Below are 138,494 nucleotides of genomic sequence, written 5' to 3' on the forward strand. Positions count from 1 at the left end.
TGACTGTGCGGTCCTAAGGCTAATTGAGCTGCTAGCAATAATAGGGAAAGTGGAAAGGGGCTCTGGTTTGGAAGGAAAGATAACAAGCTCTGTTTCAGACAAGTTTTGTTGCAGGGGTTGGAAGGTCAACCCAATAGAGGTCTTCCATAGACAATAAGAAAGATGAGGTAGGAGAGGGCCAAGGGGTCAGGGTTTGAAATGATGGTTGGGCATCTGTAGGATAATGGGAACAGAGCAGGGCTGCTTAGATAATTCATTTATCTGCTGAAGAAATATTCATTGGTGCCTACTGTGTGCCAAGCATGGATCTGAGACATGGGAGGGGATAATGCAATGAATCTGGCAGGGAAGGCATCCTGAATGATTTGTGGGGAGGACGAGAATATGAGATGTCAAGTCTGGGGGAAAGAGTGAGCGTGAGATGGGGAGGTCAGCCTGGGATGCAGGAGGCCAGCAGAGGAATGGAGGGCATGATGGATCAGTTAGGGCTCGAGTTGAACTGCATGTAACAGGAAATCCAAATGAAGCGGCCTAAACAAAGCAGGGGTTTATCAGTCTCTCCCAAAGCAAGGAATGTGGCTGTGACAGCCAAGCATGGGTGCAGGGACTCCACCAAGTCACTAAAGACCAAGGAAACCCACCCCCGAAAGCAACTGTTTGCATCGCGTGATCTGTAGGTGAACCATGGTCCCTCTGTCTCCCAACCTTGAAATTCTGCATTTCTTCCTTCTCTGGTTTAAGGCTGTGTTTTTCAAAGTCTTTTCCATGGATCCCTAAGGAATTGTGGAGGGACCTCGAGGGCAGGCCAAGAGGGCTGGTCCTCAGACACACTTGGCCACATAAACAATGGTAGATGACTTTACATATTTGACATTCACCCTGATGAAGGATAAGTTTCCTGGAGAGCAGGTTGCCTGAACAGCTCTTTTCTAGAGTGATCAGGGGCTCATTTGCTGAGATCACTACTGCCAGTTCCTGGCTGGTGTGTGTGCGCGCGCAAGCATGTGTGCTATTCGTGCCCTACTGGCTTGTGTGCACTCACCTGCCCATCTCTCAGTGCCAAGTGCCTTTTCTCCCTTCAGTGACCTGAGTCCTTCTCTCCCTAAAGACCTTTGCATGCTGTCCACCCCAAAACATCCCTTACCCATTCCAAACTTGGGTCTTCTTTTAGATTCTTGCCCTAAAACACAGTCCCACCCTGTAAATCCATCTATGACTTGTAGTTCTGGGGCATTTGAGGAGGAGGAGAAAGGGGAAGGGAGAAAGTTCAGAAAAGAGGCACACGGTGCCAAGCACGTCTTGCTTCCAGAGAGGAAGTCTGGCGGGGTGGAACTGCAGTTGTAAGAGCTCAGTCTTTACAGCTCTTTCATGCCATCACTTTGGAGAGAGCTGGAAGGGACCTCGCATTCGCTGACAGAGTAAATTCTGTGCCTGATGTTGTCCCAGGGGCTTTCCCATAATCGTCTTATCTTTGGACCAGTTCTGCAAGGCAGGTGATTTTATGTTCACTTTATAGATGAGGAAGCCTGCCTCTGCTCGTATATTTAGTCTACTGAGACAGCCAAAAGAGAATGCATAGAAGAAAACTTCACAAACTGGAGATGCTGTCCACGTGCATGGGTTGTTGGCACTGGCTAACTTTCTAGTTGACCCAGAGAAGGAAACTCACTCACCCTCTTTGCATCCCTCATCTGAAGACTAGGCGAATGAACCTTGTAGGGGAGAAGGCCCAGGGTTCTTGCTGTCTGAAGTCCCAGAGAATAATAAGAAGCAAGGGCTACTCTACGAGACTTCAGAAAAGCAGTGTAGAAAGACAGGAAGACTCAGGTTTGAATCCAGGCTGCACAGTATAAGCCCTGGCTGGTTACTTAATCTCTCCAAATCTTTGTGTTTTTTTCGTCTGTCTGTTGGGACCTCTAATAGGACCTGCCTTGTGGGGTTGTTGTGAGGAGTAAGCGAATGCACATAAAGAAATTTGCAGTGTCATGCAGAGGAGGCGCAGTGGCTGTTAGCTTTGGTTATTACCATTTACAAAAGAGGAAACTGAGGCACACTTTCCCCAAATCCCAACCTGGAAGCCCCAGTCGACTTTGGGCTGAGATCCCTGGAGTTTAGACTGATCTGCCCCCTTCCTCCCCTGCTCATCTCGCAGCTCCCCGGAGCCCCCTCTGCTGTTTACACACATTGTGTGGGAAATGCTGTCGTGGGAGGGCGTGTGAGTGAGTCTTTATGGCCTGAGGAGGGCCTGGAGTAGTGTTTCCCTTCCCCAGGTCTCATTTCCCAGTCCGGCAGCGTTTATTCAACTCCTCACTTTTCTCAGTGCCTCCCCCCAACGCCCCCTGCCATCCTCCCTGCCGTCTCCCTTTGTGAAGAGCCTGTTTCCACTCTTGGCTGTGAAGTAACAGCTGGGAAACTCTTTCCATCCCAAATTTCTAGTTTTAGTCATTTATAACTGTCTCAGAAGTCAGCCAGAGGCATGGCATTTCCCTCATTTCATCACAGCCCCAAGATAGGATGTTTTAAAGTCTTTCTTTCCTTAACTTTGAAAAAAAAATCCATGGAACTATTTTAGAGGCAGGTAAGCATGGATGAGTGACTACAAGATAGAGAGAGAGAAAGAGATGGGCAAGTCAGGAAGTTTCTTTCCTGGCTGATGTGACTGAAACTATCAGACAATATGTGGAGACAAAGTCCTAAATGGGGCTGGTGACTGGCCCCAGTGTGGAGACCCCCAGGAGCAGTGAGACTGAGACACTGACCCAAACCTGAGATGACCAGGACAGAGAGGCACGGAGTAGGTGGGACATGTCTCTCGGGGAGCGTGGGTCTCTGAGGGGCTTCCCACAGAACTGAAACATGTGAGTCTCAAGTACCTCCTCGTATGAAGGACCTGAGAGGAAATCTCCTGCTTTGGTGACTTCGGAAGTCCCCAGGAAAATGTAACCCATTGACTCACACTTACCATTAACATTTCAACCCAGAAGAGTTTAGGGGACCCGGGATATTGGATTCTGAGATGAGAATCTGGGGAAAGAGACAGATCCGAGTCCAGAGCCAGCTTTGAAGGCACTGGTGACTTGTGGGAAGGGATGCTGAACAATCGGCTGGGCAGGTTTTGTACGGTCTTCACATCCTCCGTGGGCCAAACCATTTATTTTCAGGACAAAGGGCCTGGAAGCGGAGGTGGGTTGGATTGTGGAAGAGATGAGAAGGGATAGAAATCAGGATATTCTAGAAAGATCAATATGTTAAAGGGCAAAATTGAGAAGACAGAATCTGAAGGAATTCCTATGTGATGGTGAAAAATCAAGGGTTCCAGAAATAGCACAAAAACAAAGAAATACTGGCCATGTCTAAGCCACAGGAACAGACACTCAGTCCTACAAAACTGGTGCTAACCAGAGCTCTTGGCTGGAGCAACCAAGGTATTGCCTTCTTAGAGATGCTTCGACAGGTTTTTCTGTTGATGCTGGCGGGCCTCTAAGGAAGGAAGAACTGCTCTGACGCCCTTGGGGCGGACTTTGAGCTCTGCCTCTGCCTCTCAGCACCGCATCCTCAGTGAACCTGACTCTCAGGGCTGCAGCCAAGGCTCCCGGGTGGAACCCTCGTCTTCAGGGGGTGGATGCCCCACACGCAGAGCCTGAACAACACGGCTGAAGGTGTCATGACTTGAATCTGCCCTCGGTGTTTTATTTTCTCCTCTCTTGGCCTGCACAATCACACTCTGTATTTAACTATCAAAAAAAGTGAAAAAACAATGACAACAACAACTGAAAAGTGTATTCTCAGGACTACCTTCCCTCTCCATGGGCTTAATATAGCACAATGCCTCACGCTCCCAAGTCCCTGCACAAAGTTACCCCACCACTCAAGATCCCCAGCCTTCGCAGAAATACTCTCTTCTGTCCTATACAGGGGGAGACCTCAGGGTCTCAGAAGAGAGAGAGATGTTTGCGTTAATTAGCATGGATTATAACGCAAGGAGGCGGTAATCATGCATCAGAGCAGATGTTCCTAAGAGAAGGCAAAGATTTGTGGGTTTTTTAGACTCTTAAATTCTCACAAAGTGCCTTCTTCTTGGTCACTTACGACACGCGGGCCAGGCATATGTCCTTCCTCAGATCCCTGTCATAGCATCTTCACTGCCCATGAGTTTTCCTCTCTATTCCCTTCTTCCCTCTATCCTTTTCTCCGCCCCTCCCTCCCCTCTCCTCTGTCCCATTAGTTAAATACTATACACCTCACACTCTGCTGGCCCTAGAGGGATGAGAGATGGGGAAGACATTGCCCTTGCCCTTGAAGGACAAGCGGGGAAGGCAGATGTGTACACAATTAACTATAATAAAATATGGTGAGTGATATAATGGAGAGCTGCCCAAAGTGTCATGGGAGCACAGAGAGGGTGAAGCTGCCGCCTTAGAGGTCGTCAGCAAAAGCTCCACCGAGAAGGTGATCTCTGAGGTGCCTTTGGATGAGTGAGTAGGAATTTTCCAGATGAACAAAGATGGGGAGGGTGTATTCCAGGCAGGGGGAACAGTGGGAGTCTGTTGCGGCCAGAGCAAAGAGTGTGGATTGGTTGCAATGACTTAAGAAACATTTTGAAAAGGTGGTTTATGATCAGGGTGTGATGGGATCTGAGTACCATGCTTGGGAGCTGGCATTTTATTCAATATGTGATGGGAAGCCACACGCAGGATCCTCCTTTTGATGACACTGTTTTGGCTGGCGAGTCTAACAGAGCAAGACTCAAGGTGGGCAGTGAAGATGTGCATGTGTTAATGTTTAATCAATCAACTGATCAAATATTTCTTAAGGGCAGTGCACACCGGGGTCTGTGTTAGATGCTGTGCAACTGCAAAAGAAGCAGCATGATCAGATCATGAGGTCATGAGGGAGTCACACACCGGAAGATGGGAGGGTGAGGAGAGGGAGGTACTGAACAAGACGATGTGGTTGAGTGGCTGTGAGTCAAAGGTGGGAGAGCGCAGAGGAGACAGAGCGGGTCTGAAGGCTCAGCAAAGGGCCATTCATTCTGGAAGCCACATGGGCAAAGATTTGCCTTGAGCACGTGTGGGCAGTGAAGAGTCTGGCCAGTCTGCACACACGCGGGAGATGCTGGGAGAGAAGAGGGCTACAGACATGAGGTCGGGGAAGGAGGGCCTTGAAGTCACGTAGAACAGCGTAGAACCTCTGCGTGGGGAGGAATTTTTTAAAGCTGCTCTAGACATGAACGACTACGTAGGAAATAGATAAACAAGTTTCTACTGTGCAGCACAGGGAACTATGTTCAATATCCTAGAAAGAAAAAGAGTATCAAAAAGGAACGTATGTATGACTGAAACATTATGCTGCACACCAGAAATTGACACACTGTAAACTGACTATGCTTCAAAAAAAACCCCGCCTAGAAAAACTTCCTGCTCACCGATCCCACATGTGAGTCTCTTCCATAATCTCCCGACCTGTGATTGTCAGGCTTTGCTGGAACATATATAGAGGCAGGAGCAGACAGTTTCAGCTTTAGCTGTCTCTGACTCTTGGAAAGTTCTGCTAAAATCTAGCTCGTGACGTCTTGTGTCCGCTTGTGTTCCAGACGTATCCCTCTGTGTCACTCAGGTCCTGATCCTCGTTGGCTGCAGGACAGCTCTTTAGATTTTCAAATTAAATTCCAGTGTTTAGCCTCCCTTCTTCCAATCTGGAAACTCTAGTTTCTTCAATGGTTCTTCCACGAGGAAGCTGGGGTCTCCTCCCAGTTTTGGCTGGTGCGTGATGGTGCCTCTCCCTCCTAGGCCTGATCCTCCCTGGAAGTGGGTTCTGCCCAGTGCTGTGCAGTTTGGACTCAGCTGAGTAGGTGGTGGCCAGCCTCTGTCAAATGACTTGGTGTAAATGAGGTTTTGGGAAGATGAGTTGGGCACCAGAGTTCAGGGTTGGTTAGACTGGAGGCAGGTGAAACCTGGAGGAACCTGGCAGGAGTCCAGGCACAAGGGCTGGACCAGGGTGATGCTGGGTCAAGGGGTGAGTGGGAAAGAGTGAAGCCAGGGATGCTTCAAAACTGATAAATGAAAGAAGAGACAGCGATGACTCTAAGCTTTCTGATCTGAGGGCCTGGAAAAATGGCAGTTGCATGGGCAGAAATGGGGTGGGGGGAAGGCAGCTGACGGTACGGAGGATACTGAATGTGCCCTGTAGGGCGGGACACCTACACCGAGGTGCCTGGAAGTGGCGGCCAATGTGCTGCGGGAGCCCAGGAGCATGGTGGGACTAGAGATATGGGCTTGGAGTCATGAAAGACAGAAACCTATATAGGGAATGAAAACACATGGAGAAGGAGCAAGCTGTCAAGAAAGATGCTGTAGAAAACCTACAGTGTGCAGACTGGAGGAACGAAAGACACCCACGAGGGATACGGGAAGCAAGCTGTCAGAAGCAGAGCAGCATCGTGGATGCCAGAGGAGTAGGGGGCTTCCAGAAACAGGGAGTGATCAGTGACAGCAAGTGCTCAGGACAGAGAAAATGAGGCCACCCGACTTACCCAGGGGGAGAAGGGAGACCAGCCTGAGTAGGATGGTGGGGCCAGAGCAACCCTGGAGGAGATGCAGAAGGGACTGCCTGGTCACCCCTCCCTGTATCACCACGCTGAGAGACCCGCATTTCTCCACTCCTCTCAGCACCCCACCCTTGTCTCCCTTTCCACCTTTTCTCCCAGTTTCCAGCCCACCAGTTTGCGGTCTCTTAGGTGGCACGGCTGGGTCACTTCCCCAGGGCAGGAAGCCGGGTGGTCCCGCCGCAGGGTGCTGCCCCACCTTGTGAGACCAGCATGAGCCGAGACAAACGCCTGGCTGGTAAAGGAGAAGGACTGAGGTGCTGCCCTGGCCATGACAGCCTCGCAGACCCCCTGGGATGCAGCCGAAAGGCCCGCATCTATTTTCCTTGGCATCTGAATGCTGTGGTTTCCAGAGGGCAGAGGGTGAGCTCAGAGATGCTCCACCTCCAGCTCTTCCTGGTCAGCCCTTCCCCTACCAAGGCTCTCCTACTTCACCCTGCCCTCTTCCCCCCTGCCCGCCCCCCCCCCACACACACACACTGGGTGCCTCACATTAACGCCCTACTCCTGCCCCGCCAGCATTGAGCATCCATCCCTCCCCTTGTCCATCAGCTTCTTCCTGCCCAGGAGGTCATCCCAGCTTATGCCAGGGGCAAACGTGTCTGCTGAGGCTCAGGGGCTATTTCCAAGCTACCTCAGCAAAGACCCCAGAATTCTAGCAACTGGGGAGACAGGTTATGCCAACCCTGCTTCTCCCAGGATGCACTGGGAGCCTGGGAACCAGGAGGGAGGGAGGAGGCTCAGCTGAGGAGCTCAGGATTTAATTCTATGCATCATTAAGTAGTCCTCTGAAAGTAGTGTCCCCCTATACATCATCCATGCTTAGTAAACAGCACGCTGACATTACATTAGCGGCTGGAAATGAATTTTCTCTTTTATAGGGAAATTGAGAATCCGCCAAGAAGAAAGAAAGAAAGAAGAAAAAAAAAAAGCTCAAAACCAATTATCTAGGCATTTATGAGTTCCACCCTGCTCCCTTGCTCTCTCCTCTCTCACTCAGATGCAAAGAAGCATTTAATATTTAATATATTAAGAAAAGAAAGAAACTTTGATAGATTATGTGGAATCTGGCATTAATTCCCTCTGCCCCTCCTTACTTCCTTCATTCTCCCCTCCTGAAAACCCCGGCCTGGTTCTAGCTGACATTTAAATGGATTAAGGTGTTCAGATTTCCTTAATAGTGTTGACATTTTGGAAATACTTCTGGCTTTTTTTCCCCCTCTTCTCGAAATAATAATAATACATAAATATTGGAATGGGTCTTCCCCCTCGACTCGACGGGTGGTCTCCAGCCCTGTTCTGCTCTGCAATGCTGATGAGATGTTCATTTCCCATTTTTACTTACAAGATTAAGGATGGGGAGAAGTCAATGACCTCGTTGGGAGATGGAGGGGTTGAGAGGGGGCTGGGGGCGCAAATGATCAGGAAGGGATTTTTCTGATTTCCCCTCTTTCTGGGGCTCAGGGATTCTGTCTGCCTCTCTTCTGGCCCCTCTTTCTCTCCATCCCTGGCTGATGGGTTTTCCTTCATGTGATTGCACTGAACTTCCTGTACATAACGTGTGGTTTAGTTCATTTGCAGGGCTGCCTTCCCAGGCCAGGCAGACGTGCCTGGGTGTCCTCTCCCATTTGGAAGCATGGCCCTGTAGTCTACTGGTTGGACACAAAGAGAAGGGGATGAATTTGACCCTGCGGGGCCAACTCTTCGCTGGAGTTTGAGAGCCTCTCTGTGGTGTCTTCTCATATCTACTTGTCAAGGTACCTAGTGTGGGTCCATGTCTACTTTATTTCCGTATTCCAGCTCCTAGCACAAAGCTTGCACATAGTAGGTGCTTGCAAATGCTCATTTAATGGAAGGCAGGCAGGCAGGAGAGAAAGGAAGGAAATGGAGAAGAAAGGGAAGAAGAGGAAAAGCAGAGAAGGACCACCGGCAGTGGGAAGTTCTCACTGGCTGACATTCTCAAAGCTCTGATGTGCCAAGTGGTCCTCAAACAAAATTCAATCAGTGGACGTATTGCGTTTCATGATGCCCAGCTCTGTGCTGATTCCTGCCCTCATGTTTCCTGTGGTTTAATGGCTGTTGTTCTTTGCCCTCAAAGTGGGTAGAAGTACCAGACAGTACTTGCAGAGAACCCAATGTTCCTTAGAGATGTCTTTTTATGAATATGAGCTACAAGGAGGTTAGATCAGACGGCCCTGGAGACTAACCGTGCTCATTTAGCACCGTCTACTTCATGTCTCAAGACTCAGTTTTCTCCTAGAGAAAATGGGCTAATAATGCTGACCCGATAACACTATTGTGACTGTTGTAAAGATAACACATGCTCATGGATTAAGACAGTGTCAGCACGTAGGGAGTGGTCAACAGGGTGTAACTGCCCCGTTGCTGCTAGCGTTGTGAGGTGTTATCATCCCGTAGCTGAGCAGTAATAGCTTTCACCAATCAGCTTAAACTACCAAGATTTGAGGAAGGAAGAAGGAAAGAACTCATCAGATCCAATTATGAGTTCCAACCTGGTCTCTTCCTCGACTTCTGCTTTGACATTTGGATGCAAAAGAAGCATTTAGGGTATAAACAAAATAGAGTCACTTGGACAGGTTTTTAGAAGAGTTTCCAGCAGTATTTGCTAGAAGAATTTCAACTGAGTTTTGGCAGCTGCAGCGGAATTAGCACGGGGTCAGTGCAGACAGTGACCTGAGCGACTAGAGGTGTGATTAATTCCTTCCAGGGTTCTCACTGCTCTGTGCATGACTTTCCACCCTGCTCACTCATCTCTCTGTGTTTCTGTACCTCTTCCTGATCTTGTCACCTGCCTGGCCTTTCCAGGCTGCCCTGATGTGAGTGTTTTTCAGGGCTAAATACCAAAAAAATTTTTTCATCTCCAATGCCTTTTTTTTTTTTTTTTTTCACAAAGCTGACTTTTATTCAACCTTCTAAAGCTATGTGAGCCCAAACTTTATGGAACCGCTTTGTCCCCTGGGCTGTGTGTGGCCTGCCAGGTGTATTATGCGCATCAGATTTGCTTGGCTTAGTCGGGGACTCGGCAAGACTTCAGGGCTTGGTTTAAATTGCCTTTTTACGTCTTAGCCATCATCAGCCTAGAGTCTACTTCGTGTTTTTGCCCTTCCTTCTGGTTTTGAGTAATCTAATCCAGTAATATTTGAGTTTTGGAGTCAGTGACTTAGACTCACTGCTTTTCATAGACTGCATCTCAGTGCCTGTTCATTCCAAAAGAAGTGTGTGTCCAGTACATGTGATCTGTCAAGTGCTGTAAGAAATGCAGGATTAACAGATGAATAAGACGCATTTCCCTTCATCAAGCTTACAGCCTAGAAGGGGCCCAGAAAAGCATCATGCTTGCAAATCAGTAAACAGTGTCCGCATTCAAGATCGAATCAGGACCGACAGGGGAGCAGGGCTCAGGGCAACGCATGGTGTGGGGGGACTGAGAAAGATCAGGAGATTCTCTAAGCCAACTGGTGAGGGTGCGGTGGTGGCGGGAGGGTTGTGCAGAATTAACACTTAGCCTTCTCTCCATTTAATAAAGAGAGACAATTAGGCTGATGTTAAATTAGATGATTCTCACTGTATTTGATTGAGTGCATTCAGGAGACAGGAGAAAGGAAGTTCTGGTTGTAAATCTCAAGTCTAGATTCCTGCCTCCTTTTCCCATTTGTGCCAGAACTTCTATTAAATACCTTCATGTTATTTAGGCTCTGAGCTGGCCACCTCATTTAGGCATCCATCCATCCACACACCCATCCGTCCGCTCAATCCTCCACCATTCATCCCCGTATCAAGTCACATTTTGCATCTGTAACGGTCTACACACTGGCCGTATGGACTTCCTCCCACACCAAGAACTTAGTGTTGGTACTGGGTTGAGCTGCACCCAGGGCAGTGGATGACCGTTCACTCTGAATTACAAGCATGAATTTTCCTTGTCTGGGTCTTCTACCAAACTCATGCTCACAACACAGCCCATAAAGCGTACATAAGGTGGAAAGACGGGCAAAGCGGACACCAGCGTAAACACCACACAACGTGAGAGACAGAAGGTCACCCGTGGAACCGTTGGAGACCTCAGCCCCCCTTTCTCCCAGCGGGGGGGACCACATTCCTGAATTCCGGGTTCGTCATTCCTTTTACTTTTCTTTGTAAGTTGGCTTCAAATCTATGCATTCCAAACAGTAGATTGTTCACTATTTCCTATTTTTGAACTGTATACAAGCAGTGTCATGCCATGTGTATATTCCTGGGCAGCTGAGGTTTTTTTTTCTCATTTTGCTCAGTCAATGTTGGGAGGTGCGTGTGTGTGTTGATGTTCGCACCTGCATGGTTTTCATGGCTGTATTCTATTCCTGTGCAGGACGATGTCGCAGGTTACTCATCGATTTCCCTATTGATGTACATTTGCTCTGCTGACTTGTTTCCAGTCTATTTTTCTATTTCAGTAATGCTGCTGCAGACATTCTTTTCAATTTCTCTCTCGCTGCGTGGGCCAGGTGTTTTTTGTCGGACTGTACCTAGGAGTATGACTTCAGGGTCACAGGGAATGCATATCTTCAACTGTCATGGATGATGCTAAATTTATTCGCAATGTGGCTGTGTCAACTTACATCCCTACCAGCAGGGAGAGTTTGCTCGCTTCACTTTTTTTTTTCTAACCAACACTTGGTATTACCAGACTTCTAAATTTTGAGGTGCAAAATTGTTTCTCATTGTTGTTTTAATTTCAGTTTTCTTGATGACCAGTGAGGTTGAGTGAATATTTGTGTTTATTGGCAACTTGTGTTTCCTCTTCTATAAAATGACTATTCGTGATTTCTCTCGACTATTTTTGTCAAATTGTTAGTCTTTGTCTCACTGATTTGCAAAAAAATTATGTTCTGAAAAATCGGTTGTTGATTATGTGTTGCAAATATTTTCTCCCAGTTCGTGACTTGTCTTTTCATTTTCTTTATAGTGTGTTTTGTTGAACCCACGTTCTTAACTTCATCATAGTCAAAGCTAACCATCTTTTCTTTATGAGCTTTTTTTTCATATTGTTTTCAAATAAAAGTATTTCCTATCCTGAGGTCATAAAAATATCCCCCCCCCAGTTTCTTCTAAAGTTTTAAATTTTACTTCTCACATTTAAGTTATTAAGCTGTCTTAAATTGATTGTGTATATGCTGTGAAGTAGAATTCCAATTTAGTTTTTCTTTATGGTTAACCAGTTGTCCCAGCAAGATTTGTTGAAGAGTCTATTACTTCTGTGTTGATCTGCAACCACTTGTGTTCCATTTTAAGTGGTGTCCGTCTACACGCAGAGCTGCTCTGGTTCTGTAGTCCATATCACTGGATATTTTGTCTATTTCAGCCCTGCTGATGGTCTAGAAGATTCAGTGAAGCTTTCGAGTCAATGTACTATGACAAGGAACCCCAAATAATTCATCTGGTTCACTAAGACGTTTCTTTACAGGGGTGGTAGAGTGAAAAGAACATGGGACTTTAAGAAAAGAGCCACATCCCCAGCTCTGACACTTGTTTGTATGACTTTGGGCACATTCTTAATTTTTTTTTTCCTGAGCCCCAGTCTCCTCATATATTAAGTGGGAATACTAATTTCAAATCTAGAAGCTTCCTTGAGGATTAGATTTAATTTTGCATTAAAATTTTTTTGAATTTTTTTTGTGTGTGTGTGTGTGTGGGAGGTAATTAGGTTTATTTTTCTTTATTTAGTAGAGGTACTGGGGATTGAACCCAGGACTTCATGCATGAGAAGCATGCACACGGGCTGGTCTGGGACTGGAAGTTGGCTCTGGGAGTCTGAGACTCACTCAGGTTCACAGAGCAAGTGAGGTTGTAGGAACTCAGACTCAGGTTGGCCAACTTGAACTCTCTTATTACTACACAATGGTGGCTTTCCCTGTATGTCCTGGGCAGGTTTCAAATATGTTGTTCCATCGTTCTCACACCTATGAGGCACACCTGTAGGTCAGATCACACAGTTCAATTTGAGGTTCTGAAAATTTCATCATGAACTGAGCTCAGATTTCTAGCAGTAACTGCCAAACTCTCCTAACTCTGAAAAATGAAAGTAGCTTTCAAAGCATCATTTGTATACAGATAGAAATATTTTCTAATGGGCTCCCCCTCATGCATTTGCTATAAAGTTCTAGCTAGGACCAGGGTCCCCCAGGGGTCTACTGATTTGGGGACAATGATGAGACTGGTTAGATACCTGTTCACATGACAAGGTAGCACCAGGAGATCCAGGCCAGGTTTTAGTAACCACAAGGTGTGGCCTGGGTGCTGCATGCCTGGCAGCTGGTGGTGGATGTGTCGGAGAGGATGCTACAGCTGCCCATGCGGGTGGCCTTCCCCTCCAGAATGCACATGGGCTGGCAGGTGAGCCGGCCGCAGTGATGCTACCTGGACTGGAGGAAGCAGAGGCTGCAGGACAACCTAGCAGTGACACAGAAGAAGCTGGACCTGGTCTGAAATTCCTGTGCCATCAGTCCCCAGTGGCCTGAGAGTGGCCACCTTGCTTTGTCTGTGTGAGGCTTCTGTCGAAGCCAGGCTCACGTCATCCTCTCTGCCCACAGTGCCGGGCTCTACCCAGAACTGCTTGTTGAAGATTGATATAGAGAACTGGTCAGGGAAAAGAAAAAGGATGTGGCCTGGGTCTCCAGGGACTTGAGTCCTACCCAGGCAACACCTTGAGACTAGCATTCTGGGAGGAAAGAGAGTTTTGCAGGTGCCTAAAAGAATTCCAGGTTTCTGAGGCTCTCCTTAGCAGGTGTGAGTGAATCTTTGATATCAACTTTAAGTAATTTCTGAGGCTTTATAATTCTTCTTACAGAAAAGTATTCCCCACGGAAATAAATCCGAGTTCTCTTCCAGCTCTTCTGAGAGGGTTTTCCAGCCCTTCTAGTAACAAGACTTGACTTGACCCAAATACATTCACTAGTGCCAAGGTTTCTCTGTTTCTGTCACTGCTTCTCCGCCATGCTTGGACACATGAAGAATTCTGGCTTAACGCTCTGCAGGGACCTTCCCAGGCTACCCACTTCCGTGGAGTCCCTCCATTTCCTATGGTCTTTGAGCAGACCCTTCACTCTTTGGTCACATCATGCTAGGCATGGCCACTGTCCTGATTCATGTCCGTCCTGTGCTTCCACCCTGTCTCTGGCCACATAAGACTCCTGCCCTGAGTCACCTACTGATTCTCTGACCCAGTGGCACTCACTAAGCTTAGAGGAATCAATGGATGGATTCTCATTTCTCAGGACACAGAAGAGTGGAGCTGGGTTCCTCTAGACTGGTGCAAACTTAGGCTGTCTCCCCTGATGCTCTTGGTGCTTCCAAACTTTGTATCCATTTCTCATTGACCCCTTTTCTACAATTGTGTAGTCAACCTTCTCTGCTCTCCTTAACCTCTAACCCTTCACTTGCTTCCCTTTTAGGGCAGGGTATTGATTCACACCTTCTGGAACTCTCTGGTACACAGAGCAATAGGCTGCAGTAATAAGGTCCAAAAAAAGGGATTAGGATTAAGAAAATCCTGGACCTTGGGAAAGTCACTTATCCTTTATAAGTCTCCATTGTTTTACAGGTAAACTAGAAATAGTGATACCTCCCTCTTAGGGTTGGTGTGCAATCCAGTGAGATGACGAGTATGAAAAGGTTTTGCCCTCCGAAAGCACCAAGTGAGGGTTACTCCCAGCGCCCCTTCTCTGAACCTTCAGACCTTCAGGTATTTCCATCTCTACTAGCAAAGCGCTCTTTTACCTCCCATCTGGCCTGCTTCCTCCATCTTACTCTGGTTCCAGCAACTTCAACCTTTCCCTCTTCATTCACTCTCTCCTCTCGACTGAAAAACACCCCATTCCCACTTCCATAGCTTACAAACAATGCTTTCCCGGACCCTGCTGCCTGCCCCGCCTCCCACCAGCCACTGGTCTCCTCCTTTTCCTTTTGTTGTGTGAAGTCCCGTTGCCTGCTCTTTCCGTAATCCTGCATTTCTCCCCAGCTGCTCTCCCCAAGCCTGAGGATTTGTCCATCTTTTCAGTTCTTATCCTCCTTGACCCCTCTGCAAAATCTCACATCGCAAGCTCCCCTCCTGCTTCTTTAAACTCCTTCTTCTCTTAGTTTTCACAGCACTTTAAACTTTTACTAGAACGTGCCCTTCCTGCAGCTGTCCCAGCTCGTTACCACCTCACTGTTTCCTGTCTCCTTTTTTGACTCAGCATCACCCTTGTCCCCTCTAAGTGGCTTTTCCCTAAGCCTAGGTACCTGCCGTCTGCTCCACGCCAAACAGGAAATCATCGTCTCGTTTTATTCTTTGCTGGTGGAACCAAACCTGCGGTATTGTGTTTACTTCTAGGTATCACCTCCTATGAGAATTATTAGACACTCAGGCTTATTCAGCAGGGTGACCAAGATGGTGAGGGGGCTACAAACAGCTCATCTTCCAGAACACTTGAGAGGATGGATATTTTTAACCTTCAAGAGAGAAAATTCAGAGGGGGCATACTCTATGCTGCCGCAAAACCTTTGAAAGGATGTAGAAAAGAGTTTCCCTTTACTGACTTGGATCCCTACAGAAAACGGACAGACATTGAAGTCAGGTAGACACGGAACCAGTAGCAAGCCATGCCTTCCAGCTTTGTGAAGGCGTTGAGCACAGAATCTGCCGTCAGATGGGTTCAAATCCCAGTTCTAACGCTTAGCTCTACGACCCTGAGAAGGCAATTTCTTTTCTCGGTCCCTTCGTTTCATCATCTGTAAAATGAGGGTAGTTAATGATAGTCATTGTCATACAGATTTATTAGTCCTTGTATGAGTATTGCATAGGGATGTGGATGCAATCATGCCCGGTGGTGACTCACAATCTAGTGGAAAAGTGAGAAACGCGTGTGGGTAATTAAAATACCAAGCAGATCACTGAGATGGAGACACCAAATATGATGGGAAGGGGAAGATCACACTGACTGAGGGAATCAGGAAGGACTGCTTGGAGGAGACTGACACAGTGCGGCTTAAGAGCTGGGATGAGAGAAGGCAGGAATTGCTCAAAACTGGCAAACACTTCACCAAATCGCACCTCCCTTGGCAGCCTTTGGTATGAAGCCAACCTAAAATGTTTGTCCTTCTAAAAACTGCAGCATATACCTCCTGCCGCCAGTCATCTTTTCATATCAGGGATGGGGTTTTTCAGCCTACTCTGCAAATTAAGCTATATTCCAGTCGGACCTGAGCCCAAGAGCCAAACGTTTGATCCAAGAGGCAGATGGTGGAAGCCTAGAGGAGAGGCCTGAGAGAGGGATGCTGGAGAGCATGCCTACTGACTGGAAGCCAGCCAGAGGGAGGAGGAGGTCCAGAGCAGGCGAGGTGTCCTTGACCTGGACATTGGTGAACAGGCACACAGGTGTCCCTTTATGTCAAATGTCTGGGGCAGAGTCATGTGGACAGTGGGCCTCCCATGAATGAGTGAGTGAATGAGTGAATAAATGAACATACAGCACCATGTAGACTCTCATATATGTTATAGTATATTTTTCTATATAATCTGGGTCAATGAGACGTGCAGACATCAGAACAACCTGTGGTTCTCACTTGCCGCTTTCTGATGAAGCGCTCGGCAATCCACGTACATTGTTGAATGTCTAAGAAAATAATTTCTTTGCCTTCTGATGCTGTAAAATATTATTTGGATTAAAAGGGCAGGAACACATTGATGGATCTGAAAGTTTTTTTCTTTTGGCTTGGAGATGACAGGGCAATCCATCAGACCACTTCCTCGGCTCCCTGTGACATTTCAAGCTCAAATGTTATAGCTTTCTTCTTTTTTCTTTTCTCTTTTTTTTTCACCCCCCTGGCTCTCTATTGAACTGTGCCTCTAGGAAATGCATCCTGTAGATGTGGCTTCTTTGACACTTGTCATGAGGCAGGCGCTCAATGGAGGCACATCATTATGGCTGGGAATACTCAGACTAACTTAGCAGGTGGTGCTAGAGTTGAGGTAACTCTTTAATGTACCTGTGATTCTGTCCCTGTCTGTGCCCTAGAGCTTCCAGCAAGCAATTCTTATGAAACAGAGCAGGCATTAGACAATGACTCAGGATGCAGATGCCTGCATAATGTGATTTCAGAAGCTGGATTGGATGCAAAGAGCAAATTCTAGAAGTTGGAATGCTTGGCTTCTTTACCTGTTTCTGCCACCATGCATGCTATGAACTTGGAAAGGCTACTTAACCTCTCCAAGCCGCAGCCTCTGTACCTTTGAAAGAACAAGTAAGTGTAAGAATCAAATGAGATAATGACTGTGGACACATTGTGAAAATACAGAACTTAAGAGCATGATATATACCTTCTGTATTAATTATCTATTGCTTTATAACAAATATTCCCACCACTGAGTGAATTCCAATAGAAATCATTTATTATCTTACATTTTGGGGGGTCAGGAATCTGGGAGTGGCATAATCAGGAAGTTCTGGCTCACAGTCTCTCAAGACACTGTCTAGGGCTGAACTCATCTGAAGGCTTGACTGGGGCTGGGGAGGCTGCTTCCAAGATGGTTTGCCCACGTGGCTATTGGCAGGAGGCTGCAATTCCTTACAATGTAGGCTTCTCTGTAGGACTGCTTGAAGGTCCTCATGACATGGCAGCTGGCTTCCCAGAGCGAGTGATCCGAGGCAGAAGTCACAACATGCTTTGTGAGCCAGGCTCAGAAGCCACAAGTTGTGATTTCCTCAGTATCCTATTGATTGTGTGGGCCAGCCCTTATCAGTCTGGGAGGGGACTTCACAAGAGCATGAATTCTAGGAGAGCAGCTTGGAGGCTGATATCCATAAGGTCTCTCAGTGTGCATGGTTCCTCTGAAAAATGGGGGAAACAGAGGATTGTCTCTAAGGTCTTCATGTTAAAACTTGGTCCAAATAGCTCTCCTTCAAACCTGCGGTGCAGCCATTCTCCTCTCCCATCTAGCTTAGAATTCTTGCCCTTCTTCCCTACTAACATTTCAGTTTCAGTCTCTAATAAGGTTCCTTGGAAGTGGCTGTGCGCTGCCCCTGGGGGAGGTCTCTTGAGCTGGGTTGCACTGGTTTGCATCCGCTCACAGGTGCAGCCCGCTGAAGTTTGCAGGGTGCCACTGCAGTCTCACTTCATGTGACACGGAGCTCCTCTGTAAGGAGGCTCCCGATGTGGGCAGTGAGGGAGAAGGCAGTCAAGGTCTCCAGCTTTGGCGACCTGCCTTGCATTTTGTGTTTTCAAATCACGTTGGTTTCTGGGCTGTCCATTTAATTCTACCAACTCTGAAGGAGACAGAGCTGGCATTGTTTCTTTTATTTGTGGATTGGACAACTGAGGCTTAGATGGTCCTTTGCTGAAATAGGGAACATGGGAGGAGAAGATATTGGATGGTTAAAATGTGGAGTTTGGCTTTGAATATCTTGAGCTTGAGGTGTCTGCGGCGTATGAAGTGAGGTTAATGTACAACCTTGAGGTGAGCTTCCAGATGATTCACTGGGTAAAGAATAAGATCTCATATCCTCATTATTTATCTGCAGGTTTCTCCACTCCTCCCCGCTGTTGTACTGTTTTCTGTCTTCCTGGTCCCAGATGCCCTGGGTTGGTCCCCTCAAGGCCATTCTCCTTAGCCTTGTGGACCCCGCTGGCCTGACGGCATGCGGCCCAAGGGCCCTGCAGGGCGACTGAGGGATGCTTTCTAGTGGGGAGGCTTCCTTCTCTTTTTAAATTATTTTGTGGGGTGGGGGCAGGTAATTAGGCTTATTTAGTTAGTTATTTTTAATGGAGGTACTGGTGATTGAACCCAAGACCTCATGCATGTGAAGCATACACTCCACCTCTGAGCTAGACCCTCTCCCTCTAGTGGGGAGGGCTCTGACTGAGGGGTCCATGAGCCCCTTCAAAAGAGAGGCAGGGAGAAGCTTCACCATCCTTCAGCAAAAGCAGAATTTTCAAAACATAGCCCATCCCTCCAAATGGACCGCCATGTTCTATCTCTGTAAGGTCCTGGGGCCTGGGTCTGCCTCTACCAAGAGTTAGCCGTGATGTGAGAGGTCACAGGTCACGGCACCGTGGGACCAACTCCCTCAGAGCTGGTGTCAGCTCCTGCCCTTTGCTGGAGCCCCCCATCCCTGTCCAAGCTGTCCCCACCCTACTAACCCCGGCTTAGACCACGGACCCCAGCAGACTCTGCTCTCCCCTGGCTTCAGAGCCATTCAGCGGATCAGCAGAAGCAGGGTTCCCTGAGGCCCCACGTGTCCAGTCCCACAGACCCTTCGAGCAGCTGCGTCCCCACCCTTATCTTCCCTCTGCCTCCACGGAAACCTGAGAAAGACGGAAAGGGGGAAGTGGCCGGGTTTCCCAACACAAATAACCCCGCGGAGCTTTCCCAGCGGTGACCCTTCGCCTCTTGTGTCAGCCTCAGGCTGAAGGAGGAAGGAAATAGACCTTCTATTGAGTATTTTTCTTCCCCTGTCAAGAAGATCAGAGGGGCTGAGACGAGGCAAGAAAAGGAGTCAAAAGCAGCTTGTTACCTCCTCTGGCAGGATTCGTGTCGCTCTCCCCTCCTGTCCTGAGCTCTGAGTAAACAAACTCCCCAGCTGAGGAAGGCCCCCCGGCCCCGCTCCAGCCAGGCCATAAATAAGAGCCCTCAGCCTTTCGCTCCCGGAGCTGAGAGGGCACCTCCGAGTGGAACATTTGATAGCGGGGGAGGGCGAGGGGAGAGCGCCCGTGTTAATTGAATCCCAATTTCCTTCTCCCAGGCCCACTCTTATCTTTTTAATTATACAAGGCCTTTCATCTTCCCCAGGACTTGTCTGTGTCATTACTGCGTGATCCTGATTAGAGATAGAGGTCTGCTCAGGGGTAATGGGAGCCGGGAGCAGAGGCCTTCGGAAACTTAATTTTTTTTTTTTTTTTTTTTTTGCTTTTGAAAACACTCAGAGTCACCCAGGGCACATCCAGGTGAGGCGGGAGATGCTCGGGGCTCCTCTCAGCTCTTGGGTCATCTCCCCTCTCCGACTATCTGTGTATGAGGCGGTCAACTCAGAGGTTAGGGACAAGGCTTCTCATGGCCACCAGCTGCTGTTGGGGCCTGGCAGCTAAGGGGCAGGTGGGCCACTTTCAAAGTAAATGGTTCAGGGGGAACATCAGCCCAAGCGCACTCACAGGATGCGGGGCACCAAAGCCAGAGCCCACAGAGAACTGGGGTTGCCTGTACTTCCTAAGCGCTGGGGTATACACTGGGTGCTGGTGCATACACTGGGTGCTGTGCATGGAGATGAGTTCTCAGGGGCTTTCCGTCACATCGCAAAGATGCATTATCTCCATCCAGGGGACCATGGCTCGGGGCCCACAAGCATTAGCTCTCTTCCGCCCCCGCCCTCCCAGCTGCCCTGTCAAATGGCTAATGAGTTGTAAGCCAATACTTAGGGGTGCAAAGGACATGTCCTATTTGAATGGATTTGGCTCAAATTCTGTGTTCCATCAAAGCTGGCTAAATAAACGTTTTAAACACGGGTTCTGAGAGCCGTGCAACTTAAAACGTGAATTCACAAGTATTTATGGAGCCATTATAGCTCCTCGTTCAAAGCTTTAAATTCTACTGGAGTCTATCTTTCTGGGCCTCATGGTGCCCTTCAGGGTCCCTTCACCAAGGCAGTCTGGTGTGTCACCTGCCATGCTGGCGCCTGGATGTGCAGGAAGATGGGTGAGGCTGGATCCCCATGAGAAGCCTAGTGCTCAACTGGGGAACAAGAAACATTTTGTTAGTTTAAAAAAAATTACATAAATATTTATAAATAAGCATTCATATATAAGGCAATATATGTTGTATTATATATATTTTACAACTGTGTGTGTACCTACATACACAACTATATAAATGTACATACATATATATGTATGGATGTGCACATGTGTATGTGTGTGTAGAGACAGACAGAGAAGGAGAGATTGTTACCTTCAGAGAAGTCAGTTGTGACGTCAACTGTCTATCTCTATACACGTGCGTAACACACACTCATGGAAATATAAAGTTGAAATCACAGCTGACTTCTTTGAAGAAAGGAATCCACACGCAGCATCATCAGGAACTATCCCCCTGGGGTGTGCGTTCACACAGGTTCCGCAGTGGGTCCCATGTCTCCCCAGCTCACCGCTTCACACAGCCACCCTAGAGGGTCTGAAGGTGGCCTGGCTGTTGCTGATGAAGGCTGCGTAACTGGAAGGTTTGGGAGTCAGGACTTCAGCCCAGGTCCAACCACAGAACTTGGCCCCCCCTTCCCTTAAGCCCCACGGCCAAAACTCCCCTCTTTGCATGAATCTAGAGCTTGCTTCTGACAGTGTGCAGTTTTGGTCACAGGCTCCCGTGAGACCCAACGAACCTGGACTTGGTCCAGAGAAGTGCAATTAAAATTCTCAAGGGGAGGGAGAGCCTTCTGTTGGAAGAGAGACTTAAAAAAAAAAAAAAAAAAAAAGAACAACAGTAAAGTCTGGAAAGAGGAAGCATAAGCAGGGAAGTGATGGAGTCTGTGGGGTAGTGGAGGGGACGGAGCGGGAGGAGATCGGTGCTCCTGCCAAAGGCACACTCACTGAAGCTTGGAAGCAGCCGTTTTGGGACAAACGACAAGAAAGTTCTACTTAACACGTTCCATAGGTTTGCTGCCTGCTGTGTGACCCCAAGAGATGGCACAGGCTCAAAATATAAACAGCTTCCAGGCCGATGGATGTACTGCTATGTGTTCCCAACAGAACACTCAGTTTCTCACCGTCTAACTCAGGCTCCCTCAGTTTCTAATGGTCTAGACCAGGACTTGGCCGACTTTTCCTGTAACAGAGCAGATAGTAATTATTTTTGGCTTGGTGGCCACTTTGTCACAATTACTCAACTTTGCCATTGCCATTGTAGTGCGAGAGCAGCTGTAGATAATGTGGGCATGACCATGTGCTAATAAAACTTTATTTACAAAACAGGCACCAGGCTGAGTTTGACCTGTGAACTGTTGTCGGCCAGCCCTGGGTCTCAATCAATTCCTAGTGGGGTTGAATCATGCAACTTAAAACTGGGAGATTGTTTTGGGGGCTCACACCCTCTTTACAAAGCAGGAGAGTGCCATCCAAAGATGTCAAATGAGCTCCCCAAAGTCAGACGGCTAGATCCCCAGAATGAGCTATTAGGCTTGTTCTGTTGTTCTAGGGGAATATTTAGATCCTCTGGAGATGACTGTATGGAGTTTGGCAACGAAGTATTCTCCTGCTGGATAAAATGGTCCCATCTGGCATTTCTGACTTTCATAAATATGTACTGGTGGTCGAAGACTGCCTTTTCCTGGAGAATGTTTCAGGTGTAGGAGGATTTGGAAATATAGCTTACCTTAAGAAAACTAAAGGCTACTTCAAATTCTTGGAAATCTGAAAACAAGAAAGCTACTGCTCCCCCTACCCGCCCCAATCCCCTTGTGTTGAGATGGGAGCCGTCACAGCCTTTAATAGACCCGCGTCTATAAATGGAGGTTGCACGCTGGCCTTCTAACACAATGGGTGTTCCCCGTGGGGCCTGTGCCCTGAGAGCGTTCAGTTCGCACGTTTGGGCCAGACTTTCCTCAAAACAACCCGTGGCTTTCCAAACTTTGTTGGTGAGAGTCAGGAACTGCTAAAATGAGTTGACACTCAGGGCCCTTATGGAGAAGAGGTGCTTGCGTGTGTGTGTGCCTGCACTGGTGTACACATGTGTGTGCACATGTGTGTGCAGCTGGTGAGGGGAGGGAGGGAAAGGAGCAGTGGCTCATCAGTGCTCAGAAAGTTCTAAGCACTATAACATTTGTGGCTTGTTTTTTTTTTTTTTCTGGGACCCACTGAAAGTCTCTCATGAAAATAAGAACTCGCTTGCTCAAGTAACCCTCTAAAAGTCCAAAGATTTGGTAGGAGGCAGATGTATCGCTGTCCCAGGTTTGATGCCTAGAGCTTTTGATGGCAGACTCAGTATTGCCCTCTGTGAACGGGAAATGGGCCATATGATTTTTGACACCTTAGCCAAATGGCTGCAGGTGCGTAAGGCAGCAAAGGTCGGGGGAGAAAAATCAGGTGCTTTACATTTGGATGATTTGCCTTTGAGGGTAGCGTCATGCTTCAGGGACAGTAAAGAAATCTGTTCTACAAACTTTCAAAGGGAGCCCATCAGCTGGAGTTCTGATCCACACAGGTGTGCCCCGATGCTGGGTGATGGAGGCTCACTGGAAGCTGAGAATCCAGCCATGTTCCAGCCACTCGCTGAGCAACTCCTCTCCCGGAGACGTCTCCACCCTAAGGCTTCACGAACTGTAGGGGGAAAGCTCTGCAACAAATTGCAAGCTTTCCTTCCTCTTTCTTGATCCCCAGAAGGGATGCAGGCGGAGCACATAAACAGGTGACTGGAGCCTACCTGGCCCCTGCAGAGGGAAAAGGCTCTTTCAAACATGGGCTGAAGAGGCAGGAAGTCCTGGATTCAGCTCCCAGCTCCAGCTGTTCCCAGCTTTAGGCCATTACGGCGGTTATTTTGATGCTAACCCTCAGTCTTGGAGCATCCCAACCACAGCAGGACCACAGTAAGTGTCATTTGCCCTTTTCATCCTCTTGCTTCTCACACTTAACAGCCCCCTTGTTCAACCTCCCACCCAGCGCAGGGCTGGACACTCAGTGACAGGGAGGCGTCCAGCTCGTTGGGAAGCCGGCACTGAGCAGTTCCGGCTGCTAGTCCACCCCGAGTCTATCACCGACTCAGCGCACAGCTGCTCTCCAAACATTCTTAATACTTTTTTTCTGATCATAAAGATGATACATATGCATTGCAGAACATTGGAAAAATATAGGAAAAAATGGATGTAAAAAGAATCACTGATAAGTGTATCATGCAGTGATAAGCAGTTAGTATGTTGGTGCATTTCCTCCTATTTGTGGAAGAAATATGCATGTGTTTTACAAAACTAGAATTGTATTTGACTGTGGGTTTTGTATCCAGCTCGTTCCTCTCACCGACACTGAACATTTCTCACATTGCTAAACAGTCTTTGAAGACGTATGTTTAATGGTTGCCAAGTTTTCTGTGGCATGGATGTATCCCAGTGTGTGCATCCATCTCCTTACTGCTGGATGTTAAAGTTCTTTCTGACTTTCCGATATTATAAGTAATACGGCAGTAAACCATGGTAGGAAAAATCTTTGCCACATTCTAAGCACTTCTCTGAGATAAATTCCTAGTGATGGAAGTCCCGGACCAGAGAGCGTGAGGATTTTTTTTTAGGGGCTTTAGTATTGAAGGCCATACTGTTCTCCAAAAAGGCAGGTCCATTTCTATTGACATGGTGTGTTTCTCAGCACTCTGTTGTCACACTCAGGTGGAAGCAAGCAGTCTCACACACAACCCCCCAGATACTGGAAGACAGCTCTCAAATCTCCTGGATTCTTGCCTCCTCTAAGCAGAACAGCCACTTCCTTAAAAATTCTTCCAAGGCTCCTTTGCGAGAAGCCCATACCTTACCCATACCATTCCACTGATTAGAGAATATTCTGGCTTGTCTTTATGGTCTTAAAAATGAACTACTTAAAACAGACCACAATACACCGAATATAGACTGACCCTTTTTAACCTCCTTTAGTTTGATGCTTATACTTCTGTTAATGCAATCTAAGATTGCATTCGTTTTTTGTTTCGGGTTTTAGCCGGCTTTGGCTCCGGTAAGTTTGTGACATGCTGACGGTCTGTGGTCTCGATGATCTGGTTAGCGGAGTCTCTCCCACTTGATACCAGGGCAGCTGATTTTTTTGAGCCTAAATCCAAGACCTCCCTTTGCCCAGTTCAGTGCCCAAGCCTGTTTAGATGCCAGGGCAGCCCACAGAAAGCAGGTCCTTGGGGCCTCAGCTGTGTTTCCAGAAAACACTGCCCACTGGGCTCCTCCCGGGGCCTCTGTGCAGCCTGTTCCCAGACAGAGGTCAGGAGGAGGTCGTGGGGGTGTTGGGGGGGGGCTGCCTGGCGCCACCCTGGCCAGCCGTCCACTTGCAAGAGTTCTCAAGGGTAACTGGGACCGTGGCTTGAAGCAACTGTGGTGAAGAGCGCGGCTTATCCCTCTGAGAAGGGCTCTTGAGTGGCGCTGGGCGACTCCGCCAGCGGGGCGGGGGCCTCCTGGGGGCCACGGGACTCTGACCGGCTTTGCCTCTCTTCAGCCTCTTGCCAAGTACAAACAGAATACAATTCTTCTGTGAAGCTGGCACTGGACTCAGTTCTACAGGCAGGGCTGAGGTCCACCTTGCCCTCCCATCCCCAGCTGTGACCTGAACCCCGAGGGGCTCTGCACACAGGTGTACGGACGTCCAGGTGTAGGCGTGTGTACTGGAGCATCGTCCAGGTGGGGAGGGCGCTGCCGGTGTGCTTGTCTCCTTAGGCCCTCAGACTCCTCATCCCACGACAAGAATCGTGGCTTCAGAGGCAAGAGCGAGGCCCTGGGAGTCACAGGGCCTGGGACAGGGGCCTTGGGTGTCCTGGGGTGGAGGGTGGATTTGCTCACGGGCATCAAACTGCATTCAATCAGCCTTTCAGTCCCTGTTGATCTGTGTGTGTGTGTGTGTGTGTGTGTGTGTGTGTGTGTGTGTGTGGAGAGGGCGCGGGGTAGACGGCTGGAAGGGACAGCTGCACCGGTGTGGACGGAAAACCCAAATGGGAAGGGGCGGGGTCCACATCCAAGGTGCCCGGCTGTACCGAGAGGGAGGAAACCCCAAGGCCACAGAAAGATGTTGAGATGGTGGGAAAGACGTTGGTGGCGGGTCAGGGAGCCTGAGCTCTCATTCCGGGACCTGGTCACCAAATGCCCTGACTGCAGGCCCCGCGGCATCAAGGCTTCCGGGAGCCCAGGGTCCCAGCAGCTTTTTCATCTTTGGAGTCACCTTGCTTCCCCTCCGCCTACATTCAGCGTTTGGTTCCTACGAGCCGGGATAATGCAACTCTTACTTAACTCAGATCAGTTCAATTCCAACCCATTCGACTCTCTCCCATCAACTACCTCTCTGTCTTTTACGGCAATCATAATTTGCTGTTTTGAAGGAGATAAAGCAGAAAACACAAACATACATTAAAAATAACCCCCCGCCCTTATACTTCATATTTTCAAAATGCTTTCTCATAAAGTATTTCATTACAGACTCAAGCAGCTGGCGTCGTGAAATATGGTCTCCGATGCAGAATCCAATGCAAAGCAAAGGAAAAGAAACCCGAAGAGCACAGACAGGAGTGAGCTGGTCCATCACGCCGGCGGCCCGACTCCCACTAGTCCTGGGCTGCGACCCGGCGCCTGCCTGCGGCCACGGCGAGCTGATATGTTTAGGAATGTCTCCTCTCGCTTCTTCTAAAATTCTCCCTTATTTTGAAATGTCTTCTTTCCATTTGTGTACTTCTTGGAAACCAGATCTTAAAACCTCGGAGCTGGAAGAAGCTCTAAACATCGGCGCTTAGGCCAGTGGTTCTCAAAGTGTGTTCCCCGGGGAAGCAGCATCAGCCCTGCTGGGGAGCTGGTTTGAAATGTGGACACAGGCCCCGCCCCTGACCTGCCGAATTTGAGACTCTGTGTGTGTGTGTGTGTGTGTGTGTGTGTGTGTTTTGCAGGGTGGGGTGGGGTCCTGCCACCTGTGTTTTAACAGCCTTCTAGGTGATGACTCGGGTACCCACCCAAGTCTGGTACCCATTGATCTGGACCCACTTCCAAATTTCTAAATGGAGGCCCTGTGGGCAGAGTGGGCAGAAGGGTCATTTCCTTGCCCCACACACTGTCAGCTCCGGAGCCCAAAAAAGAAGCCTGTTTCCAGGCTCCATTCTGCACACCTTTTCCTGCCCCACGGGCCCCGTGCTGACCTCTGGGTCCCCTCCCCCACAGGGCAGTCCCACCTGCCCTTTTCCCACTCCACATGTGAGTGCTCGGAAGACGAGCCAGGCCAGCGACCAGTGTCCCCAGGACAGCAGACATCAGTGCTTCTGCTAAGGCTCATGGCCCCCGGTCCTGCTGCCCTGGACGGCACGGGGTGTCGAAAGCTACAACCCCTGGGGATGCCTGACTCTGACTCTCGGAATGCACGTTCCCACCTGCCCCTGTGCCTCCTTTGGTCTTCTCCCCCAGACTCCAGCTCCTCCCACTGGCCCAGCACGGAGTCCCCCTGCCCTCCCCTCCAGGCCTCTGGATCGTCACTAGTGTATTATCTTGGGTTATAGGCGCTGGGTATGCCTCCCCCTCTTCAGTTCCTGCCCAAACATAGAATCCAAAAGATGGCCGAGCCCTGGGCCACTTGGTCCTGGAAACCAGCTTTCTTGGGGTGGTTTTGAAAATAAGAAAAAAGTATTCAACACAAAGCTTCAGTCAGGGGATGTTGACCGAGCAGCTGCACTGTGCCAGCCTCTCCATCTGGCCTCGCCTCCCCCGTCAAGGCTTCGGGTCAGTGAGCCTGCCGGCCGACACTCAGGCCCACTTCTGCTCATGTGATGCCTGCATCCATCCGCCCCGCCCCTCCCATCTCCCCTCTTCTCTCTCGACGGCCCCACCGCCGTGCCGTGTGGTCTGTGGGTCAGCCCTCGTGGGACGTGGAGAGGTGTTCCTCCCAGGGAGCACCAGCCTGCCCTGGGCAAAGTCACCTGCTGAAAAGGGATGCCAGGGTCGAATTCGGCACCCCGGGAGACTGGAGAAGTTTGAGGGGCAACTCAGGTGAGGAATGTGCTCAAAATGGACATGAGATGATTAAAACTTTGCCCAGATGAAGAGAGAGATCGAAAAGGCATGGCGGGGCCCTTCAGTGGGACATGACCCAGGGTTTTCAGACAGATTCTGTGGCTTTTGAGAGGCAGGGGCTCCGGCAGGTCGGTGAGGTTGATGACGGGCCAGCCTGGACCAGACTCAAGCCAAGAGCACTGGGTGATGGGAGGCCCAGAGTGGTTGGGGAACCAGTGGGGGCAGAGAGATAGTGGGTGGTTGTCAGGGACCCCGGAGGAGGAAGGCTTGGTGGCCAGGGAGAGGGAGCTCGTAGTGTGAGGCCCCTGGACAGATGTTACCCCAGAGATGAAAGCTGGTCAGAAACCATAACTGTAGTGGCACCGTTCACTGAACCCAGGCATCAGGTTACCCTGTGATGAGCCCTGGATGTGTGTTTTCTCATTTATCCCTCACGACAATTTTTCAGCACCTGTAATGTGCCAGGTCCCACCTGAGGTCCTTTCACATCCCCGCTGCCATGTAGTCCACCTGACCGCATCCTGGGTGACAGATGTGGAAAGGGAGGAACAGAAATGGTGGTGACTTGCCAGGGGCCCACGGCCAGCAGAGAGCTGAGCTGGTCCTATATTCCGGCCCCTCCCACTGAAGAGCCACAGCTCTTTTGAAAATGTCTCATCTTGTTCTTTTGCTCAGAAAAGCTAGTGAGAGTGACAGCCAGGGCAGCCTAAGGCAGGTGCCACTGGGGACCCAAACTTCTGGTTCCCCCTGGAACCGGTACAGGAGAAAGAGAAGAAGGAGGCAGAGAACTGGCACTTGTCCCAGAAGGCGCCCGGCAGCGTCCCTCCCTGTTCTCCTGAACCCCCTTTGTCGCAAGTGTGGCATCATAGAGGGCTCACCCGATCGCGCTCTGAAGCTAACATGCTGCTGCCTCTTAGCTAGATGCCCCCAGATGAGCCTCGTGTGTATCTGTGGGTAGCAACTCGTGCCCAGGGGGACTTGCAGAGCTGCCAGGAGGGCCAAAGGAGAGAGCAGCTGCTTAAGGGTGTGACTAAGGTCAGGTCCAATGAAGGGGGATTCTGCCATCGCACAGGTGTGGGGGCCAGAGTGATGACAAACCAAAGGCGAGCTCCCAGTGACATCACAGCAATAACTAAAGGGTGACGAACGCCACAACTCATGACTCCCTCGAGTCATCTGTTACTCTTGGGGCCACCCTCTCCTCTTAGTCCTAACACCCACAGTCGCAGTTCCCGTCAATACTGCTTTGATGCAGTTGAGTAGATTTCAACTGGGGTCGAACAATCGCCCATAGATGGGGGTCCTAGAGAGATGGTCCTTTTCTGCAGCTGAAGCCAGCCTGATGTCGCTCTGGGGGCAAGACTGGAGCCTCCTTGCCTTTGCTGGCTGACACTCAAAGACTTCTGGAAGAAACCTCACCTCTGCCCCTTGTAGCAAGACTTCCGATGACTTGGGGGACCGCAGGTGTACACATCTGGCAGGGGGAGAGCGGTTACATCTTGCAGAAGCTGGCAATTTAGTCACGTAGAGGAGAGAGGCTTTCTCGACAGACATGCTCTCCCCGGGTTCCATGCAGCGGTTTGGAGCGGCCTGACGTTTTACCTGGCTGTCGGGCTCCCTTGGCTCTTGGCCTGATCTTCCTTGTCCTCTGATTTCCCAAGAAGAATGTCCATTCTGGTCCCAGCTCCTCCTCTGCAGGGCATCTGGGTCCCTCGCTGGGGTCCTGAGCAGAAACAGAGGGGAGCTTGACTTAGAAGACCTGCTGTGGACCGTCCACGTGACCTGAGGCAAGTAAGTGCCTTCCCTCTTGAGTCGGAGTTCACTCAGCTGTGAAAGGGGAATAGAAGTGGTCACCCAGTCGGCGTCAGGGCCAAATTGGCGTCATCCCCCCAACCTTCTTAACCGAGTGCACGCTGGCCCCGGACAGCGTGTTGCGCCAGGCACTCTGTGTGAGTACCTACTTTCACCCTCACAGTTCTGAGATAGATGCTGGCAATCCTTTCACTTTTTAAAGTGAGGACATGTATTGCAAAATGCTTAAATAACTTGCCTAAAGTGATGGAGCCGGAGTTTGGACGTAGGCAGGCTAGCTTTAGGGCCTGAACTCGGTCAGCCTCAGTAGCTTCTTCCTGGGTAGCTGGCCTCCTCTGATCCGCAGTCACTGTTAAATCTTTTTTCTCTGTGTCTTCTCTCCTCCATTTCAGTGACTGGATTCACCTTTGGTTAACATTTGTCCAGATTCAGAGGAGCAAAGAGGCATCTCTCCCATGCACCAACTCTTAACTCTGAGCAAACTGCTTCCATCCCCCGTGTGCCTGAGCCCACGTTCAACATGGCGAATACCTGGCTCTTTGAGTATCAAATAGCCAGTGAGGGTCACGACTGGGCCTGAGAACAGGAGACGGTGGCTCACGGAATGAACTCAATTTGCGCACTTTCCCAGGGCGTGGGGGAGGAAATGACAGTGACCTGTTGCTTGGGAAATGCTGATGGGTGGCCTGGTATCTTGGGAATGCGCTCAGACAACCAGGGGATGTTTTTCCAGCCTCTCCTTCTCCTCCCCATTCCTGGGACGGGACTTTGGACTTCTCACCCCTCTTTCCAGGCACATAAGAGAAATCTGAGTCCATTGTTTTTCAATGCTCTGGGGGCTGATTTGACAGCAGCGAAGCTCTGGCAGTGTATCTGTATGCACCCGATTCAGTGCGACATACTCAACGCTGTCTAATTACTCTGCAATTCTATGAGGTTGCTCTTACGTGGAGAAACAGATTCAGCGAGGTCAAGAAACTTCCCCAGAACCATAGAGGTAGGAATGAGGAAACTAGGATCCAGACACAGGGTCTGCATTCTTAATCACTAAGTTGCCTTATGATGACTCATCAGAGTCACCCCGGGCATTTCTCCAGCACAGGCTGCACCTCGCAAGATGCGCCCACTCTTGCTTTTCCGTATGGAGCTGGGTTTACGTGTGGTTCCATCACTTGCGGTCGGGCCCTGACCAAGTGGTCCGGCTTCCATTTGCCCACGTGCAACGCCCTTGGCCGTTAGACCCACAAACTCATCTCACAAGGTCTTTTTGTGAACAAATCAAAGGAAGCTGATGAGACACACCAGGCATTCGTCCAGCCCTGTCTATTTTCTGGTGCTAAATACAAGCACAGGAGGTGACATGGGTCTACACCCTGGTCCCCAGGGATTGTAGATTTGGGGGAACTGACAGTATGAACTTGGTCGCCTAAATCCAGGTCAGGTGTCCTGAATGCTAAATACTTAGGAGAGGTGGAGGAGAAGAGAACTCCAGCGCTGGGGCCTATCTGGAAGAGGTGGTCCGAGCTGGGGCTTTGAAAGCCTCTGAAAGGCAGGTAGAAAGATAATGAGGTTCTTCCAGGCCATCGGGCTAAGCGACGTGGGGGCACAGGACGCGGACGTGGTGAGTGTGTGCGGGCGCCGAGTCTGTCTTTCTCTCTGTGGGCTGAGAGGCTAAAGTCAAGCAGTGGCCAGTCTATGAAGGTTTGCAAGCCACGATTGAAGACTTCAACATTCACGTTCTGGTAAGTGGGAAGTTCCTGCTGACTTTGAACTGGGGAGTGACACGATCCCGTCTATTTGAGGAAGACCCTTTTGGGGTTGCCCTTAGCGGGACCGATGAGCCCGAGGCTGGGAGGTGGCTGATGGGGGCATTGCAACAATCCAGGCAGGAGGTGATGAGGGCCTGAGGAGGTGACGAGGGCCTGAGCAAGTGCTGTCTCAGGGGGTGGAGAGGAGGCGAGACATTGTAAAAGGAGAGCGGACAACATTTGGGCAGGGAGGAGGAGGAAAGGGCTTTCTTTGGTCCTAAGTTACTCTCCGCCCCTGCTGCTCACCCCCAGCTCCCCGCACACGCTGTGAGGAAGCCCCAGAGCACAGCCATTGACACGCGGCTCTCTTTGCTGGCCTTCTGACTTTGCTCAGAGCCAGAGTTCCCCTCCTTTCTCTGCTTTCCTACATTTGGATGATTTTCCTTATAATGACTGTCATAGTCATAACGATAATAATTATGGAGGCAATAATACGATTCTGAATGGGCAGAGAGCTTTTCTTCTGAGGATGCTAATCTGTGCGAGTGGGGGTTCCTAGCAGAAATATTATTAGATCTAATTTGGTGGAAGCCAACCCTTAGCTATGTGAGAGGGTGTAGCGGAGAGGGGAGTATTTCTGGCCTCTGCTCCCAAATAAGAACACGTCTCCGGCCTTAGCAAGGGCAAACTATGCGCCTGCTTCCTGGTGGGCATCTCCCGGAGGCAGGTTTGCTGGCGGTGATGGAGAAAGGTGCTTAGGGCTTTATCTCTTCTCCTTGGCTCTGGGACCCCTTCCCCGGGACCTCCAGTGTAAATAACCCCTCCGCTCCAACTCTAGGCTCTCTTACTATTCAACCGCACGGTTAGCGTCTAATAACAATGACACACAATATATCACAGCATTTTATGAATTACAAAGCCTGCTTGAATTCATGACTTCGTTTAATTCTCACGACCGCAGAGACGAGTGTTATCATCATTCCCACTTTACAGACGTGTTTGTTTGGTCAACACGCGTGGAGCCCCAGTCACGTGCTGAAACCAGACACTTACTTAGAGGTTAAGTGACTGACAGAGACCCAGGCAGGATTCGAACTTGAGACTTCTTTCTCCGAGCCATTTCCTCTCTTCACTTTCCACACTGCTCTCTTCATTTTTAACTGTGTAAACTACTCTGATGCAGCATGTTTCTCGTATTCATTTTGTCTTCCCAAACATGGGAAAATTTTTATTAAAAAAATAAAGAATCTTATAAATGCAATTTTTTATTATTATTATTATTATTATTATTATTATTATTATTATTATTATTATTATTATTATTATTATTATTATTATTATTATTAATTAAAGAAATGTTTTGGAAGAATATTAATACAGCCATTATAAAGATAGAACAATTAAGGCTAAGTAGGGAGAGTTTAAAGTTTTAGACCCCTTTTCAATTGTTTGATAGCTGGTCTTCACTGCATGTAGGCTCTTCAGACAGGCAGGGAAGCCTGGAAAGTCAGGAGGCCCTAATGGCTGACAATTTCTGCAGGCTCTCTGCAGTCTCCATTGGCCGGGTGTGTGCTGCCACCTTGTGGTGGGATTTGATGTCTCCTGGTCTCCTTCCACCTGCACCTCCCACCAGAGGAAGTGCATCCACCAAGCAAATGTTGGCCCAGTGGCAGTTTCACCCTCAGGTCCTAACTCCTGGGGACACGGAGGTGAAAGGAAAGGAAGAACTGCTGACTTTTGGGGGCTTACATTCTGGGGTGCGATGGGGGTGGGCAAAAAATAAATACAGAAAAAAAGCAAGATCTTTTTACATCGTGTTAAGTGCTGTGAGATGAATCAAGACAATAAAATGTAGCAGCTGGGGGGAGGGGACCGACCACAGCCAGGGGGCAGGCAGGGCCACTCTGAAGGGCATGTGTACGCCAAGAACCGGGCGATGAGCAGGAGTCAGGCCCGGGCAAGGAGGTTCCCAGGAAGAGGGAGCAGAATGAAGGCCAGTGGGGCTGGGTCACAGTGCGTGGCAGGGAGAGTGCCTGAGGGTGGCGGTTGAGAGGCGGGTAGGGGTCAGACCACGCAGAGCCTTCTAGGACTTTCCTTGGACCATGGGAACCACAAGAAGGTTCTCAAAAAAGGGAGACGTGTCTGCAGTGCCCCTTGGGGCTTTTTGCGTTTGTGTCTGGACTTTTCATGAGACCGAACAAGCAGATACAAAGGGCCGTGCTGGGAGCTTCCCCAGACATTGTATAGAAATCCACGTGCTGTAGCTGTATGTTTGTATCATCCAGGGAATTTTACAAAATGCTGAAGCCTGGGTACAACCCATGGGCAGTTACATTGGAAGATCTGTGGGTGGGGCCCAGGGCTGGGTATTTCTTCTCCCAAAGATTCTCTGCACCACCAGGGTTGAGACCACATTGTATCGGGGAAACTCGGCCTTGGCTGAAGATGGCCAGTGAGAGATGGCTGTTAAGGTGAGGGTTTGAGAGGGTCCGTGGGAGTTCTCAGATGGTGGACTTGGTGTCTGCAGACCGTCACTCCCACGGGCAGTGGAAGGAGGAGAAAAAAACACACTGCAGACCCCTGAGTATTTTTTTTTAAGCTGAGGTGTAACTGACATATAACATTATGTTAGTTTCAAGTGTCCAGTGCAGTGATTCAACATTTGTATGTATTGTGAAATGATTGCCACAGTAAGTCTAGTTGACATCGTCACCACCCACTGTTTTGAAACATTGTTTTCTTGTGGTGAAAACTTTTAAGATCTACTCTCTTAGTAACTTTTAAATGCGCAACACAAGATTATTAACCATTGTCATCATACTGTACATTTCATCCCCATGACTTATTTATTTCATAACTGGAAGTTTGTACCTTTTGAGCCCCTTCACCCCGTTCATCTCCCACCTCCTCCCTCGGCTGCCTCTGGCAAACACCAGTCAATCTGCTCTATTTCTATAAGCTTGTTTTTTTTTTTTTTTAAGATTCCGTGTATAAGCAAGATCATACGGTAGGTGTCTTTCTCTGACTTATCTCACTTCAGCGTGATGCCCTCGAGGTTCATCATGTTGTCACAAATGGCAAGGTTACCTTCTTTTTTATGATCCCTGGGTATTGATGAGAAAGAACTGGGATGAGTCTGGACTGGACTTGTGACATCTCACTCCTGGGTATGTATCCAGAGGGAACTCTAATTCGAAAAGGTAAATGCACCCCAATGTTCATAACAGCACTATTTACAATAGCCAAGACATGGAAGCAACCTTCCATTGACAGATGACTGGATAAAAAAGTTGTGGTATAGATATACAGTGGACTCAGCCAGAAAAAAGAAAAAAATAATATAATTTACAGCAACATGGATGGACCTAGAGATCGTCATTCTAAGTGAAGTAATCCAGAAAGAGAAAGAAAAATACCATATGATATCACTCATATGTGGAATCTAAAAGAAAAAAAGGACACTGTGAACTTACCTACAAAACAGAAACAGACTCGGTGACTTGGTAAACAACCTTATGGTTACTGGGAAAAGGGTGTGGGAAGGGATAAATTTGGGAGTCTGAGATTTACAAATGCTAGCCACTATATATAAAAATAGATTTTAAAAGTTTCTTCTGTATAGCACAGGGAACTATGTTCAATATCTTGTAATAACCTTTAATGTAGAAAATATGAACGCAAATATATGTCTGTATATGCATGACTGGGACACTGTGCTGTACACCAGAAATCAACACATTGTAATTGACTGTACTTCAATTTTAAAAAAAAGTGACAAAATGACACTCAACGACTGCATGACTGAATTCACTACCAAGGAGAAAAAGGAGGCACAAAAAAGGCCAAATTGGAAGGAAGCCAAAGCAGAGCCCTGGGGACCAGTGGTCCTGGGCAGGGTTGGGGTGCACTCTGGTGTCCCCTTGTGCACCCATCCTACACTCACGCATCCCTCCCTAGCCTGTCTCCCAGATACCTCTTCTCTTCCCAAAAGTCTTGATCAGAGCAGCTGCTCACAGCCCTGAAGCCAGGTGAGAGGCACCTGCGTTCCTGGCAGCTGGCTTTCCAAGGGGACACCCTCACAGGCGCCAGGCTCTGGTGGATGACCCATCAGTGCTCTTGTGACTGCAAGTGCCAGCAAACCCAACCAAGAGCTGCTACAGCAAAGATGGAACTTGTAGGTTCAGGTGACAGAGCATTCAGGTGCATGGCTTCAAGTGTGGTTTGACCCCAGAACCAATCACTATAGCCGAGGGGATGCAAGGCTCTGATTGGTTCGGTGTGAATCACGGTCCCAGTCGGACTGAGAACCACCATCAGAAGAAAAGAGCTGGGCATCAGGGGAGAAGAATTCACTAGAAGAAAATCATCAGGTGCTGCTCCTCTCAAGTCAGGGGCAGTGAATGCTTACGTGACCCAAACAAGCCAACGTTCCCTGTGCAATATTACATAAGTTACATGTGCTCCATATAGTTATTCGCAATTTTTAAAAGTTATGCCCCATTTATAGATAGTATAAAATATTGGTTACATTCCCTGTGTTGTATAATATATCCTTGAAACTTACTTTATACATAATAGTTTGCACCTGTTAATCCCCTACCTCTGTTTTTCCCCTTCCCCCCCTCCTTACTTGTAACCACTTGTTTGTTCTCTATATCTGTGAGTCTGTTTCTTTCTTGTTATATTCACTAGTTTGTTATTTTTTTAGATTCCTCATATAAGCGATATCGTATAATATTTGCCTTTTTCTGTTTGACTTATTTCATTTAGCATAATACTCACCAAGTCCATCCATGTTGCAAATGGCAAAATTCCATTCTTTTTTATGGCTGAGTAGTATATATATATCTCACATCTTCTTTATCTATTCATCTGTTGATGAATAGTTAACTTAGGTTGCTTCCATATCTTGGCAATTGTAAATAATGCTGCTACAAACATTGGGGTACATGTATCTTTTCAAATTGGTGTTTTTGCTTTTTTCTCATATATACCCAGGAGTGGAATTGCTGGGCCCATATGGTAGTTCTGTTTTTAGATTTTTGAGAAACTTCCATACAATTTTCTGCAGGAACTGCACCAATTTACCTTCCCATCCTCAGTGTATGAGGGTTCCCTTTTCTCCACATCATCACCAACATCTGTAATTTGTGCTCTTTTTGATGCTGGCCATTCTGACAGGTGTGAGGTGCTATCTCATTGTGGTTTTGCTTTGCTTTTCCCTGATGGTTAAGATGTTGAGCATCTTTTCATGTGCTTGTTGGCCATCTGCACATACTCTTTGGAAACATGTCTATTCAGTTCTTCTGCCCATTTTTAAGTCAGGTTGTTTGTTTTCATGATGTTGAGTTGTATCAACTGTTTATATATTTTGGATATTAACCCCTTATTGATCATATCATTAGCAAATACTTTCTCCCATTCAATAGACTGTCTTTTCATTTTGTTGATGGTTTCCTTTGTGGTGCAAAAGCTTTTAAGTTTAATTTAGGTTCCATTTGTTTATTTTTGCTTTTATTTCCTTTGCTTTAGGAGACAGATTCAAAAAGACATTGCTACGATTTATGTTAAAGAGTGTTCTATGTTTTCCTCTAGGAATTTTATGCTTTCTGGTCCTATATCTAGATCTTTAATACATTTTGTGTTCATTTTTGTATATGGTGTTAGAGAATGTTCTAATTTTAGTCTTTTACAGGTAGCTGTCCAGTTTTCCCAGCACCACTTGTTGAAGAGGCTGTCTTTTCTCCATTGTACATTCTTGCCTCCTTTGCTGTAGATTAATTGACCATAAGTGTGTGGGTTTATTTCCAGTCTCTCTGTTCTTGGTCTTGGCTAAATTAGAAAAAAAAAATGCCTACATTTCTCCTGCTAATATCTATGAATCTGGAATTGTGACTAGAGATCAAGAAAAAAGTTAACGTTTAGAGATTTCAATTGGACCTTGTGATGGTACCAAAAGGCAGCTAGATCCCTCAGCTCATGTTTTCCAGCTAAAAATAATAGGCAAAGAGAGAAAAAAGACAGGAAGGAAGGAAGGAAGGAAGGAGAGAGAACAAGAAGAAAGAAGATTTAAAAAAAGAAGAAAGAAGATGAAGAAGGAGGAGGAGGGGAAGGTGGGAAAGTAGCTGAGAAAAAGATGGAAGGAAGGAAGGAAAGAAAAAAAGAACAAATGAAGGGAGGGTGCAAGGAAATTAAGCAAGTGGGAAAGCAAGAAAGGTTGTTAAAGCAGTTTTTCCAGCTGCAGCAGGAGCACAATTTAAAATGGAAGGAGGCGGGAGAACACAGCAGGAAGCTCCGAGGTCCCTTCCTGCCTCGTCCTCACTGCCCAGGCTGGCTGAGGGTCCGCTGTCTCACCCACCTGCTTACCTGGGGAAGTACAACTAGCTCGAGGCATTTCTGCTCTCACCTCTTCTCCTTAACCAGCACTAAAGCTTCAAAGAATCAGCCTCTCAGTACAGGATGAAATTAGAACCTCAGAAGCACCCTGGAAAGTCATTAGCAGCTGGACAAAGGTAACCGAGAACAGAGTTACAGAATTAGGGAAAGAGACCGAGCAGAAAGCAGGTAACTTAATTTCCATGATCAGACAGCAGTGCAATTTAACACTTGTATTAACAGCCTCAAAAGCTTGTCAAGGAGAAATAACCCCCAAGTTGTAAGAACTCCTAAGGAAAAGAAAAATGGAAAGAAAAACAAAAACAATTTTGTTTTTGAAAAAAAGATACCTTTTTCAAACTAATCAGGTTTGTAAAACCGTTATCCTTGCAAATTCGTCACCTGTAGGCAGAGAAGTCGGATAAAGCAGGACATGGCAGCTGGACCAGTGAGTGCTAACACTTCGAGCTTCGAACCCTTCTCACCTCCACTCTTTCTGTCCATCCAGGGGGTTCTCCAGGGGGTTCTTTCTCACTGTCTACTCTGCCGCTGGTGCCAGCTGTTGGGAAGGGTAACCCCAGCTCCTAAGTTGACTTTGGAGAGCCTGGCATGGTGGCTCCCAAGCCTTGTTGGTTGCAAGTGACAGCAAACCACAGGTAGCGTCACCTGTAGGGGCTGGTCCCACCCTCAGAGATCTGATTCTGGTGGTCTCTAGTGGGATCCAGGCAATGATCTTTGCAATGAAGCCTACGGTGCGATTCTAATGTGCACCGAGGTTTGAGGACCTTTCAGGTCCCTGGAGGCAACCCAGTTCTTTAAATTCATAATCGATGAAGTTCAGGGACATAGGTGGAGTTTTCTGAGGGTTTTATCTGAAGATGTGTAAGGAGGCACTTTCTTGTATCATAGCTCAGAGGGTCTCATCCTGGTGGGCTGAGGAACAGCATCTTAGCCCCCACTGAAGAGCCCTCACTGAGAGCCCCTGCAGGGAGAAGCCTGGGGACTATTTTTGTTGGTTTCCTTGTCTGTTTCAGATGTGGGCACGGCACAGTATCAGATTCTAGCACACACAAAAAACAGACAGACAAGGAGAAAGCATATCCAGTAACTCCATAGTCATAAAGAAAAAGGAGACACTAAACAATTATCTGGAGATGATGCATAGACCAGAGATAAAACCATTGACTGTGCAGGATGCAGGGAAAGCAGTGGCAAGTACAAAATATGTAGCATTAATCTAGACTTTAAAAAGAATAGAATCCTCCATGGAACACCTAACCAAGTAATTAAAATAGTTGGAAAATCAACAAATCAGTCAGCCCTTGCAGAAAACTAATTGTAACAGGGCAAAAAAAATCAGAAAAAAAAAAAAATTGAAACTGGAAGGAATATGAACCCAGGAATGGAAACTAAGATCTGATTCGTTATTTAAAAGTATGACTAAAATAGTTTGGCTTGATCAGCCAACAAAGAAGAGAAAGAATATTATGAGAATATTAACTTGTTTTAAAAAAGGCAATTATCATCATTTTAAAAGGTAATTATCGTCCTAGAAAAATCATACTTTCTTCAATGTTATGTATCAGTTCATGTAACCGTAACTGCTACAAACTACCATGCAAATTAAACTGCTTGAGAGTCCAAACTGTCAGAAAGTATAGCTCTTGGGTCATAAGGAAGACGTATTCTGTCCAAACTTGGAAGTTCCCAGAGTGGGTGACGCCTGGGGGATCCCCCCCAATGCTGCCATTCTCTCCTTCCCACAACAGAGGGCGCTGTTGCCACCATCCCTTCCCATCCGATGGCTGCTGGTCTAAGTCCCAGTATGGGCAGGGGGCCTCGCTGGAGGAGGGTGGCTCTGTGGTGGCCCCTGTCCCATGTGTGCTCCTCCCTGGATTCCTGAGGCCCCAGCTCTTTACAATCGGTCTTCTCTGACATTCACCCAGCCTCTTCCAAATCTGGGAGATGCACGCTGCCTCCCATCTTCCCAAATGCTGTGCCCAGATAGACCGCTTAGTCTAGCCATCTAGGAGCCACCAGTCATTGCCCTTGTCCCTACTCTCAAGAATCTCAAGAACCAGAAGCTACTTCTTCCCTTTTCCTCACGTAAGCCACTCCTGACCACAACCCTGAAGTTTTCCAAACTCTCCCGTAAGAGTGGGCCCCAGTCTTCAGGGGCTGTCCATCCACCTGGCATTTAGTTCCTCTGACCCTCGCACGCAACGTTTACTGCTTCAGGCTCTTAAATACAGGTGACTTGTTTACTAAGCCTTTGATGGGTATTGACTCATCCTCCCAAGAAGACAGGATGACGACCCATTTTCTTCTTTGATCAGATTATAAGAACAAAAAGGAAACATGATACAAAGTCCAATGCCCTGTGCCTTGTGGGATCTGGGGTTGTAGAGTAGATGGTTCCTACTTTCTGGAAGGTTCACTGTCTTGAACAGAATGTAAAATGTGTACAGAACAACCATGACACAAATGTAACTCGAATGTGTTGCTCAGATCCCAAGTCCTCTGGGAGTTCCAAGGAAGATACTGATCAGAGGGATCAAAGCAGCCTAAGGAAAGGGGCAGCAATTAAGCTGGGTATTAGATAACTTTCAGAATATTTTAAAAATTTTATAGTATTTAAAGGAAGAAACAGTTGGGATTCCAGACAGGTGCATAAGCAGGAGACAGTGGAGAGACTGTTATTAATAAAGATTTTGGGGCCATTCTTGAAACGGCTTTTGTGGAGTGACGCCCTCACTTCCCTTGGGTATATTTCTAAATATGCAAGTATTCAATTGCATAGGGTTGGTCTTAGTAAACACTAAACATGTTTAGTAAACGGTTTATGGTGATAGTGAATATATTTGCACTGCACCAACTGCGTGTGAAAGTTTCAGTTACTGTAATCATTCCAGTACTTTGTGTCATCGGACTTTTTATTATATTCATAGCAGTAGATCCTGAAGTGATATTCTTTATATACCTTCAAAATTAGTTTTCATCAGAGATATGCATCAGAAAATCTCCCCAAGACTTGACAGACTATGAAAACTACAATCACTGCACTGTTACTGGCAAGGTTGTAAATGTTTCTTTAGCTCCGCGAGGTTCTTGCTTGGTGTTTCCTACATGGATGCAGTCGGATGGTAGCTGGGGTTGGAGGCATCTCCAAGGTAACGCGGTGGATGTGAGCTGGGTGCTCATCTAAGGCAGGTAGCCTGTATCTGTGAGTGCTCGGCTCAGCTGTGTGAATCGTGGTACAGCTCCAGTGGCATCTCAACCTTCCCGTTTTGAAGTGGCTCAGTGCCTGCTGTTCCTCTCCGCTTGCTGTGCAATATTCTAAGTGGTAGAAAAAGTCTGTGCCTTTAACCAAATATTTGACTCAGGTATGGCCGTCGATTGGTGGAAACTACCAAGTGTTAACAAAACCTCTTCTTTTCCTGTCTCCAGTGCTAAATGGCCATCACAGAGTAGTTTGTGTTTTAAGAATAAACATAATTTATTTTACAATATTCTCTATTGAAGAACACCTTTAAAAAGAACTAATCTCTAAAAAAATAAGTAAACATAGGCTTAGAAAATAAAGAGACTGGAAAGAAGACAGAAACAGAAGAATGCTTACTTCAATTTACCTGAAATTCAGTCCAGGTAAACCCAAGCTACTGTGAGTGACGGCAGAGTGACAGCTTCCTTGCTTGGGGGAACCTACTGCTTTGAAAACTGTCAGAAGGAGGCATCCAGAGGGACAATGGGACATATCCTATATTTTTATCCAGAGAGAGATACATGTGGAGCTTAATCAGTTGGGCATTTAAGATAGTCACCCATTTTTCCTATATGTGTTACATCTCAATTAACATGAAAAAAAGAATGAATCCAGGGTCTTAAAAAAAAAAAAACAGAATAAAATTTTAAAAATCAACTATTTATGGAAACTCATCCCCATGAAGGAGAAGTTTAATGTGACTGAGAAAGTTCTAAGAAACCAGAAAAGTGATGGAGAAAATAGAAGAATATTTCACTGTGTGCCTTTATCCTTTATGCAGCATAGATTTCATTTCCATTGAGGTTGTCGGCTTTTCTTCAACACAGAGACATTTTATCTCAGTTTGCTCACAAGAGAGGCTCCTCTGTCGTGCCCCAAGAATCTCCCCACACCGCTGCCCCCACCAGAGCATTTGCATGTGGCTCCCTGGGGAGGACCTTCCCTGGCAAGTCCCAGATAAAAGCTCAGCTCTAGCCTGGCTTTGACTCATCAGGACGCATCAGTTCCGACTGCTGAAAATGAGGCTCCCTGCTCAGCTCCTGGGGCTCCTCCTGCTCTGGGTCCCAGGTAAGGATGGAGGGGAGATGAGGAGGGGAATGGGGGTGAGCTCTGGGGGCACCACTGCTCCCTGTGTGCTCTGTCTGCACATCACATGTGCATAACTGGTCCTGCTGATGGGCGTGTGATGTTTGGATCTGTGAGAGTGAGGAAGGTTCCTGAAGGAACGAGGACTTGTGCTCTGGTCAGGACTGTGACGGGGGACGTGGGGTGGGGTAGGTGATGTTTACAGGCCACTTTTCTCTCACAGACGTCAGGTTCATTATTGTGGTTGTGCAGTATTGTTGTATGAATCAAAAGCACAAATAATGAGACTGAAACGAAGTCATATTTTTGATAAAAGTATTTTGATAAAATATTTGGACAAATATTTTGATAAAATAAATAGGAAATTAGAAACAATGAAACAGGCTGCTACAATTTGTATGTAACTTGGTACTTCTCTGTCATTACTTTAGGGTCCAGTGGGGAAGTTGTGCTGACCCAGACCCCAGGCTCCCTGTCTGTCACGCCTGGGGAGCCGGCCTCCATCTCCTGCAAGGCTAGTCAGAGCCTCGTACACAGTGATGGAAAGACCTATTTGTATTGGCTCCTACAGAAGCCAGGCCAACCCCCACAGCGACTGATCTATCAAGTTTCCAACCGTGGCTCTGGGGTCCCAGACAGGTTCACTGGCAGCGGGTCAGGGACAGATTTCACCCTGAAAATCAGCGGGGTGAAGGCCGAGGATGCTGGAGTGTATTACTGTGCTCAAGCTACACGTGATCGTCCCACAGTGGTACAGCCCTGAACACAAACCTCCCTGCCTGCAGTGGCCCAGCTGCCCAGTGTGTCGTTTCTCTGGGGGCCTGACAGCAGACTCTCTGAGTCTGTATAAGAAGAAGATGTTCGACATCCCAGGGGACCAGGTCGCAGCTGAGGGCTCAGGCCACGCGTGCTCCTGCTGCTCCGCAGGTGCAGCCCCGCCAGCGGCACAGCCTGGTCCCGGCAGAGGCAGCAGGGACCTGAGGGGCCCGGGTCCTGTGAGCCGCCAGTGGTGTGAACGGGAGGCTGAGTGCAGCCCAGCCTCCTCCTCCTGCCTCGTCTCCTTGTGTCACTGAGACGTATCCAGTCTAACAACCAGACCAACGACCCTGACACGTGGCACCAAAAGTCTAATGCACGTGGGGAGTGAGCAGATTGGGGTGTATTTTTCACTGGAAAATATCTGTTAATATCAGTAAATTGGTATTACCCTCTTCTGCAATTTCCTCCTTCTTTCCTAGTTACATGATCTCCTCCTGTAACCTGTTAGAGAATGTGCTCTACACGCGCTGCGTTCAGGTGACATAAATGAGAATAATCAGTAAAAATATTTAATTTATCAATATTCAAATAGACTTTTTGAAATTCATAGCAAGAGAAGATTTCAATGCCAACAGGCTTTGTTTTGCCTCCGTTACATTTTTCTGAGTGAAAAGAGAGATTTTGTCATTTCAAAAGTGACCTTTGAAAATAAAAGCAAAAAAATGAATGATGGAGGGCATAAAGTTTACCCCGCATACCTGAAAAAAATATCTAAGTGATAGAATATTTTCCTTTTTACTCCCAATTTGAAAAATATAAAGACTAAGCACTCTAAATACTGCTTTAGCCAAGACAAATTTGATATTCTCATAAGAAAAGTTTTCAAACAATGAGTAAGTTCATTACAAGTTTGTTATCATTCCCAGCACATGGTCGTTAACTGGAAATAAACCCGAGCAATGTATTTTAATTGGAAGCGTATATAACATGCGTGCGCTGTGTGCACTCTACGTACAGGAAAGCTCCAGAGTGATAGCGGGCCTGGTAAGGGGTCATTCCACACCCACGTCGTAACACAGGAGGGTGGAATTACAAGGATGGATCAGTCAGTGGAACAACATGATCAGACTTCTGGTTAAGAAAATAAAGTATCTTACAGACGATTGCTTATTCTAGAATTGTGGACTCCGTGGTAAGTGTAGTTAAAATTCGAATGTTTCAACTGCATAAGGTTTGAATGTGTGTGGATTAAGACACATAGAAAGAAGAAGACTGAAACTCTCAAGTAAGGAATTTGAGACACATATTACATTACTTAAAAAGAGTAATGCATCACTGAGTTTAAAAGAGAGTGTGGAATGCACTGGGAGAAAAACAAAATGGAAGTGGGGAGTCACGCTTTGCCAGACTCATCTGATCCCTCACAGGATCCACAGCACCTAGAGACACAGCGTTTCCAGGTGTGAGAGAGGAGACACAACCCAAACCTGACAAGGAATCCTGCACAACAGTAACATCCCAGAGGGCTTCATCCTCAACAAGGAATGCTGACAAAGCAATGATCTCAGAAAGTGAAGGGGGACTTGGGGAGAATCTTGACCCCCAGTCTCTCCCGTGGTGTCTAGCGTCCCTCAGTTCAGACACACAGACATTTTTTTCTCAATTTCATAAAATGTAGCAGAAAACGATCACTTCATGAGCACTAATTCCCCTGGTAACATAGAAAATTCTTTGATGCCTGCTGGTCCACTGCCACAAATGACCGCAGATGGCAACAGCATCACCATATCCTGCAGACTCTCCAGGCAGACATGTACTTCTCCTGAGAGTCAGAAACTTGGTTACTGCAAAGACCAAACTGCGTGACAGGTGCAGGCATTTCCCAGATTGCTCACTGTGTATAAAGATTAGAGAGCTGGCTAAACATTTCACCCTTAGGTCAAAACCTATTCATTCTTGCTATCCTGGCCACTGTTTCAAAGTATACAGAATATCGTAATGGAGAATTTTTTAAATCACCCGAGCTCATTTGTAAGCAGCCTCATTTGTATGATATTGTACTTGGTAAGATCAATGGATTCTCTAGTTACCTGTCTATTCTTATTTGAATTTCCTCACAAAGTACATTCCTTGATCCACTGGTCTCTCTTAGTTTTCTCTGATTTGGGTAAACCACAGAGTTTGTGAGTCCTTGGACAGTAACGCCGTCTGAGTCTCAGTGGGCAGGAAAGGCAAAACTCTATCCAGATTAAAGCCAGTCTCAGGAAGGACGCAGCAAACTCCCTTGAGGAGGGAGTGACGCGGGGAACAAAACCCCACCACGTGGGTGTCTCATCACACAGAACTGACAGCCGGGTACTGGAGGCAAACACCACCAGACAGGCTTTTCTAGTCACAAACCGCTTACTAACAGCCATTATAGACATCAAAGTACTATCCTCTGACCACAGAGCGAAAATTACAGTAGAAGAACTTCTAACATGTTAACCAGAATTTTCAGAAATGAAGACCTGATTGAGATAAAGGGTTGTTTGTTTGGAATTTTTTAGGACTGCAGTGGGGGAAGCAGAAATTGCAGAAGCACTTGAATTGTGTTCTGTTGGCTTAAATACTGGTGGAAGCTTATAAAGTCTTATAAAGGCAAAAACCTCAAACACCACAGGCAGTTACATAGGTTGATTGTCAAAATTATCATTGGAGCTGGCAAGAAGGAAGGGTGCTTGTTAAGAAGGAATTGGTAAAGGTCTGAAATGGCTACATGATTGCAAGAGGGGGGACCTTGAGGCTACAAGGTTACCGTGAGCACATGACGTCCCAAAACGTGTCCAGCATCCTTGGGGGCTGAGGTTTGACAGCGTTTGGAAAGTTCAGGCTCTCAGTGGTGCAGAAACCTGTCTGAGACCAGATCCTCACAGGCTGCCCATCTCCATCTTGTGAGCCCGAACTATGATTCCTCCGATGTAATTTCAGCCTGTCATCAATGGCCTTCCTCCTGCAGTTGACTGTGGTCAAGACTAGGGACCCATGGAGGCCTGGCCCCCACCTGGACCTCATCTGGGCTCTTCTCTGGCAGCATAAGTTACACTTCCTTCATGCATTCTTTGCTATTTTCTATTCATTCTGATTTTTTTAACTGAATTTAGGCTATAGAGCATTGCTGTTCACAAATAGAGCAGACGTGGCTGCTGAACAAAGAATTCCCTACTTTGTTGTGTGTATTTTTTCTCCATCTTTGATCAGTGACATCTCTCAGTCTGTACCTCCTGCCTTCTGCTCTGCCCTTAATCTGTGCAACTGCCACAGGGAAGTTCAACACTCACAAGCCCCAGTTCACACAAGGGGACTTTACCCCGTCCCTCCCCAGCCCTATTAAGTACCAACTTTCTGCCTCTCTCAGCCCCGTCTGGTCCAGCTTGGGGCAACCTTGTTCTACCTGGGGTTTCCTTCTGTGATTCATAAACTTTCTCTCAAATATTTATCTACTTGGAGCATCAACAGACTCCAGATAACACCTATTAATTAATTCCACCTCTGCTCCCTGGGGTGACTGCATGCACACAGGGAGTAGGCACGTGAAGGGCCAAGAAAAGAAGGAGTGAAGCCTAGAGAGGTGAGCCCTGCTGAAGTCTCCTTAATGTCCCCGTCAGATTTGCTGTCTCAGAAGCAGCTACTCAGAAGCTAAAAATCTGAAAGAAAGGTGATGCTGAGAGGCTGAGGCCAAGCAGAGCTTGGGGCAACTTCAAATGGCCAGGGGGAAGCATGAGCCCCAAGGACAGAAAAGAAGGAGGGACCCTGAGTCACACCAGAGCCCTCAGGCAGGAGGCCCCACTCCGGGAGAAGAGATGAACCCGGAGCAGCAAGGAACCGTCCACCCTGAGGACCAGCCCCCAAGTAGCGCATCCCTGACTGGATGAAGGTGATAAACACCTAGCGTTTCAGCACCAGCCTCAAAAGTCAATACTTCCCAGAGGATAAAGTCATTCCAGAGCCTAAACTCGTCTCTTTCATTTTTAGGGTAAATATGTGTGTTAATCTACCTAAATATTAAGTATATAATGTGCAGCCCCACGTTTATTAAAACACGGAGGCCTGCAGTATGAAGGGGGAAATAGGCAGTTTAGGAAAGGCAACCGAAATGGAGGAGAAAGGCAGTCAGGACAGATCCAAAGCACGTGCAGACATCGGGGCCATTGCTTATTATAAGCTTAACATTCCTTGTGACGGGTGTAGGATTTTTCATGAAACAGGAAACTATGAAAGATAAGCAATAAGAATTCGGTACGTAAAGTAACAGGAGGTCTGTGAGCTTCCCGCAGCGACGCGGGGGTTATGAGAGGAGTCGGCAGGGATGGGACCTTCTCCCAACACATCTTTCTTCCTTTACACTCTGACATGAGGTGGCAGGAATTCTGCGCTGCAGTTACTCAACAAATAAATACACCCCATCCAGAAGAACGAGGAGCAGGAATTTGTGTTCCTTTTTCCTAGGGGATACCTAGGAAATGGAGAGAATCTCCTCGAGCCTGAGCCACACTCTCAGGTGATCCGGCGGGAGCTTGATCAGGCCACGGAGAAAGCTGCTTCCAATACTACGTGAAAATCTCTCCTGAGTGTCAGACGTGACCTAATTTAGTGGCAGAATCATTTCACAAACTGTAGGGTCACTGACTGCCAGGTAGAAAGAAGAAACAGCCATTCATTTTTCAGACCAAAGACTGTGAGAAGTGCTGGACCAGAGGGAGGACTGGGAGAGGCTGGGGGAGGGGAGAGAGAGCTGAAGGAGGAAGGATGCGCCAAGGGACCTCCCGAAGCCTGAGACACGCAGCTGCAGGAACAAAGGCACAAGTCCTAGTCTGCAGACACTCAGTCAATACAGATTTTAAACAATTTAAAATTTTCAGTAAGCATAGGCTTAAAACTTCATTAAAAGGCAGGAGACACTTGGTTTCAGGGAGAATGAAGAGAGTGTCCACATTGTCCATGACCACCGGGTGGGCACCTGTCTCATGAGCACTAAACTGAGTGAAGTTGAGAACCAACCGGCACTGAGACCTTGAAGACCAGCTTCCCTGTGCAGCCGTCACCCTGTCCTCCAGGGACAGCCCAGGGCAGCTGTCGGATGCCAGGGGGACAGACTAGAGCCCAGGGTGCTGCACAGATGGGACCAGAGCAACAGAAGTGTGGGGTAAGCAAGGCCGGCTGAACCCTGGCACCCACGCCCGATGCCGCCCCAGTCGCTCCAGTGCTGATGAGAGAGCCGTGAGCAGCAGATGCCACTGCCGCAGAGCTGGAGCCCAGACTGCCTGGAAAAACCACAGTTCTTGTGTCACTGAGATCTAACTGCAACAAGGCATCTCTGTGTAAGGTGACAACGCTTTCGGATAGCATCTGGTAACCAATTATGACCTTTCGTGGGCATCAGGAAAGAAAAGATGTTTGAAAATGTGCAGAGAAGAGCAACATGTTGCCCTAAAAATGATCCTGTCAACCACAGGAACAAGGCTTCAGGGTGTTTCCCAGCAGGAAGCCGCTGGACATGGCAGGCACCCCGGAGGGGGCTGTGCCTCTGGGAACAACGGCAGCCGTCCAGGCCGACTCTGAGTATTATTATTGCTGTTAGTATTATTACTGCCACTGCTTAATTCTGTTCGACACTTGCACTGCGCACAGGAACAATCTCACGGCTCTGTCTGCCGCCCTATCTTCCGGCAGGTCCCATGACTCAGGAAAGCCTCCTGATTACAAACCAGTCCCCTCCATCACTGACGGTCCCAAGTACAGCGTGAGTCTGGGAAGTCGCTTACAAAGAAAACACACGTTAGAAAGAACTGTGAGAGAGGAGGTCTATCTGGTCAGTGATAGGAGTGGGGACGGGGTCTCTGGAGGGTGTCCAGTCAGTGATGGGCGTCAGGAGGATGCAGATCCAGGTGCCGCCTCCTCCAGGTGTGACAAGGTGCCAAAGCAAGTGTTCTCACCCAGCGGGCGGCTGTGACTTTGACTGTGGACCAGACACACGGTTCCTCACATCTGCAGTCACCTCCTCTATTCAGACAGGGGCCGGCATGGTCCGGATCCCAGCCCCTCAGCAACGAGGGACACACACTGTCAATAAATAAAGGTCGATAAAAACCGGTTTACTTGCATTTAGACCAGTAGGTGCAGTCAGGCTAGAAAAATGGACAGAAGTGAAATCCCTCAATAACCAAATTAAAAGTGACAGCCTGTGACTGTTCCTCTTCCTCTGTTGATCCCCTAGGACCTGTGTGACCCCTCAGAGCAGCACGTGTGCCCCATGTGATCCGTCCCCAGATGCTGGGCTCCGCCCAGCCCGAGCCCACGGTTGGATCAGACCGAGGCACTTGCGTACAATCAGCCGAATGAACTGGGTCCATAAACCGACACCCCAACATGGGGTCCTTTGCAGTGGGTCTGTGCAAAGTTTCTCACTCATCATCCCCAGTGTGGAGCCTGGAGGCCCTGCACGTCCCTTCTGTGCACACAGCCCTCACTGGGACCCTGCACAGTGTAACGGCCCCAGACGCCGCCCTCCCGTGTGGGCTCAGCCTTGTGCTTGGCCGAGCAGCTACTTCCTCCAGGGAACCAGTGTCAGAGCAGCTGCTCCTCTCAGAGAAGAGCCAGGCTGGGGTGAGGTGGACATGGTGGGGAGCCCCTGCAGGAAGGTGGGGACATCCCCAGTGTGTCTCAAGCCCAGGAGTCCTGTCACTGGAGAACTTGTGTCTGGACAGCTGGGGAGGGGCTCATGGACAACTCCACCCTGCCTCTCCCCCTCGGCTCTCAGCACCTCTGAGCCCAGGAGGACCGGCCACCTGCTCTCCAGGCACCAGGAGCACAGGCCTGCCTGCCCTGACATCACTGCCAAATTCATCGTCATTTGTTCACAGAGAGGGTGGGGGTCCCTGGAGGGGCTGGTCTGTTGGCCTAAGAAAACTGTCTTTCCCTCAGTCTCTCTGGGGCAAAATCCTAGTCTGTTAAATGCCTAGTAATTCTAGTATTTACTCTCCTAAAAACTGAAATACATCTGTAGATTAGGAAGCTAAAAACACAAGTGTTTAAATTTCATCTGAGTGTCATGTAGACAGAGCTTCCAAATTTGTTCATCGAGATCTGTTTCTGAATTTCCTGCCTTTGAGGTTCCTTCAGGTTTCTATGTGCTGCACCCGCCTCAGCTCCGGCCCCCTGTCCCCGCCTTCCCTGACCCCAGTTTCCCCCCAGCTTAGACATGCTTCTCCCCCAACTCTCAGAATGACGGCTTCCTTGGTTGGGGGTAGTTATTGACTTGAGAGCGTCAGAGAGAGGCATCTGGAGAGTGGGACAGAGTCTGTATTTTATCCAGATCGGGATAGACGTGGACCTTAATCAGTTGGGCACTTAGATGTCAGCCCTTTTTTCCTGTCTTTTTAAATCTCGATTAAAATTAAAAGACCCATTGTCTTTTAACAAGTATTAAAAAACCCCAAAAGTCACTAAATAATCATGGTAGCAGCCTTACTAAAAAGAAGTGTAATATGATTAAGAAAGTTCTAAGAAAGTGGAAAACTGATGGAAAAAAGAGGAGGAAACATTCCCCTGTATGCCTTTCCCCCTTAGACAGCACAGATTTCATTTTTATTGAGGTTGAAGGTTGTCCGTCCACACCGACATTTCCTGTTACTTTGTTCACAAGAGAGGCTCCCCACCCCCCTGGCTCTCCCCACAGCGCTGCCCCCACCAGAGCATTTGCATGTGGCTCCCTGGGGAGGACCTTCCCTGGCAAGTCCCAGATAAAAGCTCAGCTCTAGCCTGGCTTTGACTCATCAGGACATATCAGTTCCGACTGCTGAAAGTGAGGCTCCCTGCTCAGCTCCTGGGGCTCCTCCTGCTCTGGGTCCCAGGTAAGGAAGGAGGGGAGATGAGGAGGGGAATGTGGGGGTGAGCTCTGGGGGCACCCCTGCTCTCTGTATGTATTTGTCCAGATGTCAGAGGCAAACCTTACCCTCTGTCAAGGGCATGTGATGTTTAGCAGAAGGAGGATGGGGAGGAACCCAGAAGGAACGAGTCTCAGTTCTGTGGTGAAGACAGGGACATAGAGAGACTGGGCCGGTGGACATGACTTCTAGAGACCTCTTTTTATGTTGCAAATCTTGGGTTCCTTTTGAAAGTCGATATTTTGGATATCAATCTGAATCAAAAAAGTGCTTTAGCCTTAAGTAAATAACAGAAGAAAAATTCTGAAAATGATTCCTAAACTTTGTGCAAAATCTTATAATTTTCTCTTACTCTTTTAGGGTCCAGTGGGGATTTTGTGCTGACCCAGACCCCAGGCTCCCTGTCTGTCACGCCTGGGGAGCCGGCCTCCATCTCCTGCAGATCCACTGAAAGCCTTGAAGATAGTGATGGAGACACGTACTTGAGTTGGTTCCTGCAGAAACCAGGCCAGTCTCCACAGCTGCTGATCTATGCAGGTTCCAGCTGGGCCACGGGTCCCAGACAGGTTCACTGGCAGCGGGTCAGAGACAGATTTCACCCTGAAAATCAGCGGGGTGAAGGCCGAGGATGCTGGAGTGTATTACTGTGCACATTCTCTTCCCACAGTGGTACAGGCCTGAACACAAACCTCCCCGCCCGGGGTGGCCCAGCTGCCCAGTGCGTCGCTTCTCTGGGGACCTGACAGCAGACTCTCTGAGTCTGTATAAGAGGAAGATGTTGGGGCTCCCAGGGGACCAGGTCGCAGCTGAGGGCTCGGGCCACGCGTGCTCCTGCTGCTCCGCAGGTGCAGCCCCGCCAGCGGCACAGCCTGGTCCCGGCAGGGGCAGCAGGGACCTGAGAGGCCCGGGTCCTGTGAGCCGCCAGTGATGTGAACGGGAGGCTGAGTGCAGCCCAGCCTCCTCCTCCTGCCTCGTCTCCGTGTGTCACTGAGACGTATCCAGTCTAACAACCAGACCAGCGACACGGACACGTGGCACCAAAAGTCTAATGCACGTTGCAAATGCACAGCTTGGGGTTCACTTTTCCCTGGAGAACATTAGGCAGTATTGGTACATTGTCATCGCCCCACTTTCTCAATTTCCTACGTCTTTACTACTTACATTAGTCCCTCCATCAATATCTTTGAACATTCATTCTACACAGTCTGTCCACAGGGAGGCTGTGATTGAGAATATTCAGTTTAATTTTTGAGTGTGTATATAGACCTTTTGAAATCCACAGCAAATAGAAGACTTCAATGCCAAAAGGCTTTGTTTTGCCTCAGTTACAATTTTTTTCTGAGTGAAAATGTGGTTTTCATGATTTCAAAAGTGGTCTTGGAAAATGAACAACCAAAACTGAATGATGCGAGCACAACATTTCCCCCACACACCACAGGACAGAGACAGAGTCATATGAGATTATTCTTTCTCTTCCAAATGGGAAGGATATTTAACTAAACAGTGTTTAAGACATGACAAATTTGATATTATTGCCATAATGAAAGATACTGAACAAATATATGTGTTGTTTTCACAAGATACAGTCAATCCCTGAAATGAAATCTGAGTAACATATTTTAGCTGGAAATGCATAGAAAATGTATGCATTGAAGAGATTCCATTTAAAGTATTGCTTCCAAGTGATGCTTGACCTCATAAGGGGTCATGGCATTTACATGTGATAGCACAGAATGACAGAAGTAAAAGAATGATTGAATTGACGAAATAGCTGATCTTGTTTCTGGTTAAGAAAATAAAATGTAACTAAAGATCGCTGGCTATTCTAAGATAATGGATTTATGGGAAGAGCAATTAAAATTCCAATGTGTCAATTCCATTAAATTTAAAGTGTGTGGAAAATCACAGAAATCAAGCAGACCTGAGCCCTCCAATTATGGATCTGAAGATACTTAATAGATTATTTCAAAAAACCAATACATCATTGAGATTAAAAGCCATTGTATTTCAGTCTTTAAGCCATTTTGAGGTGATTTCTGTGTATGGAGTGAGGGAGGGTTTGTACTATACTGTAGAGCACAGGGAAATATATTCAATATCTTATAGTAGCCTATGGTGAAAAAGAATATGAAAATGAATGTATGTATATCCACATGTGACGGAAGCAGTGTGCTGCGCACCAGAAATTGACATGACATTGTAAACTGACTAGACTTCAAAAAATAAAGTGTATGCTTTTTGGACTGATACTTCTATACCTGAGAGTTTAACCTATTAAAATAAAACTGCCCTTCCTCATGGAGAATATAAAATCATACTTCCTGCTGTATTCTGTGTAGTGGTCAATAACCTTAAAGTAAATGCCCACCAGTAGGATTGAGGTTACTTAAAATGTGCTGCATTCCCTCCACAGAATAGTCCATAAACATTACAAAACCTTAATTTGATACATGCAGGATTGGTTATAGAAATTCCTTTGGTTAATTGTTATCTAAGGAAAAAAAGACACAATTTGGTAAATCAAAGGACAGAAGACTACTTTTGTATAAAAAAATATATATATATATAAGATACACAAGCAGGAATTTCATATTTACTGTCTGTGAAAAGTTGTTCCCCTTTTCCTGTTGCCTTAAACTGTTTTACTAACATACATGTTTCAAATTTTTGAAAGAGAGCCAAATTTTTCTATCCAGCTCCATTAACTTGAGTGTTCTGAGCAAATCGTGAGTTTATCTCATCAGACAAGACTGAGTTAAAACTGGCTTAAGCCTTCACCCCTCTTCCTGCCCATGACTTTAGAGAAACATCATCTAAGAGCTAACAGAGCAGCTGTTAGCCGGGCAGCAGCAGAAACAGGAAAGCGACTGGACCACGTCAAGTCCATCAGGCTGCGCATGGTCCACGGGACCGAGATTGAGCCTTTGCTCCGCGAAAGCAGCTCTCACTGCCCCGTCACATCAGCCGGCACTTGGCTGGGAAGATCGTGGGGTGGGACACTGTCAGCACTGGGATGCATCTGTGCTTGGTCCCCATCTCCATCTGCAGGGACCCGCCTGTCCCACCCTCTCTTCCCAAACCGCATTTTTGACATCTCATGTGGATCACAGAACCTAGCCCCTAACTCTGTTTAAACCAATATCCTTTCTGAATTCCTATTTGCTTGTTAGTCTTTTGTCTTCAACTCCATGACTACTTAGGGGACAAATCATTGGGTGTTTCCAAAGGAGAATGGGCTAGTGATGGATGTAACAGTACAGGCATCGTGAGTAACAGAGAGGCATCTCACAGTCAAAATTCTTTGAGGCTCTGCATTGAAAATTCTATAAACTGCTGTGTCACAAACTGGCCACTAGATGGCAGAAAACCCCGCAATAAACACTAGAAGTAGGCGTGGTCTTAGAAATACTGGGAGAGCAAGAGTGATGCTGTCCCATTTTCAACGGGAGCCCCTAAGGCTTGAATGGGTTCTCTGGTGCGATGGGGACCCCTGGAGAGGAGCTGCCACTGTGCTGAGTGCTGGAGAAAACCCCGTCACATGCTCTGGAAGCCCTGCCTTGCCCCTCCCCTCTGTGACGGCTGTGTCCCCAGAGCCCATCCTTACCCTGCCTGAACAGGAGCAGCCTCAGGAAGCAGCCTGGGGACACTGAGACCCCAGCTTGGCTCCTCTCCCCCCTGCTGCGCTGACTCAGGTGAGGAAGGCGGGCCCAGGCTCCACCCTCGGTTTCTCTGCATCACACATGCACGTGTCCTTGAAGGTGAAGCTGTGAGTCTGCTTTGTTTGCTGATCAGAAGTGCATCAAGCTGAATGAGCTACTTGCTTGGCATTAATGTCTGGGGATGTCCATGTTTGTTGCCCCACTTAGATGCCAGTGGGGACATTGTGGGGACACTGTCTCCAGCTTTCCTTCCTGTCTCTGGAGAGAGGATCACCATCACCTGCCGGGCCGGAGTGCTCACACTGTCATAGCTTGAAACCAGCAAAGCCCAGGACCAGCGCCTGAGCTCCTGCCCACCCACACTGGCCCCGGACAGGATGCCTTTCTGGTTATGGGGCAGTGGGTCCCCACATGCATCATTCTCGCCATCAGCAGGACAGCTGCTTTTAGGAGCACAGGCCCCTCCTCCGGTCACCACTCTGAGCTTAAAACTGACCCAGCTGCAGCTTCCAAACTGGGGCTCTTATGGTATCTTGGGCCTTCTCAGGGGAACAGGGCTCGGCCAGCAGCTCTGACATCACACACCCTCCCTCCTGACACTCCCTTCCCGCCTCTATGGGGCACCTCCCGGGCATCTCGTCTGCATCACTGAGTGAAGCGCTTCAGTGTTTTGTCCCACCTCCTGTTCTGCACTCACTGCCTCCAGTTCATCCTTACATCACACACATGTGTCCTCGTCCTCAGTGTCCAGGCCCTTGTTCCTACCGCACATCCTGGCCCGTGGTTCCCTGGAGCTCTGACCCCACCACATGAGTCCTTGTGGAAGAGTGCTGGTGGTAAGTTGTGCTCATTGGAAACCAGAAAATAAACTACAGGCTGCTCACAGGAGGACGCTGAAGAGAGTCCCACATCCCAGGCGGTCCTCACAAGCCTCACTCCCACAATCAGCTCTGGGTCTCATCCATGGAAACCCCAGAGCAGCACACTAGTCTTAGAGAGGAGAAAGTGGAAGAGAGGGCCTGATGGGAGACGCTGAGAGTCCCCAGCCTGCTGCTCACAGGAGCGAAGCCAAGGGCCTCAGCTGGGGTCTCCACGGGCAGCAGGACACGGTCCCCTCTCCTAAGACGTGGGCTGGACACGCTGCTGCCTCGTTGGGTCAGAAACACGTGCCCACATTCTCTCTGTCGGGGTGTGGCTTCTCCCTAACTATTCACTTCAGCAACGACGTGATTTTCGTTTTACTGACCAGGCTTTGCTTGGTGCGAATCTGTTCTCTGTGATGAGGACAGGCTGACCTGGCTCTCCCATGATACCTGACTGCCTGCCTTGGTCTTCAGTCAAGAGGAGATTAGGGATCTGGTTAGAGCAGAAAGCAGAACAAGACCCCATCTCTGTAAGAGGAGGTCCTTGAGTGAGCACTCTGCAGGCATCTGGCTGGCTCGGGGGTGGCCTCCGTCCCAGCCTTGGAGAGGAGCCCTGTGAAGCTGGCAGCCTCACTGGTCCCACTCAGTCCGGCCTCTGGGACCAGAGCAGCTCTGTCCTCCCCACGTCCCTGCAGCTGCAGGTGCAGGGAGCCTGCCCCCTGGGAGGGCGCTAGGGAAGAGCTCTGGCCAGGCCATCACACATGCAAATCAGCTCCCAGGGACCCTGTGATGATTTAACCCCAGGGCTCAGCCTCGATTCCAGAGCAGCTCCATCCCCCTGATCCTTGGTCCAGAAGCGGCAGATCCCAGGGACCGTCCACGATGAGCTTGCAGACCCTGCTCCTCTGTCTCCTGGCGATGAGCTTTCAGGGTGAGCGTGGCTCCCACTGCAGAGCCTGAGCTGGAGCCCTTGGCACAAAGCTCACGCGCTCGCAAGGGCTTTAGAAGTTACAGTGCGATGTACGAGTTGTTTTGACAACTTGTATGAGAAGCCGAGGAAGAGTCCAAGGCTGACAAAAAGGAAGAGGCAAAAATAGCTTTGACGCTGTCCTCTTCCCTCTGAGGACCCCAGAGCCCTGTGTCCACGCTCCCACCGGGGTCCGCCCGCTCTGTAGGGGCTCAGCAGGGACTCACTGGACCATGAGGAGTGGACCCAACCGTTAGCCCTCAGAACGGTGCTGTCCACTCTCGTGTTGCTTTCAGTGTGCCCCGGTCCTCAGGTCACACTAGTAGCCATTTGGATGTGGGTTCTTGGACACAGGCAAACGGACAGAGGCCCAGGGGCACTTAACGTTTGTCTTGCTTAAGCTTGACATGGTTCCCCTGAGGAACATGCTTCATCTAAAGAAAAATGTTTTCTCTAAGCCTTTGATTAAAGTCATACATTGTGTTGCCTTGATGGGGTGTCCTTACAGGCTGCTGGGGGCAGATCGCCCTGACTCAGTTTCCAGAAAGCCTGGCAGCATCTCACGGAAGCCTTGTCTCCATCACCTGTAGAAGCAGCATAGAGGTAGGTACCTCCATGGCCTGGTACCAGCAGAAACCCAAGGAGGCTCCCAGGCTGCTCATCTTTGGGGCTTCTGCCCGGGCCTCAGGAACCCCGTCCAGGTTCCGGGGAAGCGGCTCTGGCTCTGACTTCTCCCTCGCCATCCACGGAGTGGAAGCTGAAGATGTCGGAGTGTATTACTGCCAGCAGCACATCAGCCTGCCTCTCACAGTGACAGACCCTCAGATAAAAACTTCCTTTCTGGTCCAGTGACTCCCGCTTGGTGCACAGACACCTGCTTCCTGCAAGGGGCCACGATGTGAGAGCTGTACAGTGTCCACAGTTTAGACGCTCAGGGTCTCAGAGTCTATGTTTTCTGACCTGGAGGAGCAGGGGCCTCACATTTCAACCCAATCTACATAGGGAAGCAGGCGGAGGAGATTAGAGCCAAGCCGTGATCAACACAGAAGCTTTAATGTATTGTTATTTCCACCATCAACTGCAGCACAGAGGACTCCAAACAATCAATTAAAACGCAACGATGTATTATTTCGCGTGCCTCAGCGGGCTGGCTGGTGGAGGCTCTGCTGGTTGGCCAGGGCCCCCGCCGGCCGCTGTGACCGGAGGGCAGCTGGGCGGGGACGTTCATCGTTCTCGCCCACTCGGCTGCCTCCTGGTGCTGCTGACGGCTGGGGAGGCTCGGTTGTCCTCTTAGTCTCATACAAGAGGTAAAGCGTGGTTGGAGGCCCCCCCCCACCCCGCAGGTGCAGGCTCTGAAGAGGGAACTGACAGGAGAAAGTTTTTAACTAATGACACTGTTCTTTTTCCCTATCACCACGCACTGGTAATTCTGAACAACATCGGGGGTGAAACACTCCTCCCCGCAGGCAGGACCACCTCCAGGCCCCACCCTCCGTCCTTGTCCTGACGCTGGGGGGCCCGCTCGCGTGTCTGGTGGCCAGCGCTGGCTGCTGGCCGGGAGCCTCAGTTCTCCCCCGCGTGGCCCCTCATCCTCCAGTAGGCTGGACCCACTTCCTCACATCCAAGAGGGAAGATGGGAACTGCAAGGCGCGTGAGGCCTGGACCCCAGAGCTGGCACAGGCTTCCTTTCTCCACTTTCTGTTTGTCAAAGCAAGACCCCCGACCTGCTGTTTCAAGGCGCAGTGACATAGACTGCAGTCTTGATGGGAGGAACGTGTGACCATGCTTTTCTGATCTACCACTGTTCTCTTGCATTATACACTTAACCACCACCAAAGGCAAAGGCTGCGGTGTTTATGGGTTACTTATGATGTGCTGTGAATTGAGCTAAGTTGTGGTATGAGACATTTTATTCCCAGCTTCCCATTGAGGCCCTGAGGCCGACAGAGGTTATGAACTATGTCGTCTAGGTAGTAAAATCAGATTCTAACCTGAAAATCTGATTCACGGACGGGGTTGAGGACTTTAACAGCACAATGCCTGCTGGGCCCCAACCCACCAGGACCCTTCCTGTTCCTCCTAAGACCTCACTGGGCTCACTGGGCTCCAGCCTTACTGGCCACGTGGCCCTGCCTTGAACACACCCTGCACAGTCCTCCCCTTGGACCTCTTCTCTCTCTTGTCCCAGTGTCAGCAGAACTTTTCCTCCAGACCCCCATTGTGTGAACCCCTTCATCCATCAGTTCAATAGAGTGCTTCCCTGCTCAGTGCCCACCCTGGCCCTACAGTAATAGTATATACTGTTCCAACTTGTGCTCAAAGCGCTTCTCAAGCTTCTTTCTTTCTTTAGAGTCTGATGCTCTAGTAGAATTTAAGCTCCAAAGGGTCGGGGACATTTGTCTGCTCTGTGCATTGATGTATCTCAACGTCACACAAGAATATCTGGCACGTTGAGTTTGCAACATTGATGCGCGTATATTGTACATTCTAGTTAGAAAGAAAAAATGATCACACACAAAGTAAAACACCCCTCTAAGACTTAGAGCATTAAACCTGTGCTCTGCTACTGCACGAAATCTAACAGGAATCATAGAGCGGCCAAGGAAAAGCTCATACCTCTGACAGCAGGACACCTGATAAGTCCAGGATTAGCTCGAGTGAAGATTTCAGAGATGATGTAACAGAGTATGAAAGGGAGAAATTCACAACCTGGTTTTAAAAGTCATTTTGATTAATTAATGTTTTATTCAAGTTTTAAAAATCTAAAACCTCTGCTTCTCTAATGTCTTCCATTTTTATTTGTGTGTGCCAGGCACTCATCTAGGTACTGCAGTCAGAGCAGTCAGGTTCACATCGTATTGGGTGGAGGTCAGGGAATAAACAAAGAGTCTTCATTTCTAATCCTTTCTACATTTTAAGGTAGAAACTTACATAATTGATTTTAAAACTTGTTTTACTGTTTAAAATAAGAGACAATTCTGTATTTCTCTCTAAACATTGCTTTTGCAACACTTCACAAATGCTGACATTTGGTGCTTGTAACATCCTTCAGGTTCAAATGTTTTCTAATGTTCCCTTTCTGATTGACTTGCAATTTAAAATTCTACTGCTGGATTTTCAAATATTCAGAGAGTTTTTTCAGATATCTTTTTTTTTTTTTAAACCTCGTTTGACTGCATTGTGGCCAGGTAACATCTCCTTGAGAACTGTACTGAAACTTTATTGAATAGTCCAGCATATTTTCCATTTTGGTAAGTGCTCTATTGTCACTTAAAAAGAATGTGCTTTATTTATTTGTGGGAGTGTTGCTTCACAAAGTCTATTTGGTCCAGATGGTTGGTAACACTATTCAGATCATTTATAGCATTACTGTTTCATTAAGTGTCTTTCAGGCTTACATTTTCTCTCTCAGTTGACACTTTGACTACATCTTTACTGATTAATTAATTTCCTGATTTTTTTTCCCCTAACGGTTGTTGTAGTGCAGTGTTTCATTCCAGGGAAATTTTTGCTCCTTCTACCCTGGGAATGTTTGACAATGTCTGGATTCTTCAGACCATTTAATTGTTAGAGATTTATTTCCAATTACAACCAGGACCACAGAGGGAGCTGTGGGTAAGCTGATTTTTCTTAGGCTTCAGCCACTGAATTTGTGGTTTTGAGTTGACTCTGGATTTTATATTATGAAAGCCCTGGGAAAAATTTCTTAAAACCTTGCAAATTTTAGACAATTTTTTTCAAAATCTTTAGACTTCCTGTCCCTCTCTCTTCCTCTCAGGACTTCAATTATACACATAATACACTGTGTGAAGTTTTCACACAGGTCATGGATGCTCTATGGATTTTATGTATTTTTTCAATATTTTCCCCATTGTGCACAACTATGGGTATTTTCTATTGCTAAAGTCACTAATCTTTTCTTCAACAATATCTGCAATCATCACTTGAAACACTTGGACTCTCTTGGGTCTTGCTTTCAGGCTTTCCTAGAAAAGCCCAGAAGACCATTTGGAAGGGGACAATTTTGCCTTTCTACTGAAACAAAGCCTTTCTGAGGACACAAACTGACGCACCGTGAATTATGAGGTTCTTTTGCCCTGGCTGGTGGAAGCAAGTAATCTTGGTTCTATGTAAGCTCTGCAGTTTTTTCCTCTTAGAAGTTCAGAGAATATTTTCTAAGACTTCAGTAGATTTTTCACATCTGTTATCAATCAGTACATTGTGGCATATAGAGAGGAAACTAGTTATCCTGGGTTCTGTCTCTGTGCTAATGATTTCTCTCACCAAGGGCATCAGGGAATCAGATCAGAGGAAGACATTTTGGCCTCAGTGAGAGCCCCAGGTGTGACATGCAGACATCTTATCAAATTTCCTGCAGTTTCTTGAAATAGATCACACCAGTAGAAACTGTCTTAGATGGAAAGGTAGCAAGAAAAGCACATTATGAACATTGAAAAGAGCGAAAGGACGCTCTACCAAAAGGACGGTAGACTGATTCAGTCCTGTGGCCTCCAGAGAGAGGCATGCTGTCTGCGGGCAGATTTGCACAGCGCCGCTCAGACTGGGGAGACGCTGCACCTGGGCTGTGTTACGGAGCTTGGCCGGCCCTGCAGCTGTGCCCACCTCGGCCCCGTCCCCTGCTGATTCGCATGTCAGAGGAGACTTCATCAACTGTCTGGTTATATCTTGGGCAAGACTCAATCCCAGGCAGGACACAGAGGGAACATGAGGGCCCCCGCTCAGCTCCTCGGCCTCCTGCTGCTCTGGCTCCCAGGTAAGGACGGAGACGCTGGGATTTACTCAGCCCTGGGTGCTCAGTGCTGTCTGGCCCTTCAGGGAAGTCCTCTTATCACATTAGCAATAACAGGGATATTTGTTTTCTATGTTTCCCATCTCAGGTGCCAGGTGTGCTACCCAGGTGACCCAGTCTCCCTCCTCCCTGTCTGCATCTCTGGGAGACACAGTCACCATCACCTGCCAGGCCAGTCAGAGCATTAGCAGTTACTTAGCCTGGTATCAGCAGAAACCAGGGCAAGTTCCTAAGCTCCTGATCTATGATGCATCCAGTCTGTACACCGGGGTTCCTTCGAGGTTCAGTGGCAGTGGATCAGGGACAAGTTTCACTCTCACCATCAGCGGCGTGGAGGCTGAAGATGTCGGAACTTATTACTGTCAGCAGTATAATAGTGCGCCTCCCACAGTGCTACAGGCCAGAGCAAAAACCACCCGGGGAGGCAGACTTGTGAGCCTGGGCCTCCCCAGCTGCTGCTCCTCGTGCCTCTGTCTGGTGAGAGCGTTTCTCAGCTGCAGCCATGCTTCGAATGTGACTGGAAGGTGTTGGTAGGAGCGGAAGGGCGGAGCTCGCTAACTCCCTTTCCTCCTCCTCAGTCCCTACAAAGACATGACAGTGCCGCTCCTTATTTAATAATGACATTGATTACACCTGAGGAGTCTGCCTTATGGTATCAGTCAGGATGCACACAGTAAAAGAAAAGCCATTCTATACATTCCAAGCAACGATTCTTAAAAAAATGTGGGTCTAAATGAAAAACTTCTGAAGGCTGGGGAGTGTGACACTGAGTGAGGCAGTACTAGAAATAAGTAGTTCCTGGTTCTCAAGGGATGGGAATTGTGAATTTCAGCACTGTAACCACGGGGACCCTTGCCCACCTGAGCACTGGGTAAAAAGTGGCCTTGGTTGCCCAGTATGGGCTGTGGAGCCAGCAGAGCCAGGGAACCTGCTGTAACCCCACATAGCTGTGGTTTGGGAACACCTGGAGAGTGCTTACCTGGGTAGATGTCCGTGGATGAGAGCAACTGTGTAGAAGTCCAGCTGTCCTGATGTGAGATTCCAGCATTGGACAATTAGAGCATATTCCATCCAACAGCAGCAGCACATTTTTCTCAAGTGCACACAGAACCTTATACAGGAGGGATCGTGCAATAAGACACCTAGGAAGTCTTAGCGATTTGAAAATTTAACACCACATTTAACCAATGAATAACCAATAGGTCGTGGGAGAAATCAAAAGGAAACTGGAAAATACCGAAACAAATGAAAATTGAAACACAATGTACCAAAACCTAGGGGACACAACAAAAGGAGTGCCGAGAGGGAAGTTAACAGTGATAAGGTATCTATTAGGGGGAAAAAAGATTTCAAAAAGAAAAAAACCCTCATTTTCACCTCGAGGATCAAGAAAAAGAGACAAGAAAAGTAATAGAAAAAAATCAACAAAGCTAAGAGGTTTTTTTTTTTTTTGAAAAGATAAAATTGATAAAAATTTAGCTACACTAAGAAAAGAAAAGACTCAAAATTAGAAGAGAAAGAGGAGACATTACAAGTAACAGTACGTACATGCATAGAATCATAAGAGATTACTAGGAACAACCATATACTGATGAACTGCAGCACCTAGAAGAAATGGATCAGTTTCTAGAAACACACAACCTACCATGAAAAGGAAAATCTGAAAACACCAGTAATGGGTTAGGAGATTGAATCAATAATCAGAGACGACCCAACACAGAATGGGCAAAGACCAGATGGCTTTACTGGTGTATTCAACTAAACATGTGAAGAGTTAATACCAATCCTTCTAAAACTCTTGCAAAAATTGAAGAGAACACTTTCAAATTCATTTTGCAAGACCATCATTACCCTGATACCAATACTAAATAAGGACACCACCATAAAACAAAACTATAAACCAATATTCCAGATGACCATAGATGCAGAAATTCTCACCAAAATATTAGCAAACAAAATCCAACAACACATTAAGAGGATTATACACCCTGACCAATGGGATTTGTCTCAGAAATGCAAGGATGGTTCTATGCACATAACTCAGTAAATCTGATACACCACAGGAATAGAACGAAAGATAATCATACTGTCATTTCAAATGATGCAGAAAAAGTGTTTGACAAAATACAACACCCTTTCATGATTAAAACCATCAACAAATTGGGCATATAAGGATCATTTGAATATGATGAAGAATACATATGACAAACTCACAGCTAACATCATACTCAATAGTGAAAGATTAAAAGCTTTTCTTCTAAGATCAGGTACAAGGTAAGGGTGTTCACCAGTTTGACTCAAGGTAGTGCAAGAAGTCATACCCAGAGCAAGTAGGCAAGATAGAGAAATGAAAGCCAGGAAGTCACAAAGTAAAACTGTCCTTATTTATAAATGATAGGATCTTATATAAAGAAAATCCTAAAGATTCTTCACAAAAACTCTTGGAACGAATCAACAAATTTGGTAAATCTGCAGCATACAAAACCAGGACAAAGAAATCGGAGGTTTTCCAAACATTAACAACAAAACATCTGAAAAAGAAATAAACAAAACTATCCCAGTCAAGCACAATACACCCAACACAAGAAAGTACTTCATAATAAATGTACCCCAGGGGGTAAAATATTTGTATAATTAAAACTATAAGATGTTGAATGAAAGCAATTGAAGAAGAGAAACAGAGAGATATCATCAGGTCATGGATTCAAAGAAGTAATATTTCTCAAATATTTATACACCCAAAGCTATCTATAGCATCAATGCAATCGATACCAGAATTCCAATGCCGTTTTCCACAGAAATAGCAGAAACAGTCCTAAAATGTGTATGGAACCACAAGAGAACCTTAATTTCCAAAGCAACCTAGACAAAGAAGAACAAAACTGAAGGCATCACATCTCCTAATTTCCAACTACATTAAAACGTTATAGAATTAAAACGGAATAGTACAAAAAATGGACATACAGGCCAGTGATACAGAGTCGGTTGCCTAGAAGTAAGTTCACATGTATTCGATCAACTAATATGTGAAAAGAGAGCCAAACATTCAACTGGGAAAGGACAGTGTCTTCAACAAATGACTGTGGAGAAAGTTTATAATCACGTGAAGAAAAATGAAATTTGGCCCCTTCCTGACACTGTTCACATATATTAACTTGAAATGGGTCAAAAACTTAACTGTAAGACCTGATACCACAAAACTTTAAAAAAAATAGATAAAAATTGCTTGGAATTGGTTTTGGCAATGGTTTTTTGGATATCATAACAAAGCACAAGTGAAAAATGCAAAAATTTAGCCAGGCTACATCAAACTAAAAAGCTTCTGCACAGCAAAGGAATAATCAACAAAATGTAAAGGCAAAATGCACCGTGGAAGAAAATATTTGCAAACCATACATCGCATAAGGGGCAATATCCGAAATAATGCAAAGAACCCACATGAAGCAATAAGAAACAGCTCAATTTAAAAAAGGGCAGACAAACTGATAGGCATGTTTCCAAAGAAGACGTATAAGTGACCGACAGGTATGTGAAAAGATGCTCAGCGTCCCTAACATCCGGGAAATGCAAGTCAAAATTACAATGAGCTATTACCTGACACCTATTACAATGAGTATCATCAAGAAATTAAGCCACAACAAGGGCTGGCAAAGACTGGAGAGGAGGTTGCCCTTGTGCACTGTTGCTGGGAATGTAAATCGGTCCGGCTACTGTGGAAAACAGCACAGATGGTCCTCAGAACAATTAGCAGTAGAACCACCAGGTGATCCAGCCTTCACACTCCTGGGTGTGCATCCAAATGCTGTGAACTCAGTGTCTCAAAGACGTACCCACCCTCCCATGTTCTTAGCAGCACTGTGCACAATAGCCAAGATATGGAAACAGCCCATATCATATGTCTGTCAACGGGTGAGAGGCAAAGGGAGACGTGGGGTGAAGGAATTAGGGAAATGGTTTCTGAGAGTTCAAAACCGTAAGCAGGAGACACGAAAGTCCTAGAGATCTAATGCACAGCATAGTGACTATAATCAACAATACTGGAATCTAAACTTCGAGGTTAACGAGAAACTGGATCTTAATTATTCTTATCATACAAAAGTGATCATTCCGTGATGTGATTGTGCTGTTGGCTCCTGAAATGGGGTGACTATCTTGCAACCTACAAAGGTATCAGATCAACGTGCTGTAAACCTTAGACTTACACAGTGTTATAGGTCAATTATATCTCAATTTTATAAAGACAATAAAGGATAAAAACATAATTATTTGTCATAGATATGATCAAATACCTTGATCATTAAATCCTGTAAATGTTTTAAACCTTGAGAATTATTCAAGATGAAAGAATTCATCAAAATTGTATAAACACACCTGACTTCGAGGCTTGCTATGAAACCTCAGTAGATCAAGAGAGTGCATTACTTGTGACAAATAGACAAACAGCTCAATGAAACGGAATACAGAGCCTAGGAATAGACCCACATGAATGTCAAAGTCAACTGTTTGATAAAGCAGTGAAAGTATTCAATGGAGAGAAGACAGTTTCGTCAACAGATGGCGCTGTAAGAACAGAACATCCACATGCAAAAAGCTGATGTAGACACACACCTTACACCCTTCACAAAAGTAAACTCCCGTGGATCTCAGGCCTAAATGTACATTAATGTTCACTTGATATGTTATTCCCAAATAAATGTATATACACATGTTTGTGTGTAAAAAAGTTTCTGTGACTATATATATATATATATATATATATACACACCTACAACACATGCATATGGGCAAAATGAATACATAAAATATGTATATATAGTTTATCACATTTTAATATGTGTGTATATATATCACAATGATGAAAGTCCTGGGTCTGAGATGTTACTTATTAAGTTTTTTTCATTTAAGTAGAAATCTGATTGACAATCTCATCACCCAGGTAGCATTTGTGATGATAAAGATCGTAGCAATTAAACAAACTGACCAATACACAAACAGAAGTCGGATTGGCTGAAAACTGAATTACATGATGAAATCACATGTCTTCGAATATGGAACAAAAGACAGCGCTCAGCCTGAAGACAGGGGACACATCAGACTCCCAGGGAGAGACAGCTACTAAGTATCGATCTGGTTTATCCAACAGTCGGTGCTAAAATCCCAGTTTCGTGCTACAAATATTACACTCGCATAGACCTTGTTGCCTTTACCGACTCACAGTCTGTCTCACTGACACGGGGTGAGTGACTCCCCTGGCCTTTGAGCAGGTGACCGGACAAAGCTGCAGTCTGAAACGCATGCTCCTACGGCAAGGCTGCGCTTTACGTTGCTCTGGAGGCAGCATCGCTAACACTACGTGGATTGCTGATGCTGCCCAATTTGAAGAAAATGGGCTCGGCTTGATCAGGTCACGCCCTGACCAGCAGGGACCAAGAGTGCAGCAAGGATGAACCCTGAGTCAACCTGGGTCCTAATGACCTTTCACAGAGATGCGCTGAATCAACCCCTGGGGAGCAGGCCACCTACTTTTACACATAAACACAGGAAAACCAAGAGACATGCATTCCTTAGACATCAAACTTCACCAGTCAGCTATTATCATTTGAATTCTTTTTGAGCTCCATTCAGGTTCCATAGCCAGACAATGGAGGGGGACCGCAGCAATACAGGGTAAGGGTGGAAAGCTATCCATTGGATTTTATTTTTTAAAGTGTAGATAATCAATGACTACGGGATCAAAGCCACAGAGCTGGCTGCTCACATTTGCAGAGTTACCAAGGATGGCCGCTGTCGGGGATGTAAAGCACCGTGGGCTGTAAGTGGAGAAAAGACGGACAAAGAGGACACAGAACGTGAGCATGGCGTTGGGAAAGCAAGTGTGACCTAGAGCCCTGGAAGGGAGGGGAGAACCCAGTTCTGAGACAAAAACCATGAGCTCAAAATGCAGAAAATCAGAACACGAGATGCTGACCAAGCAGCCAGGTGGGAGGAGACGAGTCAGAGAAGCAGACGAAGGTCTGATGGGGAAGCGGCTGATAACAGGAAACTGAGCAGTGAACCTTGAGCGGCTCCCAAGGCAAGAAAGCGATAGGCGCAGGGAGATAGAATAAAATTCAAGGTTACAAGGCCCAGGGCTGAGACCTGATGCCTCAGGGTGTGAAGCACACTTGTCCCTTCTATGCAAAACACAGTAGAAGCTGTGATTGGCTCAATAATATAAATCTATCTGTATGGACAGCGACACAGACTTAGGTGATGCGAAAATTCTTGAACAACGTAGAGGAGACACAGCCTCTCCTACAGCTAAGAGAGACGCAGGGCTGAGCAAGAAAGCAGCAGCTGGTGCGGTGGGGCAAACACTCACTGACCCGTGGCCCTGGGGAGGAGGTTTTTGTTCAAGGCTGAATCACTGTGAGGGAGCACTATAAGCCTGCTGGCAGTAATACACTGCCGCGTCTTCAGGCTGGACGCTGCTGATCGTGAGAGTGAAATCTGTTGTGGACCCACTGCCGCTGAATCGATCAGGGATCCCCGATTCCCGGGTGGACGCATAGTAGATGAGCAGCCTAGGAGACTGTCCAGGTCTCTGCTGGTACCAGTTTAAGTAGCTTTTCTGGTTGGAGCTGGATAACACACTCTGGCTGGACTTACAGTTGATAGTGACCTTCTCTCCTACAGATGCAGTCACGGAGCTGGGAGACTGGGTCATCACGATGTCCCCACAGACACCTGCAATCATAACAGTGACCATACATTGCATTATTACTATATTAAAATATATGTCTAAGAAACATAGGGTTTATTATTATCATAAATAATCAGTGTTCTAGGTTAAATCGCTCATTTACTGTACATGGTAAAATCATTTTTTAGTTTTATAAAGACATCTCTCCTCTCAACTCTCACCTGAGACCCAGAGCATCAGGAAGGTGAGCAGGCGTGGCTGTGGCCCCATCTTGCTGCTGCTCACCTGTCTGGTGCACTCAGGCCACGTCTCCTGGAAGCCCCTTTAATAAGAGCTCTGAGCAGCCAGCCTAGGACTCCGGGGGCCTATGCAAAGCACCAGGGCATGAAATTAAAGTGCCTGAGCACTGAGCTGTGGCGACAAATAGTGAAAAGGAGATAAAAATATCAGCTCCCCAGGAAGTGTGAGCGTATGCCGACCAGAGGCCAGAAACCGACTTGACACTATGAGTTTTCAACACAGTTCAGCAAAATTCCGAAATGGAAAATTTTCTTAGTATCAACTCCAATTTTTCAAACTAGCTCAAGGAGACTCAAAAACATAAATTAACTTATATTAAAAAAATGTAATTGTGAGTATGTGTACAGAACTTATTTAAAGCATGTATACGTGGTGTCATTATATGCAATATATTCACTGAATAGGAGGAGGGCAGAGTGAACGCATTCGTATCTCTAGCTCAGATTCTCTTCTGAATTTTAAAATTCATCTTTGTAGTCCCTCTTGGACATCTCATACACATCTCAGTACATCCAAAATCATGCCTCTCATCTTTCCCTCACCACAAGGCTGTGTCAGGAAACCAATCAACCTTGTCACTCATCTTTAAGTCAATCAGTTAGTTTCTCAAATACCGTTGTTGTTTTTTTTTTTTTTTAACATTTTTTATTGATTTATAATCATTTTACAATGTTGTTTCAAAGTCCTGTGTTCAGCACAATTTTTCAATGATACATAGACATATACACACTCATTGTCACATTTTTTCTCTGTGAGCTACCATAATATTTTGTGTATATTTCCCTGTGCTATACGGTATAATCTTGTTTATCTATTCTACAATTTTGAAATCCCAGTCTATCCCTTCCCACCCTCCGCCCCCCTGGCAACCACAAGTCTGTATTCTCTGTCTATGAGGCAAATATCATTTTAAAGCCTCTCAAATTTCTTTCTCTAAGTGACCTCAGGTGTCACAGCGCCTCCTGGGGGTAACACGTGGAATAGCCTCAATTCTCAAGCCCTGCTAAGAGTTTATTCCTTCTCCAAGTCAAAAATAGTTATAGAATTACACAAATAAAAATATGGTGAGCTCTCCTAGGCATAGGGCGTTCTGAATAACTCTTTCAAAACCCTTGACTTCGCACAGCTTTCATTTTAATGGCAGGGACAGATGATAAACAAACAAGATTGCTGCTGCTGTCCCCACCCTTCTCCCTCTGAGGTCCCGCCCCTGAAGTAATGTCATTACTCAAGGTGAATGGGGTGATGAATGAAGGTGCACTTAGTGTGTTTCCTAGTCCCACATCGTGAACAGACTCAGGCGAAGGAGGAACAGGGTGGAGGGTGTAGCTCAGGGGTAGAGTGAGGGCTTAGCATGCATAAGGTCCTGGGTTCAATCCCCAGTACTTCATTAAAAACAAAATAATACATAAACAGATAAATAAAGAAAGCTAATTACTTCCTCCCACCCAATAACATTAAATGAGGACTGTGACAGGGGAAGTGGGGTTGGCGACGTTTAGAGGCCTCTTTTCACTCACAGACGTCAGGTTCATTACTGTGCTTGTGCAGTATTGTTGTATGCATCAAGGGCACAAAAAATGAGACTAAAACAAAGTCATAGTTTTGATAAAAGTATTTTGATAAAATATTTTGAAAAACATTTTGATAAAATAAATAGGAAATTGGAAACAATGAAATAGGCTGCTACTATTTGTATGTAACTTGGTACTTCTCTGTCATTGCTTTAGGGTCCAGTGGGGACGTTGTGCTGACCCAGACCCCAGGCTCCCTGTCTGTCGTCCCTGGAGAGTCAGCCTCCATCTCCTGCAAGGCTAGTCAGAGCCTCGTACACAGTGATGGAAAGACCTATTTGTATTGGCTCCGACAGAAGCCTGGCCAATCTCCACAGTGACTGATCTATCAAGTTTCCAAACGTGGCTCTGGGGTCCCAGACAGGTTCACTGGCAGCGGGTCAGGGACAGATTTCACCCTGAAAATCAGCGGGGTGAAGGCTGAGGATGCTGGAGTGCATTACTGTGCTCAAGCTACACAGTCTCCTCTCCTCCCACAGTGGTACAGCCCTGAACACAAACCAGTAGAAAGTGTCTTAGATGGGAATGTAGCAAGAAAACCATGTTATGAACATTGAAAAGAGCGAAAGGACACTCTGCTAAAGGGACAGTAGACTGATTCAATCCTGTGGCCTCCAGACAGAGGCATGCTGTCTGCGGGCAGGTTTGCACAGCGCCGCTCAGACTGGGGAGACGCTGCACCTGGGCTGTGTTACGGAGCTTGGCCGGCCCTGCAGCTGTGCCCACCTCGGCCCCGTCCCCTGCTGATTCGCATGTCAGAGGAGACTTCATCAACTGTCTGGTTATATCTTGGGCAAGACTCAATCCCAGGCAGGACACAGAGGGAACATGAGGGCCCCCGCTCAGCTCCTCGGCCCCCTGCTGCTCTGGCTCCCAGGTAAGGACGGAGACGCTGGGATTCACTCAGCCCTGGGTGCTCAGTGCTGTCTGTGCCTTCAGGGAAGTCCTCTTATCACATTAGCAATAACAGGGATATTTGTTTTCTATGTTTCCCACCTCAGGTGCCAGGTGTGCTACTCAGATGACCCAGTCTCCCTCCTCCCTGTCTGCGTCTCTGGGAGACACAGTCACCATCACCTGCCGGGCCAGTCAGAGCATCAGCAATGAGTTATCCTGGTATCAGCAGAAACCAGGGCAAGCTCCTAAGCTCCTGATCTATGATGCATCCAGTTTGCACACTGGGGTCCCTTCCAAGTTCAGTGGCAGTGGATCAGGGACAAGTTTCACCCTCACCATCAGCGGCGTGGAGGCTGAAGATGCCGGAACTTACTACAGTCAGCAGTATTACAGAGCGCCTCCCACAGTGTTCCAGGACAGAGCAAAAGCCACCCGGGGAGGCAGACTTGTGAGGCTGGGCCGCCCCAGCTGCTGCTCCTGGCGCCTCCGTCTGCTGAGAGCCTTTCTCTGCTGCACCCACTTTGTCAAGGTCACTGGAAGGCTTCGGTAGAAGCGACAGGGAGGTCCCTCGCACCCTAACGCCCTTTGCCTCTCCTCAGTGCCAGCTGCACAGACATGACAGTGCCTCTTCTGCTTTTATAAAGGACGGATGATTATGTCTGAGAAGTCTAGCTTACGGTACCAGGCAGGGTTCATACAGCAAAAGAAAAGCCATTCTATACATTCCAAGCAGGGATTTTTTTAAATTACATGAAATGCGGGTCTAAACTACAACCTTTTAAGTTCTGGGGAGTGTGATACTGAGTGAATTGGTGCTAGACCTCAGTGACTCTCTGGGCCCCACAGAAGCCAGGACATGTTTTCCGCCGGGCAGAGGCTGCCTAACATGGTCCTGTCGATGAAGCCCAGGGCCCGGGTGCGGATGTTGCAAGCCGGCAGCACCCCAGGGGATTCTCAAGTTCTTGCCTACGTCCATGCTCCTCTCAACAGGTCCTGATACACATGGAGTCTTGCTCTTCTGATCTCCCCGTCTCATTGGAGGGCCCATCATCGAACAACTCTCCCGGAAGCCGTAAAGAAAAAAGCGGTTTTTTAAATGTACTTCCACAGGATAGAAACTCCAGAAATAAACCCAGGCACTTATGGTCAATTAACCTACGACGAAGGAGGCAAGACTATACAATGGAGAAAAGACCATCTCTTCAGTAAAGGCTTCTAGGAAAACTGGACAGCTACCTGTAAAAGAATGAAGCAAAGCATTCTCTAACCATGTACAAAAATAAACTCGAAATGGATTAAAGCCCTAAGTGTAGGACCAGATACTGTAAAACTCCTAAAAGAAAACATAGGCAGAACACTCTTTGATAAAAATCTCAGCAATATTTTCCTGGGTCCATCTCGTAGAGTAATGGAAATAAAAGCAAAAATAAACAATTGGGACCTAATTAAGCTTAAAAGCTTTTGCACAGCAAAGGAAACCATCAACAAAATGAAAAGACAACCTACAGACTGCGAGGAAATATTTGTAAAGGAAGCAACCATCAAGGGGCTCATTTCCAAAGTACACAGCGGCTCACACAGCTTAATATCAAAAACCAACCAAACAGACTCATAACCCAATCAAAAACTGGGCAGAAGATCTAAATAGATATTTTTTCAAGAAGACATGTGGGTGTCCTACAAGCACAAGAAGATGCTTAATATTGCTAATTATTCAAGAAATGCGAATTAAAACTACAATCAGAATGGCTGAAGTCAAAAAGTCTACAAATACTAAACGCTGGAGAGGATGTGGAGGAGGAGGAGCCCTCCCGTGGTGGGAATGGAAATTGGTGCAGCCACTACGGAGGACAGGATGGAGGTTCCCTAAAAAACTGGAAGTCGACTTACTATATGATCCAGCAAACCAAGTCTTTGGCTCATATCCAGAGACAACTGTAATGAGGAAGACACATGCGCCCATGTTCATAGCAGCGCTATGTACAACAGCCAAGACATGGAAACAATCTAAATGTCCATCAACAGATGACTGGATAAAGAAGTCTGCGGTGTATATACGGATAAGAAGTATATGGCATATAAATGTATGTATTCATTCTAAGTGGCAGGAGGTTCAAGGTACTGTTCCTGGTTCTTTACCGTGAGTAGCATGTGGCAGCATGTCTCAGGCGTCTGGACCCCTGCCACAGCCACTGATTGGAAGTCCAGGAATTTCTGTGGGATTTACATCCTGTCCTCTGGAGCACGTATATTTCTACAAGTCGTCTAGAGTCCCTGCAATTCCTGGTCCGTCAGGCTAATGGCCATGATGGCATCAATCCAGCCTCGCATTATGTGACGCACTGTGAAATGTCCACACAATCAGAGTTTCTTCAGCCTCTACTGTGACAGACACCAGAGTGTTACCACTGTCCTGGGCCAAGACTGAGGACGTGAGCTACTTTTTATTCTGGGTGAATGTAAACTGTACCAGAGACTGCATTAGTTGGTGCGTCTTTACTGCTCAGTTCTGTACATGACCGAGCGTGGACAAACCATTTCAAAATAATGAATACAACATTTCAGCTGTGAAATATGATAACGTCTAGTGATCAGTGATCCGCTGTGCAGCGTAGTGCCTGCAGCTAACGGTACCATTTTATGAACTTCAATATTTGTTAAGAGGGTAGATTTTACTATTATCAAACAAAAAAGGAGTATATTAAATAAAATTAAAAATCCAAGCAACAACAATAACAAAGTGCCCAATGGGATGTGAGGCATCTTTGGAAGCAGGACAACATGTCTAACACACTGAGGAGATGACTTCATGGGTGTCTGCATATGAGCAAGCTCATCAAATTGTAAACACCAAATGCACGCAGTTTATTGTACATCTAGGTGTAAAAAAAAACACATGCCCATCTTTCTTGACTCTAGATCACCAGCAGGGGGAGATAGGACACACTCTGAGAAGGGACCAGAGCCCCAGCTCTCCTGACAAACATCTGAGGATTTAAACCCACATGAAACGTCCATAATTTGCATATATCCTTCCTCTCACATCTGAAGTGACCCTGCCTCTCAGAATCTTATAAGAAGCTCCTTGTCTTAAGATGCGGTCTGAGCGGCAGAGACAAGTCAACAGCAGCAAGACGGTGTTTCCATCCCAGCTCCTGAGGCTGCTGCTCCTCTGGGTTCCAGGTGAGAATATCGAGACAAAGATAAAAGGGGGACATTATTTCAATGACTGATTTGCTTTCTTTACCACTTGAAGTAGGCTTACTGATTAAGTAAGAATTAAAAAAAAAAATAATCTTCTTCCCCATCTAACTAGAAGAACGGCAACTTCCACATACATAAGTTGTGTTCTGCTAACGTCTCCCGTGTGCTTTCAGGCTCCAGTGGGGCGACCGTGCTGACCCAGTCCCCAGCCCTCCTGTCTAAGGCTCCAGGGGACAAAGCCACCATCACCTGCCGGGCCAGCCAAAGCGTCAGCAACTACTTGCGCTGGTACAAGCAGAAACCAAATCAGCCTCCCAAGCTCCTTATACAGTACACTTCCCAGACCATCTCAGGGGTCCCCGCCCGGTTCATCGGCAGCGGATCTGGGACAGATTTCACCCTCACCATCAGCAGCCTGGAAGCCGAAGACGCTGCAAAGTATTACTGTCAGCAGAGCTACAGTTCTTCTCCCACAGTGCTACAACCTAGAGCAAAAACATGCTCAGCCTGAGTGAACAGAAAACTAGGCAGGACCGTGTAGCTCTGCCCCCTGCAGGCGCAGTGGGGTGCCGCCCTGCCCTGCACCCTACGAGCGGCTCACCCCCCACCCCCCCACCCCGAGGCTGACGCCCAACACGTCTGCTCCTGACTTGGTTTCACCTTCACCCACAGTAATTTGTCCCGTTAGATGAAAAAATTTGAAGATCGATCTCTTTTCATCTGTCTACATGCCTACATAAATTATTCTTTCCAAGCTGGTAAAAAAAAATTTTTTTATCCCTTCTTCGCGGGCTCCCGTTATTCATTTGGGTCTAAAGGGAATTAAATGGGGAAGATCCTGAAATAACCAAGATAGGGCTTGAAACGTAAATGATGGGAGAGCCCAGGGATTCAGGTTTTGTGTATCCTGGGTCAGAGGAGAGACAGATAAGGCCAGTGAGGAGGCAGACCCTGAAGCCTGGATATTTGTCAAGTCAGATGAGCGTTAAGATTCACTTGACAAGTGGAGCATTTTGACTGAGAATCCAGAAGGCTCTAGACAGTGAGCTCCGCACATATGAAGACGGGTCCACGGGCAACAGGACTATAGACAGCTAGCTAGCTCTCGGGGAAAGCAGCCTCTCCCAGAGAGGATGCTTAGTTGGAACAAGGGGGGGAATCTGAGCCCCTTGTTGTAAATATTGGGAGCACTCGAGGGTTCCCGGCCGGGGGAGGTTAAAATCAAGAATCCCCGATTTCCCCATTTAGATTCTTTTCTGCAAAGATTGCACGTATCAAGTCAGTGAACAAGTGAGAAGGTAGCTTCACCCTTGGTTTGCCTGCGTTAAACACTGTCATTTCCTTGAAGATGAAGTTTTTGTCCGAGTTTGTTTGTTTTCCTGGTCAGCGTTACATCAGACTGAGTGAGCTACATGCTTGTTGTTAATGTTTGGAGAAGTTCATGTTTTCTTCCCACTTAGAAGCCAGTGGGGACACTGTGTGGACACCATCTCCAGCCTCCTCCCCTGTGTCCCAGGAGAGAGGGTCACTGTCACCTACAGGTCAGCCAGAATATTCACACTGTCACAGCCTGAAAGCAGCAGAGCCCAGGACCAGCTCCTGAGCTCCTGCTCGCTCACGCTGCCCCCTGGACACGGTGCCTGCCCGGTCAAGGGCAGCAGCCTAGACAGACGTCGCTCTCACCATTGGCAGCCGAGCTGCCTTTCAGGAACATGGGACCCCCCCCTCCTCTCACCACTCTGGGCACAAAGCTCACCCAGCTGCATCTTCAGCCCTGGGGCTCTTATAGTCTCTTGGGCTTTCTCAGGGGAACAGGGTTCAGCCAGAAGCTCTGACATCGCATCCCCTCTCCTCCTGACACTCCCTTCCCGTCTCCTCTATGGTGCACCACTCGGGCATCTCGTCTACATCACTGAGCGAAGTGCTTCATTGTTTGTCCAACCTCCTGTTCTGAATTCACTGCCTCGAGTTCATCCTTATGTTACACACACGTGTCCTCGTCCTCAACGTCTAGACACTTGTTCCTCCCCCACATCCTGGCTCATTGTTACTCTGGTAGCTGAGAGCACAAGGGAGGGTGGAAAAGTCAAACATTTTCGTTCCACATGTTGATTTATACAAATGATAGTTATGAAACAAACTGACCAATAAACAAATATAAGGCTGAAAAGCTGAAAAATGAAGTACCTGGATAAAATCACACGTCTTCAAATGTTTATGGGACAACACTTAGCCTAAGGACGGAAGCACATCAGAATTTCAGGACGAGATAGTTACAATGTATTGACTTGATTTATTTAAAAGTGGATGTTCAAGTCCCCTTTTCATCCTACAGATGTTACACTTGCACGTAATTTGTTTGCTTTACCAACCGTTGTCCTGTCTCACAAATACTGGGGGAGGGACTCCCCTGGCCCTCTGGGCAGATGGGGGGACAAAACTGCACTTTAGAAATGTGTGCTTGTATGTCAAGATTTGTCTTTAGATTGTTCCTCAGGCACCCATAACTAACATTTTATAGATTATTGATTCAGGACAACTTGAAGAACCATGGGCCCAAATTAGCAGGTTACCCGCTGCCCAGCAGTGACCAGGAGCGTAGCAAGGATGAGCCCTAAGTCAGCTCGTGTCCTCGTGACCTTTAACAGGGTGCATCGTGTCAACCACTGGGAAGTAGCCCACGTACCGCACTGACCGCCATTTACACGTAAAGACAGAGAAAGTGAAACACATGCATTTCCTGAGAGAGAAAAATTCACCCGTCAGCCACCTAGGCATCGAGGGAAATCCTGGATATGTTACAATTCCGGGTTACTCCAAATGTTTCCTTCTGTTTCAGAATTAATTAAGTTCGGAGATAAAATTAAGTTTGGAGATAACATGGCTGACTTCCACGTCACCAGTACCAGGATCTATTAACCTGCAACAAATTTTGTTACTAGCGCTCCTTATCTCTTCATTTTGTTCTGTGGGTTCTGAGGGTATCACAAATCTAAGGCAAACTAGTTTACTAGCCCTAGAACCTTAGCATTAAGCCAGAAACTTCACTAACCATGAAATACGCACTTCAGAGTCTCCATGTCGTCACGAGACTCTCCTGCTTGCTTTGCCTCACACAGGGAGACCTGGTGCATTTGTTTACCCTTGCGTAGATCAGTAACATAAATTCTTACAGTTGTTTTTGAATTTCAGCCAGAGCTGCTAAGGTACCAGAATAAAAGAGAGCCAAACAGCTTCTGGACAGTAGAGGTTCTTAATTCCAACGGCACAGGACAAGAAAGATGAGTAAGGTCTGCCCAAGTCAGTTCCTGTGAAGAAACCACAGGTTCTCTTTATTAAATTTTACAATTATGTCCTATGACTGCCCAAACTAGCCCATAATTAATAGGATTTCATTTGATTTATTGCTATTTATTCAGATTTGGCAAAGGGAGAGTATGGTCTTGAGAAAACAGAAAGATCAGGGCTGTAAAGACATGTTCCCATCAGCTCAGGTAATGAACACATTCCCAGAGCCTTCTCTGAGCTCCCTGTAAGCCAGAATATTTATCAATGAACTTATCCTCTCCTGAGTGACAATTACAGTTTTTTAAACAGATGACCAACGTCAGTGACAGGTGCCTTTGGGCTCAGGCATTGGCTCTAGTGACCTGGGCTTGGGGTGCGCCCTCTGCTGGACGGCTTGATCCCAGTTCTCATGCAAAGAGAAAGCGGCATTTTTCCATCAGAAAGTACATTCAGTTGGGCCCATAAGGAAACAGGCCTCTTACTAATTTTCCATTAAGAAAGCATCTTTGTGTGCTAGGAATAGAGTCAGAATAGAGAGTGACCATATAAATTTTCACCAAAATTGGATCACTTGCGAGAATAAAAAGGTGATGCAGTTAATGATAAAACTGCAACTGTATCAGGCAAAAAACAAACAAGAAAAAACCTTAGTTACCCTCAGATATGACAATATAACGAGAGAAAGTCAGAAGAAGAAACAAGAACAAAGGTAATGTGTGAAATAAAAAAGTTAGTGTACAAAATACACGGATCTCCAAAATAAAGACTAAAACCGGCAGGGAAATGTGTCCAACACACTGTGAGCCTTCTCTGTTGCACAGCGCCCAGCGGGGCCGTGCATGGATTTCCTCCAAAGACAGGTTTTCCTTCTTTTCATTTCCTCGTGGACGACGCTGTCTACTCTAAGTAACAAATCAAGATGGAACCCATACTCCACACCCATCTCCAGAGCGTGACATTTCCTGAAATTCACAGGGACCGTGGTATGTGCATATTACAGTTTAAGTCTTGGAGAGTCATCTAACTTCTTTCCACATTTTTAGAAGGAAGAAACCCTATTACAATTAGAAGCTTTTAGACCCTGAGGACAACTAAGGTCCACAAAATACAGAGATGGTTTTATCTCAGAGACACCAGGGAGAAACTCCTCTGGGACTGACTGAAGCCGCACTGGAGTGACCTCCCAGGAGGCACTCCACCCTCCAGGAGGCCTGCTTCTGCACCTGCGAGGCCACGAGCATCCATCCCCATGCTGATTTGCATGTCTGTCCCCAGAGACCATTTCTGCTCTTCGTGGTCCTCATAAGTAGGCTGCTTAGTGACTCTGGGGGGAAGAAAACAAGAAAGAGCCTCAGGGAGGACCTGCATTGAACATGGGTGTCCTGACTCAGCTCTCCTGCCTTCTGTTCCTCTGGCTCCCAGGTGAGGAGGGGCGTGCAGGGAGCACCCCCGAGACGATGGGAGTCCTCAGCCCCTAACGGGCAGATCCTCCCCAGGGTCTCTGCGGGTCTCTGCCCTTAATCTCCCCTCGGACACCCAAGTGCAGCTAAACCTGCTGGGAGGACTGTGGCTTGGAGTTTATGTAACGATGGTAACTTGACATTTTGCTTCCTTCTCAGCTGCCAGCGGGAGCACTGTGCTGACCCAGACTCCAGCCATCCTCTCTGTGTCCCTAAGGGAGAGCATCTCCATCACCTGCACGGCCAATGAGAGCGTCAGTGATTACGTGAGCTGGTATCAGCAGAAACCAGGACAGGCTCCTAGGCTGCTCATCTATGACGCTGATGATCGTTATCCTGGTGTCCCAGACAGGTTCGTTGGGCTTCAGTCTGGGACACAGTTCATTCTCACAATCAACAAGGTAGAGGCTGATGACGCTGCCAGTTATTACTGCCAGCAGGGTTACACGGTTCCTCCCACAGTGTTACAGCCCTGAACAAAAACCGCCTCCCAGGCCGGGTGTGTGCTGCGGGCGGGGTTTCCACAGCTGCCCTCGCCCTGCGCTCTGCTCAGGGGGCGGGGTTTACTGTGAGGAGGGTCTGCAGGGAGGATGATGCCTTGCACTGGGACTTCAGGCCTTGGAAGGCATCCTTTGTTGACAACATAAAAGCCCCAAACTTCAACTCAATGAATTCTAAAACTGAGATTTCTACTTCAGGTCTGCAAAGGAGTTTATCCACAACATGGCCTCTGAATCTCTTCTCTGAGAAATGTTTTTAAAGACAAAGAGCTGAAGCCAAACAAATGAGAGTGCGTATTCACGGCGCTCTGACTGTGACCGCTGCTCCTGACGCTACGGCTAATAGCAATAACAGGCGCCACCAGCAACTGCGCTGCCAACTGCCAGTTAATGAGTCATAAGGGATGACTGTGTTGAACACTGTACTTACGGCTCACTCCCCTAGTGCGATCGGTCTCACAATTATCTAACGATGAGAAACCAGATGTATTCAGAGCTTACGTTACTCAAGGTCCCAGGGCTTATAAAGGAAGAAGATGGAAAAAGAATCGGTTAATCTGACTCCATCACTAATTCATTCATTCATTTAAAAAAAAAGTCCGTACAACTAAACCCAGTAAAGTGCATTTGCTGGATATAAAGTGAATTTCTAGTGTATACCTGGGTGAATATAAACATATACACATTACTCCTCAACCACCTCCCAGCTCAAGATACAGACTGTCTCCAGCATCCCAGAGGCTCCATCATCCTCCTTTCCTGTCAGTTCCATGCCCCATCCATGACCATCAAAGACCATCACTGCTCCGTTTTCTATCCATGTCGATCTGATTTTCTCTGTCCCCGAACTTCGTATAAATGGAATCATACAGTATATACCGGTTGATGTCTTGCTTCTTTTCATCAGCATATTTTTTTCACTTCATCTGTGTTGTCAGTGTGGCCATAATCTGTTCCATTTTAGTGCAAAATAATCACTATATATATATATATATATATATATCACAATTTATCATTCTTCAATTAGTGAGTTGTTTTCATTTTGAGGCTCCTATTAACAAAGTTTTAAAGGCCATCCTTGCAATCGGTGTTGTGCACTTAGGACCTCAGTTTTCTTAGGTACTTTCCTAGGAACGGAAGTGACCTCAGGTTGGCATAGGTTGGCCTTTAATAAACAATGTCAAATAGTTTTCCAAAACGATGAACATCTTACACCCGACCAACCTCGCATAAAAGTTCCAGTTGCTTCCAACCCTTTTCAGTACTTGGCACTGTCAGGCTCCTATTTCGTGTTCGTGTCGGTAGGTCTTGAAGTGCTGTTGTGGTAGAACTTACGTTTCCCTGGTGTGTGATGACAGTGAGGACCTCCCCGTATGCTCCTCATTTCCTCGCAGCTATTTGGAGACATTCTTTCTTGGGACGTGCTTGTTCCAATTATACTTTGCCTTTTTTGAGGAGCTGTTTACATATTTTTAAAATAAATCTTTTGTCAGAAACAGTCCTTGGAACATCACCTCCCAGTGTGTGGCATGCCTACTTAGTTCTTAATGATGTCTTTGCAAAGAGATTCTTGATATTTGTAGAGTCTAATTTATAGGATTTTTCTCTTGTGTGTGCATGTGTGCATGTGTGTGTTTTGTTGGAGACAGATACTGCCCAGCACTAAATGGAGTTTTGAGCAGCAAAGTATTGTTTAACCTCCACAGGCTTTAGATTCCAGAGATGGTGGGGAAATCCCAATTCAAAGAGCACTGACATCGGACTGGAAACCAGACGTCATGTTGAATGTGGCCCCACTCTTGCATAGAACCTGGAAACCAGTGATGACCCCTTACAGGTGTCAGAAGTAAAACATGTTTGAAAACGTGCAAGAAAGACGGACAGATGAGTATGGAAATGACACTGTCAAATAACAGGAAAAAACCTCAGGATGTTTTCTCCACCCGTGGCCACAAAAGGAGCACACACACCACTGAGATGTCAGGAGGGGCTCTGACTATGTCTCTGCTGATAACGGCCAGGAGCTCAGCCAGATGCCAGGCACCACCCACCAACACCATCATCACTTCCGTACCCATCTCATTGCTTGCCCTTAGCATCCAGGAATCACTTCACAGCTCCTCCTGCTGCCCCTTCTCCCAGCAGTCTCCAGGGTCACCGGGCAAATACACAAGTGCAAGACTCACAAATGACACAACTGATGCTTATTCAGCTGAGAGCAAGTTCCCTCTGTCACATACTGTCCCAAGCAGAGTACAGGTCTGGGGAAATAATTCACACCAAGAAAGTGTGTTCAAAAGGGCTGTGGTGAGAGGTCCCTGTACCAAGGGAAAGAATGTGATCCAGTCATTGACCGGCATCAGGGGACCTAGATCAAGGTGCCCCCTCTTGCAGAAAGGCATCAGTACAAACCTGCAGGTCTCCCCAGGCAGCGGTCATAGTTTGAAGGCCTGTAGACGGGATTTGACATGTGCTCACGTCTGCAGTCACCACCTGGCTTAACAGAAAGGATCGGTGTGGTCTAACTTTCCAACTTGTCAAGCTTTGTGGACACAGAATGTCAGTGACTAACAGGACAAATGAAAACAATGGCTTTGGCTAGATTTATACCCGTAGCTACATCCAGGATAGAAAAATTAACAGAAGAGATGTCTTTCAATATCAAATTAAGAATCATAAGCTTGGGCCCCTTTTCTCTTCTAATATGGATCCGCTAGGATCATACTTGAAACTGCAGAGTGCCAAGTGAACCGCATGCTAGCCATCCTCAGATCGTGGCCCTGCCCTCTGTCTCCATGACTGGACCACACACAGGCATCCGTGTACAGTTGTTGGGTAACCAGTGCCATGGTCACCATGACTGATGCGGCTCACAGATGCCTCCACGCTGACCCTCCCCGCAGCTCTCAGCATCCCTGGTCACTGGAAGAATGGCCACTTCTTCTCCAGGAAGCAAGCCCATAGGCCTGCCCTTGCCCTCATCTCACTGCTGAGCTCACAGCCTCATTGCAGGTCCCACTGCCTGTAGACAGTGTCCGGTTCTCAAGAAGAGGGTGATCTGTGGGCCAGAGAAAGCCGTCTTTCCCTGGTCTCTCTGGTAGAAATCCTCAGACCATCACAAGCTGAATCACTCCACCCACTATCTTGAAGGTGGAAAACAATCACAGTTTGAAAAACATAAGACAGGGAAGAAATTTAAATCTCACAAGCGTGTCATCTAGCCACAGACTCCACATTTGTCTACAAACGGGTCTCTGGGGTCCCAGACAGGTTCAGGGGCAGTGGGTCAGGGAGAGATTTTATGCTTAAAATCAGCAGGGCACAGACTGGGGATGTTGGAGTTTGTTACTGCATGCAAGGTACACATGATCCTCCCGAAATGGTCCAGCCCTCAACACACACCTCCCTCTGTGGGATGGCCCAGCTGCCCACACGTGTTGATTGTCTGGAAAGGAGGCACAGCAGATTCCCTGAGTCTGTGCAAGAGGAGGCGCTGGGGATCTCAGGGGACTAGGTTGCTGCGGAAGGATCTGTCCCGTCACTGCCCGGGCCCCCGGGGTACCTCCCGGATATGGCTGTGTCTCCCACAATAGCCTTGTCGTGACATAAGGAGCAGGAAAAATATAGGATTCCAGTGAGCTCTGAGCAGCCAGACACGGCAGAAGGGAGAGGTGAGTTCAAACCACCCTAATTCTCCCTGACGGGTGTGCAGCTGTAAATCAAAGGCCCCATAGCCAGGCAACGGAGAGGGACCGTGGCCACACAGGACAAGGGTGGAAGGCTGTCCACTGGGGTTTATTTTTTAAACTCAGTAGATAATCAGTGACTACGGGATCAAAGCCACAGAGCTGGCTGCTCACATTTGCAGAGTTACCAAGGATGGCCGCTGTCGGGGATGTAAAGCACCGTGGGCTGTAAGTGGAGAAAAGACGGACAAAGAGGACACAGAACGTGAGCATGGCGTTGGGAAAGCAAGTGTGACCTAGAGCCCTGGAAGGGAGGGGAGAACCCAGTTCTGAGACAAAAACCATGAGCTCAAAATGCAGAAAATCAGAACACGAGATGCTGACCAAGCAGCCAGGTGGGAGGAGACGAGTCAGAGAAGCAGACGAAGGTCTGATGGGGAAGCGGCTGATAACAGGAAACTGAGCAGTGAACCTTGAGCGGCTCCCAAGGCAAGAAAGCGATGGGCGCAGGGAGATAGAATAAAATTCAAGGTTACAAGGCCCAGGGCTGAGACCTGATGCCTCAGGGTGTGAAGCACACTTGTCCCTTCTATGCAAAACACAGTAGAAGCTGTGATTGGCTCAATAATATAAATCTATCTGTATGGACAGCGACACAGACTTAGGTGATGCGAAAATTCTTGAACAACGTAGAGGAGACACAGCCTCTCCTACAGCTAAGAGAGACGCAGGGCTGAGCAAGAAAGCAGCAGCTGGTGCGGTGGGGCAAACACTCACTGACCCGTGGCCCTGGGGAGGAGGTTTTTGTTCAAGGCTGAATCACTGTGAGGGAGCACTATAAGCCTGCTGGCAGTAATACACTGCCGCGTCTTCAGGCTGGACGCTGCTGATCGTGAGAGTGAAATCTGTTGTGGACCCACTGCCGCTGAATCGATCAGGGACCCCCGATGCCCGGGTGGACGCATAGTAGATGAGCCTTCTAGGAGACTGTCCATTTCTCTGCTGGTGCCAAGCTAAGAGGCTTTTCTGGCTGGAGCTGGAAAACACACTCTGGCTGGACTTACAGTTGATAGTGACCTTCTCTCCTACAGATGCAGTCACGGAGCTGGGAGACTGGGTCATCACGATGTCCCCACAGACACCTGCAATCATAACAGTGACCATACATTGCATTATTACTATATTAAAATATATGTCTAAGAAACATAGGGTTTATTATTATCATAAATAATCAGTGTTCTAGGTTAAATCGCTCATTTACTGTACATGGTAAAATCATTTTTTAGTTTTATAAAGACATCTCTCCTCTCAACTCTCACCTGAGACCCAGAGCATCAGGAAGGTGAGCAGGTGTGGCTGTGGCCCCATCTTGCTGCTGCTCACCTGTCTGGTGCACTCAGGCCGCGTCTCCTGGAAGCCCCTTTAATAAGAGCTCTGAGCAGCCAGCCTAGGACTCCGGGGGCCTATGCAAAGCACCAGGGCATGAAATTAAAGTGCCTGAGCACTGAGCTGTGGCGACAAATAGTGAAAAGGAGATAAAAATATCAGCTCCCCAGGAAGTGTGAGCGTATGCCGACCAGAGGCCAGAAACCGACTTGACACTATGAGTTTTCAACACAGTTCAGCAAAATTCCGAAATGGAAAATTTTCTTAGTATCAACTCCAATTTTTCAAACTAGCTCAAGGAGACTCAAAAATATAAATTAACTTATATTAAAAAAAATGTAATTGTGAGTATGTGTACAGAACTTATTTAAAGCATGTATACGTGGTGTCATTATATGCAATATATTCACTGAATAGGAAGAGGGCAGAGTGAACACATTCGTATCTCTAGCTCAGATTCTCTTTTGAATTTTAAAATTCATCTTTGTAGTCCCTCTTGGACATCTCATACACACCTCAGTACATCCAAAATCATGCCTCTCATCTTTCCCTCACCACAAGGCTGTGTCAGGAAACCAATCAACCTTGTCACTCATCTTTAAGTCGATCAGTTAGTTTCTCAAATACCGTTGTTGTTGTTTTTTTTTAACATTTTTTATTGATTTATAATCATTTTACAATGTTGTTTCAAAGTCCTGTGTTCAGCACAATTTTTCAATGATACATAGACATATACACACTCATTGTCACATTTTTTCTCTGTGAGCTACCATAATATTTTGTGTATATTTCCCTGTGCTATACGGTATAATCTTGTTTATCTATTCTACAATTTTGAAATCCCAGTCTATCCCTTCCCACCCTCCGCCCCCCTGGCAACCACAAGTCTGTATTCTCTGTCTATGAGGCAAGTATCATTTTAAAGCCTCTCAAATTTCTTTCTCTAAGTGACCTCAGGTGTCACAGCGCCTCTTGGGGGTAACACGTGGAATAGCCTCAATTCTCAAGCCCTGCTAAGAGTTTATTCCTTCTCCAAGTCAAAAATAGTTATAGAATTACACAAATAAAAATATGGTGAGCTCTCCTAGGCATAGGGCGTTCTGAATAACTCCGTTAGAGCCCTTGACTTCACAAAGCTTTCATTTTAATGGCAGGGACAGATGATAAACAAACAAGATTGCTGCTGCTGTCCCCACCCTTCTCCCTCTGAGGTCCCGCCCCTGAAGTAATGTCATTACTCAGGGTGCATGGGGCGATGAATGAAGGTGCACTTAGTGTGTTTCCTTGTCCCACATCGTGAACAGACTCAGGCAAAGGAGGAACAGGGTGGAGGGTGTAGCTCAGGGGTAGAGTGAGGGCTTAGCATGCATAAGGTCCTGGGTTCAATCCCCAGTACTTCATTAAAAACAAAGTAATACATAAACAGATAAATGAATAAACCTACTTACCTCCTCCCACCCAAAAATATTAAATGAGGTTTAAGAAAGAAAGAAATAAAACTTTCAAAAGAAGGGCGGGGGGAGGACATATCAGTGCATTTTAACACTTGTGCTCCTTGGAGAAAGAAAGTTAACTGTAGTCTTGTTAACTGTCAGCTATCCAGGTCATCTAACAGTGACAATTTGACTCCAAATATTATTAATGCACACACATTGCTCCAGCTCTGATAGCCTTTGCACAGCCACCAGCATCCTTGTGCCCCCTGCATGGGTGCACTCCTCACTCCGTCTGGGCGCTGACTCCTGCCCCGGGGGCCCCCACGCATGTGAGGGTCCTCCGTGACCCCCCAGAAGCTCACACACCAAAGCTGGGAATTCAGCGCCGCTGCCCCTCGCTCCAGCTCCAGTGACCCTCGCTGCACGTCCAGCCCCACCCCACGCAGATGCCCTTTCCATATTGTGGGCGCCAACCCCACACAGCTCCTCTGCTTTTACCTTCCTGCGGGGTTGCGTCCTCACCAGGCTTGGGCACTAATGTCCTGAGTCCAACCATTGAAAACAATGTTCTCTTCGGATCTGGGAAAGAGTTGGGGGTGGGTCGGTAGAATATGCCGATTTGGGGAACCAAAAGGACATACATGAGTATTTGGTCCAGGGAGGCTGCCAGCTTCTAAAGAAGAACATCCTGGGTTAAGAGGGGGTGGAACACACAGGCGATAATGCGTGGAGGGCAGGGAACATCCAGCAGGGATGTGTGTGATGACAAACAGAGCTACGAAGCTGGCTGATACTTCCCAGACGTGGAGACAGAAAAGTTCTGTCCTCGACTGGCCTTGATGGAAATGGGGGGGCAGCACGCTCATAAATGCTCAGCTGGAGGTGACAGGTTAGTGATGAAAGGTCCCCAGTGTCTGGTCCTTTCTTTTCAAATCATGGTTGTGCACATAATGTATCGTTCCCCTACTTCATAGCACCTCTGGCTGGTCACACTGATCATTTACCTCACCAAGAGCATCAGAGAGTCAAAGAGAAAGCCTCTCTGGGCTCAGTGATATCCAGAGGTTACAAGTCAAAAGGGGTTAGAAGATTTCTTGCATCTTTGGTGTTGGGTCACACCTGCAAGCCCCTCGTCAGCTGGAGAGATAACAAGAAAAGCAGGTTTTAAACTTTGAAGGGAGAAAAACAAAAATCTACTCTAACCATAGGACAGTAGGCTGATTGTATCCTGTGGCCCTTCTGAAGAAACACACTCTCTGCAGGCTGATGTGTGCTGCCCTGGTCGGACCTGAGACACCTGGGGGACCCTGCACCTGCGCTGTCACTGCGGGGAGGCCAGCTCTGCAGCTGTGCCCCGCCCTGCCCCACCCCCTGCTGATTTGCATGGTCCCAGAGCACAGCCCACCGCCCGGGACACTTATTAATCGTCCAAACGCACCCTGTGCAGGAACCAGTCCCAGTCAGGTCTTAGCATGGACGTGAGGGCCCCCGCTCATCTCCTCGGTCTCCTGCTGCTCTGGCTCCCAGGTAAGGACGGAGACACTGGGATTTACTCAGCTCTGGGTGGTCAGTACCTCCTGGCCCTTCAGGGAAGTCTTCTTATAACGTGATTAATTGTGTGGATATGTGTTTTTATGTTTCCCATCTCAGGTGCCAGGTGTGCTACTCAGATGACCCAGTCTCCCTCCTCCCTGTCTGCATCTCTGGGAGACACAGTCACCATCACCTGCCAGGCCAGTCAGAGCATCAGCAGTTACTTAGCCTGGCATCAGCAGAAACCAGGGCAAGCTCCTAAGCTCCTGATCTATGGTGCATCCAGCTTGCACACCGGGTTCCCTTCCAGGTTCAGTGGCAGTGGATCAGGGACAAGTTTCACCCTCACCATCAGCGGTGTGGAGGCTGAAGATGTCGGAACTTATTACTGTCTGCAGCATAACAGTTACCCTCCCACAGTGTTACAAGCCATAACACAAACCACCAGGGGAGGCAGACGTGTGAGGCTGGGCTGCCCCAGCTGCTCCCCCAGGTTCCTCCATCTGCTGAAAGCCTTTCTCAGGTGCACCCATGTTTGAAGGGCACTGGAAGGTTTTGGTAGAAGCCTCCTTGTCACCTTAACTCCCTCACCCTCCTCAGCCCCAGCAGCACAGACGAGACAATGTCTCTCCTGTCTAATAAAATCAGAGATGATCTGATTTTATGACCCCTGTTTCGTCTGGGATGTGGCATCAGGGCTCGTACAGCAGGGGTGAAGCCACCCTGTCTCCATATATTTTGTTATACTAGACAACAAAAGAATGAAATGATAGAAAATTAGCATTTTGGATGCTGAACCACAAAATCAATTAGCTACAAAAACCTAGCATTTCCTTCTTTGCTTATGACTACTGACATCAAGTTTGGGATTTAAACATAGTGACTGTGAATGGGTTACATCAACTTTTAAATACAAAAAATAGTGCCCCAAAGTCTCTAGGAAACAAGTGTTTCTCAAAATCTTTGCTTTGCTGTTTTCAGCCTTTATTAAATTAGAAAAAAAATGTGTTTATCACCCTCTACATGTGCATTACACATAACTTACACCTTGATACTTTTTGAAACAAGGGATTTTTTTCCACCTTCATTCCACTGACAGTAAATGTAAGGCAGTAACAAAAGGAACATTTCCAGAGTGTTGAGAATGGCAGTGGGTGGTCTGACTAAAGCCCAGGACTGCAGGCTTCTCGACCTGGGGGCTCCTGTCTTTGCTGCGTTTAAATGGCCACCGAAGGAGGACACGCGCCTTGCGGTGGGCAGGCGCCGCAGGGGGAGCAGCGGCCCGGGGGGCTGGGGGAGGGGGGCCGGGCCCGCAGCTCCCGGTGGGGCTGCATCGCTGCGGAGGGAGGGAGGCGACTTGCCCGCAGCACTAGAGGGCAGCGTCTGCGGCCTCCAGGCTGCTGATGGGGAGGGAGACATCTCTGTGGGACCCACTGCCACTGAACCGCCGTGACGCCCCAGCTAGTGACTTGGAAGCTGGGAAATGAGTGGCTTAGGTTTTCCACGTTTCAGCTGGAACCAGTTTAGACAGGCTGTTTGCTCCACGCTTGTTGACACTGTCACTGACCCTGCGGGTGACGGTGGTCCTCCCTCCAGGAGCTCTGGACAGAGGGTCCGGGGACTGGTCAGCCCAGTGTCACGGTAAGGACCTGAGACTAAACAAAAAAGAGAAGGGAATGGAGGGAAACAGGAAACCATGGCTCTCCCTCCCTGCATTTCCCCGTGAAAGTGTAAGACTTTGTAAAATGTGCTCTGTGACTCTCAGTGAGAACATGAACAACACTCCTTCAGCGTGTATGTTTAATACTAAATACAATTGAATGTTCCCAGCTTAAAACAAACCTCCTGTCTGCACATTTCATTGTCCTGAGGGCTCACCTGGGGTGCAGAGCCCCAGAAGCCCCAGGAACAGAACTGGTGACAGCTCCCTGTGTGACCCGCCCGCTGCTCCTCGGGGCCGGAGGGAACATCCTATTTATGAGGCTCTGGGAGGAGAAGTGAGCGCCCAGAAGGACCCGCAAAGCAGAGAAGGCAGCAGAAAGACGCGGAGGCAGATGGCGGCTGGTTTAGGGTGTTTAAAAGAGAAGGTCAGACTGTACTTCAATCAACAAAATTACATAATACACTACAATTTGATTATCCATTAATCTATTGATGGACATTTGTATTATTTAGTGATTTTAGTTATTAAAATTGAAGTTGCTGTGAATATTTTTTTAAATAAAGGGAGAGAGGTCAGAGACTGTGACCCGGCGCCTGGAGTCAAGGCCACGTGCGTGTTTAACAGGAACACGTTTCTCCTTCTTGAAGCTTGGAGGGATGTATTTTCTAGTTTTCATCACACCCCAAAGTCATTTTGAGGATTATGTACCTGGTTCTTTACATTTGGTTCTTCCATTAAATGAGCAAGAATTTTAAAATGATCCCTGAAAACAGTCCCTGGGTCAGCAATCGTCACCTGCCAAGAGCATTTGTCTCATTAAATGAGATGCCACATGAATATACTTTCTTTTTCACCATAAGTTACTACAAGATATTGAATATAGTTCCCTGTGCTACACAGGATGAACTTGTTGTTTATTTTATATACAGTAGTTAGTATCTGCAAACCTTGAATTCCCAATTTGTCCCTTCCCATCCCATTCCCTTCCTGGTAACCATAAGTTTGTTTTCTATGTCTGTGAGTCTGTTTCTGTTTTGTAAAGAAGTTCGTCTTTTTTTTTTTTTTTAGATTTCATATATAAGTGATCTCATATGGTATTTTCCTTTCTCTTTCTGGCTTACTTCACTTAGCATGACAATCTCCAGGGCTATCCATGTTGCTGCAAATGGCATTATTTATTCTTTTTTATGGCTGAGTAGTATTCCTTGCGTAAATATACCACAACTTCTTTATCCAGTCATCTGTCGATGGACATTTAGGATGTTTCCATGTCTCAGCTATTGTAAATAATACTGCTGTGAACATTGGGGTGCATGTATCTTTTTGAATTAAGGTTCTCTCTGGATATATGCCCAGGAGTGGGATGGCTAGATCATATGGTAAGTCTGTTTTTAGTTTTTTGGGAAATCCCCATACTCTTCCATAATGGCTGCACCAAACTGCATTCCCACCAACAGTGTAGGAGGGTTCCCTTTTCTCCACAGCCCTCTTAGCATTTACCATTTGTGGACCTAAAGTTTCCACATTCTGAGTCTTCCTTCAGCTAGATGTTTGACTTTGGGCAAGTAACTTAACATACCAGCCCAAAATTCATCAAAGAGTAATGCTTTTGGAAAACACAGAAATGGAGAAATCTGAGTCAAAGGAGAAAAGATAACTACAAAGATCCTTAGTTTTCTAAATAACTATGAAGGGATTTTTATGCGAGTTTAATAAAGTAGGGTGGTTAAAAAAAAATCAAGATTAAGGTGAGACTATGAGCCTTTGTCTGAATGATACACAGCTAACAATCTCAGCTATTCAGAGCTCTTTTTCTTTGAAATTATTGGGAATTTTTCCTTCAAATTTAAAACTCTTCTCTGGAGAAAGAAAGCCTTTTGCATCCAGAAATGCACTGAGTAATACATGCTGTCTGAGAGGTCTTAATTTAGTTTTTTTTTTAATAATTAATTAATTATAAAACAGCTTCTGTGGGAGATGCACACACAGAGACACACAATTGGGTTTAAAATTTTTCTGTATGTTACTCATTTGTTGAAATGAGCCTAGAGACCCCGGGTGGAGGTGCCCAGGTGGAGAGGAGCATCTGACAGGGCTGAGCTCAGTGAGCAGCCGCCTGGAGAGGTGCTGGCTGAGACCTGGAGCTCTGTGGGAGGATCCTCCTTACTGTGCTGGCAGAAATCCTCTTCAGCATCATCAGCCTCCACGGGATGGATTGTGAGGGTGAAATCAGTCCCAGAACCGCTGCTGCAGAACCTGGCTGGGACTCCAGGTGCTCGACAGGTTGCTGCACAGATCAGGAGTTTGGGAGGCTGTCCTGGCTTCTGTTTACACCAGTTAACAAGGATAATAATGCCCAAAATACCACTGACTCTCCGACTGGCCCTGCAGGATATGGTGGCCTACTCCCCTGGAGATGCGATCACAGAGGCTAGAAAACGGGTCAGTACAATGTTCCTCGTGGAGCCTGGGATCATAAACAATAAACATTAAACCTAGCAGATGTACTGAGGTCACCCCAATGTAGACCCATTGCATTGGTGACACTTGTAATCATTGTCAGGAGTAACCAGAAAACAGTATGAGTAGCTTAAAACATACAAATGCTTCAATTCCAGACCAAGAACCCAAAGACATAGAGAGCCTGGCGACCCCATGAGTGTGTCCAACATTTTCGCCATATTTCCCTCTCTCCTCAAGTCCAGAGCAGCATGATCCACAGCAGGGGGAGCCCCAGACCTCTGAGAGCTGAGCTGGAAGCTACTCCTCAGGGACCCTGACAAGAGGTCTTCAAGGACTCCGTGAGCAGTCTGGAGCATTGTCTAGTGGCGAATCAGCTCAGAATAGCGTGGGTTAGTCCTCAAGGGGACACGTGCTCTTATTATACCCAGCGGGACTTGAGGTCACCAAAATTTTCCAAGTGTAGCTCAAGCATGTCCCAAGGGATTTTTGTAAACCATTTGTTGAAGCTTCACTTTCTAGTCTGCCTTAAAATGCCATGTGGGGGCGGGTCCTCGGGCTGCCCAACCTGAGGATATAACTTGTTTCAGGAACACCTGTGAACCCTGAAATTGAAATTTCACATAATGACAAATTATAATGCATTTAAAGTTGTGATCATTATTTAAACAAGAAAACAGCGAAATTATAACAGAGTGAAATAGGGTGGCCTGTTTCGATGGGGAAGGGAAGTTGGCTACAATGAATAGCCTTTAAACCAAGTCCTGAAATGCCATCAAAACCAGAAAGAATTAGGAAGCTGAGCATGGACACATGACGAAGGCTGGGACCTAAGCTATCGGTGAACCTGTCTTAGTCTGGAAAAGACAGAGACTCTCCATCAGCTCAGTCCAGAAAGCTAATGTTGTGTCCCCCGTTGACGCCCTCCCAAGCTGAGGAGTCATGCCTATTCAGAGTGAAGAACAACCAGCCCCTAACTTCCCACTCAGACAGCTTTCCGATCACCGGAGGTTACAGCTGAGAAGCCCCACGTCCTCTTGCAGCAAGATAGGATGTCCCAAAGACACTGGGAGTGGTGGTGTAATTGATATTAGATTGATTTTAGACTATGAAGTGAGTAGAGAGATTGATATATAAAAATTACTCTTGGAAGTTTCAGAGTACAAGATTCCAACTGAGAAGGTCACCTAGTAATGTATTCTATTTAATGTACTTATGGACAAATACATACAATAGCATTTTTAGAATTTTAAAAACGATTTCAGTCCAGGAAAATTGCCTTATTGTTACATGTAAAAGAGCAGCTGATGGATATATTGCCATATAATTTATTTAATTCTGCATAATATTATTTTTACTCAACAAGCAAAATCCTTGACAAGGTATCTAAAGTAAGTCATCATCGTCAACCCTGAGGACACCAGAAGAGCTAGCAGCTACTCAGGCTGGAATCATGAAAACTGGGTTCTTTCTCTCTGAGACTTCCCAGTCAGGAGTCTTCTGGTCTCCAGTTCTGCCTTTTCAGAGGCCATCGCTGATCAGAGAAGCAGGAGGAAGGGAGCATCAAAGGAGGAGGAGCTTGACAAATATCAAGACAGGTAGATGTCCTCAGTCATCTTCCAGCTTTCTCGTCCCTGCACAAAATGTCAGTTACTGTGAAGTAATCATTTGTCATCCTGCCCTCGCATGGTAGGATCTAGGTGTTCAGGCTATGAATACCAAGCAAAGGACTCAAGACTTCCCAAGTGGGTCAGGCCCAAGCTCTCATGGGGTCTTTTTTTGTGGTTCCTGCAGAAGATAGCAGGCTACATGAACCCCACAAGAAAATGAGAGACATCCACTTGAGAAATACTGGGATCTTCCCTTCTACCAGAAACTAATACAGTATTGTAACTCAACTATACTTCAGTTTAAAAAAAAAAGAGAATTTTGGATGTGAAATCTGAAGGGAGAAAACAGAAATGGCCACCATCCCCCATGTATTCATCTATAAAAAAAAAAAAGTAGGAACTGAGTTACATATAGGCCTCAAAACCTAGAAGAAATGGATAAATTTCTAGAAATGTACACTCTCCCAAAACTGAATCAGGAAGAAATAGGAAATATGAAGAGACTCATTACCAGTAATGTAATTGAATCAGTAATTAAAAAAAAAAAACCTTCCAACAAACAAAAGTCCAAGACTAGATGGCTTCAAAGGTGAATTTTTTGAACATTTAGAGGAGAGTTAACACCTATCCTTCTCAAACCATTCCAAAAAATTGCAGAGGAAGGACATTTCCAAACTCAATCAACAAGGCCATTATTACCTTGATACCAAAATCAGATAAAGACACTACAAAAAAAGAAAATTGCACAGGCTAATATTTCTGATGAACATAGATGCAAAAATCCTCAACATTCACTTATGATAAGAACCCAACAAAGTGGATGCAGAGGAAATAAACCTCAATACAATAAAAGTCATATATGACAAGCAAGAGCTACCATCATACTCAACAGTAAAAAGCTAAAAGCTTTTTCCTCTAAGATCAGGAACAAGACATGGATGCCCACTATCACCACTTTTAGTCACATAGTATTGGAAATTGTAGCCACAGCAATCAGACAAGAAAAAGAAGTTAAAGGTGTCCAAATTAGAAAGGAAGAAGGAAAACTGTCACTATTTGCAGATAATGTGGTACTACATATAGAAAACGCTAAAGATTATAAAGCAAAAATTTATTTATTAGTGTTATCATGCACAGGGAAGAGAGAGTTTATCCATCAGTGCATGAGCACACTGGCCTTTCTTCTCAGAATGCAATTGAAGCCATGATTGTCTCAGTTTTATAAATCTATCTGTATGACCAACACAATTTATCTTTTGTTTGTTTGTTTGTTTGTTTTTACTGAAGTATAATTGATTTACAATACTGTGTTAGTTTCAGGTGTACAGCAAAGTGATTCAGTTATATATATTTTTTCAGGTCCTTTTCCACTATAGGTTATTACAAGATACTGAACATAGTCTCCTGTGCTATAAAATAAATCCTTGTTGTTTATCTATGTTATACTTATTACTGTGTATCTATTAATCTCATACTCCTAATTTATCATCTCCCCTTTCCCCATTGGTAACCATAACTTTGTTTTCTATGTCTGTGAGTCTGTTTCTGTTTTGTAAATAAATTCACTTGTATTATTTTTAGATTCCACATACAAGTGATATGATATAATATTTGTCTTTCTCTGTCTGACTGACTTCCCTTAGTATGATTATCTCTAGGTCTATCCATGTTGCTGCAAATGGCAATATTGCATTCTTTTTTATGACTGTGTATTATTCCATTGTGTATATATTCCACATTTCTTTATCTAGTCATCTGTTGGTGGACATTTAGGTTGCTTCCATGTCTTGGCTATTGTAAATAGTGCTGCTATGAGCACTGAAGTGTATGTATTTTTCTAAATTAAAGTTTTCATCTTTTCTGGATATATGTTCAGGCATGGGATTGCTGGATCATACAGTAGCTCCATTTTTAGTTTTCTAAGGAAACTTTATACTGTTCTCTGTAGTGGCTGTACCAAATTACATTCCCACCAACAGTGCAGGAAGCTTCCCTTTTCTGCACACCTTCTCCAGCAGTTACCACCTCTGTATTACTCCACTCTACCAGCTGAGCTATCAAGAGTGCGTCCAGCAGTTATTATTTGCAGAGTTTTTGACGATGGCTATTCTGACTGGTGTGCGGTGATACCTCATTGTAGTTTTGATTTGCATTTCTGATAATTAGCGATACCGAGCATTTTTTCATGTGCCTGCTTGTATGACCAACACAATTTCAAGTGATGCAAAATAAGCTGAACAATGCCGACAAGGGTCCATGACATCATAACACAGACTTCATAGAAAGACTTCCTAGTGCAAGAGACACAGAACAGACGAATCCACTTAATCTTCCTTGGAGATCTGCACATTTTCCCACGATTCGGCCAGGAGGAACAGCCCCTCGTACAGCTAAGGACAAAATAAGGTGAACAGGAAGGAAGCAGCTGGTGCAGTAAATACTCACTGACCCGTGGCCCTGGGGAGGAGGTTTTTGTTCGAGGCTGAATCACTGTGGGTGGAGCACTATAACCCTGCTGGCAGTAATACACTGCCGCGTCTTCAGGCTGGACGCTGCTGATCGTGAGAGTGAAATCTGTTGTGGACCCACTGCCGCTGAATCGATCAGGGACCCCCGATTCCCGGGTGGACGCATAGTAGATGAGCAGCCTAGGAGACTGTCCAGGTCTCTGCTGGTACCAAGCTAAGTAGCTTTTCTGGTTGGAGCTGTATAACACACTCTGGCTGGACTTACAGTTGATGGTGACCTTCTCTCCTGCAGACGCAGTCACGGAGCTGGGAGACTGGGTCATCACAATGTCTCCAGAGACACCTGCAATCATAACAGACAGTGACCATACATTGCATCATTAATATATTGAAATATACATCTTAAATATGTAGGTTTTCTTACTTATCTAAAGCAATGAGACAGTTTTAGATGAAATGCTATATTTATTCTGCATGTAAAAATCACTTTCCAATTTTATAAAGGTATTTCTCCTCTAAACCTCTCACCTGAGACCCAGAGCATCAGGAAGGTGAGCAGGCGTGGCTGTGGCCCCATCTTGCTGCTGCTCACCTGTCTGGTGCACTCAGGCCGCGTCTCCTGGAAGCCCCTTTAATAAGAGCTCTGAGCAGCCAGCCTAGGACTCCGGGGGCCTATGCAAAGCATCAGAGGATGAAACCAAAAGTGCCCGTGCGGTCAGGCGTGAAGACAAAAAAATGGAAAGGAGACAAGAATATCATTATCTTAGGAAATGTGATTTTATGACTACAAGAAATCGACTTAAAACTATAATTTAAATATTAGTGAAATAGGTGAGGGAATTAGAGTAAAATAGGTGAGCAAGAATTTCCAGTTACAAAACAAATGAATCATGGGGTTGAAATGCACAGCATAGAGAATATAGTCAATAATAATGTGGTATCTTTGTATGGCAACAGAGTAAAACTAGACTTGTCCTAGTCATTGTTTAGTGATGTATAGAAATACTGAATTACTCAATTGTACACCAGGAACTAACATAGTACTGTAGGTCAATTATACTTCAAAAAGCAAACAAACAAGCTCATAGAAATAGAGATCAGATTTGTGGTTCCCAGAGGCAGAGAGTGGATGAAATGGTAAAAAAACACAGACTTCCAGTTACAAGTACTAGGGATGTAATGTACATCATGACTAATATCATTACCACTTCAGTATATTATATGTGAACATTGCTAAGAGAATAAATCCTTAATAAATTTTTTTAATGTTGCATGTATATGAGATGATGAGTGTTCGCTAAACTTACTGTGGTAATCAAGTCAAATCATTATGCTGTACACCTTGAACTTACCCAGGGCTCTGTGAATTATATCACAATAAAACTAAAAGAAAAAAATTACAACTTTCAATACAGTCCAGCAAGTTTTCAAATCGTAAAATATTCTTAGTATCCACTCTTTTCTTTCAAATCAGATGCAGTCAACATGAAAACGTAAGTTTACTGTCATAATGGGACGTATCTTGTATTTTGAGCATGTAATTTCAGAACCTAATGGAAACATATAAATATGGTGTAAAAACGTGGAATATATTTACGCCACCAAATAGAATGAGGATATAGTGCACAGATTTCTATCTCTATCTCAGACTCTCTTTTGCATTTTAAATTAAGTATTAGAAGTTCCTGTTGTACAGCGCTTAGGCATCTCAATATATTCAAAACCAAACCTCCCCTATTTCCCGCAACACAAATGCTCTCTCAGAAAATGAGGCACTAGGTCCTTGTGAATCAGCCTGGTCGCTGTTCTTTTGGTCGACCAGTCTCTCAGACTACATGCCGAGTCCTCCCAAAAGTAGCTCTGTCACTAACAGATCTAAGGTGTAACAGCACCTCCTGGTGGTAGTTGGTGAAAAAGCTTCAGTTCCTGAGCTCTGCTAAAGCAGTTCGTTGTCATTCACTCTCACATAAAATCAAAAATATTTATAGAATTATGCCAGTAACTGTAGCATAAACTTTCCTAGGCAGAGCACATTTTGAACGAATCGAACAGAACCTCTGGCCTCAGAGAGCTTTCAGTTTAATGGAATAGTCAGATAATAAAGAAATAAGTAACATTCTTCCTCCTGCCCCTACTCACTCCGTCTGAGATCCCTCCCCCTGAAGCAACGTCATTATTCAAGACGATCGGGGCAATGGGAGTCTAAGTTCATTCAGTGTATATTCATCCCTCAAAATAAATGGAGTCAGAAGAATAGGGAACAAATCGGCGCAACTGGTTGAAAACTTACATTTCCTGGAAAAAAATCAGTCCATTGTAGTCTCATCAATTGCCAGGTATTCAAATCATCTTTTTTTAAGGATGAACAATGGCCTTTCAATGCATCCTGTCCCTGCAGCATGAAACCACCCAAAGCACAGGTCAGTAACAAGAGTAGATATTCTGGCACTGTATAGAAAAATCAATGTGCCCAGTTTTAACAGTTTTATTAACAGCTCTATTTTTAGTGACTCATTTTCTTTTGCTTTACACTTCTCCAGTTTTCCTTGGAAAATGAAGTTTTCCTGAACTAAGGGGCAGAAGGGAGCATTTAGCCTTTACGCCCCTTGGATTTACAGTGACTAGTCCCTGAAGCTCTTTATCTTTTCCTCCTATAATCCTAGCTCAGCTCTTTGATTATGGGTGACAGAGTTCATGCGTGTGTTTTTTCCTCTAAAGCATCTATTTTACCTTGTCAAAGCTTTCAACTGCTATCTGGTCAGCTGCTTTTAGAAATGCCGATTGCAAGCCAATGTACAGCAGACTAGCCTCTCAGAGAAGCCGTTTACTTGACTGCAATGATCTGCAGTGACCTGTCAAAGGATACTCATTTCCTAAGCTTAACCACAGGGAGGGAATCTCAGATATCTGATGGAATGTGAGGAATGGACATCACTTACGATCGAGAAGCACGTAGGCAGTAGGGTGGGAAGGAATAAACAGGGAGTTCGAGATTTGCAGATACTGACTGGTATATACATATATAATACATAAACAAGTTTATACTGTACAGCACAGGGAAATATATTCAGTATCTTGTAGTAGGTCACGGTGAAAAAGAAAACTATAAGGCACTGATGAAAGAAATTGAAGACATATGAACAGATGGAAATATACACCATGTTCTAGGATTGGAAGATCAATACTGTTAAAATGACTATACTGCCCAAGACAATTTACAGAGTGAACACAATCCCTATCAAATTACCAATGGCATTTTTCACAGAACTAGAACAAAAAATTTTTAAATTTGTATGGAAACACAAAAGACCCTTAATAGTCAAAGCAATCTTGAGAAGGAACAGAGCCGGAGGAATCAGGTTCCCTGACTTCAGGATATCCAATCTATGAAGCAGTACTTTTAGTCCAAGTGACATGCCCTGTGTTTTCTATTCTGCCGTGAGAATGTCTGGACCATTGGGTGGATAGCATCTTGCTGTGGATCCAGCTATGATTTCTGAACGATGAAGATTCATGTAGATCTCTGTGTGGCATTAATACAGCTGTTCCCTCGAAATGTAGAGAAAGGTTGGGAAAGCCATAGAATTTAACTCCTTTAGGGAAAGAAGCAGATTTATAGGAAATAAGAATCAGAACTAGAGAATGTAACCTAAAGAGCTGCTCAGTCTATACAAGGCAACATTCCCGGACCAGGCACTCACTACCCCATGTGCACAGTTCAGAGGAACGCAAGGATATCCAGGTTGGACTCCATGTAGATCAGGGGTGTGAACATAGGTTTCCTACATTGTTAAGGAGAGAAGGACCTGAGTCTGGGTTAGATGGATGCTTTGGGCAGAATGGTGTGGGGTAGAGAATACAGACTCACCCAAAGAAGAGTTCTCTGCCTGCATGAACAGTGCCATTGTCTGTCTTTATGATGTGACAGCAGTACCATGGGGGTCAGAGCCAGGGTCCTGCTCATCTATGCAGCTGTGGTCATCTTCCCAACCATGCTGTCTGGCCTAACTTGGTGTTATTCTTTGCTAATTTGAACAAAGAATAAGGTGACTTCTTGGGAAGTGCCCTCGGAAAATATCACTAAGCAGCAAATGAAAGGTGTATCTGAAAGATAAAGTTCTGATAAACACCTCCAATCCGTTGATTCAATCATGCATCAAGGGAGACAGCTAGCCCACCTTGTTGATAGAAAGAGGAAAACAGAACCATGGATATCTAATTTTGTTTCCAACAGGCTTATAGCAAACACCGTATCTCTGAATCTAGGGGAATAATGAAGTGGGAGGACACAGGAAGGAAATTCGGTGACCAAAGGAGAAAAATTCACCCCTCAGATGGAGTCAACAGGCTTTTCTGACATGGCCGCCTGGGGATGGGTGCTCAAGTGTAGAGAAGAGGAGGCACGTGTTCTCTGCAGCTAGAAGCCCAGCTCCCCGGCCCCAGCTGCTTTGCCTGCGTCTCCCAGCCCACCCTGCTGTCCAGAGCACGTATCTATGCTTGAGTCAGTGCCTCAGATCTGCCTCCGAGTGGGTCATGGAAGCCCCAGCTCAGCTTCTCTGCCTCCTGATACTCTGGCTCCCGGGTGAGAGGAGCACGGGCTGGTTCTGCACGTCCGCAAGATCTTTGCGCATGCCGTTGGATCCTGCGCTTTTGCTCAGCAAGCACGATAATTAAAGCTCAACGTAGATCGCCGATCCTAGCGCTGTTGGGAAGACAACAGATATGATCTAGATGATCTGAATGACTTTTCTATTTTATTTCCTATCCATCAGGGCCACCAGCATCCCAGCCCGGTTCAGTGGCAGTAGGTCTGGAACAGAGTTTACTCTGACCATCAGCAGCCTGGAGCCTGAAGATTTTTGCAGATTATCCCTGCTATCAGCATTCTGCGGTGATTCAACATGAAACAAAAACCTCCACAAACCTTTGAGGGTTTTTGATTATGCCGGTCTGTTTCCTTCAGAAGCAGCTGCTGGGGTGGTTGCTCAGTTTTAGCACATCTACCTCGATTTGGAAATCTTGAAGTTCTGAACAGTAGGCCAAATGGACGTAGTTGATATTTACAGAGCATTCCATCTGAGAGGTCACAGTGCCAGCATCGCTGTTTGAGGGTGAGGACCTGTCCCCTTGAGAAAGGAGCCCCTGAAAGTTTGCCATGGGTGTGTGGAGAACACTTGCTCCAATATGTCCCTAAAGGAACTCAGGGCAATTTGCTCAGGCAAATGTGACCTAGGGAAAGGAAAAGAGCCACATTTTCCCAGCAGTGTAAGTTCTCTAACTTTGCCCAATATCTGCCAGATACCATGTCTGATAAAAGCTGCTTATTTAAAATTGACCATCACTTCTCAGTCTGCATAGTATGGATTATGAAATTACTATGCATTTTTACCTCTATTGACTTTCATTATTATGTTTCTATCCTCTGTTAGCTGTAGGCCCAGTTTCTTTAATAGACACAGGACATTTTCCATTTTCAATTTTTCGTATGTCTATTTTCGGCAAATTTTGCATGTGCATGTACGTTACTCTTTTTTCCCTGTAGATTTTTATATTTTGGGCCTAAAATTGTTTATAGGGTCTCCTTAACTTTTTCATATCTGTAAGCAATAAGCAAGCTTCTGATCTGTCCATTGTTATGTTTTTGTGTAATAAAACAATAAATAAAATGTGGGAAATGTCTACGAAACATAACTAAGATTCACAGAAGAATAAAAAAGAAAATCATACTATTTAATGCCCAGAACAGACAAAGAGTATGAGGTTACTTCAAAGTTCATGTCACAGCCAGATAAATTATTGCATGATCAAAAGGAGGTACTTGGTGGTATTTAAATTTAAATTTAATTTTGTTTATTAATTAAAATTAAAATTAAATTTAAATCAATGTAATCTTTTGTCACCATTCTGTATGTTATAAAAGAGTAAATTGGTATGCTACTAAAATAATGCTGGAAAATCTTTCCCCAAATACATATTATGAAGCCAGTGAGCGTTTCACCTGCAGCTAATGTAACTGACATCTGGCCCCCAGTGGTTTATATTGTTTCATACACAGAATACACTCAACCATTCCAAAGACCCCCAAAAGGCTCATGCCATTACAGCATCAGCTCCAAGTCCAGAATCTCATCTTGTAGATCAGATCGAGGTGCAGACGAGGCTCCTTGGTTGTGCTTCCAAAGCACAGATCCTCAAATACAGTTCTTTTCAATTTGTAGATACGTGGATAAAAACACAAGATACCTTCCTACACATGCCTAACCTACAACGGTAAGACAGGCATATGATAAACCCGTAATCGTCCCTGTTCAGAAAAGAGAGGATGTGGGTGGCACGAAGGACTCTCTGGCCCACAGCAGCCATGTAGCCCAGCCAGGCAGACGCTGGAAGATGCTTGATCAGGTTTCAAGTGCTGGGAATAATTCGCCAGGGATGCTGGCTTAGCTTTGAGTTCTGCCCTCCAGGGCACCCTTTCTTTTTTATAAAAAGGAACAAGTGTTTGCAGCTGAGTAGTACTTGCAGGCTGTTTCCACCCCGCATAAGTCCTCTCTTCACTCTGTAATGCCTCTGCCCCAGTGGCCCTACCTCTAGTTACCAAAAGCAGCTTTCGTTATCAAAGGTCGTATGGCCAGGGATGCAAAACAGAAGCTTCAGTTTCATCGGCAAGGAATACCCCAGCTCCATTACTGCCATTTCTTTCTTAGCAAATGAAATCAGGTAAACGGAATTCCATCAAGGAATAGAAAGGCAGTTATCTTACTTTCCTTTCAAACTGACAGTAGCGGTCCAATTTCCCTTCATCTTTTTACTTTCCTATTTAGCTATAATTCCCAAGTCTCCATTTTCAAAGGATGCATGTAATTTTTCTTAAAGGTAGGTTTATGGTGTACAAAGAAAATTATTTCAGGTTCTCCCCAGTATCGTTGAGTAGACATTAATTCACTTGAGCCAAAAGAAAATAAAAGTTTTTTAATGTAAAAAAAAAAAAAACTCAGCATAAGAAATTATGGTTTGTGGAGGAGGGGGAATAGCACAAGTCGTAGAGCGCACACTTAGCATGCACAAGGCCCTGGGTTCAATCCCCAGTACTTCCATTAAAAAAATAATTAAATAAACCTAATTACCTCCAACCCCCCCAAAAAAAATAATAAATTATGGTTTGGTATAACTAATAGCACATATTGGAAAAGTAATCATGGAACCAAGTGTGCAGTTGGAAACAGTGTTAAAGAGACACTTCTCTGGATCCTGTATTCAGCCGTGAGCGAAGTATTGGAATGTGGTCCTGAGTGTGCAATCCAAAGAGACACCATCGCTGCTCATATTAGGACTGTTGCCGTGGGATCTTCCACCCCCGTTTATTTAGCGCCAGAATGGCAGAAGATGGGACACTGAGTCCTGCAGAATAACAAAAAGTCTGGTGGCGGAAAAGCAAAGGAAAGGAAAGATAATGACACTCGCCCAGGAGTTCAGATTTTATTCACAGTCCTACTGAGAGGAAGCAAAGCTGTGATCGCACCATGTGAAGCTCATGCATGAAGTTTCACTCTCTGCCATTTAAACACTGTCTCCCCATCCCACATACCACACAATTTGCATATCTCTCCTGTCTGCATAAGCCCCTCAACATCTCTGAAGCCATATAATGTATGTTGTGCAACCGATAAGGATACTGACCACACGTGAAGCTCGGGCCAAGACTATGGGCTCCCAGGCTCACCTCCTCAGCCTTCTGCTCCTCTGCATTTCTGGTAAGAGAAATATTTCCTCTTCTCATGGCATATAAGACCTCTGAATCTTGGCTAAAAAAAAATTTACATTTGTATAAGACATTGATTTTTGTCATTCTCTCCAAACAAGCTGGTTTATCTTTTCTGTTTTCCTCCCTAAACAGATACCAGGGCAGAAACAGTCCTCACCCAATCTCCAGCATTAGTGTCAGCGACTCCAGGAGACAAAGTCACGCTCACCTGCAAAGCCAGCCAAGACATTGATGATGACATAATGTGGTATCAACAGAAACCAGGACAAGCTCCCAGGCTTATTATTAAATATGTTTCTACTCTCATCTCTGGGGTTCCATCCCGGTTCAGTGGCAGTGGGTACGGAACAGACTTTAACCTGACAATTGATAACATGAAATCTGAAGATGCTGCATACTATTTCTGTCAACAAGATGATAATACACCTCTCACAGTGATACACCCTGTTACAAAAACTTCCAAATGCCCCGAGTCGGGTGACCTCAGCTGCTACTGAAAATGTTCAGTCTGTGGAACGAGGTGACCCACTGGGATTTATAAGGTTTCTTCAAGCACATGCATACCTATTTCCTTTTTCTGTGTGTTTCTTTATTTTCTGCCGCCTCCAATGCTATGCCTGACACACTTAATACAGTCGAGAATATAACAGCCTTTGATCACATTGTCCGCTGTTTCAGTGGTCTCACTCTGAGGCAGAGATAAGTTCACATGGCCAAGTCCCTAGCCTTTGTCACAACTATCATTTCCACCTCCAGGAAAAAGCAAAGGCGAAGATGGATCCAGCCTAGGTTCCAAATTACAGCAGGAAAAGCGATCTTCCCTCCCCCCTAAGCATGTTCACATGCATCCACACGCTCATTTAGACTCTTCTCTACCGACTTTGTTTTCACCAGCTCCTCTTCAGTATTTCCAATGATACAGGGAAAGCAAGTGGTCGATACAGGAACTCAGCTTACCCTGGGCACAGAGCCCTGAATCCACAGTCTCTCTTTAGATTCCCAAAATTTGTCCTTCCACTCTTTCCCCTCGTTTGCTCCTGAAACAGCGACCTCTAGGCTGTCACTTAACTGGTATTTTTTAAGATCTTTGTTCTTTTTCGAAACATTTCAGTTCCATCACCCTAAGATTAAAAGGCTATCCCCTATATCCTTGGCATCTGCTAATATCTGGTGACTTTGGGGCTTCACTCCCTTGTCCCACTGCCCAAATTTCAGCTGAAATCCCAGGTACTTTTCCAAAGGGTGAGCCTGCGTAAAGGTCAAAGAGATCACCTTATATGGTGAATACCCGAGAGACGCTCTGTACCTTCGCCCTCAGACGTTGAGGCAATGCTCTGTCATCAAGCATTTGTTGTTTAAAGGCATTTTGCTTGGATCTGAAGGAAAAGCAACCATAGAACCAAACTAACATCCACGTTTTGACCTTGTCATTCTCAGCCTGTGGCAGCTTTTGTGCTCCTGTTCCACGGCAGCCACCAGTGGGAGGAGGTTAGTGTATCCTTGTAAAACTTGTGGCTCCCAGGTCAACTTCAAGGTCCGGCTGAAATCATACCAGACTGTGCAACTTCTACTGAGCCCTCAGGTTAGTACTTAATAACCGCCAGACAAAGGGAGCGTCGGCTGCAACAACACTATTAAGGAAAGAGATAACTGAATCGCAAACACGGTCATCTTCTTTATGGTTCTTGTGTGGTGAAGGCTAGCAAGGGACCTCACACCTAGAAATAATATGCACCAGAACGGAAGCAAATTCTTTCCCAAACCCACTGCCACTGAACCTGGCGAGAGCCCTGGAGGTCAGGGTGGATGAGTGATGATCAAAACTTTGAGCATAAGGGCAGACATCTTTGGAACATGCCATTTCAGAGATTTTCCGCTTCCTAAAGAGAAGACCAAGAAGCTTAGGTACAGAGCCTCATTCACTCCGCCAGTTCTCTTCTACTGCGATTTCTTTACCCTCTTCTGAGGACATAACGTAGTCAGCACAACATAAAAGTGATATAACTACGACTTTCTACCCTTAGGAGGTGAATAGAAACATTGGTGTTTGTCAGTTTTTAGAACCAACTCAAGCATCATCCTTGCCTAAAGTAATATCTCCCAGGGGGAGGGTGGAGCTCAGTGGTGGAGCGTGTGCTTAGCATGCACGAGGCCCTGGGTTCAATCCCCAGTGACTCCATTAAAAAAATGATAATTAATAAATAATAAATAAACCTGACTACCTCCCCCCTCCTCCAAAAAAATAAAACTGAAGTAATATCTCTCCCTTTTTCTGGAAAAGACACCAATAAGACCAGTAAATTGGATGATTAATCTCAAAGATGGTGTGTGTGTATATAAGGTAGTCAGTGTGTGGATTATTCAGTACTTAGCTCTAAATAAAACTACTAATGTTTATGAACCTTTCTTGAGTCTCCCTATGTAAGATGAAACTAGCAGGTCTTAGTGAAAATTCTGACCAGGAAATACGACATGAAATTCCCCTCCTCTGCGCTGCCCTATACAGATGTTTACATGGGTGACACAGAAGTCCATTTCTACCCTAAAGGAATGCATGGGAACCTTGGTTAGTGTTTTTTTAATATAGATTCATCTATACAAATAGTCTGCAAGCTATTTCCTCAATTAACCTTATGACGTAACTGCGTTCTTGAGATACATCCACGTGGCATCCCGTAGAACTCTGTCTCATTAATTGTTGGATTCCATTAGCTAATGTTTTGCTAAGGCTTGCTTTTTTTTTTTTTTTTTTGCCTATTTATTACAGATTTTGTGTGTAGACAGCTCTCTCTTTTTATGTGGCCTTGTCTGGTGTGATATGAAGGTAATTCTCTCCCTGTGAAATTATTTTGGAACTGTCCCACCCTCCCCTATTTTCTGGGAGGACAGGATCGGAATTATTATCTCTTTCTTAAATGGTTAAAGAAGTGTAAAAAAAAAAATTAACAAACAAAAACCTCAATCAAAAAGGGCTGGAGGACCAGAAGGGGGAGCTCTCACACCGGGTGATAGTAGAACTTTCTCAGCAAGGAATCAGTCAGAGAAAAGCCATGGACTCTTAGAAAAAGAAAGAAAAATACCATATGAGATCGCTTTTATGTGGTATCTAAAAAAAAAAAAAAAGAACATAAATACAAAACAGAAACAGACTTATAGACACAGAATACAAACTTGCGGTTGCCAGAGGGGAGGAGGGTGGGAGGGGACAGACTGGGAGTTAGAAATTTGTAGATACTGACAGGCATATGTAGAACAGATAAACAAGATTATACTGTGTAGCACAGGGAAATATATACAAGATCTTGTGGTAGCTCACAGCAAAATAGAATGTGACAATGAATGTATGTATGTTCATGTGTAACTGAAAAATTGTGCTCTACACTGGAAATTGACACAACATTGTAAACTGACTATAACTCAATTTAAAAAAAAAAGAAAGAAAAAAGAAAAGCCATGGACTCTTTGTTTATTCTAACCCACCCAACCTCCTCTTTCTCCCTATGAAAGAATTCTCCTTTCCATGCAGGGTGGAGTCCTACATACGTCTTCATGGTTGCAGAGCCCAGATTGCAATTCTCTGCTACTTTTGCTGGAGAAATATCTGGCAATATTCAGATGAACAGAAGTCACCAGAGAAGTTTTCCGTCCCTGGAGATCCTCATGGAAAAGTTTTTAATACCAAATTCAGCATGTTTCATGGACTTAGGACGATTTAAATGAATTTATTGTGTTGATTTTGCTAATTTCTGTTTTGAAAAGGACTTATCTATTTTATTTAAGTTGTAGAATGTATGGTCATAAGATTAGTCATATCTCTAAAGTTGCCCACTTTTTGTCTTTATCTTGGTAATTAATATTTTTGCTTATTTCTTGGTTAGTCTAAATAGAATTTTATCAGATATATTGATTTCTTTAAATAACTTGATTTTATTTGCTTATTTTATTATTTGTCTGTTTTTCATAACATTAATTTTTGTGCTTGTGTTTAGTTATTTTCTTCTTTCTACCTAGTTTGGGTTTAACATGTATATTTTAATTAGATTCTTAAGGTAACAATTTAGATCGTTGATTTTACGCTTTTCTTCTTTTTAAGACATTTAAAGCTATAAATTTCCTGCTAAGTATTGTTTTAAATGCATACCACAAATTCTGATAAGCTGTGTTTTCCTTGTTGTTCAGTTATTCTTTGGTATTACCTAATATTAACTTTTGCATTATGACATTATTTATGTTATATAGAAGGGTTTTTTTTTTTAAATATTTTTCATATTCTGCGTGATTTATTGTAACTGCTTCTAATTTAAGAATTTTTGTGATCAGGAAACATTCTCTGCAGGCTCTCCACACCTTTAAGTCTACTTAGGCTGGTTGTATGGTGCAGACTGCGGTTTATCCTGGTGAATGTCCCATATGCTCCTGAACAGAATGCATATTCTTCCACTTTGTGGTTCACCGTTTTTGAGCAATTAGTCAAGTTTTCTGGTTGCTGTTGTTTTAAATCTCGTTCTATCAGGAGGTGAAAGATGGTACATCAGGAATCTAACGAAGTAGAACAGAAATTGGTTAACGCTACAAACCAGGGCTTTGATTTTTCTGAAATGCTGGCTGTTTTTTACTAGCACAGCGCTGAAGCCATACAGGTTATAATTGTTACTTGCACTTTTCTTTTTTCTGTTTCCACCCCTGCATTCTTACTGCCCTTCTTTCTATACCCACTAACGTATCACGTATGCCTCTGTGACTTACAATAATGCACAGGGACTGTTTAAAGCTCATGCTTTACAGAAGCTTTCCCCTAGGTCCATGAACCTCATACACAAAAGTAGTGAACAACTTTCAGAGAGCGGACCTGAATTCTGGCCTTCTGCGTAGAGGTGCTGGGGACTATCAGGCCTTGATTATTCTGAAACAGTGGGTCATAGATAATTGATGTCCCCACTTGCGATCAGTGGGTTTTATCACCTCTGGAGAGGAAGTAGGAACAACAGAGCAGATATAAGCCTGTAAGAAATTTACAACATCTCCATAGTTTTCTTTTTGGTTAAATCACCTTCTACAAGGATTCAGATTTGATCAAGTATTCAAAAAATATTTTCAATCATTCAGTCCTAACGTTAATTTCAAATAATGTTCATTTCATTAATTTCAAATAAAAACAAATAAATTCAATCTTAGCGTTCATAATAGAGGAGGAGGGGTGGGTTTTCATTCAGCGGACTTTCACACAGGTTAACGTCTCATTTCCATCAAATGGCCCAGAGGATCCAGGACCAGTGTGGTGGCTACACCTAATCATATTCCTTTCATATGGGGGAGGGGGGGCGCGTTCAACTCCTAGTCCTGCCCTCCTGATCCCATTTTTGAACTCAAATCGTAAGACATAATCCACCTAAATATTATTAAAGATTTCATGCTTAATTTCGAGGAACTGCATCACACCTGCATCTTTTCCTAAGTTGCACAGGCTGCCACCAGCTGACGCCCACTGAGAATTTATTTCTGCCCGGAACTTTGTTTAATCCTTGCCTCTGATGACCACTAGAGTCCGCTATGTCCACACTCCACCAGAGGGCGCTCTGACGTCTCCCCGTCAGAAAGCAGAGCCCAAGACCCTCCTCACAGCCTCTGGGGGAAGCAGCTGGTCCCTGAGTTGCTGCTGCGGGAAGTTTTTGTTCCCGTCTGCAACATTGTGGGTGTGGAGCTGCTCGACTGCTGACAGTAATAGCCTGCAGTATCTTCAGCCTCCACGCTGCTGATGGTGAGAGAGTAAGAGGTCCCAGATCCACTGCCACTGAAGTGGGATGGGACCCCAGAGGCCAGGCTGGATGTGCTATAAATAAGGAGCCTGGGAGGGGCTCCGGGCTTCTGTTGGTAACAGTGTTAAGTAGCAGGTGCTTACACTTGAGCTGGCACTGCAGGTGATGGTGACTCTCTCCCCTTGGGAAACAGCCTTGGAGGCCGGAGACTGGGTCAGCACAATTTCTGCCCTGGATACCACTGTCACACAGGAGAGATGAAAAGAAACACAAGTTAGCAAAAATCGGGATGCAAGAATGTCTTCATACCATGCAACGTGCAGAGTTACTCTAAGATTCCAACCTAAAATAAAGCAAAACTTATCATAGACCCAAACTCCCATGGGAAACGGGGTCCTGAGTTCTACACTCTGTCTCTTACCTGTGATACTGAGCAGCAGGAAGCTGAGAATGTGAGCCTGAAAATCCATGATGTTGGCCGAGGCTGTCACAGACTAAACACACCTCTTCTTATAAGAACCCTACTTGGAAACAACTCTGGGAGTTTTATGGTCTCAGCGGAAGAGAGATGCAAATCAAGAGGGTGTAGGTGAGGAGGTCCCAGCTTATAAGTCCACGTGCTTCTTCCACTTACTTGCATAATTTTAAACGGGTATACGAAGAAGGGAGGTTCTCAGCGCTTCTCTAAGCTGTGTATGCACATGGTGTCCATCGGAGAATCCCAGCTCCTTGTTCCCTGGGAACTCCTCAACTAAGGCCTTGCTGGTTATTCGAGGTCTCCTCAAACACCTAGGAACCCCCAAAGCACTGGAGAAACTAGCGCCCCAGTGTGTGATCTGAAATATAGATAATCCTCAGGGATATTTCCATGAAAGGTAGGCACTAGTCCCATCCAGAGAAGAGAATCTACATGTGAGGCATCGCAAAATAAACTGTTCTGTCTGAAACCAAAGGACGCTCAACTATTGGCTCATTGGGACCTCAGAACATCCAGCGCTTGACCTCATGCTGGTTTTGAAGGAGCCTGGGCCTTCAGGAGCTATAATACACAGTTTATTGATTTCCACTTTAATTTTTATTAAAAATTAAATTAAACATCCCTTCATTCTACATCCTTGAATTTTGTTTGCGTTTCTTTTTCAAGGTTCTTCCTATAGAAGTTCAGGTCATTCATTTGAAATCTTTCCTATTTTTTTTTTAATTCAAGCATTTTTAGGTTTCTATTTCTCGTATTATTTGTCTATCAATTTGTTACAAATTTACCACTAGCCTGAGGAAAACATTGACTATTTCCTCACTTGGGAAGGAACATGAGAAGTTAGGCTGAAAGCATCACGTTGAGGGAGCTGTCTGATGCTGGTCACAGGGAAGGATTACCCAGGGAAGCTTCCGTATTTAAGGTCCTTGGCCCAGGGGCCATTTGGGAGGGAGAAAATGAAAACATACTAAGATGTACGTAATATGACAGTTGCACAGACAGACTTCCGACCCAACGGTCCCAGCCCAGTGTGCACGCAGAGGCTCAGAAGTCCTGACACTGTCTGTACTTTCATTAACTGTGGGGAGGCTGCCTTCTCGTACTTTCCTGCCCTGTAAAACCATCTCCAGTTCCCCTTCAGGCCAGCTGGGCAGAGAGGCTCTTCTGTGCCAGCCCTCCCCTTTCCCCTGGTACCTACGTCAGACGCGGCTACACTCGCTTGTTGAAAGCTGTGTGACATGAAAGGGAAGGTGACGAGTCTCAGCGTGCAGCTGTTTGCCTCTGAGAGGAGCTGTCGCTCCTGATCTCTGAGATGGAGTATGGCATGAAAACGCCCACTTTGGCTGATGTCACTGAGACCATCTACAATCACCCAAAAATAGCAAGGATGCCAGTTTACCCCCAGTCCACAGCCCCATTCAGGTTACCGGATCATTGAGAAGCAAACACAGTTTCCCGTGGAATTCTGTCATATACTTAACAGAAGATTAGAGAAAATGTGGGTTTCAAGGTTGGTCAAGTCCATGACTTAATGTCAGATCAAATGGTTTCCACCCCTTTGCTCTGCCTTCCTCAGTCTAGTCAATTAACAGCCTCTTTCCGGATCGGAAAGTCATTCCCAGCAACAGGGTGGCAGCCAGCAGGAGGGGGACACTATCCTCTCCCTGGAGTAAGGGATACCATTTTTAAGTTCTTTCTTTCAGTCCTACCGGGCAGCCCACAACTGCAGCAGCATGAGACAAGCAAAAATCATTGCATGCACTGCTCTCCCGTAGTCAGAATCCATCCACTGAACTCGGGGTTGTATCAGTTTGCCCTGAATCCCAAGAAACTGGTAGGGGTGGAAAGTGTAAAATATGACGATATTTAAGAAAGAAGAAAAGTGACTACATGCCAATAAGCGTGCAAGCCACTTTCCACACTCATGAATGAGTCGAGGTCTATGCAGTGAGACTGGGTACAAGGTAAATCTTCATGGTAGAGCCCGGGGGGTGAGAAAAGATCGGTTCTTCCTCACAGAAAATACAGAGATATCTTAACCATCTTGGAACCTAAATTCTTTACAGTTGTCAGACATAGAACTGGAGAGGCATCTCCAGGGCTGCCTCTGAGGCCTGTCAGCTGCTGTAGAATTCAGATTGTCCACCTCCTTTTGCAGTGACCTCACACATCTTTGAAAGCCTTCAGAAGGACTCCGTGGGACGGTGCCTCCTTTTTGCAATTTTTCTTCCTTGTCGTTCTTGCAAGAAAAGAGAAGAGAAGCTAAATGAAGGACAGTCTTATGAACATCACTGAGTAATCCTTTCTCGTGAATGGGCTGCTATAAAGGTGATGAGACTGGTGCTGAGATGTCATTGTCACAGGAGAGCATCCTGCAGTGAAAGCTGGTGCAGAAAGGGCAACGGAGTAGGAAGTCTCGGACCTTGAGCAGCCCAAACCCCTCCCCACGGTGGGAAGGGAAACGTGTTGTTTGGGGCCAGAGTCCCAGGAGAGGCTTTTATGCTCTGCTAATGACAGTGAATTTGAGCATCTCCTGCCTCCCCAGCTCTGACTGTGAAGACGAAATGTGCCCCAGACCACCTCCCACAGACGTGACAGAGACCCCAGAGATGTTCTTGGGGGCCAAATGAATCAGGAGCTTATGAACTTGTTTCTCTCATTGCTACTTTATACAGTGATTGTGGACCTATTGCTGGTGACCTGTGACTGGACGGGCGGGTGTTAGTGGCGCCCCCTCCTGGAGAGACAGAGGGAATGAAGACAGGGCAGCTCATTCTATAACACTATATACAAAAATAAACTCGAAATGGATTAAAGACCTAAATGTAAGACCTGATACTATAAAACTCCTGGAGGAAAACATAGGCAGAATATTCTTTAACATAAATTGCAGCAATTTTTTTTTCTATCTGTCTCCTAGATAAATGAAAAGCAAAAATAAACAAATGGGACCTACTTAAACTTAAAAGCTTTCGCTTAGCAAAGAAAACCATAAACAAAATGAAAAGACAACCTACAGAATGAGAGAAAATATTTGCCAATGATGCGACCAACAGGGGGTTAATTTCCAAAATATACAAACAGGTCATACAGCTTAATATAAAAAAAATTATTTAAAAAACACAACCCAATCAAAAACTATGCAGAAGTTCTAAATAGACATTTCTCCAAAGAAGACCTCCAGATGGTCAACAGGCACATGAAAGGATGCTCAGTGTCACTAATTATTAGAGAAATGCAAATCAAAACTACAATGAGGGATCACCTCACACCAGTCAGACTGGCCATCGTCAAAAGTCTACAAATAATAAATGCTGGAGAGGGTGTGGGGAAAAGGGAACCCTCCTACACTGTTGGTAGGAATGTAAATTGGTGCAGCCGCTATGGAGGACAGTATGGAGGTTCCTTAAAAAACTAAAAATAGACTTACCATAAGATCCAGCAATCCCACTCCTGGGCATATATCTGGAGACAACTATAATCCAAAAAGACACATGCCCCCTAGCGTTCATAGCAGCACTATTCACAACAGCCAAGATCTGGAAATAACCTGAATGTCTATCGACAGATGACTGGATAAAAAAGATTTGGTATAAATATACAATGGAATATTACTCAACCATGAAAAGAATGAAATAAGATGATGGGTTACACACACAATCAATCACAATACCCCCTTTTTAAAAAACACAAATAGTAAGATCTAAAATGGGGGGAAAAGGTTTTTAAGAAGACTGTTTCCAAGAAATAAGCACACAAGGACGGGAAGAACAGGGCAGAGACAATAGCAGCAAAATAACTAGGCTGAGTAATGATGAGCTTAACTGACCCTCGGAGCTGAACAGAAGAGCTGGTGGAACTAGAAAGCAGAAAGATTGAAATCCTTCCGAGATGGGATCAGGATCCTCCTATTGAGGGTGTGAGACAATGTCGGGCAGCGGGCAGGAAAGAACCAGAGCCCAGGTCCCTTACCCAAGATGAGCAAGACCGGGGTCGGGGGCAGGATGGGGGGCTGTGTACCGGTGGTCAGAGGCGTGGGAAGGGGCACTCAGTGCTGGGCCCTGAGCCAGCAGGAAGCAGAGGAGAGTGTCCATAAAGGACCAGAGGATTTTGACAACAGAGGCAAAAAGTGTGGCGAACCAAGCCTGAATTCATGGACTCCACGTCTGCTGCAGGGCCAGTCCAATCACAGTCGTTGTCCACGAGGGGCTTCTCTGCAGTAGGATGAGAGAGGACACAGGGCTGGATGCCAAGCAGACATACAGGGGGCTGAGGAACTCCAAGGCAGAGCTCGAAGAGATCATTGCTTGTTTAAAGCCAGCTGGAAACCACAACACTCAACATGCAAATCTCGTTGGCTGAGGCTCTCCAAGGGTTCATAAGCCCTGGCACTTGGCTGCTGTCTTTCCATTCACTCTAGAAAGTCAAAAGTACCTGTAGCCTTAATGTCTTCTTGGCAACAAGATGAATGTCTACATTTTCCAGAACGGGACCAGAATCTTGGGTCATGTTTACGGCTCTCATATTTGCACGTGGTCGGCCAAAGGACTTGGCTTCTCCCAGTACCTCTTTTTGAGAGATGAGTACAGACAGACACAGCTTCAAAGCAGCAAAGAAGCAGTGAGTATTCTCAAGTGACCCTCTCCATCTCCATCCTTCCGGGCCAGTGGGGCCAGCCTTGCCCCTCGGGATCAGGACAGATGTCCTTTTGTGGCACTCGGCCCGAAGACCAGCAATTGATCAGGTTCTGAGCACCACTGAGTGTAGACTCCAGAATTTCCTCTTCCTCTTGTGGGATTTCAGCTTAAGTCAAGGACAAATGATGAATGAAATGATCCTAATGGGGGAATCAAGCTGAAATCAAAAGAATCACCTGCCTTGGACTCCACTGTGACTGATGAGCTGGAAAAAATACTGAACCACAGACTTCAGGATGGATGAGAATATGCAAATGTTCGGGATCCAGGTAGGGAAACCCCTATTCTTCAAACCTTGCCAAGAGCCACATTGGGCCATTGCATCCTTGACACGCTGGGTGATTTACTGTATGTTAATGGTGGGAGGCTAACCTCTCAAATATGCTGATTAATTATGTCAAATAAAAAGCAAAAATGATGCTTCTTGAAATGTTAGACCTAAGGAACATTGATAAGATTGCATATCAATCGCTTTCAGGATGACTTATAGATGTGCACTTTGTCTCTCTCTCTCTCCCACTCTCTCTCTCTCCTCCTATCTCTTTCTCTCTCTCTCTCCCCCACAAGCAGTTTAGAATTTATTCAAAGATCTAACTTTGCCAGAGGCCACATGGGAAGCTGCTTCAGTGATGAGTTTGTAGATGAGGAACCCTGAGTGCAGAGATCCTTAATATGTATGTTGTTCATTGTATCTGAGGGCAAAGGATGTCTCAACCACCGCTTTGTGACTGTGTTATGTTACAGCAAACATCACAGCAACCATCCCTTATGATCCTACTGTGTGTGATCTTCTGATAATCATCTTTTATTTAAAGCAGTAGCAAATACTACTTTAAAATAGTCATTTACTTGTGCTCTCCAATGTCCAGTTTACTCACTTAGGAGCATACATCCTTTGTACGGTCACACCAAAGAAAACGTAAGCATATGTATACATCATTTAAAATTGTATTTATACATTGCTCATGAATATTGAGAATTCTATTAGGCAATATCAGTGTTTATTTTTTATCAGAATTGGTACAGCCTTATTGTTTCTGAAAACCACAAAATGAATGTACTCACGTAACCTTAAAAATCTAAGCTACAATATACAGAACAGTAGGAAGGGAACAAGGCATCGTTCCTTTTTCTTCCACAACAACACGCCTCTGTAATTGTCTTCAGGAGATAACCGCTGAGCACAGTTTGTCGTACTTCCTTCAACCATTAGCCTGTATTTACATCCATATATATTCAATTAAAATGGATTCATAACATCATACAATATATGCCACTCAGCCTGTATCTTAACAATCACCTTCCATGTGACTATAGAGAAACCCACTCCATCTTCTTATTGGCTGCCTTGTGCTCCATTGCAAAGCTCTGTCTATGATAATTAGTTTATGATGAAGATTTCAGTTATTTTTCTATTTTTTTACCTTTTAAGCGACACTTTAATGAGCAGTCTTGTGTATACATTTGAGCCTACTTTTCTACTCATTTCCAACCCTAGGACAGTCTAAGGAGTTTCCTTTTTCTCCCCTCACCCCGGTGCTTCCTACCATGTGTACTGCTTCCCCTGGGGGACTTCACCCCCAGAGTCTGGTCTACAGAACGGTGCAATTAAGTGCTTGAGCCCTGAGTTCAAATCCCAGCCCTACCACTCTCCGCCATGAGCAAGTGACTTAACCTTTCTGCACTCAAGGTTCCTCATCTACAAAATAAAGGATAATATTAGCTTCCAGTTCCTAGATTTGGGGGGATAATTCAATAGCGATCCATGTACAATGTCTGGCCCTTTGTAAATGCTCAATAAATTTCAACTATTACAATTGGTGTTGCTTGCATCTCTGCAGAGAAAGCCACTTTCTATCCTCTTTACTATTCATGTTGACTGTGTCCTCGGGCAACTATTTTGCACACTTAATTTCCACCCTCTTCTCTCTACCTCCAAATTGATGTCTCGCTTTCCTCATCTTCGGGTGAGACCCACTGCTGACTTTGCTATTCGAGGCAACTAGCAAAGCTCTCCAGGCCGACTCTAATCTTCGGAATTATAATCACAGTTTCTCTTGTAAACCTCACTATCACAGCAGTCAGCATCCGCCCTTTATCAGCTCCGATCTATTATTGATTTTCAATTATTTGCTGTTGGGGCTTTTTTTTTTTCTTTTTTCCAGCAAATGTTTGCTGAGCATTTGCCAAGTTAAGAACCTGGCCTGGGTCTTCCAAATATAAGACAATGAAACATCAAACAGCTTACAGTCCAGGAGCGTAACAAGAATCTTAAAGCAGAGAAGAGCAATTAGGTGTTCTAGGCCCAGTGACCTGCCTCTGTACTCAACACAATGTCACTTGCTGGGGGACGATCCACAAAAAGGTCTCTCTTGAGTTGAGTCCTGAAAAACAATTAGTTGTTCACAAGTTAATCCAGGTGAGCAAAGGTGTTTCCAAGCAGATGGAGAGTTTTGTAAAAGGTGAAGGACTGTAAGGGTTTTCGGGTGGTGGGAACAACGGATGCTGAGGTGAGGATGGAAGGTTAAGAGGCAAACAGAACTTCAATAAATGAAGCTGGACTCACAGCAGAATGAGGTCTTCAATGTCCTTGATGGGGTTACTATGGAAACACCAAGGCACACAGTGATTCCCTGGCAGCTCCAAAAACTTCATGCACCCGGTTCAGTTCAATGAGACACGGTGGGTACCCCTGGGGGGTACCTGTCCTGTGACCACAGACAACCAACCAAGTCAAGTCTGCTTTTCTTCTCTGTTGGTCTTTGGTTTTGTTTCACACGTCAGTGATAGCTTCATTCCGCAGTAGATTTCAAAGTCAGACATGGGCCTTGATTGGATACACATTTAGTCTATCTTTTTGTGAAACAACATTGTGACAAAGCGAGGCTCAAATAGGAAAACGTTCTTTACTGATTACTAACTCAGAGAAGCTAAGGTTTCCTCTAATGACACCGAATGAGGTTCAGGGTTATTATCATGATAATTTGCAAAATTTTTTTCATGTTCTTGTCTTTCTGTGTAATTTACATTCAACCTACTTTCCAAAAACTAAGTAAATAAAAAGCAGCTGTCCAGATGTGGTAGATTGCCTGAAAAAAAAAAAAAGTGGGGGGGACCATCAGACCATAGGCATAAATAAATCATCTTTTAGGATTTTAGGTTTTGCCTAAGAAGACAAACATTGTCTGTCAGAGAAGGCCCAGGGCTTCCACACCTGCTTGAAAAGGGAGTTAAGCTTCAGTAGCTGACCCGAGGCTCTGTTCCCCTTGGGTGAGACGAGTTTTTGCACAGCCAGTCAACAGAGAGCCATCACTGTGGAGGACGTTAGGCCAGGGAACCAAGCTGGAAATCAAACGTGAGTAAAATCCAAACTTTCCTTGCTCTGTTGCCTGTGTCTCATGGTCCCTGTGTCTCTGATGTGATCCACAAGCTGACTCTTTGAACCCGGACTGACATCCTCCAGGGCAAAGCTAGAGCTAAGTCTGTAGCCCAACTGGAGAGCTGGTAGCACATTTTCTGTGACGAACAAGAGCCAGGCGTTGGGTGAGAATAATTGGTCAGAGTGATAGTTTTTCAGAAATTGCCTGGGGAGCAAAGCCTATGTTCTGAACAGAGCTTTGATCGATGGTCAGGAAGGGAACCGGTTTTTGTACAGGAGAGAGGTTAAGAGGAACTGTAGTGTGTATAGTTTCGGCAGTGGGACCAGGCTGGAAATCAAACGTGAGTACTTTTTTCAGCTGATTCTTTGCTGTTTCTGTCTACTTGGCTTGCTTTTTGCTCTTTTTTGCATGTTTTCATTAATTAGGTGTCAGGGATAAAGCAAATTCCATTCCCAGATCAGGTGCTAAGGAGGGAAAAATTGTTCCATGGAAGGCTAGCTGATGACTAATTTTTAAGATTTCCAGATTAAAATCACTAAATTGGGGGAGATGGCTTGCTTCCTATTCAAGGTAGATTTTTATAGGCATGGGAGTTAAGGGTGAATCACTGTGGTTCAATTTTGGCTCAGGGACCAAACTGGAGATCAAACGTAAGTACATCTTCATGCAATAATTTGTGAAGTTTTTTGTCCTATTGTATCATTTGTGCAAGTTTATGGCATTTTGGTTAAATAAGCCATGCCCGGTGACCCAAAAGTACATGGCAGAAAACCAGAAAAGAGCCAGTTTTTAAGCTGAGCAAACAAATTGTCGAGTTTGCGAGGAGCATAAGGTATGGAGACAAAAAGGAAGAAATAGCCAGATTTTTCTCCAAATTAGCCTTTCTTATGTAATTGGCTTCTCAAGGAGGTTTTTGTCGAGGGGAGTGTATTAGAGCCCTCACTGTGGGTTACGTTCGGCCAGGGGACCAAGCTGGAACTCAAACGTAAGTGCACTTTTCTACTCCTTTTTCTTATAGAGTTGTGAAATTTGAGGGGTTTTATGTTTGTGATATGAGTTAAGGTCGATTCTGGAGAGAATGGGACTCGTCTGAAAATCAGATGAGTACGGGACAGAACATCCATTTGTCTCAAGGAGGAGCAAAGAGCTAGTTAGTTGACATGGCATCTAAACCGCCAGATTTTCTCTGTATCTGACAATCTAATGAGGTAAGCAGCAAAAAGAGGTTTCTGCTGAGAGGCAAGTAGTTAAGTTAATACAGTGGATCACCTTTGGCAAGGGGACACATCTGGAGATTAAATGTAAGTAATTTTTTTCTACCACCTTCTGAAATTTGGGTCTAAATGCCAGTGTTGGCTTTTAGAGGCTTCAGTATGAGTTTTTGTGGAGATGGATGAATGAAGCATTTCAGATTTATTATCAGCTTAATAAGTTAAACTCAGCTCCAAAACTGGATTTGCAGACAAAAAGATTAATGTCATCCAAATTGAATGATTCAAAGGAAAAAAAATTAGTGTAGATGAAAAAGGAATCCTTGCAGCTCTAAAGATCAAAAGTGAATTAATTTTTACTGAGCTTGGCCAAATATTGTATTGATTTTTGCTTGTAAGTATAGTACAGAAAAGAAGACAAATGTATTTCTTAGTCTGTTTTCTGTCTTCTGTTATTATTTTATAAGGTAACAATAGAATCAGTAGGATGCACTAAAAAATCAGAAGTTGGAAAAGTATAGCTTTTGTGTAAAAGATGCCGCTTAATTGAAAATCAGCAGCAATGTCATTTTTAGTCTAAAATGTGATCAATTGTCACTATTCAGAAAATCTACACAGATTCTTGACAGATAGCTCCTTTTTTAAAAGTCTAATTTCTATTTGAGTCTAAACTAGGAATGATCTTGACAGAGATCTCTTTTTTTAATCCAATTTCTATTATTAGACTGAGCTTGAAATGATCTTCTTGTAACGGAGAAAAGATCGTTGCCCCCCAAAATCTCAGTTTTGAAAAAAATTTGTTTAAATGAAAGAAAATAAAATAATTGAATTTTTAAATGGCCACAGGCTTGTAGAAAAATAGGAGATATTTTAATGAGCATGTTCTTTTACTTGCTTGTTGTTCCTTGGCGGTGCTTTTATACCGCCAGAGGCCGCGGCAAGGCTAGCGGGGTATGTAGACCTCACCGCAGTCTTTTTCGTAATAGAACGACCTTGGCCGCCAGGCCCCAGGGCTCCGGGGGTCGCGCCCTTGGCCGCTAAAGGCCGCGGCAGCCCCGCGATCGCCCGTTCAACTGCGCTGTGGCCTCCTTCCTGCCACAGTGATTCAAACAATGTCGCTAACAGAAGGGAAATAGAAATGGACAGGAGCTACCATGGGGAAAACAGAAAAGCTTGATTTTTATAAGAGATTGCATAAATAAAATTCATGTTATCATATCCTCTTAATAAAAATTTCCATTAGGGGACTGTAAGAACTTAAAGCTATTTTGTTTTCAGTGATATGTAATAATTTTGATATCCTCTCATCAAATGTTATTTAAGTACTTAAAGCTCAATCCAAAAGGCATATATGTGTATAGAAAGAAATATATATAGAAATACATGTATATATAAACTCTTGCAGGGCAAAATCCTCATCAGCAAAAATCTAATTGAAGGCCAGCAGCCTGGCTGCTCAGCTTTTAGTCAATTAATTTTTGCTAAGTTCAAAGTAAATACCATTAAGGTATATTAGCTGATAGAAAAACAAAAGATAAATTTGTAACATGTTTTTAATTTTCAGAAATGTAATGGCTTCGGTAGGATTATATTTCAGGTGTACAAAATATCTAAACATATTTAGATGCCATTAATAAAACCTAATGTAAATATATTTTGCAGTCCTTCATCCTGTGATAGGAAACTTTCAATCTGGGTATTTTAACCGCACACCCTCCGAAATAGTTGAGTGATTTGTTATTGCCATTGGTGTTTATTCCAGCTAATTTCAAACGTGATGCTTAAAAAAGATTATTTTTGGTTTGCAACAGCCTGACAGGACTGTTTTAGGGCCATTTTAAAACTCTTTTCAAACTATTTAAACTATTTCAGTATTTTTAACTATTCTAAAACTCTTGAATGAATGTTAAACCATATTAAAAGCTAATGTCCGGCAAGAATTTCTATATGCAGTATGTTCATTGTTTACTATTTTAATGCAGGATAGAAAATTTAAAGCTATCAAGGAATGACCCAAATAGAAGTTATCTTTCTTGATTATTTCCCCTCGTTTTCCTCTAGAATTCGTATTATTTTGCTGCCAAGGCTATTTTATAACACTCTCGGAAAAAAAAATAGTAATGAAGGTTAAAAGAGAAGAAAATACGGAAACATTAAAAATTCAGTAGCTTATGTTGAACTGCTTGGTTAACATGGAGGTTTATGGCTCTATAAAGGTGTATAGCTTTATAAAAAACCTGCTCGCCGTCTGCTGACTTCTCCCAGCAAAGGAGACTTGTTACTTAACCCTTGCTCTCCCAACCGAGGCTCTGAAGTCCCACAAAGGGGATTTCCAGCAGGCCATCTGGCAGCTGCTCAAGGTCACAAGTGACACTAGCCAGTTCCTCTCAGGCAGGTGGCCTAATTACAGTTGACCCCTCCTGGTCTGGCTGAATATTTCCCCATACGGTGACAGTCATCATGCCAGGGCCCGGGTCTCCCTTTGTGAGCCGTGGGAGAATTGCTGCCCTGGTCACAGAGGGCGAAGGGGCCGACCCCGACCCCGACACAGACTCAGGGCTTGGGGCTCATTCTGCAGGCTGAGTCTCGCCCCAAAACAGCCAAAGGACGGCCAGGAAGGGAAAGGCAGCCTGCCATCACTGCACAGTCCTAGGAGAGGCACGGAGGAAATGATCTGTGCAGGACCTGCTCTTGCTTCTCAACTCTGAGGGCGCCCGATGAAATGCTCTTTGTTTCTTTGCCTGAAGCACTGTGTTTATTGCAGAGGCAGGGACCATAGATGAAGGAAAGAAAGGTGAGCTCAGAAAAGCACACAAAGAGGCCTCAGAATGGCTGCAAAGAGTTCCAATAAAACAATCTAGAACTTTCCTAAGGGGCAGGGGAGAGGGAAGAACTCAAAATCCTGGCGATTAGAAATACGCTTCCTAGTTGCTCCCTCAGTCCTATAGAACAAGCAAGCTGCTCTCTGTGCGTCTGCCCGCGGGCTCCGGGATGGGCCACAAACCCCGCACCCCAGGGGCGAACCTCCCTGTCACTTAATCACCATTCTCCCTGCTTCCTTCCTCAGGGGCTGATGCCAAGCCATCCGCCTCCATCTTCCCACCGGCTAAAGAACAGTTAGAGACCGAAAGTGCCACCATCGTGTGCATGGTGTCTAACTTCTACCCCAAAGACATCAGCGTCAAGTGGAGAGTGGACGGGGTGAGCCAGAGCAGCGGCGTCCAGACGAGCATCTCGGACCAGGACAGCAAGGACAACACCTACAGCCTCAGCAGCTACCTGACGCTGCCCAGCTCGGAGTACCAACAGCACAACCTCTACGCCTGCGAGGTCACCCACAGGACCCTGTCCTCCGCCGAGGTCAGGAGCTTCGACCGGAGACACTGCTGAGCGAGCGCCCACGGGCTCCGGCACGGGGCTCCGCCCCAGCCTCCGCCCGCTCCCTCCCTCGGGCCTCCTCAGGCCCTTTCCCCACTGGAGACCCTCCCCTGTGACAATCCACCAGCCCCTCTCCCCACCCCTCCCCCTCCCCCCTTTGGCTTTAATCATGCTAATGTTGGGGCGGTGAATAAATAAAGTGAATCTTTGCACCTGTGATTTCTCTCTCCTTCCTCATTTCAGGTTCTTATACGTTGTTTTTCTAATTACCTAGTTCATCTTCCAAGGAACCAAACCCTGAGTTGCTAAAAAGTACACCATCAGTTATAAAAATCCTCCTCCTCCGTTCTCCCCTGCCCTGCTGTCCTCTACAAGGAACCCACAAGGCACCTACCTTCACCCCCCTCTCCCAGGCCAATCGCTTCTTTGATTTCCCCCCTCAGCCAGCCCTCAGAGTCCTTTGAAGGGTGACAGTTCTTACGGTCACATATTCTTTGATCCAGTTGAATCCAGTTACCCCAAAGCAAATCTTTCAAAAGAAGGGAACAGCTAAGAAAGAGAGTCATTCATTGCAACACTGTGTAAAAGAACAGAACAGTGACAACAGCCGTGAACAAGCAGCAGGGACGTGTTTGGGGCCAGTACAGTGCTTCAACTTAAGGGACTATATGATGTCTTCATTCCATTTTAAACACAATACGTACGTAGTGAGGGCCTCCTATTTGCCAAGGACCACACTGAGTTCTTTTCACAACCTAATTTAATTCTCACTGCACTGCCAGGTTAAAAACGTTCATTGAAATGCTGGTCAGGGGCTACAAAGCTGAGAGATGTTCACACTGTATAACTCAGCAATCCTACCCCTGAACGGCTGTGTCCCTGTCCATCGAAAAAACTTACGCAAGAATTTTCAGAGCAGCTTCATTTATAAAAGCCAAAAACTAGGAACAATCCAAGTGTCCACCAACAGCAGGGTGGATCATTACACTGTAACACATTTGCACATTGGAATACTGTTCCATCAGGAGAACCTATAAACCACAGCTCTACCCAAGAGCACAGATGAATGTCATCAACATGACAAAAAGCAAAAGGAACCGAGCACGAAAGATATCTCCGATTATTTTCATACATATGAAGCTCAAAACCAGGAAATATACAATTAGAAACTGGGATAGAAGTTATTTTTGGCTGCGGTGGGGGTGAGGTGGTGCCTAGCACACTTCTGAGGTTCTGGTTATGTAATGAGTGTGCCACTTTGTGAAAATGTATTGAGCTGTCTAATTATGCTCAGTACACTTTCTTGTTTGCGTTTTCTATTTCAAGATAAGCTCACATAAAGAAATATCCTCCACCCAATTTACAGATCAGAGAGGCTAAGAGGAGGCCAAGGCCACACAGCTGGTAAGTGGTGGGCCCAGGATCAAATCCCGACCTGCCTAAGTCTGCTTTTTTGACACCTACACAATTCTGTCTTCTAGTGCTTACGATGCTACACAGAATAGAGGGTCAAACAGAGACTCCTCCTCCCTCTGGCTAACCAGGGGCATACACACGGAGAAATGGAGAAATGGAATTGACCAGGCCTTCAACAAGGGGCAAAGGATGAAATTAACCTGGCCCGGGCATTGGGACCCATGCATGACAGGTTATGTGTCTGGGAAGCAGGGTTGGGGAGGGCACATATAAAACCATCCTTGACTCTCTTCCCCCACTTCCGCTCAGGCACCCCGGCCCCTCCCTCTCACTTACTCATCCCTCCAACAAACATTTACTGAGCACCCTTCTCAGCCTTCACCCTTCAGGGGTAGAGAAGTAACAAAGATGGTGTCCTTTCCTTCAATAAATTTATAATCAAGTTTTTCTTCTCTTTCTTCCTTTCCCTAGTCAGTACTGGAGCAAGAGGGAAAGGACAGTCACAGAAAAAAAAAAAAAAAAGGATTGGGAGACAACACATGAGACCCCTTGAGAATATTCATTATTACCAAATCTTTGAAATTTTGGAGGTCTGAGTAGAGGTCAGAAAAACTCAGTAATGTCTCTCCAAAAGGCATAATCTTTCTCACCCGTCTCTGGGGGCAAAACCCAACAATGCATGGAACCTCTGATCCGACGCAAGGCTCTTCTCATAAAGCAAAACTCTGAAGTCATTCCCACCATGACCCAAGGAAGTGAAGACAGGTGTTAGGGGTCGAATTGTGTCCCTCGAAAAGATACATTCAAATTCCAACTCCTATTCCCCACAAATGTGACCTCACCTGGGAATAGGGTCCTTGCAGATGTAATCAAGTTCAAGTGAGATCACTGAAGCTTTGGGGAAGATGCAGTGAACCTCAATTATCCACACATCACTAGCAGAAATGTAAAGTAGGACAGCCACTCTGGAAAAGAGTTTGTTAGTGTCTTGACAAACTAAACAAAATACACCAGCTGTTGAATTCTGGGGTATTCATCCTCAAAAAATGAACAATGATGTTCACGCAAAACCTGTACATAATTATTCATAACAGCTTTGTATTATGTAATAACTAAGAACTGGAAACAACCAACATGCCCCCCAGTAGGTGACTCAAAATGTGACTCTGAAGGTCCCCCCACATGTCCCTCAGTGGGCTGAACAACTTGTGATACACCCATGTCGTGGATACCACGCAGCAATAAAAAGAAACAAAAGATCGGTCCATGTAACAATGTGGATGAGTCTGAAGTGCTCTCTGCTGAGTGAAAAAAGCCAGTGTCAACCGCTTTTGATTTGATCATAGCATGTGACTCTTTTTACAGAACATTCTTGAAATGGCAAAATTACAGCAATAGAGAGCAGATTGCTGGCTTGCCTGGGGTGAGGGATGGTGGGAGAAAGAAGAATGAATGTGACATAAAGGCAGATCTTTTTTTTTTTTAATTTTATTGAGTTATAGTCAGTTTACAACGTTGTGTCAATTTCCAGTGTAGCGCACAATGCTTCAGTCATACATGAACGTACAGTGAGATCTTGATGGTAAAGGAATTATCCTGTTTCTGGACTGTGGTGGTGGTTACATACAACTAGACATGTCATAAAATGACATCAAGTGATACACACACATCGTACGAATGTCACGTTGCTGGGTTTGATACTGCGCTGAAATTATGTAAGATGTAACCGTCCTAGGGGAAAGGGGAAAGAGTACACCAGACCTCTTTGCTTTATCTTTGCAACTTCCTGTTGATCTATCTTTTTTTTTTTCAAAGTAAAAAGTTAAAAAAAAAAAAAAGATGCGTCATTTTGGATTAGGGTGGGCACTCAATCCAATGCCTGGTGTCCTTCTATGGAGGGGAAGATTAGAGACGCAGGGACACACAGGGAGAACGCCATGTGCTGACGAAGGCAGAGATGGAGTGATGTGGCTACAAGCTAACTCACAAAAAGGATACCTGGGGAGCCACCAAATCTAGGAAGGAGGCACGGGGTGATTTCTGCCTCAGGGCCTCATGGAGGAACCGCCTTGATCTGAGGCTTCTGGCTTCCAGAACTGAGAGAGAATAGATTTCTGCTGTTTGAACACACCCAGTTTGTGGTACTTCGTTATGGCAGCCCGAGGAAAGAGGTGTAATGAGGACGACAGAGATGAGAGTTTGGTTCTCAACAAACTTCCGTCCGTAGTGACAAGTCAGCCTCGGCAAGCCATGAGTGCCCTTACAACCTGATGTCATCCCCTATACCCCATTCTATGTGCAGAAACTAATTCCAGATGGGTTAAAATTGAGCTCCTGGTCTTTTCTCCCAGACCCACACCTTCTGCAGGCTTCCTCATTTCATTAAAGCAACTCTATCTTTCTAATTCCTCAGGCAGAAAGCCCTTGGTGCATCTTTGTCTCCTCTGTCTTGTTCCACATCCACACTGTCAGCATGTCCTGTTAATCTTGCTTTCAAAGCAGCCCCATCTGATGATTCTTGGATTATTCTAGTAGGCTCCTAACTAGGGCCCCTACTGCCACACCTGCCCCCGTCCTGCCCCTGACAGTTCATTCTCATCAGAGACCCAGGTAAATTCCGTTATATATAAGTCAGGTGAAATTATTCTTCTGCTAAAAACAAGAAGCATGAACTTGCCCCATAAAACAAAAGCGTCAGATAGGACAATGGTTTATGGAAATGGGGAAGTTACTGTCTGTGGACCCGTGGTACCTTCTATGGGCAGATGAAGAGGCCTGGCATGCACTTGAGCTCCCTGGGGTCTGGGGCTTCAAGAAAGAACAAAGAGATTTGTCAGGTTGGGGGACATAATTAAAGAGTTGGGTCTTGGAATTGTCAGTGCTTGTACCAGGCACAGTGTAAAAACACAAACAAACATCGATCTCCACTTCCTCTTTCCCTTCCTCTTTCATTTCGTATCCTCCATCTATCAGTCATTGCTGCTTCTTCCTCCTACTCCATCTCCCTTTCGCTCCCCAATTTCCCTCCATCTTCCATGTCCTGATTTTTTTTTGTTATTATTCTTTCTAGACTCATCCTCTCTTCTCTCTTTCCCTGTTCTCCAAAATGAAAGAAATGTTCACGTGTCAGCTTGCTTAGGGGTTTACAGGAATGCATTAGCACTGGAGCTAAGATACCTGGTTAATTCTGAAAAATTCTTCTTTTCAGAAAAAAAAATTGATAGAAAATAAATATACAAATGTAGTGCCATCATCATGCAGATGCTGTTAAAAGTCATCAATCAGACTGCAACAGACTGTGAGAGGGTCCCTAACCGGTGAGCATGCACTGAGCTGGGAGGCTCTCCAACATTAAGGGGTTGGTGAGATGAGGAGGAATCAGGAAAGAAGAATGAAAAGGATTGGTCAGAGAAGAATGAAAATCAGGAGAGAGGTATTGTCCTGGAATCAAGGAGAAGAAATGTACCAAGGAGGAAAAATTGATCGCTGTTAACTGTGCCAACTGGAATGAAAATGGCCCATTGATTGAGTGATGCTGGGGGTCATGTGAATAAATAAGAGCAGTTTCTCTACAACGGAGGGGCCAAAGGTGTGATTGGAATGGGTTCAAAAGAAAATGGGAGGGAAAAAAATTGGAGACGTTGTACCTGAACAATTCTTTCAAGGAAAGAGTTGGGAAAGGGAGGGAGAGAAATGAGACAGCATGTGGAAGGAGAAGAGAAATGACAGCATTTCTGAATGTGTAGGGGAGCAAACATGCTACCCCTAAAAGTCTCTTCGGCATGTGGGTTATTTTGAGCTGAAAATAATTAAGGCCCAAAAGACTCAGGAAGAAATGTTGGCCATCCCCTAAACTGACTTAAAAAATTTTAGATTGAAGGCCTGTTCCCAGAATGGAGCTATCACCAGACATGTCTACAGAGACTATGGGCTAGGGGTGGGGGGGGAACTCTTAGAGATCAGAGTCCACTTCCGCCCCATTGGCTCTGTCTGACCCAGCAAATATTTATTTACCAAATGTCTGTTTTTCCATCTCCATGTGAATTTCTTTCCTCCCCTTTGAAGTCCCAACCCTCTACCCTCAACATTCTCTTTTGCCTTTAGCCAAAGATAAAATGTAGGATGATGGTTTCAGCCACTTCGGCGAGATACTCAGTTTTTCTGAGTCTCTCCCACTTATCCATGTTATTAAACTATGCTTAAGTTTTCTCCCGTGAACCTGTCTCATGTCAATTTCATTCTCAGACCTGCCAGAAGAACCTAGAAGGGTAGAGGAAAATGTCTTCCTCCCCCTGACAAATGCTAATGAGAGTCTTCTGGTAGAGAAAAAGAGATCTGATGCTGCAGGAGAGAGACGAGAAAACTGCTGGAGTGATGTCCTTGTGTAGGTGAGGTGGGAACAGCTGGGGCCCAGGTGGAGGTGTTACCTTAGCAGACAGTCCACCCAGTAACAGAAGAGAAAGGAGTGTCCATGGGCACTGATGACTTCTTAACCTGGCCTCGTGGATGAGGAAACCGAGGCTAAGAAAGGTTATGTAACAAACTTAGGATCACAGAGCTCATTTAAACCATGGCTACCAGTCCCAAACCACCATGTCTCTCTCAGAATTTTGCACATGGCAGGTTCTGTTTAAGTTTTCAGTATTGTTGGTTTGTGACAGTACTAGTTAAGCCTCAAGCAACTCCTCTAATGCTGACAAAAGGGTAGGACTGGATGGTGAATAAGGATCTTGTCACTCTGCATCTTTCTCGAGAAAATATACAAGTTTGTATTTCATCATGTGCTCAAAGAGCACATGAGGAAAAGCCTCCAACCTATGACAGTAACAACATGTTGATGGCCAAGGTAGGAAACAAAAAATACATAGAGAAGACCGTCTGTAACCCTGTTGGTGGCTCAACACATGCCAAGATGTAAGAGGTTTCTACTCTATGAAGGGGTAATGGCTAGTAATGTCCCAGCACTGACAGAGATCACATCATTGAATCCTCCGACTACCCCATGGGGACTTGGTATTAGAGGGAAACTAAGACTTGGAGTAAATACTAGGTCCGTAGCCACGCAATCAATCAATTCCAGAATCTGTTTTCAAACTCAGGCAGCCTGATTAAGAGCCCAAACTCAAAAAAACACAAAACCCTTAATAACTACCATTCACACTTGCCATTTTCAAGGGCAAAGGATCATTGAATCTTAGAATGCGAGGAGCCTAGGCATCAAATCTCTCTTTGACAAAAGGAGGCTTAAGAGCGGAGGCCGAATGGCAGGGCCTGGTCACTTAGAGACAGAATTGAGATTTGAGGCCAGTGTTCTTTCTACCTGTTTTGTTTTTACCAGATGTGACAATGAGCTAATGCCAGACTTCTCAAGGGAGGAATTCATGACTCTCAGCAAAAGCAGAGAGTCAGCCAAGGCTAAGACAACTAGGCGTGTTGGTCTAGTTTGGAAAAATAACTCATTAACCAAAGGTGTCCCTTAGTCCCCCAGTGTTTTCTGCCATCACAGTGCTCAGGCCCCAGTCATGCCCAGACCACCTCAACCCCGGAGTGGTTGTTATCGAGTTTCATGGTGACTGGCCTGAGAAGACAAAAAAAGTAATGGCATCTTACAAGGGAGAACCCCAAGGACCAAGATAGCAACTGTCATAGCAACGGTCACACCACTTTGGTCAAGAGAAGACCTTTTGGGGAACTGAAAACAGAACCTTGAGCACATCTGCTGGTTTCACTCCCATCCTCCTCCAGCAGGCCGGGTGGTACACTCCACGCCCTTGCATAGTTTCCATGGCCCCCTGCACCTGGGGCTCTCACAGCACCTGGCCAAGCCTGTGTCCAGCACTGAGATGGAAGTAACATTGAACTTAACCTTGTTTAACTCCATTCTACCTAAACCCACTGCCCCATCTCCAGTCCTAGGATTCTCCCAGAGGGAAACCTCAGCCCAGAATGATCAGCATCCCCTAAGAGGTCTCATATGGTAACAGAAGCCATTCAGACTTCATGGGAGAAAGAAGTTGGGAGCAAGCAGACTCTTCATGAGGCCCACAGAGGTCCTCCTGGAAGTATTTGAGAGCAGCAAGAAACAATTCATGTTGAAGAGTTTGGGCATCTCAGGGAAAGGAGTCTGGAAAGGACAGGGTTGAGTCATAGCAATATTTTAGAACATATTTCAGTAAATTTCCTAGTGCCCATGACAGAAGCATTCTCTTCTGCTAGTCATCCATCCTCCTTTCCATCCACGTGTGTATCCATTCAGCCATCTGCTGGTCCTTACCCAAGTCACAGGGCTAGTTTGCCCTTGTACACCAAGCAACCCTAATTACTATAGATAATACTTGTCTGTATGACTGGGTGTATGGATGCCCACCTGCATTCATTCCACAGATCTTAATTAGCACCTTCAGTACCTGGCTCTGTACGGTGCCCTGCAGACACCATAGTGAACAAGATGGAGCTCTCAGCCTCAAGGAACTCCCAGCCTCGTGTGAAAACCAGTTAGCAGAAATTCCTCATAAAGCAGTGGGATGGAGGAGAGCTCAGTGGAACCAACCATACAGGCGGGGCACATAAGACATGTTGGAGGTCAGAGATGATACGTACCTTCACCCTCCTGCCCAATCACTAGGCAGTCTAGGATTTACCTGACACCAAGGGTGTTCTCATAAATCACTCCAGTGCTCCAGCCCTGTGACTGGGAAGCCATAGGCGAATGAGCTCTGACATGGGAACGCATCACTCAGAAACTTATTTACCCCCACCTTGGTCTTAGGTTCTTTGTCCATAATAAAGCGAGAGAAATAAAACCTTTGTCTCAGTGTCACAATGAACATTGAATGAAATACTGTATATAATCTACTTGGTACAAGGCATGTCATAGATTGTGTGCTCAATCCGTGATCTTTTCTTATTCTTAGTTAGTCACAGGTTCTTGGATTCCATGGCTGAGTTCAGTGGATACTCTCCCTGCAGTGATTCTATAAGGAAGCCTCTTTTTTTTTTTTTTTTTTTATGGGGGTCCTGGGGATTGAACCCAGGATCTCGTGCATGCTTAGCATGCACTGTACCGCTGAGCTATTTCCCTCCCCCACAAGAAGCCTTTTTACATTTGGCCTGAAACCTTCATTTCTTCCAATTTGCAATAATACATCACAGTTCTTCTGGTCCCCTTTGCCTATCTGACACGTAAAGACAAAAAAATAAATCTCTCAATCTGAAAGACAGAGAAACCGAGGCACAAAGTGAAGGAACTATTTGCTGACACAATATCTCACCCACAGGCCTGTGGGTCAAGTATTTTCCCCCCTCCATTTCACCTTGATTGACACCATAATGGAACTTTAAAACGTTGCAGGATTAAGGAGGAAGGAACATTTCCCAAAAGACCAATATTTCATACCGGGGGGAAAAAAAGAAAGAAAGAAATGTGCTCTCCAGTCTTCAGCATGTCGTTTCAAGTGGTCCAATCATCCAGCAGTCTTCCTCTCCAGAAGGAAATGAGCTAAGAGTCTGCTTCTGTCCTTGTGGAAAAGGAGGCTCGAATCTAAGACATCACAGACTCTTCTTGGACTACCTGCCAGCTGAGATGTGGCTTCTTACCCGCCTGCTTCAGGGGCAGACAGGTGATGGCTCGTTTACTGACGTTCTGTAATAACTGGAACTGGATGTTTGTCCTTTGATGTTGGAAAGAGACCCAAAATAAGGGGGGGGGGAACTAGCACCACAGTGAGAGGAGAAAGGAAAATAAATAGGTAAATAACGTGGGAAAACAGAATATATTCTCTTACAATTTCTGACCACCTATTCCTGGATTCTTTGATTCTATAGACATTTATGAGCAATTGCTCTGTATCCTGGGGGCTGGGAGGTGGATGAGAGAAGGTTTGCAGTGAAGAGGAGGACACAGGAATCCCTGTCCTCATGGGGCTGCAGAACGACCCACAAACACTCACCTTGAACCCTTTCAGAGCTTCAGTCACCAGACAGAAGCTTAAATCTGTTCCCTGGACCCGAATAAAATGAGGACCTCCTACCATCTCCCATTCAATTCCCTATACTCTCCACAGACTCAAAGATCCACATATGGGCTTCCCATATACATTCTCTTTTATTTCCCTCCAAAGACAATCATCTAGACACGAGGACACTGGATTAAGAGTCACCAATCCAAACAAATAATCTGCTCCAGACTTCTGCATTATGGAAAGCTTTTTAAATTCTTTAAATTTGTTTTAATAAATAGAAAATACTTCACAGGTATATGGGTGTACATAGCATTTTATTCAGCAAACTGATGTTTCTAATTTAATTTCACAGTGCGTTCAATATAAGTAAATTTTAGAAAGGATTGGAGGGAAAAGGAAAGAGATGGAAGAAAGACAAAAGATAATAGAGATGGAAATAACAAGGAGAGAGACGAAAAGACAGAGGCACAGAGAGAAACTGGGGAGGCTCTGAACAGAGTTCTAATCAGGTCCTTCCCCCGGAGAGCCCAGGCTGTGGGCTTCTGAGACTTGCTGTGCGTCGTGTTGATCAGCTGCTCTGCCACTCAGCGTACCCGGGTTCCATGGCAAATAATAATCTAGCAGTTAAATAATCTAGAAATGAGAATCTAGCAAAGAGTCTCCACTGACTGTATTGGCCAGAGCTGGGAAGATATCCTCGGATTGCAGCAGCCGTGGGGAGAGCCCGAAGCCCGAGGGGGCCGGGTCTGAGGCTTCCTTCCCTCATCTGAGCTTGTCCCTTCCCTTCCCCCGGCCACTCTTTTAGGACTGTAAAGGCTTGAAGACACGGTGTCTCCAAAACTGACTGTAAAAATCCAAAGTTCTTGAAATAGGAGAAGCTAAATAGACACACATGAGAGATGACACCATCCAGCCCTCCTCCCCCCGCCCAGCACACACCCAGACCCACAGACACACGCTTCTGTCGAGAGCGTTTCTCACCTGGGCTGCTGGCTCTCTCCATCCTCAACCTCAGCTTGGTTTTCTAATCTGTATTTCGCTCAGGAATATAGTAACCCTCCATTTTTAGGTAAGAAAAAGGAATGCACTTCTTTCAATCACTGTGTTCTGTAGTAAGAATTAATATATAAAATTCCTAAAACTTCTGTCTTCTCTAGGCCTATCTGATACGACAGTTGCGTGTAACCCATTTATCTGCGTTGTCAGATTCATGACACTCTGCAAAATAAGGAGGTACAAATGGCTTGTTAAGTGGAACAATATCAAATTTGCTAACCTCCTAACTCTTATTAGTGATTTATCTGCAGGTATGTCTGAAAAATCAATGAAAACTTGGTTCTGTGTTCAGCTGGTGTAAGGAAACCCCACCTCCTCTAAAAGACCATCTGGGAATAATCAGAAACTCTGCTGACTTCCCCCAGAGCCCACTCCCCTGCTCCCCCACATCACTGTGTTCAGGACATATCACCCATCACTTGTGTATCTGATTTGTGTAAGCCCCAAGGATCTCTGTCTTTATTTCCCATCAAAAGGCAGGACCTTTTGTCCATTATAAAGAAACTGAAGTGGGGGGAGGGTAGAGCTCAGTGGTAAAGCACATGCTTTTCATGAACCAGGTTCTGGGTTCGATCCCCAGCACCTCCATTGGAAAGAATTAAAAAGTAAATAAATAAATAAATAAAATAAAATAAAGCTACGTTAAAGAAAAAGAAAAAGACACTGGCACTATTTCACTTGGAAACTGTGCACCAACACAATATTTGAAGATCACAATAGTAGCTGGAGAACCTACAGAAAGTCATACTTTATTTCCATTCTTCAGTTTATGATTTATCTACCATTTATTAAGGACTTGAACTAGAATTTTTTGCATCTTCATCTTTATACGGTTTTATACTTTGCAGCTTAGCGCAAAGCACAGTGCCTCGGCTGTATAAGCATTTGTTGAATAAATCAATGAGTGAATGAATAATGAATTGTTGATGGTTGATCTATGTTTGTAGAACTATTATAGGGGTTGTTTTTCTGTGTGTTTGTTTGTTATTTGGATGCACCAGCTCACAGAGTGTGACGTGTTTACCCCAGTTTACAGACGAAGGAACAGGACCAGAAAGATGGCGAGATTTGCCCAAGTGGAAAAGCCATCTCTCAGATACCTGCCCTTTGATTTCAAGCCCGTTTCTCCTTTTGCTGGACACAGCCCCCTGCTTGGAACAACATCACTGGATCTGACCATCCAGGTCTTCCTTAAAGAGACCCACTGCAGCTGGAATCTGCTTTCCAAAGGTGGACTTCAGGGGCTGGTCTTCTCAGTCCCTTGCTGGCTTTGTACAGCGTGTCTGCTCTACGCTGCCTTCAGTTCCAAAGTATGTCTTATGTAAGGAAAGGAGATTGCACTTTCTGGAGCCAGCTAGCTGGAAAGGAAGTGTCATTTCTCACAGCCCAGATAATCTAGAGCAACTCCACCACCACCACCCCCTACCCAGCACCATGGCCATTCTCTCCACTCTGTGCACACCGGATGGACACTTCCTCTCTGAGTGGAAAGGAAGTACGCTTTGGGGTAGAATGGTCTGACCAGACACAAGAAGTCATCGAGTCAACAGGAAAGAATTGTTTATTTGCACAGAATGACTAAGAACCATTGCTCTTCAACAACTGGAAAGGATTGTTTGTGTTTCTCGCCAGGCAGATTAATCAAGCAACCTCATTTAGTTATAAGAATAAATTCTTAACAGAAGTAGAAAACAAATGTATGGTTACCAGTGGGGAAGTGGGTGGGAAGGGATAAATTGGGTGTCCGAGATTTGCAGATACTAACTAATATATATAAAATAGATAAACAACAAGTTTATACTGTATGGCACAGGGAACTATATTCAATATCTTGTAGCAACTCATGGTGAAAAAGAATATGAAATGAATATATGTATGTTCCTATATGACTGAAGCATTATGCTGTACACCAGAAATTGACACAACCTTGTAAACTGACTATACGTCAATAAAAATATTTTTTAAAAAAAGAAAATTTGGAATCAAGCAATACTAAAGTGTCCCAGTTATAGGAACTGCTCGTGGCACCTCTGCTAGAAAGAATAAACTCCAACTGATTTCAAAAAAGAAAAAAAAGAAAAAATCTTTTTTGAAAAAATTGTGTGTATGAAGTCATTTCCAACATTTACTCTAAAAAGAAATACTGGAGCTATAAAAATTCCAGGATGTAGTTAAAATTTTGATAACTTTTCACTCTTGAGTTAAGAATGTTTTATAGACATGAGAAAGACTCGAAGAATCACCAAGAAGAATGTTGTTTGGACAATGGCCCTAAGAATTCAGGTCACTGTGAGGCCATAAAAGGACATGGAAGTCACAAGCCCTGCCCTCGAGAAGGCTGTGTAAAAAGTAAAACATGGGGGAGAAGGTATAGATCAAGTGGTAGAGCGCATGCTTAGCATGCACAGGGTCCTGGGTTCAATCCCCAGTCCCTCCTCTAAATAAATTAATAAATAAACCTAATTACCTGCCACTCACCCCCCCAGAAAACTTTAAAAATTAAAAAAAAAAGTAAAACATAATCCTTGCCCCCCCCCACAGAATGAGTATAAGTAAAGGAAAATCAGAATAGTGGCAAACTGGGCACCATCACCCTGAAAAGAGCCAACTAAAAGTATCAGAGTGATTGGGATTTGGTTTGAATTAACCAAGAATTCTGGATAAAAGAGCTGAAGGTGAATTCACAGAGGACCAGCACTGGAGAGAAGTGGCCAGAAAACAAATCAGGAGCTAAGCCCTCGGGAGGTTGGCTGAGTTACTCAACACTGTGTAAGCAATTCACTAGTTAACTTCAAATGACTTAGCAGTTGAAGCTGAGCCAAGGCTAGAAGCCAGGCTTGAGGCTTTCTGTCCATTTCTCCTTTCTCTCATCCACATTCTTAAGCAAACGGAGGCAAGGAGGCCTTGAGAAGTTGGCCTTCCACATAGAGTCAGAAGGTAAGGGCCCCCAGGCTCCCCTGTGATGGTGGGAAAGACTAGAGGGCAACCCGGGCAGGTCTGCCTTGTAAACTTCTGATTCAGGGGAAACAATCACTCCTCAGACTCACTGGCCCAAACACCCCACATGCTCTGGTTAGATTGGACTGGTTTGCATTGGACTGGCTTGCACAGAGCTGAATCAAGACCACTGAGGGTCACAGTTGTGGCGCATCTCTTTGGATTGTTCCCCTTAACAAGAACCCACCTCCTCAAGCCATGACAGAACCAGCCCTAAGTTCTCATTACTACCGACAGGGCAAGTCGCTGCCTGGAATCAATGTGCTCCTCAAAAGTCAACGCATTTTTAAGTGACACTGATGGGGAATTCTTTTGAGAAGGAAGGATCCTTCCAATATAAAACATAAACTCTCCACCTGCCAAGTTGACTGTTGTTAAATTGTTTTGTTTCTTGAAGGGATATGAGCCTCGATTGGGGTTGACTGATTCCTGGGAGAACCAGGTGTTTTCTAGACAAGTATGAGGCCACATCCATGGAGCTCAAGATCAGAGCTCTCAGGGCTCCTCCCTGCCTTTGGATTCAACAGCAGGTTGTAGGGCATGTGAGAAGGAAGAACCACAGAAACGTAAATGGAAGAGGACTCCATCGCCTACTAGATTTTTTTCCTCTTAAAAAAAATCAAGTCATTCAAGACAGAGATCACAATGAAAAGCAGAGTGGAGGTCCTGCCCCAGAGAAGAGTGGAGCCTTCAGCCATGGGCTGGTATAACATTCACTCCACGCCATTATTCAGTATGAAATCATTCAAAATATTTGATCTATGATAGTTACTAAAAGGGAAAGCCTGCTGGGGGGAGGGTAGAGCTCAGTGGTAGAGTGTGCACTTAGCAAGCATGACGTCCTGGGTTCAATCCCCAGTGCCTCCGTTTAAGTAAATAAATATACCTAATTACCCACCCACCCCCACAAGAAAAAAAAGTCAAAATTTTTAAAAATTAAATGATAAAACTTTAAAAAATAATATTTCAAAAGAAGTGAAAGCCTCATAAACAGAATGTTTTTGAAAGGTATCCATAAATCCATAACCCTAATTCATCTGTTATTTTAATTTCTCCCATCATATTCTTTTCTGACATTTATCTGCATATGTTATTCATAGCGGCCGGGGTAATTCACACCATGGCCACAATTTTGAGTTCAGCTTCCTTCACGTGCTGTTTTTTCTCAGCACTTCTCTTTTTGACTTAGTTATCATATTGATCATTTTGCAAGCTACGCAGCATTCCCTCTTACTGCTGGTGTGTACCTGTACTTAGCCTTGGAACCCATAACCTGTGGTCTTGACTCTTTCTTACGAAGGTCAGTGATGCTGGCACTCTACTCGCCTTGAAAATGGGACTCGGAGAAGGGCACTGTGGGCATTTGCCTGCTCTGCTTGGAGCGCCTTGTCCCCAGGGCAACAACTGCTCATGCCCTGACTTAACCTCTTCTCGCATTGCTTCATATGTGTTTATTTTGTCTCGTTAAAATATTGATAGCTTAAATATATATATAGATAGCTTCTTGAGATCACAAGGCCGATTTTTCAGCCTCAAGGCTAATCAGTAGCTGGCCCTCATGAGCAGAAAAAGATGGAACTTCTTACTTGACCCTAAGTGGACAAACATTTTCTGATATGTATCAGATACTTGCGAAACAGGCTCACATCCTTTTTCTCACTTATTTCCCACAACAACCCCATGAAGGAGGTATTACTATTCCTAACTTACAAAAAAAAAAGGGAGAATATGACTCAAAGATTAGTTTAACCATCAGAGAAGAGCCAGAGGAGTTTTATAAATATTAATTTCTTAAAGCCTAACCTCTTAAGATTTAGAATTTTTGAGAAGAATCTTTAATTCTTAAGCCAGAAAGGAAGAGCAGCTGCCATGGAAATAACCCTCCCTGATGTTAAATTAAATCACCTATTTTTTTCTGTGATCCCTTACACATACAGGGGGACTCAACCTTTTTTTTTTTAACTTTTTTTAAAAATTGAAGTATAGGCAGTTTACAATGTTGTGTCACTTTGTGGTGTACAGCACAATGCTTCAGTCATACATATACATACATATATTCCTCTTCATATTCTTTTTCATTACAAGTTACTACAAGATATTGAATATAGTTCCCTGTGCTGTACAGTATGTGGACTCAGCCTTTTAAGGGGTGCGTCACACTTGCTTTAGAGAGGGTTACTGATAAAGAGCAAAAGGGAAGTGCAGATAGTGGCATGATGTACTCTACCCAGCAAGACTCATCTTTAGGCCCAGCTAACTGTGCTAGAATAATACTGCTGGGAGAACTGAGCAAAATAGAAATGGTGAATTCCAAGATCTGAGCCCTAATCAGAACCCTGGACACAGCATATCAAGGCTAGGAAGGATCCTTGAGGTGACCAGGAACAAGTCCCGTATTTTACAAGTGAAGAAATTAGAATTGTCAACCGACACATGAAAGGCCCCAGAGAAGTCAGGAAAACGCCACGATGGAAAACAGACCTCCACCCTTTCATTAATCTGAACAGCAGGTGAAGAGGCAAGGGGGTTTCCGTAGTGCCACGTCGCTCGGAACAAAGGCTTCTATTTTAAGAGCCCAGCCCTGCACCTGCGCCATCCAGATGGCAAAAGAAGAAATGAAAACAGGCTTTTCTCACTCCGGGGCAGGCCCGAGGGTCTAGGTTTCAGGTTGTTTAAACCACAATGGAGGAGCCAAATGATGTTGACATGCACCCCACGGGTGGGACCTTTCCCCCTCGGATTCCCAGTTTCCCTTACTACAGAGCTTGTCCCCATAACACGAAGGGAAAAGTAAGGCAAAGTCAGGGAAAGGGACCGTTTAATACCCTGGCTCACGCAGAGGCCCGCCGTGTGCTGATTAAGCAGGAGGAATGGGAGGCAAGAGAAGGTCCAGCCCAGCCATAGGTTAGAGGCAGAGGACTTAAGAGCCCGCATATGTCCAGAGAAAGGAAGTCATTCAATCTTGGAAGAAATTGCCAAGAAAAACAGAAAAAGTATTCGAATCATAGTTTCTTCAGTATAATCATAAAAGTGCAACTTTAAAAATTATGAACTTTAGAGCAGGTAGACCTGACTTTGAACCCAGCTCTGCTGTAACTTGGGTGACTGGCCTTGACAAGTTAGTGACACTATCAACACCTCAGTTTCCTCATCTGTAATTTTAAGATAACAGAGCACCTCTTTGAAGGCATCTTGAAAGGAAGAGCTCCCAAGAACCTGCCATTCAAATGCAAAGGATTCTGTGACTTTTAGTTTAAATCATGCCATTAGATCTCCTTGTTCTGTTCAAAACCTGATGATTTTAAATCTGTTGTATGCCATTATCCAAATCCACAAATGCTACTTCTTTAGCAAAAGATGAAATAAAAACACCCAATGCAGGGCTAAGGAAATGGCCAAAATTTGGTAGGTAACATCAGAAAATTCCCCGTTAGCCACCTTTCTTAAGGAATGGGTTATTCTAGTTAAAATAAATAGATTTTAAAAGATCATGACTGAATAGATCTGGTTTCCTTTCTCTAACAATTTTATTTCTTTGCTAATTCAGAAGTCATTTCAAAATCTCACCAAAAAATTACCATGGTACTACAAAGGGGCAAAGTGTTGGCCAAGAAAGAACTATTTCA

The 138,494-nt window shown here is 45.6% G+C and overlaps 1 protein-coding gene, 1 pseudogene and 2 gene segments (V, D, J or C); all 4 read left to right on the forward strand.

Moving 5' to 3' along the window:
- The first annotated feature begins 10,977 nt into the window (after positions 1–10,977).
- LOC123618070 (mitoregulin-like) lies at positions 10,978–13,090 on the forward strand (annotated as a pseudogene).
- Positions 13,091–41,480: 28,390 nt separating this feature from the next.
- LOC105072264 (immunoglobulin kappa variable 2D-26-like) lies at positions 41,481–121,657 on the forward strand. The segment is given in 4 exon segments: positions 41,481–41,628; positions 42,078–42,386; positions 116,789–116,824; positions 121,128–121,657. Coding segments are annotated over 4 exon segments (717 nt in total).
- On the forward strand, positions 48,306–62,412 carry LOC141575391 (immunoglobulin kappa variable 2-29-like). The segment is given in 4 exon segments: positions 48,306–48,358; positions 50,224–50,297; positions 50,691–50,808; positions 60,821–62,412. Coding segments are annotated over 4 exon segments (588 nt in total).
- Positions 72,734–78,510, forward strand: LOC123618038 (uncharacterized). The gene is made up of 4 exons (XM_074354465.1): positions 72,734–73,265; positions 73,460–73,786; positions 77,904–77,996; positions 78,194–78,510. Exons 1-4 carry the CDS (start codon positions 73,178–73,180, stop codon positions 78,508–78,510), a joined length of 825 nt encoding a protein of 274 aa, XP_074210566.1. The 5' UTR covers positions 72,734–73,177.
- Positions 121,658–138,494: the final 16,837 nt, after the last annotated feature.

Source organism: Camelus bactrianus, chromosome 28 (genome assembly GCF_048773025.1).
Source record: "Camelus bactrianus isolate YW-2024 breed Bactrian camel chromosome 28, ASM4877302v1, whole genome shotgun sequence".
In the NCBI taxonomy this organism is placed as follows: Eukaryota; Metazoa; Chordata; class Mammalia; order Artiodactyla; family Camelidae; genus Camelus; species Camelus bactrianus.

Coding starts and splice junctions, on each gene's coding strand:
- LOC123618038 (XM_074354465.1), top strand. CDS start 73,178: ATGCGGTCTGAGCGGCAGAGACAAGTCAACAGCAGCAAGACGGTGTTT. Junction 73,266..73,459: donor GCTGCTCCTCTGGGTTCCAG/GTGAGAATATCG, acceptor GTGTGCTTTCAG/GCTCCAGTGGGGCGACCGTG. Junction 73,787..77,903: donor ACAACCTAGAGCAAAAACAT/GCTCAGCCTGAG, acceptor AGTGACTCTGGG/GGGAAGAAAACAAGAAAGAG.